Source organism: Nicotiana tabacum, chromosome 6 (genome assembly GCF_000715075.1).
Source record: "Nicotiana tabacum cultivar K326 chromosome 6, ASM71507v2, whole genome shotgun sequence".
Lineage (NCBI taxonomy): Eukaryota > Viridiplantae > Streptophyta > Magnoliopsida > Solanales > Solanaceae > Nicotiana > Nicotiana tabacum.
In genome coordinates, this window is record NC_134085.1 from 176,107,407 (window position 1) to 176,251,585 (window position 144,179).

The 144,179-nt window shown below is 38.4% G+C and overlaps 6 protein-coding genes and 1 long non-coding RNA gene across 7 annotated transcripts in view; 2 read left to right on the top strand and 5 right to left on the bottom strand.

The window, feature by feature from the left end:
• LOC107789954 (uncharacterized) overlaps positions 1 to 2,012 on the bottom strand; it is a 2,838-nt gene extending 826 nt beyond the window's left edge. Inside the window, exons 1-3 of the mRNA XM_075256252.1 lie at positions 1,262 to 2,012; positions 652 to 1,030; positions 1 to 159 (exon numbers count right to left, since the gene is read on the bottom strand). The exon at positions 1 to 159 is cut by the window's left edge and continues 417 nt beyond it. Of these exons, the coding sequence (XP_075112353.1) occupies positions 1 to 159; positions 652 to 1,030; positions 1,262 to 2,012 (1,289 nt within the window). The remainder of the gene's footprint in view (positions 160 to 651; positions 1,031 to 1,261) is intronic.
• Positions 2,013 to 15,485: 13,473 nt separating this feature from the next.
• Positions 15,486 to 21,385, bottom strand: LOC107789959 (pentatricopeptide repeat-containing protein At1g74850, chloroplastic). The gene is made up of 4 exons (XM_016611836.2): positions 19,265 to 21,385; positions 18,279 to 18,593; positions 17,991 to 18,098; positions 15,486 to 16,193 (listed from the first exon to the last, which is right to left on the bottom strand). The coding sequence occupies exons 1-4, from the start codon at positions 21,082 to 21,084 to the stop codon at positions 15,854 to 15,856; spliced, it is 2,583 nt and encodes an 860-aa protein (XP_016467322.1). The 5' UTR covers positions 21,085 to 21,385; the 3' UTR covers positions 15,486 to 15,853.
• Positions 21,386 to 22,744: 1,359 nt separating this feature from the next.
• LOC107789957 (uncharacterized) lies at positions 22,745 to 27,694 on the bottom strand. Its single transcript, XM_075256253.1, has 2 exons — positions 27,526 to 27,694; positions 22,745 to 23,064 (listed from the first exon to the last, which is right to left on the bottom strand). The coding sequence occupies exons 1-2, from the start codon at positions 27,692 to 27,694 to the stop codon at positions 22,745 to 22,747; spliced, it is 489 nt and encodes a 162-aa protein (XP_075112354.1).
• A 4,681-nt stretch (positions 27,695 to 32,375) lies between these two features.
• LOC107789960 (uncharacterized) lies at positions 32,376 to 44,738 on the bottom strand. Its single transcript, XM_016611837.2, has 16 exons — positions 44,435 to 44,738; positions 43,257 to 43,678; positions 43,075 to 43,160; positions 41,233 to 41,387; positions 40,915 to 40,979; positions 40,577 to 40,771; positions 40,379 to 40,433; positions 37,949 to 38,164; positions 37,566 to 37,678; positions 37,114 to 37,303; positions 36,888 to 36,947; positions 36,552 to 36,806; positions 35,602 to 35,860; positions 35,321 to 35,526; positions 34,834 to 34,884; positions 32,376 to 33,168 (listed from the first exon to the last, which is right to left on the bottom strand). Exons 2-16 carry the CDS (start codon positions 43,517 to 43,519, stop codon positions 32,878 to 32,880), a joined length of 2,460 nt encoding a protein of 819 aa, XP_016467323.1. The 5' UTR covers positions 43,520 to 43,678; positions 44,435 to 44,738; the 3' UTR covers positions 32,376 to 32,877.
• Positions 44,739 to 65,282: 20,544 nt separating this feature from the next.
• LOC107789962 (uncharacterized) lies at positions 65,283 to 72,356 on the top strand. The gene is made up of 4 exons (XM_016611838.2): positions 65,283 to 65,515; positions 65,820 to 65,996; positions 69,812 to 71,086; positions 72,071 to 72,356. Exons 1-4 carry the CDS (start codon positions 65,501 to 65,503, stop codon positions 72,104 to 72,106), a joined length of 1,503 nt encoding a protein of 500 aa, XP_016467324.1. The 5' UTR covers positions 65,283 to 65,500; the 3' UTR covers positions 72,107 to 72,356.
• A 6,177-nt stretch (positions 72,357 to 78,533) lies between these two features.
• LOC107789963 (uncharacterized) lies at positions 78,534 to 81,433 on the top strand. Its single transcript, XR_012710986.1, has 2 exons — positions 78,534 to 78,961; positions 81,118 to 81,433. It is a non-coding gene; the product is annotated as an uncharacterized LOC107789963 (long non-coding RNA).
• A 1,151-nt stretch (positions 81,434 to 82,584) lies between these two features.
• LOC107789964 (TORTIFOLIA1-like protein 3) lies at positions 82,585 to 87,084 on the bottom strand. Its single transcript, XM_016611843.2, has 5 exons — positions 85,998 to 87,084; positions 85,757 to 85,865; positions 84,662 to 85,221; positions 83,657 to 84,104; positions 82,585 to 82,984 (listed from the first exon to the last, which is right to left on the bottom strand). Exons 1-4 carry the CDS (start codon positions 86,799 to 86,801, stop codon positions 83,670 to 83,672), a joined length of 1,908 nt encoding a protein of 635 aa, XP_016467329.2. The 5' UTR covers positions 86,802 to 87,084; the 3' UTR covers positions 82,585 to 82,984; positions 83,657 to 83,669.
• Between the last annotated feature and the right edge of the window lie 57,095 nt (positions 87,085 to 144,179).

Genomic DNA, 144,179 nt, shown 5'->3' on the forward strand with positions numbered 1-144,179 from the left:
GCTGAAATATAAGAACCGTGGTTGTTAACACCATCTTCAAACTTTATGGTAATATGTTGCTCATCCTCAGCTATAAATATAGAGTCACAGTTGATGTTCCAGAAGTACCAAATTTGGCCATTGTAGTTGGAGATACAATGTTGAAATCCAAGAAACTTCCTGTAACCACCAAGCTTTGCATTATTCACAAAAGACTCAAAGATGACCACAAAATGTGTCTTATTTATGTTGATCAAGTGTTTAAGTCTATGAATGGCTTTCTTTGATCTCACCCCTCTAATGTTTCAAAAAATTGTACTGATCATTAAAATTAGTTGGGGATAGATCCTCTTGTTGTTTCATTTTATGTAAAGGAGCAACTTTGTTCATGTGTCTTCTTTCATTTTTCCTAGTTTGGATTCTTTCTCCTTCCTCGGTGGTACCTGTTTGATATTTGTTGTTCATCTTGTCTTGAAGACTTTTGTTAGTCTCCTGAGTATTTGATTTTGTTTCCTTGCGGCATTTAGAAGTTATCTGTCTAAGAAAATCACTAGTAACCTCATTCTAAGTCGGATGGATAAATTTGGGAATATTAAGTTCAACAAACAAATTCAGTCCGGTTTGATTAAAAATATATGATAGTAAAGTGGATGAACTAGAGCTATCACTGACCATATTAGCAGTTGATATTCTTGATCAACCATTGTGTTGTTGTCAATATCCCCAGGCTTACCCTTATCATGCCTTCTATCTTCTTTAGAAATGTTTGGAGCTTCTACAATATCTGCAGTAGGTTTATTATCCATAATAATTGTTTGTACCTGTTGTTGGTGACTCTGTTTCCGTTGATCACTCTGACTTTGAATACTCTCTTTGATCTCTGATAGGGACTGTTCACTTTGAATATAATTGGTGGCTTTTGCTATCCTTTTTTTACTATTTTCTTGCACTTGAACTTTTTTGAATATTACTTTGCTTTTTTTGGCATTTTCTTGACTTTTTTCTTTTTTTTTCTTCCTCTTGCTTAGTCTCTCTGTAACTGTAGGTCTTGCTGAAGATATAGTCACATTATTAATGTTAGCTTGTGCTATCTCAGCTCTTTATTGGTTCTCATGACCCTGCTTCTTATTAGCTTCAACTTTACCATTTGTACTCCCATTTACCATATAGCTGGCTGCCTCAATTTTTTCCTCAATAACTTTTTTTTATGATTCAGCAACTTCTTTGTTGGTAGGCACCTCTCGTTTCTTATCATTAATATTAGCTTTCTATTTTGCCACACCTTTATCAACTTTTGTAGCATTCTGCTTTGCCATATTCTTCTTTTGGCCTCCATTGCCTGCACTATTCTCTTTCTGATTTTTACTACTTCCTTCTTCTGTTTGCAATGGAATCATATTTTCAGCATTTGTTTCCCCTTCATTGACTTCTATAGTTCTTATTTTCTCAAGAACTCTACAATTCATCATATTGTGCCCAATTTTCCTGCAATGCTTGCAATACTTAGGAATGTTTTCGTATTCAATTTTTTGTGTATACCCTTTTAGAGGTGAATTCTCATCCTCGGAGCCCACCCATACACTACTAGGTATGGGTTTCGTTAAGTCTATTTCGACCCTTACCTTAGCCATACTTGGCCTTGTTTTACCATAAGTGGCAGCATCTAAGGCCAACGGAGTGCCAACATTACTGGCAATTTGTTTAACATAATGCCATGTATGCATATTGAATGGTATACCTGGAAAAAGTACCCATACCGGGACAATTGGGATGTCTTCATCCAGCTTAAAATCCGGCGACCATTTTTGTAGCCATATTTGTAATCCTTTAATTTCAATCACTCTCCTGTGCCATACAGATTTGAAGTCATCTTCATTGGTGAAATCTATGAAAATATTGTAGTTGTCATAGACTCCAATCTTGGCATCACCTTTAATTGGAAAAAGCTCTCTGAAATTGGACCTTATCCTTTCGATTTGAGGACGAGGCTTTAGAAACCTACCAACAATAGTTAATTTGCATTCTTCAGTCATGATTTCGTAATAGTCTTTAGCTTTGAAAATCATTGCCGACATCCCATTGTGAGCGGTTTGTCAAGTAATCACTGATTCTCGAGGGTGTCGAATGGTGGTCGTTAGAGTAGCTGTTGCGTTAGTTACAGTGGTGGCACAAGTTAATTTTCCAGCAATTGCTTCAGTAGTTGGAGTCGTCGTGGAGGTTCATTTTGGCTGTCAATACATGCCCTTTGGACACCGTCCGATGGTTCCATGAGGTGGAGCGTAGGGTTGACTCGTCAAATATGTTACCGTTAAGGGCCAACATTAGTAATTGTACGGAGAGAAAAATAATCAGTTGATTGTGAGAAATTATTGAAGCAACATAAATATATTTTAGAATCAATATTGAAGACTCTGAAATCTCTAATAGGACCAAAGTATCAAGGAAGTATCTTCATCAAGTCATAGAGGAGAAACTAGGGAACAATCTCTCTACCCTTCCAGGGTAGGGGTAAGACTGCGTATATCCTACCCTCCCCAGACCCTATTTGTGGGACTATACTGGGTGGTTGTTGTTGTTGTTGTTGTTGTAATCCAAATTAGCCGTTTTGTACATTTGGCGGCTTGCGTGAATGGCCGTTTTATAAAACAACCATTTTGAGTTGCAGCCTTTACATGAAGAGTTGCAACTCTTCGGTATTACCCAACTTTTTGGCTATAAATATATGATCTTTCCCATAAATTTTTCTTACAAAAATTGTGATATCTCTTTCTTGCTTCTGCATTGTTTTTAACAGAAAGAAAGCAATAAGTGTGATTTGCTACCGATCTTTGAGTTCGTTGGTCAGTGGGGTTTGAAGTACCGCTACACCAGTGAAGATAATCCATTCTATCCTGGAAGAAAATAATCCTAAACCTCGAGTACTAGAAAGGGATTAAGTTTCTTAAGGAAACATTGTGAATTAAGTAGGCTCGGATTAATTTCCGTTTTTCTACATTTCTAATTTTACTTTGTTTCTATTTTCAAATACAAATTACTAACAGAATCTCCTTTTCTTTTTAGTAAAAGTATTTTGAGGTGAATGAAACGTAAAATGGTATGAACCGTCGGCTAATTAGCATATTTTCCCCTATTTAATTTGTTGGAAGTCAACCGTGAAATTCTTTTTGAGAGAATGAGGTAATAGAAACAACTGAACTAGCAACTCAAGAATGTTGATGGATTAAACGCGTGTAATATAAAATCATATTATTCTCCCAAGAACATAAAAAATGTTCAAAATTTCGGTTTTGATTAAATATTTTAGTTAAGACTTTTATTGTGAATAATATGAGGAATCAATTGTGATTTAATTTCGATATGACAAAAAGATTAAAAAAAGCTGTTGAGATTTCAAACTTAATAATAGCTGAATAAATATTAATGACTATGCTTTATTTTTTTGATATCCGTTTTGAGGTCTCGATTGACCCATAAACTCGTTATAAGGAAACCACTCCCCTACCGACCATGCTTTATTACGAAGATGTAAAGGGTAGTTTTGCAAAGATCTAATTAATCAACACAGGCAACTACTTTATATTTTCTTTGCTGCTGATTATATTTCGTATTAAGCATCTCACTAATATCGGTTTTATGGAAACATGCGCTGTTAACGTGCAGAGATCCTCGAAATTTTCTAATTTCGTTTTTTTTTTTTTTTTTGCAGACATAAAAATTATCATGTACTATAATATTTTTATTTAATAAAAAAGAGCAGACAGATCTTTTAGGAGCTCTAAAGGTCACAATCAAGAGCAAACAAGAATCAAGAATACGAGGTTTAAATTATCATTAACGAGGTAAATTATTTAACTATAATCAAGTTGTCATATTTTTTCTATGATAATCAAATTTTTAATTAACCATAAACTGGCGATCCGCTCAGGATGCTTTTGTTTTCCTGAAACAAACATTATCTTCAACTAATAATCTTTAAATAAAAAATACGCACTACATTATTTTAGGGACCACTTCAATAACTAATTAATCAATTATTACCCACTATTTCATCTTTAAAATCCGTACTTTGGACTTTTGGGATCTCGATGTTAATCAGTACTATTACTACTACTACTGCATGCTAGTATTTTACTTGTCAAGAACAATATTGGACTAAGAGACTACTTCTTATTCATTTTATGAAATAAAACTAATAAGAAGGAAAAGAAATAGCATTCAATGGCGAACCAATAATCAAAATGAAAGATTGTGGAAATTAAAACATTTTATGAATATTTTAAACAGATTATAAGGAAAACTTTCAAGCGAAAAAAATTGAGAAAAATAAGCAATGAACATATTTTAAAATTGATCGTGTCTTTCATGAATTGAGCACTTGTAAATAATTTCTTATGAATATATTCGAAGAGGTAAAATCGACGACTTTGTTCTTGTAATCTAATTCTCTCGGAAATTTCTCAGAAAAACGTAAAGAGAGGTAAAAGAAAGGAGGCAACAGACAACAGTGCGTGATTTCCTGGATTATTATCGCGTATTTTAGTCATTGGAACTAGATATTCTCTAAATCCAATGATAACTTTAGCTTATTGAAGAGAAAATGACACTAAGGCTCGTTGTATTTTATTAAAAGTTAAAGCTATGTTATGAAAAAATGGGTAGGAGTGAAATACTGTCATATATATTTTTTAGATTTTCGAGGATATGACACTTGATAGGAAGGTGTGGAGGTAGAACATTAACCAGCGGTTAATGTTGTGTTCACACTATTCTTCTATTTTTCATAGTGTCGGGCCTTCTTTACTGGTTATTGTTATTGTGTTTCATCTATTTTCTGGTTCTTATGATACTGTTATTATTTCTATCTGTTGATGGTACTACTATATTGTCTCTTTTCCTCTTTTGCATTTTCTTGAGCCGAGGATCTATCTGAAACAGCTTCTCTACTCCATTGGGATAGGAATAAGGCATACGTATATACTATCCTTCCCAGATATTGTACATGTGAAATATTACTGGGTTGTTATTTTTGATACTTCAAAATAGAAAAAAATATCATAGTCCTATAAAATTTCACCAAAAAGTATAATTTGTTTCTCTTTTTTACCTAATAATGTCATCCTTCTAAATCTATGATTCCATTTAGGCGAGTGATTTCAGAATTCCCACTAACTTTTATTATAAAAAAAGATGGATAGAGTCGGATTTGTAAATTTCGGGGTTGTTTTCGACGATTGAAGAAGAGAAGTTTTCTTCATGTTGAAGAAAACTACGTGTCTGTTTTTCTGCTTTTAGGAAGAAACAGAAAATTCTAGCTTCCAAAAAGTAAAAGTAGTGTCACAATCCGCAATTTCAACCGTCGGGATCATGATAGCGCCTAACATTTCACTTGCTAGGCAAGCCAACGTTAGAGATCATTAAACCAATTCTTAAACCTTTCAATAATTAACAACAATTAAACCATAACAAGTTGAAAAGAGTGCGAAAATCCTTAACAGTCTCAATATATAAAGCTACGCAGAATCTGGAGTTACAATCTACGAACTTCTAAGATTTAACTACAACTAATGTCTCAAAGAAATACAACTGTTTGCGATACAAAGAAACAGTAAAGTGAATGTATAAAAGGTGGCGCCAGGGTCTGCGGACGCCAACAGGTCTACCTTGGGTCTCCGATCAGATGAAGCTAGCAGCTAAATTCAGGATCAGCTCGGACCGGTACCAACATCTGCACAGAAACTGCAAAGTGCAGTATCAGTAAAATCGACCCCATGTACTGGTAAGTGCCGAGCCTAACCTCGGCGAAGTAGTAATGAGACTAGGATAAGACACATACATAAACATGTGCAGTTAAACAGTATACGAGCATAATAACAACTAATAGAAACTAAACAGATAATAACGGGAGGGGGAAACATGCTGAGGGGAGTACAACATCATGAAAATGGTAACAGTAAAGAAACACAGCAAACAACATGCTTTGCTCCAATGGAAATATTAAACATAGCAAAAATAAGTGCATGGCATCGCCATTCGTGCTTTTACTCTCATCCTCACCATAATAAATGAAAGAAATAATGATAAAGAATATAGAATGGCACGGCATCACCCTTCGTGCTTTACACTCTTCCTCACATGATAATGAATATGAAATGGCACGGTATCACCCTTTGTGTTTTACATTATTCCTCACATGATAATGAATATAAAATGGCACGGCATCGCCCTTCGTGCTTTACACTCTTCCTCATATGATAATGAATATAAAATGGTATGGCATCACCCGTCATGCTTATACTCTGCCTCGCCAAAATAAAGTACAATAACAACATGGAGATAAAATTATCAATAACAGGTCTCAGTTCAACATTTAGTTCCACAATGTTAACCTCAACTTTGAGGCAATACTCAATCAATATCAAATTGCGTAAAACATTATAAGAGTTGCTCAACATAAAAATAACTAGTCTAAGCATGAACAATATGATTAAATAATACAACGATTAAAAGAATAAGACTCACTCGCATGCTATGACTCGAGAACAACGCATATGTACTCGTTATCTCACCTATACGTTGTACTCAATAACCAAACATGTAGCAAATAGGCAACAATACCTAATCCCTCAAGCCAAGGTTAGACACAATACTTACCTCGCTCTATGGGCCACTAAATGCTCAATTACCGCTTTTACTTTTGTATTCACCTCCGAACCACTCGTATCTAGTCACAATTAACTCAATAACATCAAATATTGCTAAAGAAATTAATTTCAATACATGAATTTAGGTTTCCCAAAACTTTCCCCAAAAAGTCAAAAATTGACCTCGGGCCTACTTGGTCAAAATTCGAGGTTCGAACCAAAACTCATTCACTCATTTACCCCCGAGCCCGAATATGTAATTAGTTCCGGAATCTGATCTCAAATCGAGGTCTAAATCCCCAATTTGCAAATCCCCCCTCCCCCCAATTCTTCAATAAATCTCTAATTCTATTATGAAAGAACAAGGTTTAGGACTAGGAATCTAATGGGTGATGATGGAAATTTAAGGAAATACGTTAAAGAGTACAAACCTATGATTTGGTGTTGAATTCCCCCTTCAAAAATTGCCCTAGGTCGAATTCTAATGAAAGAGATATGAAATTTTTAAGAAATTCTCGTTTCAGGTCTGTTTTAAATCACAGGCGTCAGACCTTCTACGCGTTCGCGAAGGGTCTGCCGCGATCGCGAAAGGCAGCAACCAAAGGCCTACGTGTTTAAGAGTCCTGCTACGCATTCGCGAAGGCAACTCCCCCTGGCATCCGCGTTCGCGAGCCAGTGCTCGTGTTAGCGTAGAAGAACAGTTGTCCCCTCTCCTAGGTCACTTATGTAACGCGTTCGCGAGAGCCTGGTCGCGTTCGGAAGGGTAATGCCCCCAATGCTCCGCGTTCGCGACCCGATATTCGCGTTCGCGCAGAAAAAAAATCTTTTTTAGATAATTTTACTCTTCGCATTCGCGAAAGTCCCTTTGCGAACGCGAAGAAGAAAACACCAGGTCACAGCAGAAGCCAAAAACCAGATTTTTCTAAGTTCAAAACATCCTGTAGCCTATCAGAAACTCACCCGAGCCTTCGGGGCTCCAAACCAAACATGCACACAAGTTTAAAAATATAATACGAACTTGCTCGTGCGATCAAATCGCCAAAATAACACATAGAACTGCAAATTTAGCACCAAATTGAATGAAATTTCAAGAAAGTTTTAAAACATCTATTTTCATAATGGATGTTTGAATCACGTCAAACCAACTCCGTTTCTCATCAAATTTTACAGACAAGTCTTAAATATCATAATGAACATGTACCGGGTTCTGGAACCAAAATACGGAATGATACTAACAAGATCAAACGTTAACCAAATTCTCAAAACCATTTAGTTTTCAGACTTTCAATTTTCATCAAAATTCATATCTTGAGCTAGGGACCTCGGAATTCGATTCCGAGCATACGCCCAGGTCCATATTTCGATACGGACCTACTTGGATTGTCAAAATACGAGTCTAGATCCGTTTATCAAAAATATTGACTGAAGTCAACTAAAACTAAATTTTTAGGCAAAAATTATTATTTTTATCAACTTTCAACATAAAAACTTTTCAAAAACACACCCAAACTGTGCACGCCGCAAATCGTGGAGGGATAAATGAGGCTTTAAAACCAATAGCCCGCAAGAAACAGAAAGGAGAAAGACCATCTCTTTTCAATCGTATGTAGCTAAGGCCTCGAAGCACATAATTTAATTTTGAATCATAAGATGACCTTTTGCGTCATCACTAGTAGAAAATTAATTTATTCAAGACAAAACTATCCTCGCCATAAATTTATATTTTCCAAATTATCTCTTACTAATTTAAGCCTTTTCTTTTCTTTTTTGTTTCTAGTTTTTATCATTCTGTTAAAATTAAAGATATCATATATATGGATATATTGTAATTTTCCATATTATTTTTTTGACTTTTCTTGTTTTTGATTTTTTCTTTATATAATGTCTTGTAACTTTTCAAATTATCTTTTTTTTCACATTAAAGAAAATTATTTATATCCTTCTTTGGATTATCAATTCTCTTCTTACAAATAATTAATTATAATTTTTTTTGTTATAGGCTATTAATTCTCGAATTTTTAAAACAATTATCAAATCTAATTTGTGAAAATTACCTATAAATAGGTAATAAATTTATAATTCAATTGCATAATCTTTATATTACTTAAAAAAACCTCCACATTAAGCCAAGTGGCAGTCTCATAATAGGTCACCTGGCAATTTAGGAGAAAGTTAGTTAGGTTAGGTAATATTAGTTTTATTTTAATTTAAATTTTAAAAAAACTAAGTTATGCATTATGTGTTGTTAATAATTTGTTACTCTTTTTAAATTTGAATTTAAACATATTTAACTATTTTTTTTTATGAAAATAATAATTTTTTATATATTTAAAATCATTTCTATTTTACGATCACTGTCATCTTTCAAGTTTGGCATTCAGAATCATCTTGTTACTACTACCATGACTATACTTAATTTCATTCGACGACATTCTTCTACCAATAAGGAATTCAACTATTATGCTAATGAAAACATTACTGCAGAGATTAAGGGAGGAGATGGGCCTTCTGGTAATCCTTTAGAAATGCAAGACAAGTCTTCTACTAATAAGGAGGCGTTGTGTGATAGGATTAGATATGAAATTATTGATCATGTGTGAGTGACTTCGCTTATTATTTGATGATGGATTATCAATATATATAATAATTTGTGGAATAGACTTCTAATTCATACAGAATGATGACGATAATAATTATACTAGATAATATTATATGCTTTGGTATAACTATATATGTTATATTGATTTAAATCTTTAATATGTATGTTTACTTTATGTTTTATATTTTAATTAATAAAATAAAAAAAATAATAAAAGTCTCTTACGATAAATATTTAAGTTTATTTTTCTTTTTAAAATAATTGTAAGACCTTGGTACTATCCTTTTTTGGTAATTTGACACTCAAACGTACTTTTAAAAATATTGGTCAAACACAATTTATTTACCAAATGTTGCAAAAAGTACTTCTTAAATGAATTGGTCAAACACAAACTATTTTTTTTCAAAAGTACTTCTGGAAAAAACACTTATGAAAAAGAGTACTTTTCAAAATAAGCAATTGGCCAAATGGGATAGCCTATTTGGCCAAGCTTCTTTTGAGGCAAAAGCATTTTTTTGTCAAAAATATTTTTTTTTCAAAGATTAAGGTGTTTGGTCAAGCTTTTGAAAGGAAAAAAGTATTTTTGGGGAAAAGCAGAAACAGTTTTGGAGAAGCAGAAAAAAGTAGCTTCTCTCCAAAAGCAATTTTGAGAAAAATAGACTTAGAAGCAGTTTTTTAAAGCTTGGTCAAACACTAATTGCTACTCAGAAGTGCTTTTCAAATTAATTAGCCAAACACAAATTGCTTCTCACCAAAAGTACTTTTGAGAAAAAACACTTCTCAAAATAAACTGATTTTTGCAGTTTGGCCAAACAGACTAATAGGGAAAAAAAGTATTTTTAAGGGAAAAAAAACACTTTTGGCCTTTAGAGAAGCTTGACCAAACAGACTCAAAAGTGTAGAAAAAGGAGAAACTCTCCAACTGAAGATTTTATTTTAATATTGTGACACCTATCTTTTCTCTTTTGCGAGGTTTTATGTCTTCTCTTTTAATTGCGTGTAATTTCATACGATACCCATTACACAAAATATAAATTCTTCAATTATTAATTAAAAATAAAAATTAATTTTGTACGATATCCATACACTCTTGTATCATAAGCAACTTGGCCCTAATACTTTACTTTCACCAATAATAACTCTACTAATTATTGTATTACTTGATCTAATTTTAGAAGTCCAACTTGCCTAGGCTCAAGAAAATTTTAATTAAATTGCCTGAAAATGCAATTTAATCTATATTATATTAAAAGGAGAGTAGTATGCATTATGCTTAAGCCAAGTGGCAAGTTAAAGTAAAGCCACTTGGCAATTTTAGGATAACATTAATCATTAGAAATTATAAATAAAAACATAATTAAGGGAAGTAGTTTAATAAATCTTATACATAATCTAAATATATCTTAGACAAATCTAATCTCTCTCTCTCTCTCTCTCTCACACTATATATATGTGTGTGTGTGTATTTGTATTTATATCTATATTTATATCTATATCTGTATTTATATCTATATATTGATCCACTCATAGATTTTCTTCTAAATTAGATCGAAATATGGAGGTAAAAAATTAATTAAAAAATTATAATAGAAAAAAAATAAAAAATATAGAAAAACATAAATTGAGATAACCTATGACTATTTATACTTTGGAGTGTGTGTGTGTGTGTATATATATATTGATCCACTCATAGATTTTCTTCTAAATTAGTTAGAAATATGGAGGTAAAAAATTAATTAAAACACTATAATAGAAAAAAATAAAAAATATAGAAAGACATAAATTGAGATAACCTATGACTATTTATACGTTGGAGTAACTTAAAATATGAAATAAAATTAAAATTTACTTAAGGTATTAAAGATTTATTGACTTCAAAAATTAAAAAAAATTCAGGCGGTAAAATAGATCTTACATAAAGTATACAATTACTTATAAGATAAGAAAAGAATTAAATATCTATATCTTCTATCTATATTATATTATATTAAAAGGAGGGTAGTGATGAATGATATTAAGCCAAGTGGCGTATTGAGAAAATGTCACTTAGCATTTTTAAGACATAATCTAAATAGATTTTTTAATTTAATAAGGATTAAAACAACTTAGATTTGCTCAAATTTAATTTATAGTAGAAATCAATTAAAATTGACACACATTCTTATAGTAAATAAATTTTGATAGCTTTCCAAATATAATTATTCACTAACCACTTGATTTGTTTTCTTTCATTTCATAATCTTATTATTTTTAAAAATAGTACATAAAGAAATAAAATGATATTGAAAATATTATCATTAGATATAATGTGTTCCAACAAATAAGAAATTAATTTTTAGATTAATATATAAATTGAGTGCAATTATTGAAAGCATAAGATAATTTTTAAAAATGCAGTCCAATTAAAAATTAGAAGGATATAATTTTTTGAAGACAAAAAAATTCTTCTTAAAATATATAAAGAAAAATATTATGAATAAATTAGAAATAGTGTGAGAATATTTATGCTAAGAATTAGTTTATAAAATAAAATAAAGTGAAATAAAATACTTAAAAATACTATTGATAAATTTAAATAACTCAAGAATTCAAGCAATGTTTTTAAAATAAAATAGATACTTATTTTAAGATTAAAAAAATTCTAGATTTATCTATATTATATTTTAGGATAGTAATGGATAATTATATTAAATAAAGTGAAAACTTAATTAAAAGCCATATGAAACTGTGATAATGCCATATATCTGATAACATAATAGCAAAACTAAAAAAAAATTAAAAATTTTATATTAGAAATGAAAGGAAAAGACTATTTTACTTAATGTTAGAAAGTTCTTAACATTATGATGAGAATGCTCAAACTATGGATAAGATCACCAAAAATTAAAGTCTTGCTAGATATAGAATTAAATTTTAAAAAATATAAAATAAATATCTAATATAAGTAATTTTTTAACGAAAACAAAAAATCAAATTTTGTATCTTGAAACTAAAAGGAAAGAAAATTTATTGCATGTAATACAAAAAATAAATATAAGAAAAACTCAATAGATTTGGAATATAATAATCAAAGAACTTGTATATTAATATTTTAGACTAATCAAAGTTATAATTTAAAGTAAAATATGATATTATTTTGATTACAGGTAAAATATTAATATAAAAATTAATTAAAAATTTCTTAGTAGGAAATAGACTGCATAAAGAAAAAAATAGAGATAGTGTGAGGATATTTATACTTTAAATTATTTTAAAATAAAACAAAGTAAATAATTGAATAATATTCAAAAATAATACTGATAAATTTAAATAGTAAAATATTTTCGAGTAAGAGGATAAAAGCGTAAAATATATTAAATTTTAAGAATAAAAAAAATAATATTTATCTATAATTATTAAAAGAATAATAAGTAAGATAGTAAGTCAATTAATAACCCGAAAAAAATCATATGAAAGTATAATAATATTAAATAATAAATAATATAATAATTATAAGCAAAGAACAAAAAAAATGTGTAAATTTTAAAAGAATAAGACTTATTGGAGCTTGAGATAAAAAAATAAAATGATACTAAGAATTTTATTAAAATAATATGATCTAATATGTTCAAACGAGACAAATCACCACATGACATATTTAGATTTTTTTAAAATATTGATAACAAAACGAAATTCAAGTACTAAAATTAATCGGTTGGATTATATAAATATAAAAAAAGAAAACAAGTTATCAACTAAGAGATTTGCAAAATGGTTTCATGTCTTACTTCTTAATTAATATCTAATGATTATCTATAAATTTTATCTGAAAGGTTTATATTTTAAAGTTATTTATACATAATTCAAATAATCCAAATCACAATCCGACATGGGCTGTGTCTGCGAGTCGCGCGGGTACTGATACTAATTCTTGCTAAGATCACAAATCCTGCAGTAGGTGACTAATTAAGACTTTTGAACAGTGAATATGAAAGCTGAACAATTTTCGTTCCCTCTATCTCTTTTTGATCTTTGCTAGATTATTTTAGTAAGTTACATTTCCACGAATGAAGTCTGGTTTATGCTTTCGGCTGGGCGGCTTAAACTTTCAACTTTTTGACAATACAAATATGTGTCGTTTTTCTGTTTTGGAGCAAATGCCAAAAGAAAGTATCGGCAGCTCGAACTCTCCAAAAAATATCGTTGTATTTGTGTCGGATCCATAATATATTTTTAGAGGACCCAATAAAGAAGCGATAAAATTTTTAAAGAGTCTGCGCAATATAGTGAAAGGTGATAAACTAGTGGAACCTCCGGTGCCCTCCTCCATCCGCTCGAAATTAGGTAAAGAAGAAATTAAGTGCTGCACTCACACAAAGCATGGCTTTCTCACCGTACATTTTATTTATCAGCACCTCATTTTTCCTTTGGAGTTAATTTGGACCATTTTGGGTGGATGTATCAATTGAATAAACCTACTTAATTATTGTACTAGCCTTAATACGCAACTTGTGCAAAACATGTCAAAAAGGAGAGCCATGCATTTGAAATTAAGAAACTGAGTTTAATCAATTGTTGACAACTGAAATTAAAGTGATAACTTTATAGGTGCTTGTTGTAATCAACTGTGCTTTTCTTTTCTTTTCTTTTGCATATACCATGCTCGAAGAATAAAGCCTATGGTAATCTCAACATCTTCGTCTTAAAAGGTTCTCTTTAGAGCTTTGGAAAACTGGATGAAAAGTTAACCTTTTCAGAAGTGGATAGCCCAAAAGCCCACCACCGGGTCTATACCATGCGTGTAATGTGAAAACCTATAATCCAGAGCCTGTAAAAGTGGGGTAAAATATCCTAATGCATTTATCGTATCTCAATAGGTAATCCCTACGACGCAATTGTTAACTTATTTTATTTTATGAAAGATTAATGTCCTTTTATCTTTATCTTTTTCTAAGGCTTGTCTGCCACTATAACTCTCTACAAGTGGCAATAGTTAATGAAGTTTTAGTTTGTTGACCAGATAATATCTCTCGTTTTAAATTGAAAGAATTACGAGGAAATACACTTACATCATACCATAACAAAAAATGCCCATATTTTTAAGTTTTATCCGATCTAGTTCATATTGTACATATTTTTAAAGCACTAGCAAATTCAAAATTTATAAAGTTAAATTTATCTTCTCACAACCATTGCATTCACTCTCTTTTCCTCTCATATCTTCTACATATGCTTCAAAGGGCCATCTGTCATTACTGCTTCTCCCCCTGTGTCACCTGGTTGCAATATAAGAAAATTGAAGAGTAGAAGTTCACCACTGAAGGCTATTCAAAGCTTTATTTTCAAAAATAGGATTTTTTGAGTTTGTTAGTTGTTTGGATTAGGTGTTGTTCCAATTGATTGAAAATATCAACAAAAAAAAAATTCAATTTGAAGTGATTTTGAGTAGATTTGAACAAGATTTGAGTTAAATTTCAGAAAAGACACAAGGAAGAAGACGCAGTCAGTTTTTTGTATAATCTTGTATAATGGACTAATAGTGTATATGGGTGTATAAACACATCTTATACACTATTATACACTTTTATAAACCTTTATACAAGCGTCTGTAGACGAACTTCTTCCACGATTTTCAGTTGCAATTCTTGTTCAAAAGTCCAAATCTCCATTAAATGACTTCAAATTTTATATACAACCTCCTTATACTATTTCTAACAATTCTAAATAACACTCACTCCAAATTTCTCACAAAATCAAATTTGGAATCTAAACCCACATATTTAAGCTTGTTAAAAATCTAATTTTCACCATTCAATGGATTTGGTTTGTTGAATTAATATTTGAGTTATAGTTGCTGATTCGAAAATTAACTTAAAAGCTTGATCAATCTTATTTAAAAATTAAATAGTAATTTCGAGTATTTATTGGAATTGGATGTTGAATCTTAGCCTATTATTTTTGGGCTAGTTAGTTGTAAATTGAAATATGGGCTATAAAATTGAAAAGTAGGATCCCAATTGTTCCCATGTGAAATTTTCCCTTTTAAATTCATTCGTTGCCAACAGGTAACAGGTTGTATGTTCAAACAAACAATTGCATTTTAGTGGCAAAAGTGATTCAAAAAATTGCTTACTTGCACATTGCATTCACTAGCATTTTACTGATAAATGCGAACATATAAGGCTAACTCTGAAAGGAAGAATGCTAATACCTAATCCATAGCGTGTCACTCGCTTTAACAAAGTTATTGACCGTGCCAACTCAACGAAATTAACGGAGTGAAAGAATCTCCCAAAAGAATCATTTTCATTTTAGCAATGGAACATTCTCAATATACATTTATGCATGAGCAAGCTGTGAAGGGAAACGCTTTCCAATTCTTCAGTTCCCCGTCCCGCAAGCGGGGTGCCAGAATTTTGAAAACAACATGAACTTCTGGCATTCACTCTGCAATGTCACAAGGGCAATATTGCACTTGTTTGACATTTTATGACAGTTGAGACCGAATGAGGTGATGCCAAAGCATTTCTATAAGATAGATCAAAATTAGAGCAAGGGCCAGGTAATTTTGTGTTCTTCGTTTCGTAGGTCAAAAGGCCCATGCAAGCTCGACAAACTAGTCAAGCAGATTCTGCAAAATATCTCAATCATCCGCTTAGACACTGCTCGCCATAAGTTCTGAATCTGATTTTGTGCTTCTCTTGCTATCAGCATTCGCACTTTCTGATCTTTTTGCATCACTCACGGATGTCTGTGTTCCCAAAAGGGAAATGGGAGAGTTACTTAAAGGAATTAGTCTGTCACCTTTTGAAGATCCCGAGGATGGTTCGGCACTAGAAAAAATACGTTTGAGCTGAGTCTTTTGACAGACTATCCGCCCCTTATTCCACCCAGGGAAACAAAATGATGACGAAACAGTATCCTTTAGAAAAGAATATGCAGCCTTAGCAACCGGGAAATCCCTAGTTATTGAACTCTTCTCCGTCTGACCTCGTCTGATTCAGAGAAAGCAATCATATAAATTTAATTGAAAGAAAGGGAAAAAATGAAAAAGACAACCAAATACATTAACAATACAGTTAACTCTTCCTATCTGACGAAGAAACCACTGTCAGACGAGAAACAAGTTAGACATGAAGATACAAACACTTCGAAAATTATGGAGACATGATCTATTAAGAGATTTTTATCTTTCCTCCCTCCTAAAAAGAATGAGTCGTAGTAAGAGGGTCAAAATGTCTAATTTTCTATGCGAGTTTGGACATTGACTTCTTAACCAAAAAAAAATTAGTAGTGTGATGTTGGAAGGAATACATGATATGAGGTTGGTTTAGTTGATCCTAACCAAATGATGATGAAGTTACTTCAATAAATAAAATATAATCTAGTACATAATAAGAAACTATGTAAAAGTACTACAAGTATAAAACTTTTAAAATTTAAAAATATCATGTATGGTTAACATAATCATCAAACACAATAATTATCAAGAGAGAAGCCATGTAATATCTCAATGAGTAATATCATCCTAAAGAACCTTTTTCTTTTGATAAATCATTAGAAAAATCTGCTTTCCAAGAAATACTATGGCCCTCAAATTATTAGTTGGGGTCAACCGACACATTTAATCTCCTTTTCTCTGACCAAAGTCCGAAAATGAAAAAAGAAGGGGACACCAACTGAAGTGTGGTAGTGGCAGATACCACAATGAACCAGTACATGACCATATTGTTGGCGTTATATTTCATACTTCAGTTTTAATTTTTCAAGTAAGTTTTTGAACAATTTATATATAGCTTTCAATTCTGATGTTGATCCAAGGAGTAGCTAACACAGAAGTAACCCAGCATTGATTGAACCAATTAGCAAAATTACGGAGGGAACCTCCTAATTCAGCTTCCACAACCTTAAAAAGTACATCGGCGCATGAATTACTCATATATATATAAAAGGTGTTTATACACATGCATTTTGAATTTCAAAAGAAGCATTTACACTTCAGTTTCATAAAGTTTCAAGGGTCCAATTATTACTTCAGCCCAGTACTTACATAAAATGATTGGGTTATTTCAAAGTTAGATCAAGGAAAGCATGCTAACAGATTGCCTATTAGGCTATTAGCAACCTTTCCTCATTCTAAAACTTAAATTTTCAACTTAATCCAGTACTTCTATGAAAATGGTCAACTTATGGCATTCCTTATTAGTCAGGTTTTATCTTATACTTATCCTCAAATTTCTTTAAAATTCCCCTAGTTCCTAATTTCTTAGTCTTCTTCAAGTGCCCTTTAGATGCTGGCTAGCATTTCTTCAAGAGAAAGTTATGTTAGTGTAAGATATAAGTGATTTGGTATTCTGGCGTAAAAGTACACCAAGCATACTTATCAAAAAAAGAAAAAAAAACACCAGGCATACAAGAAGCATGAAGACAAAAAGAGTGATTAGCCACATGATATAGGCAACTCCATTGATACTTAAAGGATATCTTGCACAAATCCTAGACAAATGACTGGGTCAAATATCCTACCTGTCTGGTAATAGACTTGTTTTGGGATAAGCATGTGTTCATGCTGCTAGGTGATGGTCATTGCTCTTCTTTCCCTTTAGCTTTATAGTAAGAAGCAAATAACTGGCGAAACTAAAAGGAGTACACGTCCAAAAAGTAGGTTCCAGCAATTACATTTCTTGGTCAATCTACACCCATGCCCTCCAACCCCACAGAAAGTAAATAGGAAGAAAGCATCACATAAAGGAGATGATCACTGACAAAAAGCACGAAGCAAAAGCACTTACACGACAACAACAGAAGCCAATTGAGGAAGCTCTTCGCCTTTATGGAACAACTCTTCCATATCGTTGAGCCAAACTGAAATTGCAGTGCATGCACCACCAGGCCACATCCTAAAAAAATAGAAAATAATTAGAGAAACACCGCATAACTATATTGTAATATACACCCATTTTCAATATTTCCTACCAAGGAACAATTATGCTAGCACTATTTACAGAGTTGGGGCAGGTTGAAGGGGAGGGGAATTTAATTTAAACATAGTAACACCATATCCCTCTTAAAACAAGTACCTATGAACATCCACAGACCACACAAGTTTGTTTCTTCGAAACAGTTCAGGGAATAGCCCCCTTTTTGTTGCTTCATTCAGCACTCTTGCAGCCCTTTCTTTCTGGCCTAACCACCAAAGTGCTTCTATAAGAGTGTTGTAGAACCTCATGCTCAAACCACAGCCTTCTGAGTTGAGTTTGTCAAAGACATACTCAACCATCTGCCAATTATTTTCATCATCAAAATCTCCGTGAATCATTTGTCCAATAACTTGGTGCATATCAGAAGTCTTATTTGTCATCACGTCGTTCAACAATTCATGGGCCATATTCCACCTAATAGAAGAATTTCAAGAAATAAAACATATAAGAATATTGGAAGCAAAAGGAAAGAAGAAAAGTCTTCTCTGTTACTCCAGTGATGCAAAAATTTACAGGAATTCATCCACCAACTTTTTTTTTCTTTTTGATTGGTAATTCATCCACGAACTCTAAGAGCATCCAAGCATCAACTACTATATTAGACTAGGACCAGCTCAATTTTCATGGTATAATCTATGCTAGAAGCTTTCGGACATAGGCTAAGCTCCACTTACACCCTCATGCCTAAATCTTGCCAGTTTCTGCAAATAATAAGCAACACAAGGAAGTACAAATGCACAAATCCTGAAGCAGTATGAAAAAGTTGAAGAAACTATATGAAATTTATGGAAAAGAAACTCAAAATGTAATAGACTAGATCAGACGATGCACACAACTAGTCAAACAGTTTAATTTCACTGTGCATTTTTCGAGTAAGCGAATTGTACAAATTGAAAATTCAAATATTGTATTTCCACTTAGTACCTTTAAAAGTACAGTCTTATAAGAAGCTATATCCCAGCAAGTAGAAAGACAGCATAAAAATTGGTCTAAAGAACCATTTCTGAGGCACCAATGTTAGATCAATAGAACCATATCAAGTTATAAAATTTGAGGAATCGGCTGATCAGAAATTAAATTCTAACCTCTCACTTTTTGCGTAAATTGCCAGCATCATACAGCAGCAAATGATGCTAGGCTGAATGCCCAGTGATTTAATTTCCTGAAACTGCTCCTCACTTTCGTCAACTAGGCCTGCGAAGCAGTAAACACTCAAAACTGCCTCAAGCGTCCGCTCATCTGGATCACATCTTGCCTTTTCCATCTCAACATAAGCTTTTATAGCTTCTTCGAACTGACCTCCCTGTCTATACCCTTCAATCATCCCGTTGAAAGAATCCCTGTTCCGTGGAACTCCAACCTCACCCATTCTAAACCATATTGCTTCAGATTCTTTGTAAAGTCCCCCTTTAGCAAATGCATGGATCAGAGAATTGAAAGTCTCCACCATCGGTCTGCTTCCTACCTCATTCATAGTATTAAAGGCGACAACTGCCTCCTCATACAGCGCAGCCTGTCCATAAGCTTCAATTACGCCAGTATACACTTTAGAACTAGGCACCAGACCTTGTCCATTCATATGCAGTAGAATCCTCTTCGCATCATCGTGAAGGCCTCCCTTTCCACAGGCATATATCAACCCTTCATAAGTCTCCATATTTGGTTCCACCTTCTCCTCAACCATGTCATGGAACAATGTCACCACCTCCTTAAAATAACCACCTTCACCAAAGACCTGGATGAGAATATTGTATGTATCCGCATCCGGCTCCGTATTACTCATTTTCATTTCAAGGAAAAGGTCCCTAACCTGATCATACCTCCCATTTTTCCCATATAAATTCAACAGAACACTATAAGTTTCTGCATTAGCCACACATCCAGCTGTCTGCATTTGCCTAAATACATCCATAGCCTCTTTCATAGACCCCGAATGTGCATAAGCCTCCAATAAGACATTATAGGAGGTGACCTCCGGCGAGGTACCCCCAGCCTCCATCTCCATGAGTAATTCTGACACCTTTTCCAACTTCCCCAGTTTGCCAAAAGTATCTACCAAATAACTGTAAGTAGTCACATCAGGCAAAATCCCAGCCTCGTTCATTGTCCTAAAAACCATCTCTGCCTCATCTCCTAACCCTCTACTTGAACAAGCACTTAGCAAAGTATTGTAGGTAACTAAATCCGGTTGAATACCCTCATGTCGCATCTCGGCAAATAGACTCAATAACCCTTCCCATTCATGTCCACCACGAGCACAAGAGTTAATAACTGTGTTATAAGTCAAAATACTAGGAATTATCTTTTCTTGCTTCATTTTTTCAAGTAGTTGAAGAGAAGTTCCATATTGTCCATTACGGCCATAAGCATTAATAATAGCAGTGTAAGAGAATACCGTTCGTGCCACACTATGACTTGGCATTTCGTCGAATATCTCGAAGGCTTTATCAAGAAGGCCTTCACGGCCTAATATTCCAATCATGAGAGTGTAAATGTGCTCATTGGGCTTGCACCATATTTGGCGCTGCATGTACTTAAAGAGTCGCAGGGACCGCTGCCAATCGCCACGCGCCGCGAATTCCTTGAACACGTGGGAGAAGTCAGTGAGAGAGAGCTTGTTTTTGAAAGTATCCAAGCACCGGGCGATGCTTCCACGTGGTGGGAGGCTCGAGAGCTTGTTTATTAGTGTTTCGACATCGTAACTGTACTTGCCTTTCTCAACGGTGACCGTCGGATTGCCTAAGATGAGCTCTTTCGGCTTGGCTCTAACAGCGACTGTTAGAAGAAGACGGCGGTGGACGGGGGAGAGCTTTCCGTAGTTTGGGATTTTGGCCGGGAATAGGAAACGATGAGAGGGAGGAACCGGGGTGAAGACTGGGGAGAAAGAGTTGCACGATAGGGACATTTTGGTCAATCTAACATGTGTCGCTGTCTAATAATCAGGAAGTTAACCGACGCCGGAAGATGGAGAGCGAGCGGTGAAGTGGCGGAGCACGGCGGAGCTGAGCTCGGAGAATGGCAGAGAAGGAGCTAAGGTTTAAGCTGGGGTTTCAAGGAGGAGGAGATGAAGTAGTTGAAGGACACGTGGATAATAGCTATGGATAACAATGGCATAAAATAACTGAAAATTTATTATTTTCCTTGAGAAGGTTTCAGCCCCGTATGCATTTTGTACTTTTCTTCTTTTGAATTATTTCTCATATTTTGGGTTCTTTTTTCTTTTACTTTACTTTGTGTTGTCACTTGAATAATCCTCGTCTCATGACATTTTTTTTTTTTTGGAAAGGTAATATGTCATGGCAGGAACCCAAAAGAGAAGCCTAAAGTTTTGTAGGATACAAATGGTCTAAAATATCAAAATATTCTCACTCTCTTCTAGGAATTTCTATTTACACCAAAAATAAAAGAGCATTAAACATCTCATCTTCAGTTTTTGTATTGAAATATGGTTGTCCACAAAGCATCTTTGATTCCTTTTTTTCCATATTGTCCACCAAATATAAGTTGGGACAATCTTCTATCTTTCCTTCGGGTCGGAATGTTCCCCATCTCTTTTCCAACTAGTTAGGACTTCCTTGATATTCCTAGGCATAACCCGTCGGATCCCCCTCAGATTGATGAATATCTTCCATAGTTGATCAGTAACATTACAGTGTAAAAAAAGATGGTTGACTGTCTCCCCCTGAGCTTCACACAGGTGACATCTGGACCCCAACTGATAACCTCTCTTGATAAGATTATCTTGTGTTAGGACTGCTTCTCTTGCTAATAACCAAGTAAAACATACAACTTTGTAGGGAATTTTTACTTTTCAGATCATCTTCCATGGCCAACAACCAATCTGATTGTTAGACTGATTAAGAGCTTTGTATGCAGATCTGACAGTAAACTTATCTTCTTTTCCCCCATTCCAATGCATTTTATCCTTAGAATATGAAATGCCTTTGAATTTTTCTAAGGTACTATAAAATTCTAACATCCTTTGAATTTCCCAATCATTTAGGAGTCTTCTGAAGGTGAGATTTCATCATTGAACTGTTCACGCCTCTCCCACATAAGAAACTTGTTGTTGTTCAGGTTGTAAATGTCTGGAAACAATTGCTTCAAAGTTCTTTGTCCGAGCCATATGTCTTCCCAGAAAGAGGTCTTCATACCGTTACCCACTTTAAGACTAGACTTAGTACAAAACATTGACCATTGATTTCTTATGGATCTCCACAGGCTAACCCCATAAGGAGTGCTCACTGGTTTGGTTGTCCAACTGTCTTCCTTTCCATACCTTACCTCAATTACATTCTTCCACAAAGATTATTTTGTTGTAGCAAACCTCCATAGCAACTTCATCATCAAACTTTGATTTTGCAATTTCATATTCGTGATCCCCATACCGCCTTCCTTTTTGCTTGTTGTGAGAACATCCCATCTGACTAAGTGAATCTTGTTATTCTCACGTGCTTCTTGCCATAAGAAGTTTCTTCTCAAGGCATCAAGTCTTTTTGCTACACTTGTAGGCATAGGAAACAGAGACATCATGTAGGTTGGCAAAGCATCTAGAATACAATTGATTAGTGTAAGTCTCCCTCCCAGTGATAGGTATTGACTCTTATAGCTGACTTCTTTTCACATTTCTCAATTACACCATTCCATATCCCTTTTGATTTGTTTTTTGCTCCAAGAGGCATTCCCAGATATATTGTTGGCAGAGTTCCTGTACTCCCTCCCAGAATATTCACTAAGCTATGAATCTCCATTACTTCATTAACTGAATAAATGAAGCTCTTATTCCAGTTAATGTGTAATCCAGAAATAGCTTCAAAAAGTATGAAAATTACTCTCAGAAGGAGCACCTGGTCTCTATTAGCATCACAGAAAACCAGAGTATCATCTGCATATAGTAAATGGGAGATTTCCAGAGACTCTGGAACTCTATGGTTCACCCTGAAGCCCTTGATCTAGTTGTTAGCTTTTGCAGATTTAAACAGGTTGTTTAAACTTTCCATTGCTAGAATGAATAGGAAGGGGATATAGGGTCCCCCTGCCTCAAACCTCTCTGTGATGAAAAGAATCCAGCAGGCGACCCATTTATCAGAATTGAAAATTTCACAGTATTTATGTAGGAGTTTTTTCCAATTAAAGGACAGTCGAAACGGGATTTGTTTATTTATTTCAGAGTCGCCACTTGGGAGATTTAGGGTGTCCCAAGTCACCAGTTTAATCCCGAATCGAGGAAAAGAATGACTCCATATTACAGTCCGCGAACCAGAAATCCGGATAAGGAATTCTGTTAACCCGGGAGAAGGTGTTAGGCATTCCCGAGTTCCGTGGTTCTAGCACGGTCGCTCAATTGTCATATTTGGCTTATTTATCTGATTTTAATACAATTATGAACCGATGTGCCAATTTTAACTCTTTACCACTTTATTATTATTATTATTTTAAAAAAAATTGTGAACATCGTTTAAAAACATGTCTTTGGATTGGGACACATAAAATGCATCCACGATCCGGAACGTATTTTTATTCAATGTTTTGGGATTTGGATTTGGGTCGCATAAATGCATACCCGTGTTTAAGAATGTATTATTATTATATCGCGCCTAAAGCAATTAGCGATTTATTACTTTGGGGTAGAGCCGTGAAATTTGCTAAAACGACTCCTCCTTAATTCTAAGCAATTAAATGTACATTTATTGAGGGCCCCACAATCTATACATTTTATTAAGCGAGGTTCATCTCATTTATTTTCCTAAATGAATAAATCTTAAAGCGACTACATTTTGCTATTTAAAATTAGTCTCTAAAATGAATAAAGAAAATCCTAATTAATTAGATTTTTTTATTATTATTATTTAAGAAAACATGACACGCTAATTGCTTGATTCATACAAATATTGATGAAAAAGGGATTTTATTTTTAATTTCGAAAATTATAAATTAAATAAAAATTCAACAACTAATATTCAAAATAAACAAATATAGCTAGATTAAAACTTAGCATTGTTATTTTTTTTAAAAAAATATTATTGAGATTAATTATTCACAATCATTTGAAACTAAATTTAACCATAATTACTAAAGCTTATTAGAAAGTTTATTAGGCTTAAACGTTCTTCTAACCTTGATTAAGCTCAAGTCATGCCTTAATGCCTAATTTACGAAGTTTTAATTTAAATTCATGTCTTAGCTAAATTTAGCTAGTTATTCATGATTAACCTACTGTTGATAATCTTGAAACCTTCATAACTAGTGAATTAACCTGTTTTGCCGAACTGATTCATTAAAGACTAACTTATGTTATTTTTTCTTATTCCAGTTATTATTTAGTAATTCATGAAATAGCTTAAATACAATCAACAAAAGGAACAAAGAAATAAAAACGAAATTAAAACTTCAAATTTTCATTCTTCATATGTATTCACGCTTCATATTTCGGATTACAATAAACAGCTTTTCAGTTGTGTACCTGATATTGGAAGCAAAAGAAAATGAATATGAGAATCAGCAACAGCAGTAAAATCAGTACAACACAGCAACAATAGCCCAGCAACAGTAACAACCCAGTAACAGACCGGTGGAGTAGTAATCCAAAAAAAAAACAAAAGCTTCCAGCTTTTATGAAACAACAATTAATTCTGATTTCAAACAACAAAAGAAAACAGAATATTTTTTTTAGTTTTTTTTTATATTTGAAAGCTTAAATATTTTTCGGAATTTTCTATCTCTTAAATGTTCAGCCCTTTTCTCTCTCTTATTTTCAGATTTGTTTCTCTCTCCCGTTTTTTTTTGTCTGTGTATTTCTCCTCTCCCCTTTTATTTGTCTTCAAGACTTCACATATATAACACATCCCATAAACCTTTTAATCAATTAAAATCAACCCATTTTCTCTACCAAACCCATTATCTTCCCACTCATCCCCATTATATTAAATAAACATATCACACCACCCCATTATATTTTGTCCCCCATGCTTTATTTAAAATAATGCAAGATTCCCCTTTAATTTAAATCTTGTCCCCCCTTTATATTAAATAATCATATCACAACTCACCCCATTTCATTTTGTCCCCCATGCTTCAAATAAACAATTACAAAATGTACAATTCCTAAACTACCCCCTCCAACCTTACTGAAATTACCAAACTACCCCTGAACGTACTACAAATTTACCAAATTACCCATCAGCTATAACACATCATTTAATCAAACATAACCAAAATATAGACAATATGATCAATTTCTAACAATGTTCAAACAACAATATGAACATGGATGAACATCATAACAACAATATCACATGAACATGATTTTAACAACATTTCAACAACAAATCACATGAACACAAATTGAACAACCAAGAACAACTAAAATTTGATTGAACAATATTTTAGCAACAAACAATCCTATTTTCGGATTCAACAACAACAACAAACAAAGTATGAAGATTTCTAAATTCAATCATATTGAACTTAAAATCAACTCTAACAACATTACAACAAACAATTCTTATATTAAACTTTAAACAAGATTATGAGAACAATTCAAGCAATAATCATAAATGGTAAACAAGAAATCAAACTATACAAAATTCGGATTCAAGATCATCCAAACAAAGTATGAACATGAATGAATCTATTTTAAGACAACAAACATGACGGATTAAACGATTAAAACAATATATTCCTTTAATACAACTAAATTCTTTAAACAAATAACAAGATCGACGAAGAAACAATTATGAACTTAAACTTGAACTTAACAATATTAACAATTTCTAACAATACATAAACACAAGAAACAAATTGAAGAAACAATTAATTAAATTTCAATTTGAATCTAACAAACATCAAACTAACAAATTCTTACTTAAACAATACAACAAAAATGAAATAAACATGAAAACAACTAATTAAACTTCCATTTTAAAATCTGAAAATTGATTTAACAAATAACACATGAACATGAACTAAAAATTAATTCAAACGATAAACAAAACAAACATTTGTTGATTTTAGATTCGAAAATATCAAAACAAAATATGGACAAAATAAAACTCAAAAACTACTAACCGGATCGAAATACGAACAACGACCAAACAAACAACGAACTTGACGATGAACTTACGACGTATAGTATCTTCACTTGACGAAAAACCCTCGACCTTTGCCGGACTTTAACCGGACTGTCTTGTGTCGTCAACAACAGTACGAAGCGGCGAGCAGCAACACGACGCCAAGAAGCAGCAGCAGTCCGAAGCAGCGAGCAGCAGCAACTGTCGACGACGTCCATGGCGGAATGGACTGCTCCCGATGGCAGCGTGCGAGCTTGGTCGTGACGAGCAGCGGCGATGGGAGCTTCGATCAACAGCTGACTCATCGAGGCTATGTTTGTTTGGTTGTTTGGTTGAGACAGAAGCAACAACGACATAGACGTCGAGCTTCAACGAGCTTGAGCTCGATGAGCTTCATCAATGGCGGATAGGGTTGGGGTCGCGAAAGAGGTTGTGTCGTTTGGTGGTGTTTGGACGGTGCTTGGGTGGTGTTCGACGAAGGGGGGTGGCTGCTGGGTAGCCATGGTTGTGCTTTGGAGTTTTGAGGAGAAGAAGATGAAAAGAGAGAAAGAGAAGAAGAGGGGGGGCGGATAGCTTAGGATAGTTTTAGTTTTTTTTTTTCTTTTTTCTTTTGTTTTGTGTCTTTGAAATGCAAGATAGGGGTATTGGGTCTTTTGGGTTATGGACTGGGTCGACCCAGTTCGAAATGGACTGGGTCGTAGGGAAGATTGGGTCATTTTTTGGGCCTATAGCTTGAAATTGAAGAAGAGGCCTAATTCCGACTTTCTTTATATTTTCGCTCTCTTTTCTTCTTTTATTTTTTTCTAAAACTAAATTATAAAAATACTTAAACTATTATTAAGAACTAAATTAAGTTATAAAAGCGCAAATTAACTCCCAATAACAATTAACGCACAATTAAGTATTAATTAAGCATAAAATTGTATATTTGGACATTAAATGCTAAAAATGCAAACGATGCCTATTTTTGTAATTTTTAATTTTTGTAAAACAATTTTAATTACTATCAATTGTAGAATTAAATCCTACATGCAAAATGCGACATATTTTTGTATTTTTATTAATTTAGCGAATAAACACGCACAGACAAATACAAATAATTCTTCAAAATATCACAAAATATCACAAAATTGCACACCAAAGAAAAATCATTTTATTTTTGAATTTTTTGGGAGTAATTCTCATATAGGGCAAAAATCACGTGCTTACACCATTTAGTTGAATTTTCCATGGCCCTCGCAAATTTGAAAGTGCGTAGTTCAATTTCTCATCAAAACCCATCTTCAGTAGGATTCCCAGTAGAAATTCCCAGTTCAGATGGCCATAAGCCTTTTCAATATCTAGTTTACACAAAATGCCTGGTTCTTTGCTCCTCATTCTGGCATCAACACACTCATTTGCAATCAGAATAGCATCCATGATTTGCCTTCCTTTGGTGAAGGCCATTTGTTAGGTATCCATTAGCTTTCCAATGTCTTTTTTGAGCCTTTCTACCAAGATCTTTGAATTATTTTGTAGAAACTTCCTATCAGACTAATAGGTCTGAAGTCTTTTAATTCTTTGGCCCCAACTTTCTTTGGAATCAAAGCCACCAAGGTTGCATTAAAACTCTTTTCAAAGGTCCAACTATCATGGAAATTTTGAGCAACAGCAATCACCTCTGATCCTATCACTCCCCAGCATTGGATGTAGAAGGCCATTGTATATCCATCTGGGACCGGGACTTTGTCCCCTGCACAAGCTTTAACACACTCCCATATTTCCTGTGGTTTAATAGGACTCAGCAACATTTGGTTGTCTTCTGCATTAATGGTGGGGCAGCCCCTTAAGTTGCACTTTGGTTGCCAACTCTCAGTCTCAGAATATAGGTGCTGATAAAAGGTCATTATCTCTCTCTTAATATCTGTAGGGTTCTCCACTATTTCACCATTTACTTGTAACTTGTCAATGTTGTTGAATCTTTTGTGAGCATTGGCAGTTCTGTGGAAGAATTTTATATTTTTGTCTCGTTCCTTCAACCATACTGCTCTGGACATTTGCCTCTATGCTATCTCTTTCTTCCTAGCATTTTCCTTGAATTCTATCAATAAGGTTGCTTTTTTGAGTTTTCTTCTTTATTTAGTGACCTCACTTTTTCTGTCTCCTCCAATTCAGCTAGTTGGTCCAGAATACTCTGCTTCTACGTTTTCAGGTTGCCTTGAGCTGATTTGCTACATTCTTTGAGCTTCCCTTTTAGAGCTTTCAATTTGAAAGCTAGGACAAAATCTGGACTGCCTTCACATGAGAAAGACTCCCACCATTCTTTGATTCTCTCGTTGAAACCTTCAGTCAGCAACCACCAAGGTTCCCAGTTCCCACTCTGTAGAAGCAGAGGGGAATGATCTGATGTGACTCTGTGTAGGATAGATTAATTAATTTTTCTGAATCCTTCATCCCATTCTTCAGAAACTAGGAATCTATCCAGTTTAGCAGCAACATTGTGATCAACCCCTTTTCTCCAAGTGAACCTCCCACCATTAACTGTAAGTCTACCAATCATATATCATTGATGAATTCTGTAAACTAAGTCATTGACCTGTTGAAATTACTACAGTTCTTCTTCTCTTATGGATATCTAACAGTATTAAAATCCACACACACCACCCAAGGTCCATTGAATAGACCCCTAGCAGCCCCTACCTCCCACCATACTTCTTCTCTTTCCTCTCTATCATTAGGAGCATAAATGTTGGAGATGTGCCAAACAAAGTCTTGTGATCTTCTACTAAATTTGATTGTAATGGAAAATATCCCCACACTACTTATTTACCCTTCCCATACCCTACTATCCCACATAATTAGAATGCCCCCTCTAGTCCCACTAACTTTTAATTGAGCGTACTTCACCCATCTACTAGCCCATAAATCTCTGACAATCTCCCTTATTTCCCCTTCTACTTTTGTCTCTTGAAAGCAGTAAATTTTTGCCTTCCAACTACCCATTATATTTTTTATCAACTCTCTATATCTATTTAGCCCCCTAATATTCCATGAAATTATTTTGATCATCATTTAATATTTATGGTCATGTATCCCCCTGCTCCTTGTTCCATTACTTTTGAAATTGCTCTCCATATCTAAATTTCTAACTTCTTTGCTTTGCTTCTTTTTTGGTATGACTGTCTCCATAATCGATGAGGTAGATTCCATTGCATTTCCTCTTTTGCCGTCAATTTTCATAAATAATTGAAAAGCTTCCTTCTCACAACCTTTAAACTCTACCCCAAATTCCTTACTCAATCTGATAATGTTTTAATGCACCCAGATTGGTGCATTAAATTCAGCATCATCCTCTTCTTCATTGATTAAGGAATTTAGAGGGCGAACTTCTTCAATGGTCCACTCCCCCAAATCGTTTACCTCCCTAATTTGCATGTTTTCCTATGATTCTGTTGCATGTTGATGCTCTAAATTGCTGATCTCCATGATTGCTGCAGTGATTGAATTGGTCGATCTCTCTGTCTTTTCATACTCTTTCTGAGGGTGTAAAGAGTCTCCTTGAATTCTGTCTCTGAATTCAAGTTGGTTCGCTCCTTTGTTATTTTCTTATGTTGTTTTGATGGCATGGACTTCAATTAAAAAGGGGTCATTAAGTGTTTCTTTATGGGCTGAAGGTATTGGATCCTTGTAACATAACTTGACAGAAAAATCAGTCTGGCTTAGGCCCAATTTAAAATTGGGGCCCATATTCTCTTTTACAAATCTGGGCTCAATCGCACGTGAGCCTGGCACATATGCCAACTTACTAGGGCTTTTAAATTCCAAGTGAGGACTCACGTGACTGTCCTGGAAAGCCGCCGACAATACACCCTTTTCCAAGGTGGATTCCACTATAAACCAACGAGTAACTATTTCTTTCATTACCCATCAGACAACTACATTCTTCTTCTTCCTCCCTCAAAGGAACCTCCACCACAGTCGTCGGCAGTTCGCACCACACTGGAATTTTGTACAGTAGATTGTCACTGTCTATTGCTACCTCTCTAGGAACCTTGCTTCCATCTCCCCTCACTTTAATCCTGGCCCAGCGCAGGTGATTTTGAAGCGTTGTTTCCTCCTCTGTTTCTATCCATCCCGCACAATAATCTCCTATAATTTTGAACATTTTTTCCGACCAGAGATTTACTAGTAGACCCTCATGTAGTGCAAGTATTCACACAGGATTTGAGGAAAGACACAACAACAACAACAACAACAACGACCCAGTATAATCCCACAAGTGGGATCTGGGGAGGGTAATATATACGCAGACCTTACCCCTACCCCGAAGGGTAGAGAGGCTGTTTCCAGGAGACCCTCGGCTCAAAAAAAAGCAACAAGAGTCGATATATTAGTACCATAAAACTGCATAATAAAATAACAGCAATATAAGAGATATGAAATACAGAATACGAAATACGAAATAGATGGCTGGTATAGTAAAACTAGCAGGTAAAGCCCTGCATCAATAGACGACCAATGACATTCTTAGTCTAACTTCTAACTGGCTAGTCTCACTCTATTGTGCTGTAGAAATATTCACAACTTTCCCTAACCTACAACCTTAATGCTCGACCTCCATAATTCCCTGTCAAGGGCCATGTCCTCAGTAATCCTAAGTCGCGCCATGTCTTGTCTGATCACCTCTCCCCAATACTTCTATTGTCGCCATCTACCTCTCCGCGTGCCCACTACAGCCAGTCGCTCACACCTCCTCACCGGTGCATCAGTGCTCCTCCTCTGAATGTGCCCGAACCATCTAAGTCTTACTTCCCGCATCTTGTCCTCCATGGGGGGCCACGCCCACCTTCTCTCGGATATCTTCATTCCTAATCTTATCCATCCTTGTATGCCCGCACATCCACCTTAACATCCTCATCTCTGCTACTTTCATCTTCTGGATGTGTGAATTCTTTACCGGCCAACATTCAGTTCCATATAACATGGCAGGCCTAACCACTGCTCTATAAAACTTACCTTTTAGAACATGGCAGGCCTTCTGACTCCACCAGCCTAACCAAACTTTAAATTTCTTCCAGTACCATTCACCATTAAGAACATGCTCTGCTTCCTTCCTTGAAGGAAATTCAGAAAGGAACTGGGAGTCGTTCATCTCGTGGACATTAATACTGATGGTAGATTTCTAACTGGAGCTTGCCCATCTTCTGATGTCGTTCAAAGATAGTGCTTCCTTCGTAGAGGTCAGAACTCTGCCTACAATGCATCGACTCAAGACATCTTTTTCCGTTATCTCTGTTCCACCTGGGATTGTGATCTTGGCATTGTTGATTTTGATAGGGGACTCTTTTTTTCTTTATCAGGCTTATTTATGAGCCTAAGAATTTTCTGGGCTATAGCGCTCCACCCAACATTTAATGCAATTTCTGGTGCAAGTATAACAGTTCTATTATCACCCTGTACATCCATGAAACTGATGTACCTGCCATACTCATTATATTTAAGGTTGCAATAATATTCGATGTAATGGTCTTTCATAGACCATCTTCTTATTGCCTTGCTATGTTCCTTTGAAGCCACATTAAACACACTTTGTTACCCATTTCATAACTTTAATGCTAACTGTTGCAAACCTCATTAATTTTCCACTGCGCTCGATCCATTCGAACCAAACTTCTGATCTCGTTCTGTTTTTTGTGATATCGAAAGATTTGAAACCCGCATTGTAATAAATCCTGTTATTATAATATTATTATGGTAAGGCTTGTGGAGAGTGGAGAAGAAAGGATGGGGGAATCCGGTGGGTATTACACCGGAAAATACTACTCTGCCAACCTAAGAAGTAGGAAAGAAAGTAGTTAGAACTTAGAACTTGTTATTGTTCTACTTTTCAGATTATCCTTTTCAAGCTTCTTGTCTGATTTACTAGTAAGTCGACTTAAGTAGAGAATATAAGCGCTACGACAGTATCTGGAGTAGTCCTATGGTCGATCTGTCACCCAACCTACTTAAACAACCTAAAGGTTAAGACCGTCCTGTTTGGAGAATGACCCCTTAGGGCACGGCTTAGTCAGTTATCCTCGAAGTTCAGACAAAGAACCAAAACAAACGAATGATCAACCCCAACCCCAAATTGCAAAACAAAAGAAAAGACCCCCAGAATAAGCCATAATCAGCTATCACCATGTGTACACTGTAACTCCACTTCTCTATTACATGAGTGCCCGATAAGAATATAATTTCTACTGGAACATCGATAACACTAAAAATAACTTGTCTAACTCGACTAATGTTGGTCTTCGTTAAACCTGATTTCTACTATTGCACAACATATTCAGACTAGGAGTTCATACTCCGACAACGTTACCATCTCCACCAAAGGCATATTAGTTGTTACCCTCTCCAGCATTTGCTATCAAGTGTATGGTACTCCAGTCATTGTAACTGGACCATAGAGTTATATCACATCTAGGCTGAGCAACTTCACCAAAATCAGCTTGCAGCAAATGACTTACCACAGCAGCAATATTCGTGGAGTTACATAGTCACAGAGTGCGCCGGGCAGCACAAAAATGGAGGTTCGCTCAGCACTGTAGGCAGGCTCCACGATATGGAGTCCAGTTGTGATGAAACAAGTGACCTCGTGCAAAAAGTCATGTAAACAACTCCGGAAATGACCACATTATGAACTTAGCAAAAGTGTCCGACTCCAAGAACTCTATATGAGCAGCCCTTCCAATTATAGTATTCAAGTTCCTTCCTTGCAATGTGGTGTCGAAGTTGACGTCACACCTCATGAACACTCGATGCTCGGATGACGGAGCACGTATCTGGTCCAAGCAATCATTCAGCATCTCCAGGAATACCTTTCCCTTTTTAGAGTTGTCTCCTGAAGATGCTTGGCACATTTCAATTCTTGCAGAATGATATGGAACATAACCATCCTGAAAAGACAGAATCAGCGATCATAACACCAGCAAAGATAACAATAATCTCAAAGACAGCATGTCCCTATTGAGACTCATTTGAGCAGTGCAGTGATAATAACACCAGTTTTGACCAACCTCTGTATGGAAACACCACATAGTGGTACTAACACAAGGTGTACAGTTGAAATAGTGAGAGTTGGCAAGAAAAATGTCGCAGTAACAAGATTGGTGTTTAAAAACTGCAACTAGCAAAGACGTTAGAAGTAATGATAAACAGCATAAAAGGGTGCTTTTCTTTTTCCATACAGATATTATCTTTACGGAAGTCACAAACTCTAATTGGAACGGAAGACAGTGGATGTGGACACCATGATGAGGCAGGTGGGGAGGGTCAAGGTGCTGAGGTGTTTCCATACAGAGGTGGAGAGGGGAGTGAGCCAGTGAGGTGTGCGGTGATAACTGTAACTCAGTTACCAATCAAATTACAAGCAATTCTTGATACACACTATACGAAAAAGTGAAACAAAAAATAAAGCAGTTCCGGAAGCTATTTGAGTATGCATACACCCAAATATTTAACAGTTTTATGCCCTTCCAGGTCTTTATGTTCCAATCAATTGATTTTGTGCTGTGTGTTTAAAGTTGCAGGTTTCCCTTATATTATAGAAAAAATGCATGCGCTTTATGATGCTTCAGAAAATTATTCTCCGCATAAAATCTGCCATAAGAGCAACATGTGCTTTACTCTTGTGTCAAGCAATTAATTTCAGTGATACAATTTATTTAGGAGATAGTACCAGAAGGCAAGCTTGTTAAACTTAGTCTAGAATGCCTTACGAATATAAAGGCCATGGAATCTGTAGACAATATCATTTGTACTTTCTATCTCTAGTAACCAATGGTTAATATTTTACACAGAAAATTAAGTTTCAATTAGATACTTCCCATGCAATTCTCATACTATGTATGTTACTTAAAAGACTCAGATAAGTGACTTTTAGAAGAAAGTTTCTACTACTGATCATAGCCGACATGCATTTCAACTTCTCTTGCTTTTGAGCCTTAAAACCATTGTTCAGCATCTGGCTAAAAACTTTCTTAGCACATTCCTTTCCAAATCAAAAACCATCATTAACCCGCGTACCATCTGATTTATTTATTTTTTATCTTTTTTGGGTAATGGTGGTGGCTGGGCCACATTTCTATTCATTCAACAAGTTGAACATCCCAGACTTGCTTTACATCAATTCTCATAATTTTTTGGTAAAGGACATCAATTCTCACAATGAAGAAAAGATACAGAGAGATCATCTACCAATCAAAAAAAACAGAGAGATCATCTCTCAAACCAAATTGTCTCAAGATGAGTACACCAAATTTCAGTTCTATCTCATAAATTTTACATCAATTCTCATAAATTTTTGGTAAAGGACATCAATTCTCACAATGAAGAAAAGATACAGAGAGATCATCTACCAATCAAAAAAAACAGAGAGATCATCTCTCAAACCAAATTGTCTCAAGATGAGTACACCCAATTTCAGTTCTATCATATTCTGTCCCACACGTATGAAATACTCAAGATCAAAAAACTGATATTGAGTTTATTTTCTATAGTCAGAAGGAACCATCGCGAGAAAGTAGAAAACATAAGCCAGCCAAAGAAGATGGTTAAAATACCTGAGGTGAAGATAACAAAACAATATTCCTGAAATTCTCCAAGGTCTTTTGCTGGCAAAGACACAATTAGGAGTGTCAGTACTTTGTCAATAGACACAGCTACCGCTGCCTTTTCTTTCAGATTAACAAGATCAAATTAGGCCTACAGAAATATTTGAAATCTCTTTTCGAGGTACTGAATTTAAAAGAACCAATAACAAAAATAACTTTCGGATGGAGGCAAGTTAATTGATTGAATACAAAAGATAACCGCAGTCAAGCATGTCATGAAAATAAAGGATAGTAGATATTCCATCTGAAATTCATGACTAAGATTGATCGATCCACTTCCCGTCCGAACCTAGCCATGACTTCCAACTAAAGAAAAGGAATGAATAGGTAAAGCAGTAAATTTGACCGATGCACCAATACCCTCAAGCAAAATTAGTACTACAATACCATATAGTTTTTTTTGTTGTTGATAAGTTACTACTACACCGCGTAGTACCTTGCAAAGTTTGTACAAGAAAGTGTTTCGGAGATCAGGATCATCTGTGAATGTCAGCTGATGTATACATGGTGTTCCCTTGAGCTTCTTCAAGAGCCACAACCCAGAATTGAACAAAGAATTTGAACTGTACAGGTAACCTAGATGTGGACCAGATACAGAAACATATGTGTGAAGGAATCTGAGATATGGTTCCATGATACTCTCTGCAAAAGAAGCACAAAATCTAAGAAACAGTGAAAGTTAGTTGAAGAACACTGCTGAGATTACAGGGAACAAACCTGTTAAAGCAGTTCTTAATATGATGTTCCCAATAGAATGTCCAACAAAACTTAGCTTAATACTCTTTAAATTTCCAGATCTTGAGGCTTTGTCCATCTTCTTTTTTATGAAAGAAGTTACTTCTTGTGCCAGCCGTAAGCCCATTTCTCTAAAGTCTCCAGCCGTTTTTTCTTCATTAACTTCTGACATAAGAAACTCTATCTTGGGATCTATTAAAAGCCACTGGTTCCGAACAAGCCGCAAGTCTAAATGATGTCCCTGCAATAAATGGTCTCTTAGTGTTAGAAAGGATTATCAGCAAAATGGTTAGTGAAAAAGCAGCTTATTACACCATAGTTGCAGTAAACCATAATGAAATACATTTCCGCGATCCTAGCAAACCCTGAAGTCCCTCATCCATGTATCATAAAAAGACTGCAAGTAAAGATTTAGTTTCAGAATGCCTTGCATATCTGGTAGAGTTTATTCAGCACGCCAACCCTTCCTCTTGCATTGTCATTCATGAGAGAAGAAGATCTCAAGAACATCAACCATCAAATTTAAATTACAGGCATTTGGTTCGAGCATAAACATCAGGATCTCCAAAAGACAACTATTTCAGGTTGACATGGAATAGGGTGCTCTTATTCACTTCAATGGTTGTTTGAAGATGTTTCTTCCAAAATTAAATGGTTTATTTCAACTACTGTCATTTTTTGTATTTCAAAAAAGCAATTGTTGAACCATACTTTGATCGAATAGTAACATAGAGTTGAATGAGAATCTATCGAAAACATAGTGTTGAAAGAAAAAAACGCTGTTGAAAAACCAAGTATGCCGGGCTTCCAGACCAGGAACTAGAGGTGCATTCTGATAGAGAACCTTCAATAGAAAGAGAATCACATGGATGTATGCAGAAAACAAACAACAGGATTATTAATACGTCCGATGTTAAGGATGATCAACATGCCTGGAATCCATGGACAAAAACCACAATCTTCAAAACACGGCCATTTTGACAAGGGCTTACGCCAGGAATCTTTTTTGTGCCTTTAAAATTTGTCCCAGCTAGCAAGCTCTTTGCATCTTTTGGCTCCCGGTGGATGAAGTATGAATTTCCACTTGTTGACCGCAAAGGTGCATTAACAACACGCTCTACAATTACAATTGGGATGCGCGAAGGATCTCCAAATATATGCATGTCTTGAATAGATCGATTGTTGATCTGCAATGAACCAATGCTAATTCATCAATCCATCACAGTGAAGATAACCATACCCAGCATAATATGTTAGATTGTACTAACCCGCATTTGTGCAATACTTCTTCTATGAAGCTCGGCTCGCATAGCTGCAGTCTGCGCAGGCTGCATAAAGCGCAATTACAGTTCAAGTTAAATACAACATTAAAAAATATAGAATATTCTCATCCTTAAAAACTCAGACTTCCTTGCACTATATTTAATGTTCGAGGGAAAAAAATGAAAAGAAACGATAACGATTATAGCAGATCAGAAGAGTTGATATGCTTACGTCCTCAGTTGTCTTCCGCATAACAGGTGCTCTCCCGCTGGAACCATGGTAAGAAGAGCTATCAATGTCACTACTTATGTATTGGTGAGGCATCTCAACTTTAGAATGAACCATCCATATTGACCATTCAGCTCTTCTATCAATAGCCCATTGCTCATGCAGAAAGTCCATAATCAACGCCTTATGAGTCCTAAAGGGAAGTAAAGAACCAGTTTAAGATCTCAAGAAACAGCACTAACGATGATGGACCCTAGATATAAAAAAACTATTTATGTGTGATCTTGTCCATGATAGACAAATTGAGGTGCATGATGCATTAACTGGTAGCTAAGGCATAAAATGAGGTATTTGTCTTTCTCTATCAGTTCACAAAATGTTACTTATCCGTAAAGACTGAGGGGCTAGATAATATAAGCTCATTGAGTACAAGGTAAATGTAAATGGAAACAAACCTGTGGAACCTCATAAACAAACTCCATAAGTAAAGTACTTGGTTGCCAAGGGAATGATACAACTGGCGTAAGTCATCCTTAGATTGAGACTGGAAAACCCCATCGTTTAGTTTCTGCTTAAGAACATAAAGAGTAAGAATTAGCAAGGTATAGAAGGCAGTCCTCCCTCAGTCCTAAGTTCATATCTACTTAATATGTAGGAACATCCGCAAAAGATAAATGCACTTTTGTGAAAACGAAAGTTATCAAAACTTATGTACAACTGAATCTTCATAGTAAGGACAGTCAAAGTCAGAAATTAAATATTAAGATGCACAAAGTTCCATATTAACGTAAGCATAATCAGAATAAATTGCTGCAGTATGAGGATAACAGGATAAGACCTTGAAGCCATTTGGTATCTTGCTTGGCACTTCTGCTGAAGCCTTATCATTCATCAAGTCTGTGTCTGCACTTGGAGGAAATTTGGATCCTTGTTCATCATCGAACTTGGAAGTAAAATCAGTAAAATCAATAGATTGATTTATAGCCTTGCTAATTTTTTGTAGCTCCTCGAAAAGTATATCACGTGCACCTGAAAAGGCTTTAACAAGCATTTCCTGTTCCAAGAATATGATAAGAAATGCTGGAAAACCACATAATAAATATGATAAGGCAAATGAATCTTATATGTCACACATGCCCAAAAAAAGATATGTGATTCTGTCACGGATCCGTCCTCTTTGTTTAAGGAAACAAAATTTTTATTTTCTTTTGAGAGAAAGGTAAGGTAATTTCAATTACTTGACAGCACCAAGTGAGTACTGAATTACAAAAGTTACGTACAACTGAGCAAAAGCATCCCTACTTAGCTATGCGGGAACTAATGAAGTCTAACATCTGATCTATATAATTAATATTAGACCAAAAATTAGAATATAATGCAAATATTGGAGAGGAGATTTTTCAAAGTGAAATCCAAACACATTTCTTTTCCACAAACAAAGCGGAACAATTTTCTAATCCAAACTCCACCTTATGCTCTAGTACCCTTTGAATCAGAGGCGGACCCACGATTTGAGCGTAGAGGGGGCACAACTATCTTTAACACAGATATGCTAATTACAAGCGGCAAAGTTTGGATACTTGGGGTCTAGCCGGTGAAACATCTGGTGGTGAGTAGTGGGTGGGCTATCCTGACGGTAAGATAGCACGACAGAAGATAGGTTTAGAAGGGGGAAACGGTTTCTTAATTTTTGTTCTCTTAACGTGGAGGGAGAACTGGTGGTAGGATTTTTTTTCTTTTTTTGGGGGGGAGGGGGCTATTAATAATAAGAAAGAGCAAAAAATAAAAGACTGTTGGTTTCTGACGGTAGAAAAGTTGTTAAACAAAAAAAATTCCAAAAATATGGAGCAGTTAGGACTCGAACACAAGTCACTGCACTCAAGGGAGACGCTAAAGGGGCACATCAGACCAGTGCCCCCATCCAGCATTTGTGCTTCAGGAGTCCCTGCAAAATATATCAATACACCATATATACGAATTTTTTTCCGAGGTTAACGGGTGCCGGTGGCCCCCCTCCCAATACTGTAGGTCCGCCTCTGCTTTGAATGGCTATATATATATATATATATATATATATAGATAGATAGATAGATAGATAGATATATGTATATATATAATTTTTCCTGATAGCTAATGATATTTTATAAATGGTATAACAGCAGTTAAGAAATTTCAAAGTTTGCAAAGCCCCGATCATATCTAACATGGAAACTTCATCATTTACAAAGGCCATCTTACACCAAAAAACTATCACAGAAATACATTTGTGTTTAAGGCTATGTATGTTGCTATGTTTGCCTTCAAAAATTCTATTGTTTCTTCCATTCTAAATTGTCCACTAAATGAATAGTGTTCCATAGCTTGTGTGTCTTCCTATTCAGACCATCTCTTCTCCAGCTATGTAGGAAATCCAGAATGAATCGAATTTTTTAAGGCAAACATAGCAACATCATAGCCTTAAACACATATGTATTTATTTGCTAGCCAAAATATTTGCACTAAACTACCAAAGCTCCCAAAGTTCCTGAATGATATCAACCTTACATGCCCTAACAGTTCAGCTCCCTGGTTAAAACCAGTTAACCTCACAGACCCTCTTGGGAAAAAACTCTCCAAATTAATCCTTGCAATCTCTTTCAAAGTTCTTTAGTAAGTGCAGCTGAAAGAATCTTATGCTGTTATCGAGTTCTTTAGCAATGTGCAACAGAAAGACTCCTGCGTGATGTCAAAAACCCGTACTGCCTTCGAATTTAACTAAGATGCTAAATTTAATTTATATGTGAAATTCTCTCTTGACTAATTCTTTTCCCCGCAGAGTTCTCTGCATCACCAAGTTCCTATAGTTCGATTTTATCTTGAAATATATTCATAGGCCGAATGTGACATCACTAAGGCTGAGTTTACTTACTAAAATTCATTGAAAAGCAAGCAGCAGAAACAACAGAGAATTCAAGGAACCAGTGAATATCTTCCATTTGACTATCACGGTGAATTATTAATAAACTCCAAATGTAAAGCAGAACAATTGAGGCGTAAGCACGAGAATGTCATGTGCTTGAAAAAACTAATAAATAATGATCCTTGACGCTTAAATGATCCATGATCACAAAACCAAGGAAGTCTATTAAATAGCATCCTCCATTCCTCCTTCACATTTTCACCTATAAATTGGTATGTCGGCCTTTCCTTAAAAGTTTTACATAATCCATTATAAAAGCCAGGTATAGGAGTCTGAGCTCAAAAATCAAAAGTCAGGAAAAGCACGTACTTGTTTAGCCTGATCATAATCTTCACTATTGTTATCTTCGTCCACACGAGAGTCGCTGAAAAGGTCCGGTAAAATTTAGTTATCTACCATCTTTTAAAAATAAAAAGCGGCACACAAATAAATAGCAACCACATGAAACGGATATAAGCTCATTTACATCCTCATTTTAACAGTAAAGGATTGGAATCTTTGACAAACCTTGGTACCTTCTGTGAGGAGGTGTAAACACCACCTTTCAAAAGGCTGATGTGGACGCTCACATCGACTAGTACTGCATGAAAAGCATCAAAATGTACAGGACAGTAAGAGTGCAACCCTAGAAGAGCTTTGGATGGAAGACGAAATTCATGGACTGCAGCAGGACAAGCATCCAAGGAAGCCTGCAGACTAATCCTGCAGAGAAAATTATACAAGTACTTCACAGGAACTCAAAGTATTCACATTTTGTTTTAATCAGAGAATACTAGAATTAATAATTGTTTGTCAATAATTTTCTTGATGCATCTGCAGAAAAACACAGTTCAAAAAGAACTAACCCGTTCTCCAATATAGGAGCATAGAAAAGCTCAAATTTCAGAATAACAGCAGATGTCGGTGGACCCTGCTAGTTTCAAAGCACATATTAGTTGATAAGATTAATAAGAATAGGAAAGATATAATGGATCTCTGGGGAACCTATATGCCCAAAATGTTTTAACAATGTGTACACATACTTCAATTGAACCAACTCACCTTGTTGCTTCACAACTGGGCACAAGAACAAAGCCCAAATCAATATACCTTTGATGCGTGCACGTGGGGGAGAAGGGGGAGGGGAGAAATTACGTAAGGGGGCTAAGGCCAAGAGAAATCACCTCATGTTTGCTCAGAGATAAGTTGAATGAGACCATCATGGAGAGAAGAATATCCTGCCTTGCATACTTGATACGGAAAGGCTGTGTGGAGAAACTATGATCTGTATCATCAATTCTCCATACTCCATATACATCTTCGGAACCCAAATCAGGAGCTGCAACCCAAAGAAAGGTATTACTCACCAAACCCAATGGTATGCTTTCTATGTGTGTGCTCATGCAGAGGCATTTGCGAACATATACTTTTCTTGCTTTCCTTTTTTTAACCCAAAAATTAACTATAAATGAGGACAAACTATCCTCAATTACATTAAAAGGCCCTACCCAGTCAAAACAGAAACCTAGTGTATTATTCATCAAAAAGAAAGGAGAAAAGAAAGACAGAAAGGATAACATAACCTAGTTTATTCTAACTCATATTCCTCCCTTTTCAAATTAAGATCTCTTTTCAGAGAGCTCATCCGACTATTTCCTTTCTGCTTAAGATATTAGCAAACCTAGTTCCCAAAGAAGTTGAAGACAAAATTAGGTCCATTAAGTATTTACTTTACGTGTTTCTGGCAAAAACAGCAAGAGGAAATGAATTAAAAAAGACAAGTGCAAAAAAAGTGTGAATTTTTTCAAACTATCAATCAACCATGAGCATATACATGAGATACCGCCAAAGGTCACATTCTAGCCACTAACCCTGGTCAAAACTGAAGAGAATTCGTACTAGTCCAGACAACAGGAACTGATTTAGCAGTGCAGTGATTGGCTTAAGGTTGCGCAGATTCTAGGATACTTAATTGCAGTGTGAAAATAATAGTAGCCATCAAATTTTCTGAATAAATATCAATGCCAATAGAACCAAGAAACATATATAAGAGTCCCAGAAAGAGAAAAACATGTAGGAGAGTTATCTAACAGCATTCACTAATTGTTGTCTCTAGAACCTTGTAAAGGACCAAAGGTTAGACTAACCACAAGTGTAAGCTTACTTTCTAAAGATAGAGCAAGTAATTCTTTCATGCCTTTGGCACCCGAGGCGCGCATGCTTAAAAAGAATAAATCAATTTTTATGAAGTTAAAAAGGATAGATAAACCATAACCAAGACGGATATCAATGTCATGAGCTACTGAAAGGGGAACAGGGTTCCAAAAAGGAGAAAGGACTTGTGTATATTATCTTGGTGAACTGCAAAATTCATCTAATTTTGGTGAACTGCAATATAGCATATTCAATTTCTGAACAATTTTAGAGGTCAATGAAGTGAGTGCAAGCCTTGGAGACCAGGGTTCAAATCCCAGCAAAAGACAAAAACACTAGGTGATTTCTTCCTATCTGCCTAAGCCATGTGGCAGAGTTACGTGGTACCTTTGCCGGTGGGGGGTAATAGGTATCTGATAAAATAGTCAAGGTTCGTGCAAGCTGGCCCAGAACCACCGTTATCAAAAAAAATATAGCATATTCAATTATGAAAAATCAATGTACTAGAGAATCTATGACATCTACCTTCCTATTAATTAGTTTTTCTTTTCATGTTATATCCTCTGAAATAATGTGTAATGACCAAAACTGCTTTCTACTTGTAAAATTACAAATTCTCAGCAAGGAAGCAAGAAAATTACAATCAAATGCACATAACATCAGAAAGTTATCTTTGCCAATAAAGTTACCACATCAGTCTCAGATTCATTGAAATTAAGCATTTCGGCATATTGATTTCTCCAGTTTTTCCTCAAAGACAAAAAATTTTCTCAATTCTATATCCCACTGTAACTGACTGCAATAAGTGCAAGTCTCCAGCTTATAGTAGCCAGCTGTATACTTCGGCCATTTTGTCATATGCTAGAATTTACCTTCATACTGGATGACTCTAGATGGAGTTCCTAATAACCCATAATCACCATCTTCCCATCTCATTGTAATTTTAATCTGGTACCATCTACATATTTGGCAAAAAATGTAAGGCATCAGAAGAACAATAGTCAAATTACCAAAGGAGTAAGATAAAGAACTATTGAACATGATATCGACATACCCTTGCTGGAACAAATCAAGATTGTGAAACCGGTGAATGTAGATGGAAATCTCATGCACAGCCTCCAACATTGGTTGTTTAGGCTTTCTGTGCTCAGACTTTGACTCGTAATAGGACTTGAGCAGTTGCAATTGTTGCTTCTGTGACAGTGGCAAAAGAGGCACAGGCCGCACATCAGCACTGTGCAACCTCTTAGGGGTTCCTGGTGTTCCTTTATTTAGACCAGCTATCATCCATCGAAAGCGCCGTAATATAACAGACATCTATTGATGTCTCTAAAAATTTGCATCCCTCCAATTCCCTCCACCCAAGTATTAGCCCAATATATTTCCTCTCAGAAACAAGATTATAATGAATCGCGATCTCAAAAACGACTATTCTGCTCTAGCTTGTCTAAGAATAAAGACCTTAGTACGGAATCCCTGTGTATTAGAAAGATTATTTGTTTCAGAACTCCTTCGTCAAACAATAAAACCTACTGGCGAAAAAGTTTTGATAAGCAAACAGCAGGCAGAAAGATTAGCAGCAAGTTCATAATATCCGACATCAGAGAATAAAGAGTTCAAGATGTTAAAAGCTTCACAAAACTATTTCATAATAGTCTAGGCCCTTCAGGACGTCATTATAGGTTAGAGATCACCGGGGATCAAGCAAAGACATTCATTATGGGGCATAAATATCCACATTTACAACCCCAAGATGAGAAAACTCAATTCGAGTGTACTACCACCATACATCAAATGTTTACTGCTAGATGTTATATTGAAGAAATTCAAAAGGGCAAATATATCATGCACTCAGAAAATGTACTTCTATAACAAACTAATGCAGCACAAAGAATTTCCCAAAACCCCACTAAAGCCCCTTAACCTCATCTTGTTCTGATGCAATGTCTCTCTATTGGTACAAGAAACAAGAATGACATACGAAAGTAAGATAGCAATTAGCAATTAACTAAAACCACTTTGATCAATCACCCAAAAAAAGATTCAACAACATTAGCAAAAACCAGAATGTCCCTCGATTCAACTCATAGGGACACACAATTTTGCAGGCTCTATTAGCAAAATCGAAAATGTCCGAGTTAATCATATAAAAAATTACCGCACAAAATCTTTTCGACGCAGAGGTCCGGAGTAACTTAACAATGCGTATGAAAAATAACAAGAAAAACCAACCTGAAGGCACTGATCCAATTAAGGTTTTGATAGGCGTGGAAAAAACACCTAAAATGAAAGTTTCCTATTTCCTCTTTGTTCAGCAAGCAAAGGGGAATTAGCAAGTCAACGGTGTTTGAGCTGGAAAAAAATATACTTTGTCAGTGATTAGCGACGATAACGCGTTGGAACGCAGCGGCGACGGTGGTTATTTACGGCGGAGATGGCTGTCGGAGTCAGAGGGCGTGGAACAAAGGAACAGATGTGAACGAGGAAATCAATACCTGAGAAACGTATTAGGGGGACAGAGACCTCGTTTTTCCTAGACTCCAACCTGAAAAACAGCTAATTTTCAATGACACCTGTAACATTTGTGAAATGACACTTATATCCCTGTTAAATGACCACAATCAATAGGCTCTTTTGTTCCAAATAAGTAATTTCAAAGATTTTCAATCTCCTAGCGGCGCAACATCTGAACCCTCATTTGCAGTGTTCACACCCCCACAATCAACGATGTCAAATCAAATAAAGCAGGATGAAGCATTTAAGATTTACCATCAAACCACTTCATTAAAAACAGTAACTCTTTGTTTCTTGTCTTTTGTAATCTAGAATAATTTCCTTAATGCTTATTCAAGACTAGACATTCGTATTTATTTGTAATGATTCTTTTGTTTGTCATGACTCTAATGAATAGTTTTATGTACTCTCTCCCACTATCATCTTATTTATATTGCTAGTATAAATGAAGAATGTAGCAACAGGTTAATAATTAACTAAATAAAAATGAAATCATGCACGAAATTATGGACTTTATGTGTATAGGTCAAAATCTGATCAAAAGAATTCTACTTAAGGAAGAACGATCAAGAGTTAACCGAGCCGAAATCACGTATAGGAAGCAATATAACGGCGAGTGATTCAACTACGGTCGAGGTCGAGCACTCAATTTGGCCCGAACGGCTAGTTCAACACTTAGACATTTTTGAGGAATATTCTACGGGATATTTCAAGAACTTAGGTACTCCGGTTAAGGACCGCTGGATAAGGAAAGTGTTTTGTATAAATATCATGAGAGAGAATAACAGAAGGGGGTTGATGGGAACACACACAAACATATACATCTCCCTAATGGTGAAGATGTTCCATCATCTGAGGCTCCTCGCCAAAAAAGAAAAGAGCTTAGAATCTCGGTATTCACCTGTAATTCAACTTTATCAAATGTATGAAGGTCCGTCTTGTTCGAGAATGGTGACTCTTTTCTTTTATGTATTCTTCGTTATCATCTGATGTTATTGGAGCAATCATCCTTTTCTTACATTATGGAATTTAATCATAACTGGAATCAAACTTTATGTTCAGTTGTGCTTGTTTATCCATGTCTTCTATCTCAGATCTAGAATAAATTATATTCGGCTAGGAATTGTCCCAAATCTTCTTATTTAATTAGTTTAATAAAAAAGGTCTATTACTTTTTAGTCAAACAATGTGTTCACTGATTTATTAGAGAAATATGCTTAGCTTGAATCTCACCGATATCGTAAATAAGAATTTTCAATTGGATTAATAAAAAATTATTCAAACGAATAAGTAAAATGAACATGAATAAAATCACGTTAATGTATTTTGTGAATTCTTCCTTTCACTTTTCAGCCGAGTTGAAGAGTTCGAAATCACAAATATACATCATATGATTATTCAAAAAGTCACTCATTTGATAATGTAAATACAATTTTTAGTTATCCTTTCGTACGACATAAATGCAACAGTATGGATTTCGATCCTCTTGCACCTATAGCAAGACCATATGATAGTTCGGGCTTTTTGGTAGTTTTACAACACCATCCAAAAAAAAGTATTCAATCACCAAGCATTACTTCTTCTTTTTTCATAGAACTATTTTTCTTAGATTGTTCATCTCATACTTTCATATGTTTCATTTTCAACTTTTAATGTTGTATTGTATGATATGATACTAATAGAAAACAGAGGTTTATTTACACTTTTTTTTAAATGTATAGTTTATCTACAATATTTCTAAATTGAATAAAAAGCATATAACTTTTTTGCCAGTTGCATCTTGCTTTCAAGACAACAATAAAATAGTTCTTGTTCGGTAAGTTAAAACTGTCTGCAAAATTTTATGTCATGTGTAAGCTTTGATTAATAGATTATAAATAGATGCTACTTCAACGAACTATTTACATCCCAAATTCGTTAGGTTATCCGTGTGAATGAGTATTTAATATTAATAAATCATACCTTGTCATGTATGTTATTCCCATTTCAAATTTGACCTTTTATATCGTCTTTTAGGTTTTAAAAAGTATGCTTTTTTCAATTTGTACTTTCTAGAATGATATAACTCATAATGAGTATGGCTATCTACGGAGCGTACTAGGTTCTCAAGGGTTAAGGGTACGGGAAGGATATCGATAAGAGGGTTCCTTAAGGATACTTTTGTTAAAGGAATTCATGGGCACGAAAGAACGGAACTTTTACTGATACCCTACCAATACCTCTACCGATCATAAGGGGTACTTAAGGGTATGGTACAGATACTAAGGGGTATTTTAAAATTAAATTTTTTAAAAAATATATTTAAATAACAAACTTAAATGGATGAAAAAATTCAATACTTATAAAATAAAATTACATATTTTTTTTGAACAATTTATAGAATTTTTCAATACTTAACTTCTATTGGTTCTTCGCTTGAAATTGATAGCACTTGTTTTTTTGCGTCCCCGCTGTCTCTGGTAAATAATATTTCACTATATGTATCGTTGTCTTCTTGAATAAATTCTAGAAGGCCAGAGTTTCTTCTCTTCCAATATTCTAGCAAATCTTCATTTCCCTCATCATCGCAAACATTACTTCTAACAGTTGTTTTAGGAAAACCTCGAAAAACAGGATTATACTTTTTTTGTATGTAACGGCTAATCCCGAACTGGTTAGTATTTGTTTCAAAATGAGAACCCCCTCCTTAGCATTACCGTTACTCAATCTATTACACACTTTTTTACTAGTTTAGGAGCCAATTTTAACAATAAATAATTAAAATTACAACAAATAGCAATACAAGTATAACAAAAATATATGCAAAAATTAATATGAGTATTAGAACATTAATTGCAATTAGAGATATAGAGAGATAGAGAATTAGAGAGACATGAGAGTTTTGTGTGAAAATTGAAAGAATGAAATGCGGTATTTATAGTTGTAAAATCAGGACAAAGTATATTTGAACAAATTTAGAGGTTAAAAAATATAAATTAGGGGGTAGAGGGTGTTAGGGGGCTAGGGAGGCAAAATAGTCATTTTTTTGCCGTTGCCAACGGCTATTTTAAAATAAAATAACCATTAGCTAATGGTGCAAAAACGACCACATAAAAAAATCAAAAAATTCAAGGGAATCAGTCTGGTATCGGTTCAGTACCTTAAGGGTACCAATCGAACCGGTACTACTGATACTTTTTCTGGTACCCTCACATTCCCCTTACCCTTTACCCAAATCCTCCACCCCTAACCCCAATTTGGATCGGTACGGGGTGTACCGATACCGATATGAGTATTACCTTCCCCTTAGACACCCCTAATAATGAGTCATGAAGCTGAAAGCGAATTCAAGTCTAAAACATATGGAGGTGTAAGGCCTCGTTTGTTTGCAGTTAATGGAGGTATGAATCTTAATTATTCAGATCTCAGACATTAAGTGCGTTTGTTTTTAAAGTCTAGAACTTAATCATTCAGATTTTAATCACTAAGTATTTTTTTTCTTACTTCACAACCACTTAATGGGTATGAAAAGGTCTGTATGGTTAAGATCTATAATAAAGACATAATTTCATTAAGATGCTATCATCCACATTCAGTATTAATTGCCGCCACCGCTTGTCATTATAAACTAATACTATGTCACCCACTATCACCATACTCAACCACCACCATCATCATTCTCAACCACATACTTATCCACCTCAATTACTACAACTAACCACCAATCACTATCAACAATTATACCCGGTACTGCCCACCATCCACCATCATCTTCCTCAACCACAACCACAACCACCCGCCATTATTAACTATCACCACCCACTACCACCACCCTCAACCATGATTGCCATCAATATCACTAGCTATTACCCAAAACCACTATCATCAACCAAAATCACCATCAACCATCGCCTCTAGTCGGCATTCACAAGTACCACCGTTGGCTATCCCATCAACCACTGCCTCTAGTCGACATTCACAAGCACTAACGTTGGCCATCACTATCACCATCAACCACCACATCTAGTCGGCATTCACAAGCACCACCGTTAGCCACCACCACCATCAAATATCATATTTTAAAAAATAATGATAATATATATATATATATATATATATATATATATATATATATATATATATATATATATATAGTATTTTATTTGAATTTTGTGTTTATTAATTTTCAAATAAAGTTAAATTTTATACATTCAGATGTTACAAAAACAAACAGTCTTAATCATTTAATATTCAAATCTTAATACAGATCTTAATATTCAAACGTGTATTCAAATATCTTAATTTTAATGTACATTTTGATATTCAGATTCAGACATTTTAATCTTAACAAAACAAATGAGGCTTAAAACTTAAGAGGACATAATTTCAATGTTATTAGATTATGAAGAACTTGCACATTTGTACAATTACTATAGCTTGCATTCCGCACTTAAGTACTTGCTAAATAATTTTGTACACTTCACGAATTTATAGTTAATATATATTTGTTGATAGTGTAATATAAATTTTATATTATCATTATAATTTAACATGTTATAAAAAGTTATTATTTATATTATTCTAGTTAGTAATTCTATTTATTATGAAAATTATATACTGACATGATGATTTAAAAAATGATACAATTAATATACAAGAGTTAGGGTGTATTTGGTATGAAGGAAAATATATTTAGAAAAATATTTTTTAATTTTTCTATGTTTGGTTATCTTAAATGTTTTGCAAAATATTTTTTTTATCAACTCATTTTTCTCCAATTGGAGAAAAAACATTTCTCTATCAAAAGGAGGGAAAATATTTTCCAAACCTCTTATTCAACATTTTCCACCCTATTCTCATTCCTCATGCCCACCAACCCCCACCAACCCACCCCAACCCTCTATCCCCTCCCCCTAACCACACCCCACCCATACCAACCTCGCCCATCACTCACCCTATATAGAACTATTATTAAGAATACTTTCTTTTCATGTTGTAGATAGAGTATTTTTTTTATTTCAACAAAATGAGTATACTCTTTTAATGATATAGTAAAAGTATTTTCTTTCATTTCAACAAAACAAGTATTTTCTTTATGGTTTAGAAAAAATATTTTCTTTCATTTCAACAAACTAAGTATTTTCTTTTCCTGGAATAGAAAAAGTATTTTGTTTAAAAAATGAGTACTTTCTTTTCATGATGTAGAAAAAGTATTTTTTTTTTCATTTTAACAAATTGAGTACATTCTTTTCATGATGTAGAAAAAGTAGTTTCTTTCATTTCAATAAACTAAGTATTCTCTTTTCCTGAAATAGAAAAGTATTTTTTCCCAACAAAGCGAGTACGTTTCTTTTCATGATATCGAAAAAATATTTTCTTTATTTTCAACAAAAAAGTACTTTCTTTTCATAATATAGAAAAAGTATTTTTCCTTCATTTCAACAAACTAAGTATTTTCTTTCTTGATGTAGAAAAAATATTTTTTTCTCATTTTAACAAAATGAGTATTTTCTTTTCATGATGTAGAAAAATATCTTCTCAGTCCAACAAACTGATTATTTTCTTTTCATGATGTTGAAAAATTATTTTCTTTCATTCAACAAAATGAGTAATTTCTTTTTATATTGTAGAAAACATACTTTTTTTTCAACAAAATAAAGTATTTTCTTTTATTGAGCTTAAATTTAAATGTTGTTCCTGTTTGAAAAGTAAAGTAGCATATTAGTTCCTTTGAATTTTTGTGAATTTTGAAAAAAATAATAATTAAATTCTTGAAGAAAATAGAGTCCGGGGGAGAGGGTGGGAAGGGGGGAAGGAGCATAGGAAACATGGGGATGGTGGATTGAGCCATTGAAGAGAGTAGCATAAAAAATTATTTTCCTAAAAATATTTTATACTCTTTAACCAAACACTAAAAAGTATTTTCCGGAAAAAGTTTTCTACTCACCAACCAAACAAGAAAAATAAGTGATAAAACCACTCATTTTTCAGGCTTCATACCAAACACACCATTAAATTAAAACTCTTTTTATTTATACATCGCTTGTGCCCTCATGTATCTCTTTTTTTTTGTTCGAAAGAAATTATTTATATTAAGTTTACGGTAGCGTAGTAAAAGGAGCTAAGTTTAAACTAGACACAGGACAACACTGGCCTTCAAGAGTAGAAGAACTATAGGGGACGACCTCATGGTGGGCCGTTACAAAAAGTGGGGAGGGGGTGGAGCTAGAACTAACTAGTTCCCTGAGATGAGTTGTACAAAAAGAGGCGTCAGGTTGGCGCATGACACAGTCAGTAGTAGGTACAATTTGTCTAACAAAAAGCATTCCTAGTCGATCTTATTCCAAAGCCTTTTGTATTGTAGATGGCAGAGTTGTGTAAGTAAGAAAGTTTTTAGAGCTATCCACAGTGCAACCAAAATTAGCGAGTATATCAGCTATCTTATTTTGCTCCCTATATGTATGTAGTATGATGGGACCATCCAACTCTTGCAGAAAGTACCTGCAATCCATAAGTAGATTAGCAAATAAAGGATGAGAGTTGTTTTGTAAGAGAGAAAGTACTGACTGAGCATTTATGTTAACTTCCGGTGGCTTAAGTCAATGAATAAAGGCGATTTTAAGTCCATGTTGAGTCCTAGAAGCTTAGTGTGTATAATGGAAGAAGTGAAACATGAGAGCCCATATATCCAATGATCAAAGATCCTTGTGAGTCCCTAATTACTCTGTCAAAGCCCCCTTGATGTGAGATTAACTTAGTAGCCCCATCACAATTTAATTTATAAAAGTTTGTTGGGGGAGGGTGCCATTTGATGTGCATAGAAATTCGGGTAGGAGGTTGATTATGTAGTAGGGCAACATAATAGTATTCAACAGCCTTTTTAAGAACATATGCCGATGTTAAATGTATTTTGTGAGATCGAAAAAGGGAGGCGTTTTTGTTTAGCCAGATATGCCAGAGGCAGACAAGTATAACGATAAAATTTGGGAGTTGGAAAGTATTTTGCATTGTAGTGTGGTTGATAAAGCGCCGTAACCAAAGTATGGGTGAAGAGGATTGCTAATTAAGGTTAGAGATGTGGCTGTGCATGGAAAATTCCTTCCAAAGACGGATAACATCGGTACAATAGAAAAGCAAATAAGGGATAGGTTTAGGGCATGATGAACAATGGTGCAGGTGTCATTTGGAATGATTCCAAGGTGATTGTAGTAGGCGTTGGTGGGTAGTCTATTGTGGCAACATAGCCATAGAAAGTGTTTTATCTCAAGGGGAAGAGATAATTTCCAAAGCCATTTAAAAGAAGGTTCGGTAGATAGTGGGAGAAGTGTATGGTAAAGTGATTTGGTGGTGAATTTCCCGTGAGGTGTAAGGGACCAAATGAACGAATCGTTGGGTTGAGTAAAAATGGGTATATAGATTGTGCGGATACGTTCTCTAATGCTGATGGGTAATTCAAAAGGTAACATTGAGAAGTTTCAGTGGTGATAATGAAGATAGGTGCTGACAATTGTAGAAAGAGGTTGAAGTGGGAGTGGGCCTGAAATGAGGTTACGTAGTGGCTTATTTGTTGCGAGCTAGGAGTCTGTCCAAAAGTTAATACGCTTATCGTCACCTATTATCCATTTGAGACCATTCTGACAAAGGAGCCAACCAGTAATTAGATTTTTCCAAATAAAAATTTATGCGAATGGAGGTTTGCAACGGAGTGCATATATTTGGATAGGAGAGCGTGTGCCCAAAGGGCTGACAGATTTTGTAGAAGACACCATGCTTGACTAGCGAAAAATAAATTATTTTTAGGTTGGATCGACTGGATTCCCAGACCACCCTGAGTTTTAGGGGTGGTGACTTTACTCCATTTTAGGAGGTGCATTTTTTCTCTTATAGGAGTGTTTCCCCAAAAAAGTTGTGTTGGTAGCATTCTAACTGTTTAACAACTAATTTAGGTAATTGAATGTGTTGCATGAGATGATTAGGTAGGCTATTAAGGGTAGAGTTAATTAATATGGTGTGACCCGCTGTAGTAAGAAACTTTATTTTCTAGCCAGTCGAGATTTAAAAATTTTTGATGAAGAATTGAAAATCCCGTTTGGAGGGGCATGCAGTAAAGATGGGAAACCCTATATACTTGTCAAAAGTAATGGCTTCATGCATATTGAACGAAGTTAGGATAAAATTCTTAACACACTGCATATTTTAGAAAAGAAGATTTTGATTTCTCAAAGTTGAATTTTTGATCCAGCAAAATTAAAATCATCAAGGACATCAATAATCGTATGACAACTTTTTGTCGATACTATAACGGTAAGAATATATTAACTGCAAAAACAAATGTGAGATGGTTGGGCCATTTCGAGCGATTTGGATTGATTTCCAGAGTTGATAGTCAACGGCCATGTCAGTTTTTCTAGTGAGTAATTTCATGCATAAGATAAATAAATAGGGGAGAGAGGGTCACCTTGCCTTATTCCTCTTGAGGGACTAAGCCCTCATGTATCTCATGTGATCGGATGAGCTCACAAGGTTGAGATCCTTTTATAAAACTATATGGGTCCAAATTTGGCCACCACGACCATTATCGAGTAGGATAAGGAACGAGGTTATCATGATGGATCGTCTGATGGTCGTCGTGGTGAAAGGTAACGACTAAGGGCTGTCAGTCGATGCATAACATCCATGCAGTGTATATTTAGTGGGAGGCAGTAAGAATATACTTTCAGAATATTCTCTATGTTGTACTTTTTAGGGTTTTCTGGGGATTGTCCCTTATAAATAAGGAGAAACAAACACTTTGTAGGGGGTCCCACAATCATTTGAAAATCATCTTTTGGCTAAGTCAATCGCATTCAACACGTTTAATTTCAACATCTAAAGTTACCACATTTATGAGCAATCATTTGATTCCGACATACTAAGAAGCATCATTCACCTTGTTCATCTCTTTCATCACCGAATATGGATTTTATTACGCTTGGCTGAGATTTACCTCATCATCTTCATTAACTGATTTAATCAAAAATGTTTTGGCATCTTTTGGTCAAACAATTTGGCGATGTTTGTGGGGATTTCTTTAGCTAAGATTTTAGTTTTATCTAGATCATAGAAAGGGATAGTCACCTCCTCCTAGATCTGAACAAACTAACAATGGCAGGGAAAGGAGATGCAAGGCAAAAAACAATAGTAGGTGTCACAACCAACCTTCTGAACACTATCAACGAAGACAGCAAAGAAGATAACGAAAATGGGATACCGAACACCACATACACTCAGGGGAGACGCTTCACCTCCCCCGCACGAAAGAGTAACTGCTTCGCGCGGGAAAGAAGCCTCCACATCTACAACAGGAGAGGCACTACTGGCAGTGAGAAGACTACTGGAATAATGGCTAACAAGTACTCTGAACAACATACTTGATAAACCCGCCCAAAGAGATAACAGAGATATTGCACATGCAGATGTCACGACGATCGCTGATGAGTGAGATATCCCCCATACATGTAACACTCATATTGCTATTGACGCAAGTAATGACACGCTCGCAGCCGTTTTGAAGAAAATGATGGAGATGGAAAATGAGAATAAGACACTTCGTGACCAGATGAAGGAACACCAAGAGAAGGTTGACAAAATACCAGGCTCCCCAAAGTTGTTGCCAAAACAGGACGTTGGTCGATTCACCGAGCAACCATACAATGGAGAAGCGTCCCCCTACGCCATTCCAAAGACCTTCAAAATGCCACCATACCTGAAAATATATGATGGTACTACCGATCCAGAAGATCATATTATCCACTACGTCACGGCCGTAAAAGGTAACGATCTTTCAAAAGAACAGGTACCATCGGTGCTGCTGAAAAAGTTCGGCGAGACCCTGACCAGGGGAGCCCTGACCTGGTACTCCCAACTACCGGCACATTCGAAGAAATGGCATACAAGTTTGTCACCGCACATGCATGAGCCAAAAAGGTAGAAGCCATAGTAAACGACATATTTGCTATTAGGCAGATGCACAACGAGGGACTCAGGGACTTTTTAGCTCGGTTCAATAGAGTGAGAATGAGCTTGCCAAATGTGTCAAAGGGAATGGCGGTAGCAGCCAAATGTGTCTGAAGCAAGGAGAGATCGTCACAACGACGATCGAAGAGATCAGTCGGGGCCCCGTCTTAGTCGATAAAGATATCATCCCTACGTCAGGACATCTATCCCACCTCCTCCGCGGCACATGGATGCTCCCTCTCGACATGCAGCGCCACATCGACATGAGAAAGGTATGCCTCCACTCCTATCTGCTCACAACTTCTGTGTCTCTCCTTCAGAAATAGTGTACACACTAGAGAAACTCGGTACAAAGGTACAATGGCCGCAAAAGATAAAGTCCGACCCAAGCAATCAAAAGTCGAACGCTCTCTGCGAATTCCACTAGGAAAGGGGTCACAAAATTGAAGATCGCATAGGACTGCGGTAGGAGGTAGTGAGAATGCTAAATCAGGACACCTGAAAGAATTGTTGAGCGATCGAGGACGGGCTAACTTTTCCCGCGAATGCGAACAACCCCAGGGACCTCCAAAACCGCCTTCTCCCGCTCGCACTATACAGATGATCATCGGCGGAGGCGATGACACGTCAATCAATTATGTAAAGTTCACCACCACACATAAACTCAAACGGTTGATCACTCATGAATGGTATGATGACCTCGAAGATAGTATCGTCTTCGATAAGTCAGATACCGACGGTTTGTCTTTCCCTCACTACGATACTCTTGTTATCACTTTACGTATTGTAGATACTGATGTAAAAAGAATAATGGTAGATGACGGGAGCGGCGCGTGTATTATTCATCCTCGAGTCCTCGTATAGATGAGACTCAAAGATAGAATAATATCGTGTTGCATAAGCCTACAGGTTTTAATAATGCAGTAAAGCAAACTTCTGGAGAGATACTGCTACCCGTCCTAGCCGGAGGAGTCACCCTGGAAACGATATTTCACGTCATGGACTAAGATACAACCTACAATGCTATCATAGGGCGCCCGTGGATACACGCCATGCGAGTAGTCCTGTCCAGTCTCTATCAAGTAATCAAGTTTCCTACTCCCTAGGGGGTATTCAACATCGGGGTGAACAACGCACCGCACCTGAATGCTATCACATCTCCTATGATTGCGCCCACACCTAACAACTAAAAGGAGCAAGTGCGGAAGCATAACAATCAGCGATGTCGGGAACCAAACTTGACATACAGACAGATATTAACAAGGACTCCGACATCATGGAAGCATCTGACTCGACAATAGAGGATCTCGATCCCATCCTACTGGACGACATCGATAGCATAAAAAAGGCTTATATCGAGCACAACCTCTTGAAACCAGGTAAGTTTCGTAAATTCTTAACTGACAATACCGATCTGTTTGCCTTCTCCCATGCAGATATGTCAGGTATCCTAAAAGACATCGCCACACACAAACTAAATGTTCACCCCCTCTACCCACCAGTACGTCAAATAAGAAGGAAGTTCAACACCGCAATCAACGAAGCCGTCAGCGAAGAAGTCGATAAGTTGCTCGCAAATGGCTCCGTCCAAGAGTCAAAATATCCCTAGTGGGTCGCCAATATGGTCATGGTAAAGAAGAAAAATGGAAAGTAGCTGATGTGTATATATTTCACATACCTAAACAAGGCATGCCCAAAAGACTCCTTTTCATTGCCATATATCGACCAGCTCATCGACGCAATAGTAGGACACGAGTTGCTGAGCTTCTTAGATGTCTACTCGGGTTACAAACAGATCCTCATGAAGGAAAAAGACTAGGAGAAAACCACTTTCATCACTCACCAAGAAACATACTACTATAAGGTCATGTCGTTCGGACTAAAGAATACAGGGGCGACGTACCAGAGATTGGTCACCAAAATGTTTAAAGACCAACTCGGCAAAACAATGAAAGTCTATATCGACATGCTGGTTAAATCGACGAAAAGGAAAGAAGATTATATCGATCATTTGAAGGAAGCCTCATATTAAGGCAGTACAACATTAAACTAAACCCCCAACAATGCGCCTTCGGCGTAACCTCGGGCAAATTCCTCAATTTCTTGGTATCGTAAAGAGGCATCGAGGTCAACCCAGATAAGATTAAGGCCATCGAAGGAATACCGAAAAGGTTAACTAGCAAAAAATCGGTATAAAAACTGACAGGTCGAATAGCCGCCCTGTTGAGGTTCATCTCACTGTTGTCGGACAGGTGTCACAAATTTTCAGTGTGTTAAAGAAAGACAATGGGCTCCAGTGGAATTCAGAGTGTGTCGATGACCTGAGAAAACTGAAAACCTACTTGTCCTCACCACCGTTACTCGCCAAGAAAGATCTAGGTGAATGCCTCCTTGTCTACCTAGCCTTCTACGAAGTCGCGGTAAGCGTGGTTCTAGTCCGTGAAAGCAAAGGTACGCAATCTCCGATTTACTATATCAGCAAAACTTTGGTTGACGCCGAAACGAGGTATCCCCACCTCAAAAAATTAGCTCTGGCATTGGTCGTAGCTTCATGTAAGCTCATACCATATTTTCAGTATCACCCCATAAAGGTGGTGACGACTTTTCCCCTCAGGAGCATCCTGCACAAACCCGAGTTGTCGGGTAGATTGGCTAAATAGGCCATAGAATTGAGCGAACACGATATAATGTATCAACCGTGAACTGCGATAAAATTACAAGTACTTGCCGACTTCGTCGCTGACTTCAGTGCGGAAATACTATCTGAGGCCGAACAAGAAGCGCTTCGCGCCTCCCCTGAGTGACCCGACCTCTGGGTCCTCTACACCGATGGTGCATCCAAAGTATCGGGATCTGGATTGGGACTCGTACTCAAAGTCCCAATGGGCGAAGTGATTCTCCGATCCATACAGTGCCCTGAAATGACTAACAATGAGGCCGTAATTACAGGACTGAAATTGGCCCTCAAATATGGTGCACGATGAGTCATCCTCCGCTGAGACTCTCAACTTGTCGTAAACCAAGTTACTGGGACTTTCCAAATCAAGGATCAAAGGCTACAGAAATACTAGATCGAAATCCATAAGATGCTACCAGAATTCGACGAATGCCGACTCGACCAAATACCACAGGCGCAAAATATCGAAACAGACAGTCTCGCCAAGCTTATAGCAGCAACTAAAAATATCACCAAGGAGAATGTGGTCACCCTTCTCCACTCATCAATAGACCAAGTCGAGGTACATTCTATAAATTTAACTTGGGAATGGCGCAACCGCATCATATCATATTTGCAGGAGGGAACACTCCGACAAGATAAAAAAGAAGCCAAAAAGCTTCGAATACAAGCGGCCAGGTACAGTCTCATAAACCATGACCTTTACAAAAGGACGTTCAGTGGTCCTTTGGCCAAATGCCTTGGACAAAATCAAACAAGGCGTGTGCTCGAAGAGGTACACGAGGGCCACTACGATGCCCATACAGGCAACCGGGCCCTCATCAGATGTCTTATTCGTGTAGGATACTACTGGCCCACTATGAAAAAAGAGGCCGCAGATTACGTCAAGAAATGTGAGCAATGCCAGAAATACACCCCTATGATACACCAGGCGGGCGAACTCCTGCACTCCATCACCTATCCATGGGCGTTCATAAAATGGGGGATGGATATCATCGGATCCCTCCAAACGGGGCAAGGTAAGATACACTTCCTTTTGGTTTTAACTGATTACTTTTCCAAATGGGTGGAAGCAGGTGTGTTCGCTCAAATGCGCGAACAGGAAGTCGCGTTCATTTGAAAAAACATCATATGCCGCTTCGGCATCCCCAAAGAAATCAGTTGCGATAATGCACCTCAGTTCATCGGGAAAAAGACAACTGAATTCTTCGAAAAATGGCACATTAAGCGGATACTCTCCACGCCATATCACCCCGCCGGCAACGGTCAAGCGGAATCCTCCAACAAAACAATATTGAATACATTAAAGAAAAAGCTTGAGGATGCCAAAGGGCTATGTCCGAAACTGCTACCAGAGGTATTAGGGGCCTACCACACAATGCCAAAACCAGCACATGTGAGACACCGTATTCACTGGTCTACGGTACCAATGCAGTTATACCCGTTGAGGTTGGAGAACCCAGTCTGAAGTACTCCAATGAGAGTGGACCGAGCAATGAGAAAAATAGAATACAAGACCTGGATGAGGTAGAAGAACGAAGGGACATGGCTCACATAAGAACGATAGCCCAAAAACAATAAGCAAAAAAGTACTACAACAAGAAGGCCAAAGTACGACCACTCAGAGTCGGGGACTACGTCCTCAAGGCCAAAACACATGCAGCAAAAGACCCAAATGAAGGAAAATTGGGAACAAACTGGGACGGGCCATATAAAATCACAGCAACAACAAGCAAATGAGCATTCCAGTTAGAAATAATGGAAGGAAAACTACTACAAAACAACTAGAATGTCACCCACCTCAAATATTTCCACTTTTGAGAAACGATGCCACCTAAGTCACACTCTTTTTCCCTCACTCGGGTTTTGTACCAATCAGGTTTTCTTGGGGAGGTTTTAATGAGGCGACGAGGGGGACGTCTCGATATTCAAAGCATAATTCATCGCTCAGCCTGCCCATAGCATCTTCAGGCCGAGCAATGAATGAGACTAGGTACAAGGATATTACTCCAATAGATGTACAAAACCGACATGTATCTCCAATACATGAATGAAATTACTCCAATGAGTTTACGAAATCGACAAGTATCTCTAATAGATGAATGAAACAAGCACGCGCGACAACCCACGGCTAAGGCCATTACCATAGAAGAGTTCGACACTACTCGAACCACGACGGGTTAACATTTCGACATTAAGCCGAAATAACACCCCATGGATAAGGCCATCGCCATAAAAGAGTTCGATACCATTCGAACCACGACGGGTTAACATTTAGACTTTAAAGTCGAAATAACACCTCATGGCTAAGGCCATCACCATAAAAGAGTTCGACACTACTCGAACCACGACGGGTTAACATTTCGACTTTAAAGTCGAAATAACACCCTATGGCTAAGGCCATCACCATAAAAGAGTTCGACACTACTAAAACCACGACGGGTTAACATTTTGACTTTAAAGTCGAAATAACACCCCATGGCTAAGGCCATCGCCATAAAAGACTTTGATACTATTCGAACCGCGACATGTTTACATTTCGACTTTAAAGTTAAAATAACACCCCATGACTAAGGTCATCACCATAAAGAGTTCGATACCATTCGAACCACGACGGGTTAACATTTCGACATTAAGTCGAAATAACACCCCATGGCTAAGGCCATCGCCACGAAAAAGTTCGATACCATTCGAACCACGACGGGTTAACATTTCGACTTTAAAGTCGAAATAACACCCCATGGATAAGGCCATCGCCATAAATGAGTTCGATACCCTTCGATCCACGATGGGTTAATATTTCGACATTAAGTCATAACACCCCATGGCTAAGGCCATTGCCACGAAAGAGTTCGATACCATTCGAACCACGATGGGTTAATATTTTGACATTAAGTCGAAATGACACCCTACGGCTAAGGCTATCGCCATAAAAATGAGTTCAACATCGCTCGAAACACGACGGGATAACACTTCGACATTAGCTCGAAAGCAACATCCCTATGTCTAAGGCCGCTACCAAAGAAAAAAGCTCGACATAAGAGCAATATTACTCGAAACACAATATGTAACATTTTGACAACCTGAAATAAGCACAACTACGACAAAGGACGTTGCCAAATAAATAAACACCACAAGAAAAAAATGCAGAGGTACACAATAAAAAGTAATTGCTCCACTACAGCTGTTATATTACAAAAACTTTTTGCAAAGGGCTCAAGAACGCCCCCATAAAAATGGCAAAGCAAAATAAATATAGCCAAGTCGTATGACGCATCACCCCCCGTGGCATACTCCTCATTGTACCAAGAATCGGAGGCGAGCTTGTCCGCATCGTCGAAATCGACATCGTCTCCACTAGGCGTGATGGGGTCATAACCACACGCCTCTCGAGCGGCGCTCGCTTTAATACGTACCTCTCGGAGTTCCGCCTCAGATATTTTCCCATAAGCGTGTAGAGACTTATATATGTCAAGCTGGGCTTCGGCATGAACACACATCTCATTTAAATCTCGAGGCACGACAGGGTCGGCCGAAGCATGGAAAGTAGAAGGTTGCGACTGACGTCATATGTCCTCCACCTTCAAAGCAACAACTTGTTCATTTAATGCGGACAATTCCGCCTCCAGATCTCGGATACGCCCCTCAAATCTCACCATCTTAAGCGTAGATGCCTCCATTTCCTTTTCTCGCTCCAATCTGCAAACATGGAGCACGTCTTCCAGAGCCGCCGCCGTAGAGACAACAGTCGCCATATCCCTTTCGACGTGAGCTAACCCATCAACATTAGCACTCAACTCACCCTTTAAGGTTGACGATCTCCGTCGCCCTCTTGCCAAGCTCAGCAGATAAATTAGCCACCTTTACTTGGAGGTCGACATTTTCGGCCATCACTCCCTTACTCAGTTCGAGCTCATCTTCCCTAGCTTTAAGGGCCGCCTTGAGTTCACTACAACGGGCAATGGCCTTCATAAGGTCCTCATATCGTTCTTTTAGTTCTTTGACCTTATGCGCCAATTGATCCTCCCTTTGCTTAAGCCCATCGCGAAACAACTGAAAGTCCCTATCCTGAGTGAAGATGTCGGCCATCACATGATGCTTGGTGCGGTATTCTTGATACTTGGAGGACATCTTCCCATAGACGGTCGTCCTCCGCCTTTCCCGACGTTCACGCTCGATCTCCATGATGAGGGTATAATATGAAAAACAAAGTTAAAACTAAAGAATGGGCTAAGGATACAAAATAGATCCAACGATGAAAAGAAAAAAGAAGTATTTACCCGCAGAGCCATGCCGGAAACGCTCCGTGACAACTCCGCATCACTCATCACTTTAAGTGTCACGCTCTCAGGAGCAGCGCATAAAGAGGCAAACACCGATGCCACCTGATCGCAGTTCGATAACAAGTCGTAGTCCCCAAGGACGACTATGTACCGATCAGATCCCTCATTTCTAACCTCTACATGAGTGTGACGCTCCAAGAACTCTCGTACATCTCCTGGGTCAACGTACGAACCTGAGCCGTCACTCCTGGCGTATACGCCTCCTCTAACGGTAGATGAAGCACCACCCTCGGCGGAACGCATAGACCCTCCTCTTTAGTATACTCCTTCTGTCCGGGGGGACCTCCCCGCCAAAATGGCGCCTGCTATAAAAATGGGTATAGGCACCATCTCCGACGCACCAGTTCTACTCTTACCAATATCTATGGCAATGTCCTTCCCGAATTCTACCATTCTCTTTTTTCTCGATGGAGATTCATCCCCATTAGAGGACTCATCCACGAGGTCATAGACCGGTCGAGAGGAGATCTCATCCCTTACAACCATATCCTGAGATGGGTCCCTCACCTGTACCGGCTGAGCACGACCCCCTCGGACGGATTCCTCCAAGGTAAATTGCATCCTCGCCGATGCGACGACCTGGCGAAATGCAGGGACTGGGGCCCTCCTTCTAGAAGCCCTACAACCTGTCATCATAAGGAGTCATATCAATAAACAACGACAAATAGCCAAAGAACGACACAGAGAAAAACACTTATCGGATGGGACCTTCGGCCCAAAGCGTTTCATGAAAGTAGGCCAATCTCGAGTCTCCACCACGTAAGGCAGTAAACAGGCTACACAGTCCCTTATACCGGCGATAGGATGAGGCATATGCCTCACCGTTGCAAAGGAAATCTATAGATAAATACTAAGTTTAAAAAAGAAAGAAAGAGAGTAAACAAGTTCCAACACCTACGATTATAATTCCACCGCTCTGGGAATCCAGCGGGGTTCGACACAATATACTCAATTCTGACAAAAAAGTATTTATTCCACAATTTACGCCTTGCCCGGTCGTCTGTTCCGATCACCAACCCCTTGGTCCCACGATGCCTCAAGTGCACCATAGTACCCATGTGAAAACTAGGGGAAAACAAGTGCAAAAGGTGGCAAATGTCAACTTTGCACCCCGTTAATTCCACGTACTTCGTCAATACCAAAAAGATCTTGTACGTATACGGAGAAAGCTGCACCGGGCAGACCTCATAAAATTGGCAGAATTCCTTCCCTAACGGAAGAAGGGGGAGGAGTGACCGATCACGAAGGGATATACGTAAAAAGCACAGTATCCCGGTCTATGGACCTCCACGAAGTCCCTCTCCACCAGAACCATCTCGACATGAGGGGGAATGTTATGCGTAGTACGGAGGTCATCTATATGAGTATGCTCGATCTCAGACACTACCAGAGCAGGAGTAGGGGCAGGTTCTTTAAGAAAATCGTTTCGAGACAAGGGGTGTCTCGGTAATATCTCATCCACAGTGGATAAATTGTCCCCTTCCTCTACTATCATATCCTCACCACCAGAAGGAAGTGCCATGGATAACAAGGTGGTGTAAGAAATCTCCTCGTGCGACCGGTGTGTTTTAGGCATATATATGGCAGAAGAGGTATTGATAAAACAAAAAAAACCCAAGAACGATGAACGAAAGAAAGGAAGCGAAGAAATCGCAGAAACAGAGCTGAAGAAACAGGAAGGAACAACCAATGGAAGCAATACACATACCAAAGGGGAAATGGCTAAGAGTTTTTGAAAAAAAATAAACCCTTCCCCTATTTATAGGGTTGGATGGCGCCATAATCGAAGCGAAAGGCTGCCAGTGGCACCAAAATCGAAGCGGCAAAGCCAATTGGCCTCTGCCTTGGGAAGACGCGCAATGATGACGCACGTAAGAGTGACGTCATTTCCCGATATGCTACACTATCCGGAATACCGTAGATTGCGCCGCTCTTTCGTTATCGATCAAACCGTTGCAATCTAACCGTCAAATTTCTCCGCGGGTATGGGCAACGTCCACTTATCAAGGACGCACATGGCCACGACCTCAATAAGCGGAGGGACTAACTGTATGGGTCCAAATTTGGCCACCACGACCATTATCGAGTACGATAAGGAACGAGGTTATCATGATGCACCGTCTGATAGTCATCTTGGTGAAAGGTAACGGCTGTAGGCGGTCAGTCGATGCATAACATCCACGACAATATATATTTAGTGGGAGGCAGTAAGAATATGCTTTTGGAATATTCTCTATGTTGTACTTTTTAGAGTTTTTTAGGGATTGTCCCTTATAAATTAGGAGAAACAAACACTTTGTAGGGGGATCCCACAATCATTTGAACATCATCTTTTGGCTAAGTCAATCGCATTCATTACGTTTAATTTCTACATCTAAAGTTACCACATTTATGAGCAATCATTTCATTCCGACATACTGAGAAGCATCATTCATCTTGTTCATCTCTTTCATCACTAAATCTAGATTTTATTACGCTTGACTGAGATTTACCCCATCATCTTCATTAACTGATTTAATCAAAAAGGTTTTGGCATCTTTTGGTCAAACAAGAACTTCTCTTGTACATGTCAACATTTAGCTAGCGTTTGGCCATAAATTCCAAATTCGTTTTGAAAAATCGGATTTGGGTGAAGTTTGGTTTGAAGATGAAAATGTGTTTGGACATACGTTTTCAAAACATAGTTCCCAACTTTATTTTGAAAAAACATGTATATAATTCTCAAGTTTTGGTTTTTTGGCCCAAAATCAACAATTAGGGTAATTTTGGGATTTGAGGTTTGAGATTTTGCCAAAAATGTGGGCAAAATTTATGGTCAAACATGAGTTTTGAAAATAAATCCCAAATTTATTTTGGCAAAACTCATGGTCAAACGGGCCTTAAAATCGTTATTTTTGGAAAAGCAAAATTCTTCGTGAGTATTCTCCTTTAAGTTAATTACATTTTTATTTAGTTCTGCTCATATAAGTTGCTTAAATCATCATTTTACTGACTTAAATTTCAGAGTCTATCCTTATTTCACCGAGGACTCTAACCTCTTTTTGGGTTTGGCGAGATATATGGAGAAAGTTCAACAAGTTCCAATAGCAGGTCAATACATTTATCCAAGCCGTGTTATTAATGCTCGAACCAACCAATTGTTAACAGACAATATGTTTGTCAGTTTGTGTTATCAATTTCTTTAAGTACAAAATGTCAGTTAATTGTTGAAATGACCTAAATTGCAAACAAGTCACAATCTTGCAGAGTAGTTCTTGACTGTTTCTCACAACTGAAAACTAAAATCAGTTTATGAAAATGAAGTTGTTTGAGATTATAGCCAAAAATCATCGGTCCCGAAAAGATTACGTAGGGGAAAATTATTAAAGCATATACTCCTATTTGATGAAGAAAATAAGTGGGCCGCTTGAGATCTCTTCTATTTTTCCCTCCAAAGTTCAACCCCGTGTCTCTAGCCACGAATGAACAAGTGAATAGTGCCACGTCATCGATAACCATTGGTTTGTGGGGACCACCTTTCAGGCGCGCGCACATATATTTGCTGAACTAATGCAAAACCCAAACACAAAAACCGCCCCATCTATCTAGTCGCTGCGACGTGGCAATCTCGTAGTTCAACCCGTTTCTCAGGGGTATAATAGTACTTTGACCCAACCACACAACAGAACTTTCAGTTCATAACAGACAGCTGCTGAGGAAAAAAAAACCACCTTCCCCTCTTTCTCTTTTACTTCGGTCTGAAAACCTTAAAACACACAACTCAAGTTGAATGCTTTAACGAAAACCGCAATGGACGCCGACGAGGTAAACCCCCACCGCCCCATTCCGATTATCCGGTCGGATTCTTAACTTATTCAACGGCGGCGCAACCGCTTCAACCACTACTTGAACTTTCCAACTACCTAACCTGATTTCTTTAACCGTTTTTAAATTTTAATTTTTGTTTTTATTTGACAACTTTTGCCAAAAAATGGGGATCGATACTGATCATCTTTTAGGTTTACTTTTCTAGTTGCAAATGTGATTTTAGTTTCATTCTGATACTCTGTTGGTGTGTGCTTGATTTTCTTTTTCATTTTTTTTTGAATTTTGATTTATTTTGTCGCAGAGACTGACGGCTTTGAAGAGGGCGTATGCGGATATAATACTGAACACGGCTAAGGAGGCAGCGGCGAGGATTATGTCGTCGGAACAGAAAGCTGTTAGGTATAAGCAGGAGCTTAAAGTGGCAAAAGAGGAGGCGCTTGGTATGCTGCTGCGTCTCAAACAAATGATGGATTCTAAGGTGAAAATTTCGCTTTTTCTTGAAATGGGTTTTTAGTATATTTTTGAGTATGAGTTGGCTAGACACTTATTCTCTTCAATGTGCGTTCATTTGGGCTTGCTGGGTTGGTGGATTGCAATTGATTGGTCCAGTAAAATCAGTCAAGGGATCTAAAATTTTTCTAAATCTTTTTCTATGTCTTTATTCATTGATAACTAGATAAGCTGTTAATGAGTTGATTGATGTTGTGCTTAACACAGATGAGCGCTTTATTGATGCGCTGGGCAGTCTAAATGCAATCAAGAGATATTTCTGGTTTTGGTACTGCGTAAAGAATTTTGGGTACCAGAAAGTATGATTGTCTCTCCTGGAACTTATCTTCTTTCCCTTATTCTCAGGCTCCCTTGATGGAGACAAGACATTTCAAAATTGTGTTGCGAACCTAATATTGTAATTAGGTCAATGTGTTGCTTTTGTACTCTTAATGTTTCTTTTTTGATTCTGAATGCTGTGTGTTACCCATGTGTTCCTCTCCTATGAGATCAATCCGCTTTTAAGGAAATTCAGACAAGAATAAATGTTGCGCCTTGTTCATATCTAGTTATATCTAAATTCGTTCTACCTTCATTCTAAATTTTTCTTTCAAGATTTGTATTATTATTTGTCACATAAAATGCTGATAAGCTTATAATATTTATGATACTCTGTTAACTTCAGCGTTATGTATAATGTTGGCCTGAGATGAATGGAAAACAGGGTCAGTGAGGATTCATATAGCCGACCCCAACTTGTTTGAGACTGAGGCTTAATTGTTCTTGTTAACTCCAGTGTTTCCAATTATGCTTATGTGAAAACATAGTTGCATACATTCTTCTTGTACTTGGTCCCAAAGTAATAGTTGTGGTTCTCTTCTTTCTTCCTATTGATTTATGTGATGCAATCATATCTGTTTGTCTTTTTGAGCTGCTACCTTAGTTAGAGGGATTTACCTGAGTTCATACATGGGTGGAGTACACGACTACAAAAGATTACTTGGAAATGGCGTGATATGATGACAAAAGCAGGAGAAGAGAAGTGCAATTGAAGTTAAAAACTACTGAAAGTTGGACATTAAGATAAAACTTCAATGACCTAAAGGGAAAGTGGGTGATCTTTTTACTTCTTTCACCTCTCCTAGTATTGTTGGGTTCGTTATGATTTCATACTTAAGTTATCCTCACTCCATCAATGGTTTTGCGAAGGCCATGTGGTTGGAATATCTGCTTATACTCTGCCCCCTTAAGCATGTCCAATAATATCACAAAAGTCATGTCTGTGCTAATAACTTACCCCAGTTTTTATGTCATTTTCACAGCAGATGGATTCTAGTCCATTTCAAAATAAGCTTGTTAGTTTCAAAAGGTTTTTAGTTTTTACTTAATGTCCACTTGCAATAGATCTGGTTGTTCTTTTCTGCTGAAAATGTTTAGGCAATTGAAGGGTAGACCTTAGACTTTGAAAATTATAGGACTTACTTCATTAGAGATCCTATACATTTTGAAGTTGCACTGACATTTGTGTCAAAGTAAAATTAGCAATTGCAGCTGGACGTATTACCGGGTAGAATCTCCTCTCACTTGTTAAGTATATCTTCACACATCTGTCTTCCCATTCCTTTTCTTGTTATGTGGCCCTGGAATCAGGGATTAAGGTGGAAGACATAAGCTTTACATTTCTTGGCTGAGAGTGAAATAAGTTGCTCAAAATGGTAATGGTACTTCCGCGTGTAGCAAAATGCACATGGAAGCTATTTCTCGAATGTCTTTATCTAGTTAGGAAGCCATTGTAGTGTTGCAGAAATTCTAATCATGTTGCAATCTTTTGTGCTTTTACCTCCCAGATTATGTGGTAATGTTCTTCTTGATTTTGCCCCCCCCCCCCCCCCCCCCCAAAAAAAAAAAAAAAGAAGCTCCTTTACGTATCTCTTTGGGATTGGTTTTGGGGGAAGTAGGCAACTGTGTGATTGTGTAGGCTCCAAGGCAATGGTTATAAACTTTATTTCGATGACTGATCTACTATGTTTTATGAATTAAAATCAACAAAATGTATAAAAATACTGTTCTTTGTTTTTGAATGTGTTCTAACATTTAGAATATGGTTTGGCTTTTGTATCTTTTGGGGACCCTTACCTCTTTAGCCAATGTTGGTCTTGAACGCAGTGTTTTCTTTCTTTTCAGATCCTTTTGTAAACCCAGTAACTTTGTTTATCAGCAATATCACTCAGATATAAGGTAAGCATCTTTAGCATCCATTTGGAGCCAGACATCAGTACTTAAGAGTCCAAACTTCACAAATGCACATAGAGGTGGGGTGCTCCTCCTCCTGAGAATTACAAGTATAAAATTGTTAACCATCAATTAAATAACAAAGTCGATATATCGATTTACCATACAAAAGGATATAAGCCATTAATAGCAAAAGTTCAATGTATCGTACTACAAGTCTACAACATTAATGATTAATCAAGATTAACATACTACAAATGAAATGGGATAAATATCAAGAGAGGTTGTAGAATTGTTTGACTCAGTGCTTGGTTGTTTTTAAGATCTTCATTGCAATTATTTACTAAACAATCCAAACTTAAACTGGTCTGGTGGATTATTTCAGGGAGAGATTATCTTCAGCTGTTGTTCTTTTCCTTTTGTTTTTTCTTCTTTCTCATTGTTTCTAGACTTGTTTTGTCCAAGCAACTGAAGCCCTTTGTTTGAGATAACTGTATTACTTTCTTCTTTCTTTCTTTAGTGTTAATTTTAGTACTTCCCAAAATATTTAAAATTTTGAAAATGTATTCCATATGTGCCTGTCAAGTGTATGTCGCTTCATTAGAAGAGTCAGAATCATGAGAGGAAATGAAATTCTTAATTTGAATTATATTCATTTCTTGGAGTGGCAGAGACGCATTGGTAACGCGAATCTTGGTGTGGTGCTTGCCTCAGCTATTGCATATCCTTCTTCTTGGAGATATGAGATATCTGAGCAACATAGTTAACATGAGTGGACTGCGGTGCGGTACTTAATGGCTAACTTTCTGGAGTCGATAGGGACATTTAGGCCTCTAATAGTGAAAGCCAAGGAGATGTGTTAATCACTGGTGTAGAATTTATCTGTCCCAGTGTCAGTATGCTCCTGACTTGGACTGTTTGTGTGTAGGTTGCTACTTTCTTTTTGTTTGTCCATGAACTTCAATTCAAGTTTAAAACCTTTTGAGGTAATTAACCTCAAAACTTACTTGTATTATTTATCTATCTTATTATAATGTATTGCATCTTTGCCTTGTCAATCTGAAATAAGGTGTATAGGTTAAATCATTGATACAGTAAAGTTTCTGTGATTCAAGTGTGAAGCTTTCAGTAATCTTAAGAATGGTGTTCACCATCATCTACTGGAATGTTTTACATGCTTGCCATCTATGAATATGACACTAACTGAAGATCACCTTTATAGTACTGCTATAAAGGAAGAGGGAGCTTGGAGTAGTAGAAAACTCCTTATGTACAAATTAGAGGAACAATGTTTTTTTTTTTTTTTATGTGTGTATTTTTGGAGATCGGACCAGTGACTGGATACTCTTTGTAGAGAAAAATGTTGAAAGAGACTGTACTTTTTGTCACATCAAATATTTTATAACCAGCCAGCTTAGTTCCATTTAATTTTAGGAACTACTTAAATTCTTACTTACATGCAGGTGAGATTTACATTTTCCCTTTTTCTCCCTGATTAAACATGTCCCTTACTGGTCCTTCATACGTTTTCTAATTTCTTTTCTTATTATTTTGGTTTTTCATTTTTGACAGATTAGTGAAGCAGAGTTGACGTCCTTGAGTCAACAGAGGAAGATTGAAGAACTTGAAGCTCAACTTCAGGAAGCAGAAGATATTGTCAGTGATCTCAGAGTGGATCTTAGAGAAGTTCAGGCTGAACTTGAGAGGGTGACCAGCTCCAAAGAGAAAGAAGTACAGAACTTAGGGAAAGATGACACTGCTACTCCTGTAGATCTACCTGAGGAAAACAGAGTTGTGTTGCCTCCAGAATCACAGGAGGAGTTTGTGACAATTTCTAACACCAAGTTTCCGAATATGAAGCAGAACAATCAGGGAAATCAGTCATGTAGCAAAATGGTTCAAATTGGGAAGCCTTACGTTGCAGGTCCAGATTTACCCTCTATCATTTTGAGAAGCAAAGTACCAGAATTGTACCGAAATGGGTGTACGCAGAGAATTCGTGCTTGTGAAGGAAACCTTTTAGATGGAGATATATCTGTTTCCAAACGAGAAAATGAGAATGGGGATGGAGTAGATGAAGGTGAAGGGATCTGTTCAGCACCTAATCATAAGGTTGATGATGTGGTTAATCCAGAGGAAGTATTTCAACAAGCAGATGACTTGCTTAGCAGCTGGCACCTTTTGAAATCTTTTCGCCGGAAAAGAAGAGCTGTGAGAAATAGGAAAGTCGATTATTCTTCACCAACAAGCAGTTCTGATCATTTCCTGAATGTTGATAAAACGTCGAACACTGGTGTCTTGAGAGCTCACTCCAGTCCTGCTGGAGATTGTGCTTCTGATGAAGATCCTTCTCAGGTGGGACAGAGCTTGTCAACAGAAAAAGCTGAACCAGACATGAAGCTGGGATTGGCTGAAATGGATGGAATTGAACTACAGTCTGCTGAAACTTTTGGGGTTCAAAATGCAACAGTCAGAAATGAGTTAGTGATGGCAAAGATAGATCCTCCAAGACAAGGAAGTAGATCTTTAGAGAGTTTAGAAGTCCCTGTTTACAGAATCGATCTTGAAAACATTAGCAGTCAGTTATTGAACTCAGAGTCAAAGACATCTGATGCAAATGATGAGGTTCCTAGCCAAGCTGTGAATGATAGAGTCATCAAATACACCTTTCAAAGAAAGAGGAAGAGAGAATCGTTGAGTGTATTAGAAGAGAATGCTCCAATCGAGAAGAACTCTTCAAAGGAAATAAATGGAAAGAAACAAAATGATGATCTAGAGCCAAAAATGACAAGTTCCGCGACAGAATCATCACGAGACAGTCGCCGAGTGGCACAGGTTGCACGGCAGGTTGGTTATTCACCTATTCTGTCATCATAGATGTTCTGATGCATGTCGATGTTTATGCATGCATATAATATACATAATATATATATATATATATATATATATATATATATATATATATATATATATATATATATACTTGAGAAGGTATATATGACATGCATATTGCTGTTTGTATGAATATGCTTGGTGTTTTTCTATTGAATGAAAAAGAATTCAGGACATCTTTAAAAAGTTTAGCAGCTGATGTTATAATAGGTACCGCATTTGGCAGTATTGTTCTAGTATCTTGCTAAATTGCCAACTTCATTGATGTGTAACTTCTAGCTCTCGAGTTTTCGAAGATTTTCATTTTCTGAAAACTCCTTTTTAGGGAACGGCGAGGGTTGATCCCCCTCATCACCTTCTACCTTGCCCTTTATTCTATGAGAGAAACTAGCGTAGTCTTTCAATTACAGGATTTTTATCTTATTTCAGGAAGTTGTTCCTGAAGAGTGTTGGTGCACATCAAGAGACCCAAAGTTGGTGAACCAAATGTTTGTGATAACCAGTTAGGTTTTCAACTATGGTTAGAAAGTTGTATTTCAGGGCATTACCAGTTATTCAGTTAGTCACATGTTTCTTCTCAGCTATTCTTGTGTGGCTAGTAAACCCCTTAAATTCTTAGAAAGACTAAAGAATTATGCATACTCAGTGAGTGATTTTATGCACATGGAGTTTCTCATTATGGAACAAAATATTTCCTCCAGGATAGAACTTCCAAGGAAGAACTTTTTAGAGATTATGAAGGTATGAAACCAAGTGTTTGCTACGAGTAGCATGTTTTAGCTGGTTTGAATATTGAGGTTGTACTATATTTAAGTAAGCGCTAGCAGGTCGTCTTGATGTTCTTCTCATTTTATCTGTACATTTGTGTGCTGCAAAGCTTGATAAACGCCGATGGTTACTCACTCATGGTTGCTCATCTTCTCTATTTGTTTTTGGCAGCTAATTTCGTTGTCTGAGAAGAAGTGGTGGCAGTGAATAAAGAGTTCACATCTTCCGCGGTGAAACATCATGACTAATGCCATCTGGCACATGATCTCTACCCTTTGCAGATCATTCATGAAGAATTTGACAGATAAGGAGTGAGAGTTGTTAATTTTAAGGCATGGCTCTAACAACATTGTATTGTTCGGATGCCGTCGAACTAAGATATATAATTTTCAAACTTAGACATTGTTCAGCGTTACTGTTTAATTATTTTTATAATGAATCTCAATATTCAGATGCATCTTTTGGTTTCTATATATAGTGGTTACTTTGATGACTAGTAATCTCCGTCATACCAAATAGCTGCTGATTTCTGTGCTTCGGGTGATTGAATTCCTTGAGGTGTTTGTTATTATTGAATTCCTTGGAATTTGTGAAAAATTGCCCAATCAATTGGTACCCGTGTGTCCGTCATTTGATAGCTGAGTTATTCATCGAGTTGGTGTACACATAACGCATTGTATTTGAAACAAGTGATTCCATGCACCAACCCATTTAAAAGCTAAAACAAAGAATGAAAGGTAAATATAAGGTAAAGCATATTCTGAGAACAACGCCCTGAAAATGAACGCCTACTTATGGATGGTTTGAAAAGGAATGATAGTTATTTGATGCACAATTTTCTCGCTTTCACAATTAAGAGATTGATACAGTACGAGCTTTTTCTCTTTTTCCTTCGGGACATGAAGCACCAAATTCTCTAGAGCAACACTTAAATTACATATTACAACTCCACAAACAATGCAACCTTATCTTTTGAAAAGGGGAATTGGATTAACAACAACAACAACAACAACAACGACCCAGTATAATCCCACAAGTGGGGTCTGGGGAGGGTAATATGTACGCAGACCTTACCCCTACCCCGAAGGGTAGAGAGGCTGTTTCCAGGAGACCCTCGGCTCAAAAGGCTCAAAAAAAGCAATAGGAGATAATATATTAGTACCATAAAAATGCGTAATAAAATAACAACAATATATAGGAGATACGAAATATGAAACACAGGATACGAAATACGAAATACGAATTAGATGGCTGGTATAGTACAACTAGAAGGTAAAGCCCTGCATCAATAGACGACCACTGACATTCCTAGTCTAACTCCTAACTAGATAGTCTCTCTCAGTTGTGCTGTAGAAATATTCACCCTCTCCCCTAACCTACAACCTTAATGCTCGACCTCCATAATTCCCTATCAAGGGCCATGTCCTCCGTAATCCTAAGTCGCGTCATGTCATGTCTGATCACCTCTCCCCAATACTTCTTAGGTCTCCCTCTACCTCTCCGCGTGCCCACTACAGCCAGTCGCTCACACCTCCTCACCGGTGCATCAGTGCTCCTCCTCTGAATGTGCCCAAACCATCTGAGTCTTACTTCCCGCATCTTGTCCTCCATGGGGGCCACACCCACCTTCTCTCGAATATCTGCATTCCTAATCTTATCCATCCTTGTATGCCCGCACATCCACCTTAACATCCTCATCTCTGCTACTTTCATCTTCTGGGTGTGTGAGTTCTTTACCGGCCAACATTCAGTTCCATACAACATGGCAGGCCTAACTACTGCTCTATAAAACTTACCTTTTAGTAACGGTGGAACTTTATTGTCACACAAAACTCCCGACGCTAACCTCCACTTCATCCACCCCACCCCTATACGGTGTGTGACATCCTCGTCAATCTCCCTGATCCCCTGAATAACCGATCCAAGGTACTTGAAACTATCTTTCTTGGGAATGACTTGAGAGTCAAGCCTCACTTCAACTCCCGCTTCCGTCGGTTCAACTCCAAATTTGCACTCGAGGTATTCCGTCTTCGTCCTACTCAACTTGAAACCTTTAGACTCAAGAGCATGTCTCCAAATCTCTAGCCTCTCGTTGACGCCGCCTCTTGTCTCGTCAATTAGAATAATGTCATCAGCAAATAGCATGCACCATGGAACCTCCCCTTGAATATGATGAGTCAGTGCATCCATCACTAGGGCAAATAGGAATGGGCTGAGCGCCGACCCTTGGTGCAATCCCGTAATAACTGGAAAGTGTTCAGAGTCGCCTCCTACTGTCCTAACCCGAGTCTTAGCTCCATCATACATGTCTTTAATCACCCTAATATAGTTACTCGGGACCCCTTTATCCTCTAAGCAGCTCCATAAGACCTTCCTAGGAACCTTATCGTACGCTTTCTCCAGATCAATAAACACCATGTGGAGATCCTTCTTCTTATCTCTGTACTGTTCCACCATCCTCCTAATAAGGTGGATAGCTTCTGTGGTAGATCGTCCCGGCATGAACCCGAACTGGTTGTCTGAAATAGACACCGTCCTTCGCACTCTCATTTCTACCACTCTCTCCCAAACTTTCATGGTATGACTTAGTAATTTGATGCCCCTATAGTTGTTACAGCTCTGGACATCACCTTTGTTCTTATACAACGGGACCATTGTACTCCACCTCCACTCTTCAGGCATTCTATTAGTCTTGAATATAACACTAAACAATGCAGTAAGCCATTCCAAGCCTGCTTGACCCACACACCTCCACAGTTCAACCGGAATCTCGTCTGGCCCGGTAGCTCTGCCCCTTCTCATCTTACGCATTGCCTCCATGACTTCATCGATCTCAATGTCCCTACAATTACTTACTTCATGGTGACTGTCGGCATTCCTCGATTCCCCAAGTATAATATCCTGATCCCCTTCTTCACTTAGAAGTTTATGAAAGTAGGTCTGCCACCTCCTCTTAATCTGGTCATCTCCCATCAAAACTTTGCCGTCATCATCTTTTATGCACCTCACTTGGTCCAGATCCCGAGTTGTCCTCTCTCTCGCCTTAGCGAGTCGGAATAATTTCTTCTCCCCACCTTTGTTCCTTAGCTCCTCATACAGACGAGCAAAAGCTGTCGTTTTAGCCTCTGTCACTGCCATCTTCGCTTCCTTCCTAGCTACCTTATACCTTTGACTGTTCTCTCTCTTCTCCTCCTCGTCAGTGCTCCCTACTAACCTTAGGTAAGCCGCCTTCTTTGCTTCCACTTTACCTTGGACAACTGCATTCCACCACCAATCTCCTTTGTGTCCACCATAGTGTCCCGTAGATATCCCTAACACCTCCCTCGCCGCCTTTCTTATACAGTCCGCAGTCGTCGACCACATTGTGTTTGCGTCCTCACTACTTCTCCAAGCTCCCATTGCCGATAACCTTCCTTCCAACTCTTTAGCTTTATCCTTAGTTAAGGCGCCCCACCTAATCCTGGGGCGTCCTTGTACTGACCTCTTCTTCCTCCTTATCCTAATACAAATGTCCATCACCAAAAGCCTATGCTGCGTTGAGAGGGTCTCACCTGGGATAACCTTGCAGTCCTCGCACAACCTTCTGTCGCATCTCCTGAGGAGTAGATAGTCAATCTGAGTCTTCGCCACCGAACTTTGGTAAGTAACCAAATGTTCATCCCGCTTCGTAAAACTCGAGTTTGCAATGACTAGATCGAAAGCCTTGGCAAAGTCCAACAGCGCAATGCCCCCTCCGTTACGCTCTCCGAAACCAAATCCGCCATGCACCTCAGTGTACCCACCTGCAGATAACCCAATATGACCATTGAAATCTCCTCCTATGAATAACCTCTCAGAAGGCGGTATACTACGAACAATCTCATCCAACCCCTCCCAAAATTGCCTTTTAATATCCTCATCCAAGCCTGCTTGTGGCGCGTACGCGCTAACGACATTTAAAGTACCCTCACCCACCACCAACTTTATAGTCATTAGCCTATCATTCACCCGCCTGACCTCTACCACGGACTCCCTAAGATGGCTATCTACCAGGATACCCACTCTATTCTTACCCCTCAGGACACCAGAGTACCACAACTTATACCCATCCACGTTTTTCGCCCTCGATCCGACCCACCTAGTTTCCTGGACACACGCTATATTAATCTTCCTCTTCTGCAGGATTTTCGCCAACTCTATGGATTTACTCGTTAGTGAGCCTATGTTCCATGACCCGATTCTCAACCTATATGCTCCCTTGCCCCCTCTACCTACCCTGCTACCCGACCCACCCCCTGAACCCCACCCCACACTCTGCCCCACCCGAGGACATGCCCTTATTCTATCATCCCAGACTGCAGCCACTACACCTACAACAATCTAGAGAAGTCTCGCTAGTGTACAACGTACACAAATCAAACTTGAAGGAAACACGTGGTAGCTAGTATCCTAGTTCAAAGGTTTAACTATTGCGAAGTAAAATAACAGTAATTTAGCTAACACCAAAAGGGAAACAGTAAAACAGGAGGTACCAATTCCCGATAACAAAACCTGTGGCTGATTTGCTGTGCTCGATCACTTTTTCATAACCTTATTATTGCTTGTTTGGACAAAAGTACATCCTTCCTTTGCCAAAGGTGTTATTTTTTTTGTTGTGAAAGTTAAGGTATTTGACCAAATTTTTAAAAGGAAAAAAGTTTTTTTTTTTTTTTTTTTTGCAGAAATAATTATTGAAAAGCAGAAAAATAGCTTCTCTCAAAAAGCAATTCTTTGAAAATTACTTTTGAGAATAATACATTTAAAAATGCTCAAAAGTGAGTTTAGCTAAACACAAATTGTTTCTCACTAAAAGTATTTTTTAAAATAAGCTAACTTTTGAAACTTGACCAAACATGCGATCAGATTGAAGATACCGTACACGTTAAATCAATAAAGGACATAAGTGTTATAAATTATATTATGGATATTCATTTAGTACTCCGTTGTAAATAAGCTTCCTGAAGAAGCTTATCCATATGGGACTCTGCCGTAAATGTGTTTATCTATTTAGTACTCTATTGATATGATTGGAAATAAGCCTCCTGAAGAAGCTTATCATTTCAATACTCCGTTATGGATTATTTTATAAAGAAAATGTCATCAGAGTTTGTTATACTTGTTGTTTATGTTGATGACATAAATCTTGTTGGAACTCCAGAAGAGCTCCAAAAAGTATTTGAATATCTTAAGAAAGTATTTAAGATGAAAAATCTTGGAAAGACAAAACTTTGTCTTGGTCTGCAAATTGAATATTTAGCAGATGAGATCTTTATCCATCAATCTGCCTATACAGAAAGGGTCTTAAAACGCTTTTACATGGACAAAGCGCACCCATTGAGTACACCAATGGTTGTTCGATCACTTGAAGTGAATAAGGATTTGTTCCGACCTCCAGAAGAGGACGAGGAACTCCTTGGTCCCGAAGTACTCTATCTCAGTGCATAGCATTTTCTGTTAATTAACTAGCAAGATATAGTTCTTCTCCTACATGGAGACATTGGAACGAGATTAATCATAGATTGCGATATTTAAAGGGAACTCTTGATATGAGTTTGTTTTATGCTAACAAAGATAGTGCAGATCTTGTTGGTTATGCTGATGCAAGTTATTTATCTGATCCACATAAAGCTAGATCTCAAACTGGACACGTGTTTACGTGTGGAGGTACTGTCATATCATGGCGCTCCACAAAATAATATATTGTTGTCACTTCTTCATATCATGCTGAGATAATAGCTATTCATGAAGCAAGTAGGGAATGTGTATGGTTGAGATCAATGATTCATTTCATTCGAGAAAAATGTGGTTTGGAATGTGATAAAAGATCCACAATTTTATACGAAGACAATGCTGCATGCATAACCCAATTGAAGGGAGGATTTATAAAGGAGATAGAACGAAACACATTTCACCAAAATTATTCTACACACGGTCTTCAGAAAAATAGTGACATTGATGTGCAACAAATCCATTCAAGTAACAATCCGACAGATTTGTTCACTAAATCTTTGTCAACTTCAACTTTTAAGAAGATGGTATACAAGATTGGAATGCGGAGACTCAAATATTTGAAACAAGATTTTCATCAGGGGGAGTGAAATACGCGTTGTACTCTTTTTTCCTTACTAAGATTTTTCCCATGGGGTTTTTCTTATAAGGCTTTTAATGAGGCAGCTAGAAATGCGTATTACTAAATATGTGTACTCTTTTTTCTTCACTATGATTTTTTCCACTGGGTTTTTTCTAGTAAGGTTTTAATGAGGCACATTATCTTTTAATGAAAATTCAAGGGGGAGTGTTATAAATTATATTATGGATGTTCATTTAGTACTCCGTTGTAAATAAGCTTCCTTAAGAAGCTTATCCATACGAGACTTTGACGTAAATATGTTTATATATTTAGTATTCTATTGACTATTGGAAATAAGCCTCCTGAAGAAGCTTATTATTTCAATACTCCGTTATGGATAAATATTACCCCCGGTGGTAGATTATCTATATCTGGTACAATAACAACTTACAAGCAACTTACATAGTAACTTGCACAACAGCTTCCTTTCTTCTATAAATAGAGGAGATTTCGGTTCATTACGTACGTCAACTTGAAATTGAATAATACATCAATTTTTTTATATACTTGTCTTTACTCTGCTGTGTTAGTTTTATAACAATATATTTTGCAGACTAACAAAGTATCAAAGTTTACATTGACATTTCTGCAAGGTATCTACTTGACAAAAACGACGACACTTATTGAAACGTGTGACCCGACCGATTCGATCAAGTACAAACCAAAACTTTTCTTCTTCAGTTGTAGTTTTAGCTCGCCAGCTTAAACCCTTGTAGCAGCGATTCAAGGAATTGGAAGATTTCTTGCCCATTGCGAGAAGTCCAGCTGAACAGTGTGTAATGGGGGTGGTGGGCAAAGCAGGGGATTGGACATTTAAGGCGTTCTCGGCGGGGCTGGGCGTTGCCACCATTTTCTTTGCAGCTTCTTTCTCCCTCAACGTCTACCGTGGTCTCTCTTGGCATAATCGCCAATCGGTAATCACTTTCATTCTCATACTTCTGTCTTTTATTTCTTTTTGTTTCATAAACCCTAGACCTCTTTGAGGTTAGCATCCGGAGTTTTGTGTGATAAGAGAGTGCCGACGATACTCAAAGGCAAGTTCTATAAAGCGGTGGTTAGACCGACTATAATGTATGGGGCTGAGTGTTGGCCTGTTAAGAACTCACATGCCCAAAAGATGAAAGTAACAGAAACGAGGATGGGGAGGTGGATGTGCGGGCACACTAGGATGGACAAGATTAGAAATGATAATATTCGGGAGAAGGTGCACGTGGCTCCCATTGATGACAAGATGCGGGAAGCGCGGCTCAGATGGTTCGGGCATGTAATGAGGAGAAGCCCAGATGCTCCAGTAAGGAGGTGTGAGCGGCTGGTTGTTGAGGGCACGAGAAGAGGTAGAGGGAGTCCTAAAAAGTATTGGGGAGAAGTGATCAGGCAGGATATGACGAAACTTCAGATTTTCGAGGACATGACACTTGATAGGAAGTTGTGGAGGTCGAGTATTACGGTTGTAGGGTAGTTGAGTCTCGCGTTACTTGGTACCGTTGTGAGCCTAGTCCGGTAAGGTTTTAGTCTAAAATAACTAGGGGCATTGCCATGTCTTAATACTTTCTCTTTTCGGTGCAAGATCTATTTACTAGCCATCATTTCTGCCTTGTATTTTTCTTTTGCAATTTATGTTCCTATTTTTCCTATGATCTCTGTGGTGAAACTAATATTCCCTCCTTTTGTTTTTCTTATTATCTTGAGCCGATGGTCTTCCTTAAACAGCCTCTCTACTTCTTTGGGGTAGGGGTAAGGTCTGCGTACATACTACCCTCCCTAGACCCCACTTGTGAGATTTTACTGGGTTGTTGTTGTTGTTGTTAAGAAAACACTGCGACGTATAAGTATTGACACGGCTAATACTATTCGTCTTATGTACGTACCTAGCTTAAAACAAACCATGCTTTACGTTTATCTACTTGTACTCTGGCTATGATTGCCATTCTAGCTTCCTCTTGTTTGGTTATATGACAGTAATATGTACTTACTTATTGGTCTTTCATTTGTCTTATGACGGGAGATGTAGTAGTATTATATAACATGAACACGTAAAACCAAGAAATGCTTGCCTTGTTATCAATGAACTACTGGGTCAATATATTCTGCTGACAGAGGCGGAGCCAAGATGCGAGTTTATGGGTTCTAAACTTGCCACCGAACCCATACCACCTCGTCTTTGTTGGTGGTTTCGCAATTAAATATTTATACATATTTAATGAATTTTCTAATACGAATATAGGATCTAAGAAAAAGTTACTGGGATTCGTCCGAACCCTTACGTCATACTTTACCTACGCCCCTGATTCTGCAGCTCATATAAGATTCAAGGTTATAGTTTTTCATATCTCAGTCTTGAGGGATTTGAGGATAGTTCTGATCCCAAACTACCAATTACTGAAAGCACAAAAGCTACGGGTATCATCTCTATGTTGCAAATGCGGTGGCACTTCTGCTTCCAATAGTATGTTGGGTTTAAGTGACGCTGCACTCTGTGTTTTCAAGCATGAACGTCCTACTGCACCCCCTTTAGCCTAAATATATCTTAGTTCTATCCCATAATTTTTTTGTTCCGGTATAGTTGGATAGATGCTTGTTCTGCTCTTTTTGTGTGTGCTAATACTAGATTCTAACCAGTTCCCAAAATTGTCTTTAGAAATTGAAAGATGAATAAAAGCTCTAGAGTTGGGAAAAAAAAAGTTTTAGACGAATCATTCATGTCTGATGTCATTTCCTTTCATTTATAGTATATGTATGGTTGCTTACTTGCTTCAAAGTTGAATCTGTGTTACTGCTCAAGTAATACAACCCTGCTGTCTATGCCAAATCTCATGGAAATTGAAGTATATACCTTCCAGTTTATGCCCATATGTCCCTTGTGCTCTTTGCTTTTGTTCTGCATTCTGCATGTCAACTCTTTTAATATGCCTTTCGTATTCAATGTTGATGTTAGATCGCTTTTCCTAGATAGTTATATACTTATGTTGACATCTGACTATTAAACACTGCTTCCATCGTTACAAATCATTTATTAAACTTCTAGCTCTTCTAGTCAGTTATTTGATATGTGAGCATTTTTTTCCTGTAGAGGATTGAGAAGGAAGGATCTAAAGTCCTGCAGCAGCAAGAATGACGGTTTTAGACGCCCTACACTTTTACCTCACGTTGCAAGCCGAGGTCATAATATAAGTTCTGAATCTTTTTACATTAAAATAACTTGAAGCCGAGTATGATTTACACATTCTGTCATTGTTATTCATTTACTGTTGGTGGCCACATAATTGTGGAGTTGTAATTCTAAGTAGCTATTTAATTATAGCAGCTGCTGGCTGTTAAAATGGAGTTGGAACGATGTTTGAAATTCGGATGACGTGAATTGAAATTATACAATCGGATTGAACTGATTATTCGCTTATGCTTTATCTGGAAACTGAAGAAAGGAAGAGAAAAATGGAAACTTGTAAATTTTCCCTTCTATTGATTGGTTGGAGTAGAAAATGAGGAAAGAAAATAAAGGAGGGTATCATTTTCCTCTTGGACCCACAAAATTCCAATTTAAATTCTAGAAAGAAACGTCAAATACTATTCCTTTCTTTTGCTTGTTTTCTACCCAAATCAAAGTAAGTATATTTACCCCATTAATTTTCTGATTTCTACGCAAAGAGAACGAAAAATACTTTGCATTTCCTCTTTCAGTTTATCTCCTACTAGCTTTATCCCTTTTCACTAGTTTCTGATCATAGGTTTACAGATTAACCTTCCATGTTCACTGTCATTTATGTGAATTCTTTTGACAGTTTCTTTGAACCCCCAAACTTATTTATCCGCTTAGAAAATGGCCGAAACTGCAAAACAATTTACTTATATACAAGTGAATATAAACATCGTTTGTTCCAAATATTTTTGGATATTGTAAAGAAATATTGTTATAGAAAACATATATTATAACATAACATGAAAATTGGTTCCGGAAAAGTTTGACTTTTTTAGTAAAATGTTATTATATATGGACACTATTATAGAGATCAGACAATACTTATATACAAGTGAGATTACTTTAACATTGGACCAAAAAAGGTATACAAGTAATATTACAGCCATTTTGTTGGCCGCATAATGATGAAGCCGTCCTGTTGGTTGAACTTTTCAATTGTGGTTGATTGTTGAGACGACTGCCGGAAGTTTTGGTCTCTTTGGAAAGATCGTGAATATAAAAAAAAATTCAAGCTTGTACAAACAAATACATTTGTCTTACAATAAGTTGATTTGGTAAGAAATCATGCTAAGCTTGGTCTAACCAAGTTTCAAATGTTTTTGTAGCAGTTGTCTCTCCTTTTTTGGGTCATGTCGTAACACAGCTCTTTATGTGACTGACTACTATATGTAACACTGGACCGAGTAATTAACCAACTTTTGGGACTCTTCAACTAAGTATATGTGTTGCGCGGAGGGCACTCATGCCCTCACCAAAGTTTTGAAGGTTCACAAGACTCCAAAAAGTGGAAGCAGGATTACACTGTAGCACTAGCATGGGTTCATCAATATAGACACACACTGCCAATAATCATTTAGATATTCTGATATCATTTCAAACTGTATGATGACAATGCATAAAAAAAGAATAGAATCCAATTCCTGGCAAAAAATGAAATAAACGAAATATCCTTCTATACATGGCCAGTTTTCATATCAGACCTGCCATTCAGTGGTCTGGCTTTCTTTTTTCCCCAATATCTTTTCTTCTTAGTAATATCAAAACAAAGACATCAAAATGTAAACACTAATTCTAAGTTACTTGGCAAAGCTTTCTGAATGAACAACCCAATATAAATCCACAATTATAGTAGAAGTTCTAGTAAGAAACTGCTTCCTGCTTCATTCTTTACATCCTATTATAATGTTCAGTCCATGCTGAATTGACTACTAAACTCGGTCTTCAATCCAGTCTCCAAAGCCTGGAAACAGAAGCAACCATGGAAAACAGCTTCAGTGTATGTTCCTCCAGTCAAGAAATACTTGTGAAAATTATGTAAACATTTGTACACCACTTCTTTTGCAGATATTTTTAAGAGGTCCACTATAGTAGTAAGCACACAAATGGGGGCCGAGGTGCGAAGTAATAAATTCTGTAATGCAAATGTGTAAGCTACAAAGTTTTAACAACTGCACATGTTCTTTCTGAATATCAGTTGATATCCCTGGTGTGCATTAATTACAAAGATTGCAACCCTCCCAACAACCCCTCACATGAAAAATAATGGGCAGTGGATTAAAGGAGGACAGTACAGTTGGTAGTTACAAAAGTAATGACGAAAAGAAGTGTTCTGTGTGGTCATTCTTCTCTCAGGCTCTTCCATTCAATTTCTAGAAAGGATTACTAATCCTTAATTTTTCGAGGAATCCTTCATCAGTGGTTGTGCTCGTGAATGACTGATTCCCTAAAAGCATGTCATGGTCAGGGAAGGGTAGCCCAAAATAGGCACCAGAAACTGACTATGCATCCAAATCCCAATTGCAAAATTTTATCCATATATGTGCCCGTTGCATCTGAAGCACAAATTCCATTTTCTCTACTAGACATGCTGGCAATTAATGCAAACAAAGAAGTTGAGATATTTATAAAATACCTGACATAAACTATCATACACCATTTCGCAAATTTCTTGAAGCTCCACCAATCGCAGGTTCGGAAATTCCTTGAGGGTCACCATGAATTTCAGCTAATGGGTTCACAATAAACCCACGACTACTGTGGAGCCGATATCTCCTATGCTCCAACTTAAATCTTTCACCATTTCCATGCTCACCAGCTTTGTTGCTTATATCACCTGCTGATGAGGCTCCACCAGAAGCAGAAAAGTGTGAAGTTGCGGCGCGACCTTCTGTTCTCTTCCAAAGTTTTGAAGTCAAGAATTCTGCACCTGGTAGCTTGCAACATGTGGCTGCAGAGTTGGTTTTTGACATCCTTCCATTTGACATAGCCAAGTCAAATGAGATCTCATCTAATGCCAGCTCCAGACCATGAACACGTGTCTCCAGAGAACGCATGCCATTATGTGAGCTCCCCATAAATTTCTAAAAATACAAGAAGAGAAGTTTGAGAAAAATACTCAAGGACATCTATGGTCTAATTAGGAGAGCTAAGATTTATGAAATAATTATCAGGAGCATTTCTATAAGCTCAATATATTCGTTTAAAAATCCTACAAATTGATCATTAGGCTGGAAGAGCTTATCAAAGAAACCATGAGGGCTGCATATAGCAACATTTTGATCCAAGGGAACCAATACATTACTTTATCAAGATCAAAAGGAACTAATCTAAAACCGGAGAAAGTCAAAAAGTTTGGGATTAACTCTGCCGGATTAAATCATTGAAGTAAAAGCATATGTTGTTGCGTAAGAGTAGGTACTAAACAAGGACTTAACTCGTTTTACATTTCATGTTTCCAGTATATCTTTGGAAGCAAGGAAAGAAACTCTGACATTAAACAAATAAAAAGTGCAGGCAAGTTAATGAGAATTAGTGATACTTTGTGTTTTTTTTAACTAATATTTTCATTTACTCTACACTACTCCCCTCAGAAATCGAAATTATAAAAGCGGAATATCATCAACTATTAGAAAATTACCTGCAGAAGCTCTAACAAATTGGACTGCTGAGTTTCAATTTGAACCAGTTGTTTTCGGATCAAAGAGAGATCTTCACAATCTTTTGGGTTCCGACAGAGATCTCCAGTTCCATTACTCACAACTACATTAGCTTCTGATATCTCATCTTGATACGGAACCACACGAGATCCAGTTTTCACCACACCATTCTTGGTTTCATTAGTGATCTTACTGAAAAGAGTCCGTTTGACTTCAGGTCTTGCATGTGTTTCCAACTTGTCTTTGCCCAACTTTATCCCATCTTTATTTTGGTGATCATCCTCGGAAGCGATGGTCCCAGAAGAACCATGAGAAGCAGAAACTTCAACTTTCCATGGCTTCTTACGATCAAGTTTGCGAAAGATTGCTGGACTTGATTTCTTTTCACTACTGTCCAGAGGACGACCTTTTCGGGCTGCAGAAGGAGTTGAATCATCTGCTATAGAAGACTTGTTAGCCGGTCTTTTTACACTAGGGGTACTGGAGCTCACAGCCCTGGAAGTCTTCAAACCAGGCGGGTAACGTCCATCACTTGCAATTTCTATTTCGAGGACACAACATGTAAAACATACTAAATTATTCAATTTCACAAGTAATGAGCATGCAAAAGATTAAAATTGTGGTATTTTTAAGAAGCAATTACACTACCTCATGTAAAAAATAAAATAAGGAAGCAACTAAACTAAACTAAGATAAAACAACATCAGCAAACTATAAAATAAAGACCAGTAGCAAACTCATGCTGACTGCACAAACGGAGGAACGAGGCAATATGAAACAAGTACTTAACTAACAGCCAACTTCTTGTATGATAATCCTTCATGTAGCACAAGAGAAACCAAATCAGAAAATTCAAGGGTAAACATATCCTCCCCAGGACAAAAAATTAAGAAAAAGGTAAATTAAAACTTATATTATAATCGCGGACAAAATTAAAACGTAATATTCTTTAAAAAAAACAATAAGTTAATCAAAGGACAAAAATAAAGAACTAGAAGCTGGATACAGTTATATCAACTACTGGTATAACCTGGGGAAAAAATGATAAGAGTGAAAAGCTAGTAAAGATTAAATACCTTTGGAAGAGGAATTTGACTGGGGAGGAGGGGAACCATCATCAGACAAATCAGGGATTCCCTTCCATGCCTCCAACATTTGATTCATTGTCTCCCTCACTGCCTTTACCTGTTCAATTAATCAAATCCATCTTTAATTATCAGGCAAAATTGCACATGTACCAAATAGTAAACAGGCAATGTGAGAAATCAATTAACTTCGTTCAAGTAATTCGAACAAATTGAATGTAATTGGACAAACCTTATCGAATCGTTTCGCTTCAAAAGTCTTCAAGCACGAGGCTTTAAACTCGGATAAAGCGTCTCCTTCGACTACCGCAAGCCTCTGTAAAGCCTCTGCGCTGGATTTCCTAGCAGCCCAATCATCACTACTCATGAATTCAACCAAGTACGGCACCAAATTCCTCACAATCTGCTGACTAGAAGCTCCTCCCACTGCGATCACACTGCCAATCAACGTAAGCAGTGCTGCCTTCGCTTTGAAGCTCTCACTTTTAAGCAACTTCTGAAATCTCGGCAACGACTTCCTCAAACAGGCAATATCCGGATCTGGCGACGCCTCGATAGCCGCCGCCAAGCACAAGGAGGCGCCGATCTGCGAGTTCATCTCCTGTTCCGTGAAAAGCGCTTCCAGGAACGGCTTGATAATGGATGAGAACGGAGGTCTAGTCAAGTGCGACGAAATGGAAGCACAAGCAGACACGCAGGCGGCGCGTACAGCGGAATCAGGATCACGGAGGCGGCGGACGACGGCGGTGAGAAGCTTCGAGAGATGAGGAGAGAGTGAGTCGCCGTGGTGCTCGGAGAGAAGAGAGATGAGGCGGAGGCATTGTTTACGGACTGGAGATTTATCGGAGGAATCGGTAGCGGCAATGGAGGAAACAAAAGGAGGAATTGTTTCAGGGGAAAGGGTTTTAGCAATGGACTCGAGTTCAGAAGCCGCCGCCGAATGCGTGTCACGGTCAGAAAGCTTGTGGAGGCATGTGAGAACTCGGTGCTTCATGTCACGTGTTTGATTCTGGTTCTGCTTACTCTGGACCAACATTTTCACAAAAAGTTGATGTCTGAAGTGGATATTGTTATGAAAAAATCTTAAAGGAGTCACTGTAAAGGTGGTGGTGCCGGAGGTATCTCCGGCAGCATTGCCGCAGCGGACGGTGGTGGTGTTGGTATCTTCTGTGTTGCTATGCTTACGGATTTGGTTTCTCTCTCTTTCCGCCTTTTATAGAGAGAAGGGAACTGTAGCGAGGAAGTTACACTTAAGAGAAGCCGTTAATTGAGTTTGACTGTTTGGTTTACTAAACCCGTAAAACGACATCATTTGAATATCGGAGCATGTCGTACGGTGTCGCTAAATGCAGGCGTCGCGCCATTTGCAATTTCCCTCCATTTATGTGTTTGATAATTATTGTCGTATTGTGTGTATCGTATTTACTTTGTTAAGCGAAATGATAAAACTAATTACTCCTCCGTTTTAATTTTATTTTAATTAGAATGAACCTATTCCTTCTTAAGCACGATTTCGACATTCTCAGTGGAGCCGTGGAGGCTCTGTTTCAGTACCAGTTACACAAATTATTTGCACAAAAACCGTGATTAAGAACCGGATAACAAGGCAAAACGATAAAATCAAGTACAAGCAAGTGCATTTTGAGTTGCGTGAAAGTCTTTTACCACAAGTTTTTGTTTACCTACCATTCAAAAAGTAAAATAAAAATTAAAGTCTAAATGTTAGTCATACATTTTAGAATAGTTAGTTTCCTTTTTTTTCTTTCTCAAATTTATCTTCGAGTTTTATTTGTGGGCATCTCAAAATGTCCACCTTCATACAAGGTAAACTTTTCGACAATTTTTAGTATTTTATTGGAAAAAAAGGTGTCATAACATCAACTTTCAAAGTTACACTCATATAAAGTCGATAGGTTACCCAACAATGTGTTAATAGTAGGTGAAGATCTTAATAACCAGCATTACTATTCTTAAAGAAGCTACAGCCGGTAATAAATATTCCAAAAAGCCTAATGGTCGTTAATAACCAGGTGAAATTTCAAGTGATGAGGGCACCTACTACATATATAGTTAGCATTACCCTAGCCTCTAGGAAAGGTAAAATCATAAATAGGGGTATACATGGACTGTGTTGGTTCGATTTTTATCAAAACTAAATCAAACCAACTATATCGGTTTGGATTGGTTCGGTTTTGTCGGGTTTTAATTTCGGGTTTTCAGTTTTTTTTTGTTACATGAATATTATTTCAATCTTACTTTGTTAAAATTATAGATAAAACTTTGATGAGTGAATATATGTCTAGTAAATATAGAAAAAAATTGACAAACATATGATCTATTAAAATATTCCAATAATTTTTCGTTAATTTATGCTTTCAAGGTTAATACATGAGAGGATTCCAAATATTTCTACATTTTCTAAGAAAATTCACTATAAAGTCTTAAAAATATAAATAAAATTTATATATTTATATGTTGGTTTGGTTCAGATTTTTTTACTCAATACAAACCAAGTCAAACCAAACTTAATGAGGTTTTTTTAATCGGTTTGGTTTGGTTTTTCAGTTCGGTTTGAACACCCCTAAATTCTTAAAGATGGGGGAGGGAATGATGTGGCCCCACCACTCACGTAAAATAATTGAAGAATTAATCTAAATAGCCGTCTATTTAACTGTATAATTAAAAATAGTCGATAAATATAAACTTCCTCCGGTTCACTTTAAGTAATTTTTTGGCCTTTTTTGTGGTTTGTAATATTTGATTTTTCAGGATAACAATAAAGAATTAACTTCTTATTTTTAAAGTTGCCTTTGGAGTAAATAGTCTAGGAGTAGTTTATTATATTTTCAATGAGCAAATTAAAATTAATATGGTCAATTTTATAGTTAATTAATGCCTAAAGGTGAATTTTTTTAACATGTGTGAAAACCCAAAAATCACTAAAGTAGATCGGGAGGAAGTAATGTATATATACAGAGAGAATTTGGTTAAATTAGTTAATTAGAAATAAAAGTAATGATGTGAGCATGTAAAAAGAGTAAGTATCATACAAGTAACAGTGTCTACCATCATATAATATTGCTTAATGCTTCTTCTCACATCATTACGTCTTCATGATTAAGTCTTGTTCGCTAATCAGTAGACAAACGTTCCAATATCTTCTCTTCCTTTTACTGTGCTTTATTGATTTGATTAAATTTCACTGCTAATTTTGGTTCAAACGTCATTAAAACCCAGTCTTTTTCTTTGATTGAGTTTTTAATCAAAAAGCATGAAAGATGGAGAAACCAAAACCACACCTACTCAGTAGGAAAATATAAGCAACCCCCAATTGTTTATTATATTTATCCATTCACCATATATTTCCCTCTAGTGAAAAATCCTTGTCAATAGTCAAGCCAATTAGATCTACCAGTTTAAGTAATTAATTACTCAAAAAAATTGGGAAATTTTTTAAATACTGCGACTTAATTTTTCTAAACGAAAAATCGAGGCATGAGTTTTAGGTTATTTCAAAGAACAATTGTAAACAGAATTTTAGCATGAATATTTACTAAGTTGATATTCTCATTAAAACTAAAAAGTTTATTTTGCTCCATTTTTTCGCGGAGAAGATCATGAAAGAAATGGAATAAATTATGTTCCCTATAATAATTTCTCTACAATATATAATCTTTAATTTGTAGTAGACACGCATACTTCCAAGAGTAGGAGAACAAAATCCTAATAACATTTGATGGTTAGGAATCTGTGAATTGTTAGGCCAACAATTTATACTCTCATATTGCCAAAGACGAGAAAAAGAAACTTAGAAAGTAGTTACTGAAAATAGTACTCCTATTATAGAATAGCACCTTTTGTACAATAAATATAGTGTGATAGTTGTGGTTTTCTGGTGAACCAACTCAATCTCCAGTTCACCTACCAAAAACTCTTTACACAGAATCTCTTTATCTGTAAAGAAGAAGAAGATAAGACCACCTTTTCAAGGAAAGGGTTCTCAGAAATCTAAGGAATTGGCAATCATTAATCAGGAAAAGGAAAAGAAAATATAGTTATACTAATTAATTAAAAAGGACTCTAATAATGACTTTTTACTAACATCCATGCCATTTAAAAAATCCCTTCCACTACCCTTTGGAAAATATAATTAGCTGCTATAATACTTGTCGGCTCATACAGAACAAGAACAAGAAAGCTAAGAATTTTAAGTTATCAAAGTAGCCGTAGAAAAGAAAGGAATTCTTGTAATGTAAAAACTAAGATTCTCTATCTATTCCCTTCTCTCCCTTTATCTTTAATCCAAATACGTTGACCCAAAAAAAAAAAAAGAATAACCCCACAATGTGTACTTTACTCATCATTTTTGAGCTTTGAAACATAAAAAACTTTCTAAATTTTGTATTTAAATATTACCCACTGATTATTAATTAACTGAAATAAAGGTAGTTCAATTTGTTTTTTGCCACTTTCTAACTTTAGTTTCATTCTTTAATAACTTAGGCACCCAAATTAAATAAGATGATCTTGTGAACTTTTAATGTATGGTGCCTGAATCATAATATGCACAGAGAAGCGTGAATTTTTGCTATGAAGAGAGAGACACTTATATAAAGCAAAAGGCTACAATTGCCTAATTTTGCTATCCTGCGAGAGCCAAAATGCAATCTTGTCTAAACTTTTGCATGCTACCTAATGTTTCTTTTCGACACACCACAATATATGATCATCGTACCTCACAACTTCCGAAAGGTCAACTACCTCCGACCACCAATTACGGAAAACATTTTTTTTTTTTTTATATACTACGGAAACTAGTTGAGTTTAACTTCAGAGTTTTTACATTATCATGTCAATAACTAATGTGTGTATATATATTTTTATGTTGCGGAATATCGTGGGTTAACTAGCACACAATCACACACAAAACAAATAGATAAGAAAAATCAACATAACGATTTAACGAGGTTCGGCTAAGCCTAATCCTCGGGGCAAAAGTAGATAGAGTTTTTCACTATGAATGAGAAGAAAGCACAGTACAATCTCTAGGATCCCCAACTACAACCCCTATATATAGATACCAAAAAGTCTCAAATATATAAGAGAAAGGTTTCCCAATTTGACAAGGACTACATGTTTTCCTTTCCCAAATTTATTATGACAATGAGTTTTCCTAAACCTATAGGGATTATGGGTTTCCTAAAAATATAAGGAAATAATTCAAGCCACAAATAATAAATCTTTCTCCTGGCTTGAATTCTCTTCATCAACAGGAACAACGTCTTTCTACCTTGCTCTCAGCCCTCACAAGGGCTCTATCCATTGTCACACACATCAACCAAGTCTAGGCAACGCCTAAACTTGTTAAGAGACTCAATCTCTTTAGCCATAGCACTAATTTGTCGATTTGGTTCTGTACTCTGAATATCTTCTGAGTAGCTATAACACTCAAATGCATCAACGGTCTCTGCAACTGCCAAAGCAAATCCCATTGGATTTGTATATCCAAGAAGATTCCTATCAACTACGTTTGCAAACCTTTGCAGTCGGTTGATCACTCTCTTCTCTGCGCCTGTTGCAATGATATATAGTTGTTGTTGCGCAGATGCATCAACATTATCATTTTGATCACACCTCCTCCATTTTCTCTACTTTAGAACTACTGGGCTGATCTAGTGGAGATTCAATTTCTAGCTCTATGCGGTCACTGACACCACAATCTGCTTCTACTATTGCCTTCTCCCTTTGACTGTCCAGTGAGGCAGATTCATTGAATGTTACATTCCTACTGATAATTAGCCCAGAAGTCTTTTGATCTGTGCATCACAACCTATAACCTTTCATTACAGTTGCATAACCTAGAAATATGTACTTCTTTGCCCTCGGCTCAAGTTTTTCATCTCTTACATGAGCATAAGGAGGAGAACCAAACATCCTTAAATTTGAATAATCAGCAGGCGAACCAGACCATACCTCAAAAGAAGTTCTGAACTCAATAGATGTGGATGGAGATCTGTTGAACAAATAATAAGCTGTATTGATTGCTTCAACCCAAAAATCTTTGCTAACACATGAGTGTGAAAGCATGCTTCGTGACCTATCACAAAACGTTCTGTTCATATGTTTTGCAACACTATTTTGTTGTGGTGTTCCAACATAATTGTGGTGTCTCACTATGCCCTCTCTGCTGCAGAAATTATCGAACTCAGAATTGCAAAATTTCATCCCATTGTCAGTTCGAAGACGCTTAACTTTTCTTTCTGTCTGCCTCTCAACCATTGTCTTCCATTTAACAAATATCGAAAATGACTTATCTTTTATTTTCAAAAATACACCCATACCATCCTTGAGTAATCATCAATCAAAATCACAAAATACCTGGCATCACTCTTGGAGGGAACTCTGTTTGGACCCCACAAGTCTGAGTGTATATAATCTAACTTGTCTTTGGTCTTATGCTCGGTCTTCTTGCTGAACTTTACCCTTGTCTGTTTACCAAACACACAATGCTCACAAAAATTCAAAACTTGATTTTTGTACCCATTCAGCATATTCTGCTTACTCAACAAAGACAATCTATTATTACTCATATGGCCAAGTCGCAAGTGTCAAACTGAGACTGATTCAGATCACTTTTCCCAGAAGCTATAGCAACTTCCCCTTCAACTATACTGTCCTAAAGATGATACAATTTAGAATATAGTTTACCCTTTCATGAGTACCATGGAGCCTTTACACAATTTAAGTATTCCATTCTCAGAGTAAATTTATACCCATTGATCATCCAAAGTTGAAAGAGAAATCAAATTTCTCTTTATCCGAGGAACATGCCAACCCTCAATGTTTCTGATAATTCTATCGAATATTCTCAATTTGATGTTAACAACCCCCTCTACTGGTAATGGATTATCATCTCCCATGTAGACAGTCCCACTCATTTTCTTGTAAGTTGCAAACCAATTCTTGTGTGTACACATGTGGAAAGTAGCACCAGAATCAAGAACCCAAGAATTCTGCCCATAACTAGAACTCACAGCACATACTTCCCCTACATAGTCACTATCATCAGAATTATTGTCAGTGTCAACAATATTTGCCGAATATCTATTTTCTACTTCTCTATTTTCTCCTTCAGCTTAGGAAAATCTCTCTTGTAGTGACCTTGCTCCCCGCACTCATAACAAATGTTGCTTCCTTGCTCTAGACTTTGATATGACGATTGACTTTTTCTTGTTAAAGTTCTTTTGTTGTGCTCTTCCTCTAATCACAAAACCCTCGCCCTCAATTCTACTGTCTGGAAAGCTTTTTTTTTTCAACTCTTTAGATTTTAGTGCATTACTAACATCTTCCAGTAAAATGCTGTCTTTCTCATATAGCAGTGTATCGACAAAAGTATCATAAGATGGTGGTAAAGAACATAACACAATTAAGGCCTGATCCTCACTCTCAATTTTGGTATCCACAATCTTCAGGTCCAATTTAATTGAATTAAACTCATCAATGTGAGTTTTAACATGTATACCTTCATTCATACGAAGATTGTATAACCTTTTTTTCAGGTAGAAGTGGTTTGTCAGCGATTTCTTAGAATACAGATCTTCCAACTTCTTCCATGCCATTGCTTCAGAAGTTTCTTCAACAATTTTCCGAAGAACGCTATCTGTAACGCTCATGAAGATCGCATTCAAAGCCCTCTCCTTCAGGTCCGCCTTCTCTGTCTTTTTCATCTTTTTAGGAAAATCCTCATCAATTGCCTTCCATAACCCTTGTAACACCAGAGACGATTTCATTCTAATCTTCTATAGACTAAAACTAGAACTCCCGTCAAATTTCTCTACTTCGTACTTTGTTGAAGATGATGAAGACATCTTAACCCTAGATTATATGTAGAAACCCGAACCTTGCTCTGATATCAATTGTTGCGAATATCGTGGGTTAACTAGCACACAATCACACACAAAAAAAAATAGAGAAGAAAAATCAACACAAGGATTTAACAAGGTTCGACTAAGCCTAATCCTCAGGGCAAAAGCAGAGAGAGTTTTCCACTATGAATGAGAAGAAAAGCATAGTATAATCTCTAGGATCCTCAACTACAACCCCTATATATAGATCCCAAAAGGTCGCAAACATATAAGAGAAAGGTTTTCCAATTTGACAAGAACTATAGGTTTTCCTTTCCCAAATCTATTATGACAATGAGTTTTCCTAAACTTATAGGGATTATGAGTTTCCTAAAAATATAAGAAAATAATTCAAGTCACAAATAACAATATATATACGCCAAGGCGTATAACCTACTAACTTAACTACACTTATAATGAAATCCAGTTAAATTTATGTCATTATTTGAAGAGAAAATCAGATTATACTAATTATATAATATATTTACTAGGTGAAGGGGTATTTTCCCCCTTCTATCATGCACTAAAAGTTGTTCCAGAATGTTGACTGTGTGATTAGCTAAAATTATTGTATGGTCAACGCAGGTCCGTACATGCACATGGCTAGTATATACATCTCGCTAGCTAATAAACTGTTTTATCATGAATTACTTCGTCTCTCCGTCTTGTCTTTCCTAACTCCCTCTTCCAAAAAAGCTCCAGGCAAAGTAAAATTTGAAAAGAAGAAAAGTGTAAGTTATGTGCAGTGTCATTAATGCAAAAATTATTGAAAAAATTACTAAGAAAATATACATGACTTCACCCTATAACAAAAAATGGCCCATATTTTTAAGTTTTACCCAAGTTAGCCCATATTGTACATATTTTAAAAGCACTAGCAAATTCAAAACTTGTGTTCTTACAACTATTGTTTTTAAAAAATATGGAGTTAAATATGTGTTCTCACAACCATTGCTTTCACTCTCTTTTCTTCTCACATCTTCTGCATATGCTTCAAGGGGCCGTCCATCATTGCTGCTTCTTACGCTGTGTCACCTGGTTGCAATGTAAGAAAATTAAAGAGTAAAAATCCACAATTGAAGGCCATTCAAAGCTTTGCTTTTGAAAATAAGATTTTTTGAGTTTGTTAGTTGTTTGGATTGGGTGTTGTTCCACTTGATTGAAAATATCAAAAAGAGTTCAAAATTTAAATTTGAAATGATTTGGAGTAGATTTGAGCAAGATTTGAGTTAAATTTTAGAAAAGACGCATGGAAGAAGACGAAGTTAATTTTTTGTATAATTATATATAATCTTGTATAATAGTGTATATGAGTGTACAAACACATCTTATACACTTTTATATATCTTTATACAAGCGTGTGTAGACGAACTTCTTCCACGATTTTCAATTGCAATTCTTGTTCAAAACTAGTCCAAATCTCCATTAAATGACTTCAAATATTAGATACAACCTCCTTATACTATTTCTAATAAGTTTAAATAACACTCACTCCAAATTTCTCACAAAATCAAATTCGAAATTTAAACCCACATGTTTAAGCTTGTTAAAAAATTAATTTTCACCATCCAAATGAATTTGTTTGTTGAACTAATATTTGAGTCGAAGTTACTTATTCAAAAATTAACTTAAAAGATTGAGCAATCTTTTTTAAAAATTAAATAGTAATTTCTATAACCTATTGGAGTTGGATGTTGAATCTTAGCCTATTATTTTTGGCTAGTTGGTTGTAAATTGAAATATGGGCTATAAAATTGAAAAGTAGGGAGCTCATTTGTTCTTATGTGAAATTTTCCCTAAATTATTTATACAACTAGGTTACTTAAAATGTTCTAGTAATATAATTTTATTCAAAGCATGTATAGCTAATATGGCTAATATATTCTTTGATTGTGCATGTATAGGAGGTTACATGCTCATTTAGATACGTGATTCCATTATACTTGGGAATGTCGGGTATTCGAAACCTCTTCGGGATCGGCTTTGGTGCCACGCTTGGGGGGAAGGGCTTATGGATAAATTTTTTGGAGTCTGATCCTTCAATATCGGAGGTCAACTCTGGAGTTGTACATTTTTATCTTCTTGTCGTTGGCCTCAATATTTTTTTCGCATGACTCCACCCGTTTTGTTAATGCCTCAAGCATCTTCATTACCTCAGAAGTTTCTCCGGACTCGGCTTCACCCGGTTTCACGGCGACTTGTTCGCCTCTCCGAGTATTTTCCCGAGATTGTTCGGGCTCGACCTTGTTAAGGGCGTGTCTTTGGTTCTGCAGCTGCGCTATTGTCGCTTGTTGAGCCTGTAATATTTCAAAAATTCACCCCATCACCTTCACCTTCTGGCGCTTCTCGGGCCGTTGATCGAGGTCCCCCGCGAACACTATTTTCGGGATCAGGTGATAAATTGATGTTGATGGCCACCTGTGAATTAGCATCGACCGGGTCAGTGGGTGGGACACTATTGGGATCGACAAGAGAAACATCATTATTGGGCACTATATTATTATTTTCACCGTGATGGCCTGACTCAGCGTCAATGTTCAAATGAGTGGATTGAGAGTTTGGCATTCTTAGGCTGACCTAGAATTAAGATTTCAATGAACAAGTGTAAAATATGGTGTATTATGAAGATCCGTATCAAATCACTACTATTATCTTAGCCCACGGTGGACACCAAACTGTTTATCCCAAAAATGAGTAACAATTAAACTTGTACGCGATTTAAAAGATACGTGGTTCAATTCAATACGAATAAATAAGAATAATAGATAAATGAATTGAAGACATAATTAAACGATCAAACCAAACACAATGTAATGGCCAAGCCTAATCTTATTGTCGAATAGTGGAACTCGCCCTCGGTTGGACCCTCTGTACGAGCTCAGTCGTGAGTGAGGAAAAGAACGAATGAATAATGCCTTGAACAATAACTAGAAGACAAAAGTACAGGCTAAAGAAAAATTTCCCCTTTATATAGTAGGAGAATTCCAGTCCTAGTACAAGTCTAAAAAAGGTAAAAATCTTATTTTCGCGGTAATTGTTGATCTATAATTGATATCGAACGAAATTCGCGCCATAAAATTCGGTTGAGGGCGAATATTACGGCCCCCTATCCGTCATGCATAACCGTTCACCGCGTTTCCCGAGGACCAGAAGCCATACTTGATCCAGGGTACATCACCTTTGTCGTGTCCGATCTCAAATACATTGTCCGTTCTTCCTGGATCTCGATACGAGGAGTTTCGGCCTTGATTATAATCATGTCGAGCCTTGCTCCCCTTCGTTTTCTCCTCAGAAAATCAGGAAGAATTCTACCCCGATTTTACCCGTACACAAAATCCAATTAATTTTATGTCATTGTTTGAAATGAAAATCAGATTATACTCATTATATCTACTAGGTGAAGGTTTTTTTCCTTCACTTTATCATGCACTAAAAGTTATTCCGGTAGGTTGACTGTCAGGGTAATGCACTTTTATTTTTATTAGCTCAAATCATTGTATGGTCAACGTAGGACCGTAGAGGCACATGGCTAATATATCCATCTCCCTAGGTAATAAACTGTTTCATCGTGAATTGTACTCCAACCGATCATCTTGTCACTTTTAATTCATCCCTCCGTCTTGTCTTTCCTAACCTCCTCTTCCAAAAAAAGCTCCGGGCAAAGTAAAATTTAAAAAGAAGAAAAGTGTAAGTTATGTGCAGTGCCATCAATACAAATAGTATTATTTATACAATTAGGTTACTTAAAATGCTCTAGTAAATATTTTTATTTAATAAGCATTAATTGATCTATAACAGGTTAAATCACACCAATAGTATAAAATTAACGCTATAATAAGTCTAAATAATTTAAAGGAACCGGTTCAACAACAACGGATTACTATGTTTTAGTGTATCCATTTTCTTGCTCTTTTTAGTACTATTATTTATTTATTTATTTATTAACAAAACAATAAATATCTTTGCAATGGAAGTGAAAAAGAGAGTTGCTCCAGATGTGTCGATACTAGCATATGCAAAATAATTTGGGTGCATGTACGAAGACACCAATGGAGAAGCTAGACGCATAACATGGGAGAGGGGGAAGTAAGTGTTAAAACTGAGCAATAGTGATAATGGTCCATATATGACAAAACCATTTGCATGGGACTTACAAAACACTGCGAAACATATCCACATTAATTCCACGCAGACCGACATTCTTTCAACCCTTTGCGGTTGCTGTCATATGAAATATGCATTATTATTATTATTATTATTATCATCTATAAGAGTTGCGGTGGAGTAGTAATTCTTTCGTTTTTAAATAGAGATCTTTAATTTAAGTCATGAATATAAAACTATTTTGTTATTTTAGTCCTCAATGTGGGAGCTAGTGGGACTTCATAACACGAAATCTAATTAATCTGGTCTCGATAAGAATGCCGGATACTGAACAAAAATAGATCAATAATACGGTAAATTCACTATATAGAATAGGGGATTTCATTTAGAAATTAGCCTCTTGTTAGTTCTCCTTATCTTCTAATTAATCAAATAATATTAGTACAGCTAATTTTCTCTTCAACTATATGCCAAAAAGCAAAAAGGAGTGAACCTGATGATATGCAGCTAATTTGGATAGACTATAGTTGTTCTTATATTTTGCATATATTTCATTAGAAATTTACAAGTTCTTTTTCTTTTGCTTCTATTGCATTTCACTTTTTAAAGGTGTAATTGAATATCTAGCTACCTAGAATTTTTCATATGATAGAACATAAAAGTCTGGCGTTAGAAACTTGCTATAGTTGTCACCACAGATTGTTGCAATATTTTCACGTATATATCAAATAAATTCAAATTGATGACCGATAACATACAAACCTCCACATCAGTACATAACCAATTCCAATTTGTCTTTACAAAAATAATTTCGTCTTATTTGTCAAATAATTGCAATAGTAGATAATAAGTGCCTAGACTATTGTAGGACTTATTATTAATCCTTAATTCACGATGATAAACATTCTTAATCTCTTTCTAATCTCAAAATGCAACAATTGATTTAAAGACAAGAGATAAGGTACTATCACTGAAGAGGGGCGGGGAAGGTCGGAGGCAGAACTAATTAGATTTTTAGTTTATGGGTTTTGGATCATATTTTATTTATTTACCGGGTTCTAAATAAACTATTTATAAATATTTAATATTTAATATTTAAATATAAATACAGGGTTTGAGTCAAAGTTATTGAATTCTGCTCAATCTATAGCTAAAAGAGTGGTCTCGCCCTTGGGAGGGGGTAGCAAATTACCAGAATAAGGGTGTGTTTGGTATAACGGAAAATTCTTTCCGTGGAAATTAAATATTTTCCAAGAAAATATTTTCTTGAAAAACAAATAGTAATCTTATTCATTTTTCGGTGTTTGGTACGCAAATTAAGGAAATTGTCTTCTCAAGAGTATTCATAAATAATTTAGATATAAAAAACATGAAGTCATAAACTTTCAAACCAACAACCTTCCGAACCCACATTTTTCATAAACTTTCAAACCACTAAACTTTCGAAACTGTGGAATTTCGAACCTGTAAACTTTATAATTTCTAAACCCGTAAACTTCCAAACACATAAACCTCCGAACTCATAACTTTGGAACTTGTAAAATTTTGAACCTTTAAACCGATAAATAAAAAAATTAAAACTGAAAGATATATCCAAAAAATATTTTTTTTGGGGGGAGGGGGAGGGGCAGGGACGGGGGGTGGGGGCAGAAAAACGGAAAAACAGAAATTTGAAATTACAAAAAAAAGCAAATTTATTTTTGTGCGGGGGGTGGGGATGGGGGTGCAGAAAAACGAAAAAACAGAAATTTAAAATTTCAAAAAAAGGTAAAAAAATAATTTTTTGCGGGATAGGGGTGGGGGTGGGTTGGGGTGGAGAGATATTAGGATGGGTGGTAACGGAAAAACTGAAATTTGAAGAAAAAAAGCCTTTTCTGGAGAGAGGGGTGGGTTGGTGAGGGTGGGGAAGGTTGAGAAGGAGTTCGGGAAAATATTTTCCCTTTTCTTGATAATGAAAACATTTTCCTCCAATTGGAGGAAAATGAGTTCATAAGGAAAATGTTTTCCAAAATATTTAAGCCAACCAAATATTAGAAGATTGGAAAATATTTTCCTTCGTACCAAACACACCCTAATAGGCCGTTTGGTATGAGGTATAAGAAGGTATAAGGGTGGTATAAAAATTTAATACCACCTTAATACTCTGTTTGGTTAGCAAACCAGGTATAAGTTATTCCAGTGTTAATTTTAACACCGAAATAACTTATAACTTATAGAAGGTGGAGTAATTAGCACCGGTATAACTTATATATTCTTCTTAAAAATTATGCAATTGTCATTCTTAATACAACATACCAAATAATGAATAAACAACAATCCCAACATAACTAATCCCAACATAACTTATCCCAATATAACTTTGTGACGACCCGGCCAGTCGTCTCATTAGTTACCACTCCGTTTCCCCCATTTCTGCTTTATTATGCTTCGTTATCCGTGTTTTATATGATCGAGTTGAGTAGGTTGCGTTCGGAGTGGATTTGGTAAGAAATGAGACACTTAGTCTCTTTTGAGAAGGTTCAAGTTGGAAAAGTCAACTGGATGTTGACTTGTGTGTTAGAGAGCTCTGATGTGAGTTCCGATGATTCAGTTAGCTTCCGGAGGTGATTTATGACTTAGTAATGTAATCGGAATTGGTTTTGGAGGTCCGGTGTAGAATTAGGCTTGAATTGACGAAGTTAGTATTTTGGCGATTTCCGATTGGTAGGTGAGATTTTGATCCGAGGGTCGGAATGAAATTCTGAGAGTTAATGTAGCTTCGTTATGTCATTTGTAACGTGTGTGCAAAATTTCAGGTCATTCGGACGTGGTTTGGTTGCGTTTTTGATCGAAAACGTATTTCGGAAGTTTTTAAAAAACTTATAATTGAATTCAATGTGAATTGATGGATTTGATGTTGTTTGAGGTATTTTGATGATTGGAGCAAGTTTGAATGAGGTTTTAGGATGTGTTGGTGCTTTTGGTTGAGGTCCTGGGGGCCTCAGGTGAGTTTCGGGTGGTCAATCGGACCACTTTTGAGTTTCGAAAGTTGTAGAAAAATTGATCTCAGCAGTTGCAGCAATTTATCTCTTCGCGTTCGCATAAGGGTCCTCGCGTTCGCGAAGAGTAAGCGGAGGAAGGTGTGAAATTGGCCTTCGCATTTGCGATGTAGGCCACGCGTTCGCTAAGGGGAGTGAGCTTGGTGCATCGCGTTCGCGAAGGGTACTGTCGCATTCGCATAGAAGGATTAAAATGAGAGGATTAGAAGTGAAATTGTGCTTCGCGTCCGCAGGTGTGATGTCGCATTCGCGAAGGGTCGCCTAGTCAAAGCATCACATTCGCGGGTCCTATGCCGCAATCACGTAGAAGAAAAATCTGGTCAAGATAAGTTGTGCATCGCGAACGCGAGAGTTTGACCGTGTTCGCGAAGAAGGAAAGTCAGAACTGGGCAGAAAGTTTATAAGTTATTTCATCCGTGATTTTGAGTCATTTTTCCACCATAGTTGATCATTTTGAGAGCTCTCTGAGGGAGATTGAAGTGGGATTCAAGGAGAAGTGATTGGAGGTAAGATTTATGAACCTAAAACGTGATTCTACTGTGAAATTAACCTAGAAATTCATGGAACTTAAGCTAAAAATGAAAGAAGTAGGGCTTGAGATTTTGAACTTTTGAATTGGGATTTGAAGGACCAATTGAGGTCGGATTTGAGAACTTTTGATATGTATGAACTCGTGGAAGGATAAGGAACCCGTTGATGTAAAAAATTTTGAGTTTTGAGAAGTGGGCCCAGGGCTCGAGTTTTGCTAATTTCGGAATTTTTGATATTTTTCGATTGTTTTCGCTTGGGCTTTATTTTCCTAGCATATTGTGACGTATTCGTTCTGCTTTTAGATAGATTCGACGCGCGTGGAGGCCGATTCGAGGGGCAAAGGCGTCGCGAGCTAGAGTTGTAGCCGGTTCGAGGTGAGTAATGATTGTAAATGATGTCCTGAGGGTTTGAAACCCCGGATTGCACATCGTAGTGCTATATTAAGGTGAGACATGCACTAGATGATGAGCGTGGGATCTTTTACTACTGGGTATTGAGACTGGGTCCGTCCCGACTGATGATTTTACCGCGTATTTGACTGAAACTTATTTGTTATCTTCATGATTTGGGCTAATCGCCATATTTTGGCTTCGTGCCAACTATTTGAACCCTTCGAGGATTTTGACTGATTTTCCTCACTATACTTGTTAAAAATCATATCCTCGGTCATGTTTCTATCTATTTTAAACGATTCGAGCCGGTTTTTATCATACTATTCCTAAATGAGTGGAATTTATGGGCTGAGATCCCTATCTTCTATTATTGTGGCCGAGAGGCTGTGAGGTAAATGACTGAGAGGGGTTGAGAACCCAATGGTGAGGATATTATATATGTTATGGATCGGGCTGCATGCCGCAACAATACTTATATGGATCGGGCTGCACGCCGCAACAATATAGCGCTTGGGCTGTAAGAGCCCCTCTAGAGTCTGCACACCCCTAGTGAGCTTAGTCGGCTATCTATATGGATCGGGCTGCACGCCACAACGATGTACGAATGGGGCTGCACGCCGCAACGGTTATTCTGATTTCTGTTATTATGAGAGATATATGGGTCGAGAGCTGAGAATGAGCACTAGATGAGAGTGAGTCCAAGGAGCTGATACTGTTCTGAGTGATTGGCATTGTGCCCAAGGGGTGGATTTTTACTTGTTATTTACCTGCTAAATTACCCTTTTTACCTGATTTGAAGAGATTTCACTTGACTTTTTCACTGATTTACTGCTTTAAGTGATTTATACTGCTTGATATAGAATTGCTTTGTGCCTTTACGTGTTTTCTTGCTTTCAGCCATTATTTATGATTATTACTCACTAAGTCGGAGTACTCACATTACTCTTTGCACCGTGTGTGCAGATTCAGGCATTGCAGAGTCCATTTTTGAGTGCTGATCCTCCTAGTCCAGGTAGTGTTTTCGGAGACTACGAGGTAGCTGTTGGCGTCCGCAGCCCCCGTGCCTCCCTTATCTTACTATTTTCATGTTTTTGAACTTCTGTATCAGATTCCGTATCTAGTAGACTGGTATTCGGATTTATTAGTTGCTCATGACTTGTGACACCCCAGTTTGGACTGTGTCAGGATGGTTTCTACTGTTGTTATCATTATTTCCACAAATTGTGGTTATTATAACATGTTTTAGACTATTTATTGTATTTAACTGTTTAAATGAGGTGTTTTGTTTTGGTCTGGCTGGCCTTGTCTTCACGAGAGGCGCCATTACGACCGGGTTCAGGGTTAGGGTCGTGACAAGTTGGTATCAGAGCCTAGGTTAAATAGGTATCACGAGTCATGAGCGGGTTTAGTAGAGTCTCGCGAATCGGTACGGAGACGTCTGTATTTATCCTCGAGAGGTTGCAGAACCTTTTTAGGAAAAACATTCATATTCTTGAAATTCTTGTCGTACGACCTTGTTGATCCGAGAACTAAACTTCTGTTATTCTATTCTCTCACAGATGGTGAGGACGCGAGCTACCGGATGAGGTGGACGACTACCAATGCCACCCACTGAGGTCACCAGAGGCCGTGGACGTAGTCGTGGAAGAGGCAAAGCAGCGAGGGCAACACCTGTTGATCCACCAGCTGCCTCAGCTCCGGATCAGGCTCCAACAACACCAGTTCAGGCACCGGCTGTGCCCATCGTTATCCCGGGTCTACAGGAGGCCTTGGCACAGATCTTGACAGTTTGCACTGGCTTGGCTCAGGCAGTTTCAGCCACCAAAGCAGCAACACCTACTTCACAGGCCGGGGGAGGCAATCAGACCCCCGCTGCTCGCACACCTGAGCAGGTAGTGCAGGGACTACCGACACTGGGGGCACCTCCAGCCCAACCGGTTGCACCAACTCAGGAGTTTGTTATGCCGGATGATGAGCAGCGTCATCTTGAGAGGTTTGGTAGACTCCAGCCTCCGTCATTAAGTGGTACTGAGGGCGAGGATGCCCAGGGTTTTCTAGATAAGTGTCAGCGGATGCTCCGTGCAGCAGGGATTCTTGAGTCTAGTGGTGTGGCACTTACACCTTTCAGTTTACTGGGGCTGCCTTCACTTGGTAAGAGGCGTATGAGAGGTGTAGACCTGTGGGAGCAGCGCCCCTCACTTGGCAGCAGTTCTCGACTCTCTTCTTGGAGAAGTATGTACCGTAGTCTCGTAGAGAGGAGTTGCATAGACAGTTTGAGTGGTTGAGACAAGGGGATATGACTGTGTCATAGTATGAGTCGAGGTTTTCTGAGTTGGCTCGTCATGCTGTTTGGATGGTTCCGACAGATCGTGAGAGGATCAGAAGATTTGTTGATGGCCTTAACTATCCTCTTCGTATTCTTATGACCCAAGAGAGGGTGTTGGGTGCTACGTTCGAGGAGGTGGTTGATATCACTCGCGAGATTGAGATGGTTCGCCGTCAGGATTGAGAGGAGAGGGAGGCCAAGAGGCCTCGAGGATCGGGCAGTTATAGTGGTGCTCCTTCGAGGGGCCAATTCCCGTATGGTAGAGGTCGTTCTTTTAGGCCCGCTCAGTTAGCTCGTCTTGAGTATCACGGGGCATCTTCGGGTCATGGTCATCATGGATCTCAGCTGGTCCAGTCATCACTCAGTGCCCTACCAGCCCAGAGCTCGTCACGTGCCCCATTAGTCTAGGGTTCTTCCATGCTAGGTCCTTCTACTAGTCATTCCGGTGCCAGGGGTTCCCTTCAGTCCCCATCTCTAGCACCGGGTAGTTGTTATGAGTGCGGAGAGTTTGGACATATAAGGAGGTAGTGCCCTCGACTTCGTGATGGTCAGCTTCAGCAGAGGGGTCAACCCTCGAATTTTGCTCCAGTTACTTCACCACCCGCCCAGCCAGTTAGGGGTGGGGGTGAGGTAACCATGGGTTTCCCCAGAGGGGGAGGTCGATCAAGCGGTGGCCAGGCTAATCTTTATGCTATTCCAGGCAGGTCAGATGTTATTGCTTCAGATGCTGTCATTATAGGTATTGTTTCAGTCTGCCACAGAGATGCCTCTGTATTTTTTGATCCCGGTTCCACCTTTTCTTATGTGTCATCATACTTTGCTCGTTATTTGGGTACGCCCTGTGAGTTTCTTGCTTTACCTGTTCATGTATCTACCCCGGTGGGTGATACTGTTATTGTAGACCATGTGTACCAGTCATGTGTGGTGACTATTAGGGGTCTGGAGACCCGAGTAGATCTATTGCTATTGAGCATGGTGGATTTTGATGTCATTTTGGGCATGGATTGGCTATCTCCGTATCGTGCTATTCTAGACTATCATGCTAAGACAGTCACTTTGGCTATGCCGGGTGTACCGCAGATCGAGTGGCGTGGTATGACTGATTATGTTCCTAGTAGAGTGATATCTATCTTGAAGTCCCAGTGTATGGTTGGGAAGGGTTGTCTTTCATATTTAGCGTTTGTGAGGGATGTGGGAGCTGAGACTCTTAGCATTGATTCTGTTCTAGTTGTGAAGGACTTTCCCGATATGTTTCCTGCAGACCTGTCGGGCATGCCACCGGACAGGGATATTGATTTTGGTATTAACCTGGTGTCGGGCACTCAACCTATTTCTATTCCGCCGTATCGTATGGAACCGGCGGAGTTGAAAGAATTGAAGGAGTAGCTTCAGGAACTCCTAGATAAGGGGTTCATTCAGCCTAGTGTGTCACCTTGGGGTGCGCCAGTCCTGTTTGTGAAAAAGAAGGATGACACCATGAGAATGTGCATTGATTATAGGCAATTGAACAAGGTAACAATTAAGAACAAGTATCCCTTGCCTCACATTGATGATTTATTTGACCAGCTTCAGGGAGCGAGAGTGTTCTCTAAGATTGATCTTTGTTCGGGCTATCACTTGTTGAAGATCAGAGATTCAAATATTCTTAAGACTGCTTTCAGGACCAGATATGGTCATTATGAGTTTCTTGTCATGTCTTTCGGGCTGACCAATGCCCCAACAGCGTTCATGCATTTGATGAACATTGTATTTCAACCTTATCTGGATTTATTCATTATAGTATTCATTGATGACATTCTGGTGTACTCTCGTAGTCAGGAGGAGCATGCGGAGCATTTGAGGGTTGTATTGCAAAGACTGGGGGAAGAGAAGCTTTATACATAGTTCGCCAAGTGTGAATTTTGGCTTAGTTCAGTGGCTTTCTTGGGACACGTGGTGTCCAGCGCAAGTATTCAGGTTGATCCAAAGAAGATATAGGCGGTTCACAGTTTGCCTAGACCGTCCTCAGCTATAGAGATTCATAGCTTTCTTGGGTTAGCAGGCTATTATCGCCAGTTTGTTTAGGGATTCTCATCTATCGCATCTCCTTTGACCAAGTTGACTTAAAAGGGTGTTTCATTTGTATGGTCGTACGAGTGTGAAGAGAGCTTTTAGAAGCTCAAGACAGCTTTGACCACAACTCCAATATTGGTTTTGCCATCAGCTTCAAGTTCATATACCGTGTATTGTGATGCTTCGAGAGTTGGGATTGGTTGTGTATTGATGCAGGAGGGTAGAGTTATTACTTATGCTTCTCGTCAGTTGAAGCCCCATGAAAAGAACCACCTCATTCATGATTTGGAGTTGGCTGCCATAGTTCATACATTGAAGATTTTGAGGCATTATTTGTATGGCGTATCTTGTGAGGTATTTATCGATCATCACAGTCTTCAGCATTTATTCAAGCAAAAGGATCTTAATTTGAGGCAGCAGAGATGGTTAGGGTTGCTTAATGATTATGATATCACTATACTGTACCATCCAGGGAAGGCCAACGTGGTGGCCGATGCTTTGAGCCGAAAGGCAGTGAGTAAAGGGAGTTTGGCATACATTCCAGTTGGGGAGAGACCTCTTGCAGTTGATGTTCAGGCCTTGGCCAATCGGTTTGTGAGATTAGATATTTCGGAGCCCAGTCGGGTGTTGGCTTGTTGGTTTCTCGGTATTCCTTATATGATTGCATCAGAGGGCACCAGTATGATGATCCACATTTGCTTGTCCTTAAGGACAGAGTTCAACATGATGATGCTAGAGATGTGACCATTGGTGATGATGGGGTGTTGAGGATGCAGGGGCAGATTTGTGTGCCCAATATGGATGAGCTTCGGGAGTTAATTCTGGAGGAGGCCCATAGCTCGCGGTATTCTATTCATCCGGGTGCCGCGAAGATGTACCAGGATTTGATGTAGCACTATTGGTGGAGAAGAATGAATAAAGATATTGTGGGATTTGTAGCTCGGTGTCTCAATTTTCAGCAGGTGAAATATGAGCATTAGAGATCGGGTGGCTTGCTTCACCAGATGGTTACTCAGGAATGGAAGTGGGAGAGGATTACTATGGACTTTGTTGTTGGACTCCCACAGACTTTGAAGAAGGTTGATACTATTTGGGTAATTGTGGATCGGCTAACCAAGTCCGCGCACTTCATTCCGGTATGTACTACCTATTGTAAGCACGTGATTTTTGCTTTACGAGCAATCTCTCCAAAAGAAAATAAAAATAGTAACAAATAGTTTCGCTGTACAATTGTTCGAGTTTTCGTGACATGTGTTGTTAGTCATTTGTGGATCTGTCCATTTTTGCATTTAATCATTAACAAACAAAAATACAAAATATGTATGATTAAACCATAATTCAGTCAGTAAAAGAAAATTCAAAAATATATATATATATGAGTGCATCGTTTGTTCTAGGTTTTTAACTTACTTAAATAATTTTTGTGATAATTGTGTTAAAATGTTGCATTGTTGTTTAGTTTTAATTTCGTTATTTATTATTTTTATTTTTATTTTTGTTTTAAAAGAAAAAATGAAATTAGAAAACAAAAGTGAAGGAAATCGGTTTGGGCCAAAAATTAAACAAAATAACAGGCCCAACCAGCACTCAGGCCCAGTCCAAATCCGGCTGCCCAGGCATCTCCTGAAACGGCATCGTTTCAGGCCAATCCATCTCAGCCGTTCCAATCAATCCAATCCAACGGTCCAGGATCACTTTCAATAACCCAGGTTCAAACCCGACCCAAATCTGACCCAACCCCTCACTTAAACCAAACGACCCCGTTTAACTACCAAACGACCCCGTCTCAGTTCTCACCCTCAGATCCAAGCCGTTGAGATCATCTGATCTAACGGCTCAGATCCAATCCCATAGACCATATATAAACCTTCCCTTACACCCATGCCCCCCTATACCAACACCCCACCCCTTCGTCCCCAAGTCGAACCCGGACCTCCCATTAGAAACCCTAGCCGCCCTCGTCTCCCTTGCCATTAAAGCCGGCGGCATGAACACCGGTGGCCACCTCCCGAACACCCTAAGACCCCCTCACTCTCCTGAACATGGATCTGTTACTCCCTAGCCTCGAATCACTTTCGTTCGTCTCGAATCTTCATTTGAAGATTTGAGTCGAACCCGGATCTATGCCAAACCACCCCATTTTCATACCAGACACCCCCCTGACCTTCCTCGTGACCAAACCAAGCTTGGTTTGGTCCGAATCTACCCACAACTCCCAAAAATCCAGATCTAAAAATCCAGACTTTAGAACACATGCACATGGGGAATCCGGATATCCTTAACGGGGGTTTGAGGTCTAATAGACCTTAATCAAGGTGTTCTCATGTGAGAACACCCTGATTAAAGTTTGTTCGGCCTCAAAGGGTCAATGTCGAGTCAGATTTGGTTCAGTTTTGTTTGGACATTTTTGGTAAGCTTTCTTTTCCTTTTTGTTTTATTCAACTGCTAGTTAAGTATGTTAGCATGTTCTGTTGTGTTTGTTCGGTGTTTTCTGATACTTTTCTTAATTTCTTCCGTCTTTGTAAAGACCTTTTATTTGGTCAATTGTTTTCTGTGTATGATTTGAATGTGTTCTGTGATAAAAATGATCGTCGAATAGTTTAATCGGCAGATAAGTTAACTCATATAGGCCCCAGTAATTGAACAAAAATTGTCTGATGCCCTTTAGGTCCCTAAACGTATTGTTTATGTGAGCGATTGATTATTACATGTTATAATTAGTATAGTCGACTCGATAAATATCGTCGATTAGCTTTCTATAACTAATAAATCGAATGAGCTAATAATGTCGCATGACTAATTGAGCTTTGCCACTGACTGTATGCCCCAGCATTGTTTGAAATGGTTTGTTTGCACTGTAAAACTAACTGAAAAAGGTTCAGCCCAGGCAGTCTTGAGTTCGAACTTTCATCAGTTCAAAAAATGCCCTGATGCTGCAATAGGTAGGGGCAGTAATAATCAAGGTTGACAGGGTTATTCTGGGGTGTTAAAAAGAACAGAAGTAATTAGTTTAAGTGAGCTGACAAATGGGGTACTAAATTAGGATTAAACTAATGCCAATGGGGGACAAGACACAAGAGTATGGGTTTAAAAGGAATACTAAAATAAGCCCATAATCCTTGATTAAAGAATAAACCAGGCGTGGGGAACAAGAGGGGCTGGCATCAAGAGATGCTCAAGCATGGGTTTAACAGGGTAGGGGCAGGCTGCAAGTTGCAGCATGGGGGCAGCTTAGCTGCACTTGGTCACTTTGGCTTATAAATAGGCCATTTGAGAACTGAAAAAGGGCTGGACTTTTACTCTTCAGAAAAAGAGAAAAACAAAGTGAAAATTTTCAGTCTTAAAGCTAGAGTTTAATCTGAAGAGAGGTCTAGTGAGTCAAAAAAAAAGCCGAAAAACGTAAGTTAGTTTCCAAATAGATTGTAACCAAACACCATCTGAAAGTTGAACAAGAATTCATATTGGTCAAGCTGTCTTGGCCAAGTTCTGTCGTCTGCAGTGACTGAGCTGTTTGTTGGTTGCTGAACTGATTGGTATTTGCTGCATTGAACTTCTTTTACTTCTGGTGTTCATTACTCTTCGTCTGGAATTATTGGTTTGGCACTCGACTATTTGCTGGCTTCATTTATTCTGGGAATCATTGTTGGTTGTTCGTGGACTGTGGAAAATAATCTTGGTTGTTGGTTTGTTGCTGTGCTGTTGCTGTGTATCTGTTGATGCTGTGATTACTGCATACTACTCAACTGATCACTCTCCTTCTTCCTTTCCTTTCCTTACCAGGTACACAATTGATACCACCAATGTAACTGAGAATTTGAGCATGAATGCTAAAGAGAGGACCTGCAGATTGTTTTTATGTATACATGAACTGTTACATTAAATGTCATAAAATAGTTACATTTTCGTTTGTATAATAGAAGTAGCCTACATGCTCAGTATATCAATGTAGGTTAATGAATGATAGTCATGTGTGTATGCTGTTAGGTGAAAAACATTCCCAGGGTAATAGATTGTATTTTAGACTTAGTCTGATGGTGTAGTACATTCTATAATGTAGGCCAAAATAGGTAAACTACCCACATGAGTTAAAGTTCTTTCCCCTTTTTCTAGTTTGTCACATATAAATTGATAAAGAACAAAGAATCAGTTCTAGGCCTCAACCTCAGGAAGGCCGAGCCCAAATCGAAAAATCAGTTAGGCCTGTATCGGAAAAACAGGGCCCAAGTCTGGCCATCTCGCATGAGCTAGGTTTGGGCCCATAATTTGCAGCTAGTTGTCCATAAGTGCAGTCACGTTTTATTATTCTGTAAAAGCACTTTAAATCCGGTTTTATAATCAACTAAGGCTATTTACTGCTTTCAATTGATAGAGACAAACACGACAAGAAACTTAGTTGCTATAGGGTATCCTTTAAAAATAACAACGAGATGAGCCTCGATAAAAAAAACAAAACGCAGATGCGGGGCCCTCAGTAGATATTTGTTTTAAAAATCATTTAGACTTCGGGATGGACCGTTTAGTACAATTCCACGGTCCTACCCAAAATAAATACGCTAGTCGCTTTAGGCGCGCCTTTAATAATTTAATTTCCTTAAACTCGGGTGCACATTGATGTGACCCAAATCCAAATCTCAACGGAGTCAAAGTGTGTCGACGACCACAGGTACATTGATTGTAACGCAGTTCGAGATACATTTTCACAACGTTGCAATTCTTGATAAAAACAGTAAATGATAAAAGCGGTTAAAAGTTAAATTTTGCATATAAGTTCACACTTGTATAAAATCAGATCATCAAGCCGAATATAACAGTTGAGCGACCGTGCTAGAACACGGAACTCGGGAATGCCTAACACCTTCTCCCGGGTTAACAGAATTCCTTATCCGGATTTCTGGTACGCAGACTGTAATATAGAGTCATTATTTTCCTCGATTCAGGATTAAAATCGGTGACTTGGGACACCCTAAATCTCCCAAGTGGCGACTCCGAAATAATTAAATCAATCCCTCTTCGATTGTCCTTTAATTGGAAAAACTTCCCTGCGCCCCGCGGGCGCGGAAAAAGGAGGTGTGACAGCTCTGGCGACTCTGCTGGGGACCTTTAAAAAACCCAGAACCACTGGTTCAGGGTTAAGAATTCGAGCTTAGAATAATTGTTGTTATTTGGCTTTATTTATTATCTGATTTTTACATGGTATATGCTTAATGTGCTAAATGATGCTTTTACCGCTTTAATATTATCTGAATTGTGTATATAAAACTGCTACGAAACCCTTCTTTCTGAGTCTTCTGAATTTATGGTGTACACGTGCGCGTGACCCACCTTTCTGTTAAAGTCATGCCAAATAAGACGGAGTTGGGACAAGTAACTAGGCCGGGCAGACTTTTGTGCTCCCGGTACGTTGCCCCCGCTTCGGCTCAAACTGTCCGTTTGGGTAAGCCAGGTTTAGAACAATCAACCTCAGGGTTACACTTAGAATAACTCAGCCATGCACCGGATCCCTAGTAGGAACGTTTATTTGCATCACGTGCATTTGACTTAGGGGACTCAACACAGGGGTTGGGTCTGTCTAAGACAGGTGAACCCGGAATAAAAGACCATCCTGATGCATCCTACTTGCTATATGTGCATTCATTTGTCTCGAACATGCTTGCTGACCGGTTTAAATGAAATCATGGTAAGAGCTGAGGAATAAAACGGTTTTTTTTTTAATAAAATATAGCTCTCAAATCTTGAAATCTTGAAATAAAGGTATTTAATCTTGAAAATAGTTTGAAAAAAATTCCCGAAAAAAAAAATAGTTTTTGAAATAGTTTTTGACTGAAAATGATTGGAGTATGTTTTCAAAATGAGTCTTAACTTTATTAAATTAAAATTTCAGATACAAAATGAGCACCACACAAAACCCCTCCTCCGCAAATCCAGAAGAGTTTCTATTCCAACTTCAAATGTGGTGGTGTGAATTGGGCGAAGATGGTCAAAAGTGGGTCATCAAGCATTTGGGAAATCTCCCGGACATTATGAAATTTAAACCCCGTGAGGATCTGATGGCGGCATTAGTAACTTTTTGGGACCCTGTTCACAATGTCTTTCGTTTCTCTAACTTCGAGCTCACTCCTACATTAGAAGAGGTAGCTGGATATGTTGGTTTTGACGGAAGTTTAAGGAATCAAAGCTTGATATTCACGAAGGCTCCCTCGGTACATCGATTCTTTGGTCTTTTGAACATCAACAGTCAAATCAGGAAAAGCAACGTCGTCAACGGATGTTGTTCTTTCAACTTCTTGTATTCAAGGTTCGGAAAGTCAGATGGGTTCGAAATTCATGAGAAAGGCCTTACTAACAAACAAGACAAAGACGCATGGCAGGTTCACTGTCGTTTCGCCTTCATGGTGGCTTTTCTAGGAATCATGGTCTTCCCGAACAAAGAACGAACCATTGATATTCGCACCGCAAAAGTTGTGCAAATCCTCACCTCCAAGGAAAACCACACCCTCGTCCCCATCATTCTCTCGGACATTTATCGGGCTTTGACTTTATGTAAAGCGGGAGCGAAAGTCTTCGAGGGATGCGAAATTTTGTTGCAAATGTGGCTGATTGAACATCTCCAACAACAGCCCAAGATCATACAGTACAGGCCAAACAACGATAATTACATCGAGGGTTATGAGGAAAGAGTGAAAAATTATCAGGTTCCAGAGGGGACAGAAGCATGGGTATCTCGGCTAAGGGCTCTAACGGCAAATCAAATTGAATGGACTTTGGGATGGCTATCAATGAGGGAAGTAATACATATGTCAAACTCAAATAGTTATCTGCTACTATTGGGATTGAGAAGCATCCAGCCATACGCGCCATTGAGAGTCCTAAGACAACTAGGAAGATATCAAGTAGTTCCTGATGATGAAGATTTGAGTGCGCAAGAAATCGAACTACACCCAGAGGCCACTATTCCTGAGGCGTTACTTCAGCAGATGTGGAATGGATGCCGATACTTAAAAAGCGATACTCAAGTCCCAGACACTACAAAGGGTGAGATAAATCCTGGATATGCAAGGTGGTTCGAGAAACGGTCTCGCATGGATGAGGACCCAGAACCTAAGCTGAGAAGGCCAACTAAAAGACCCCATATTCAAAACTTTAATGATAAAATCCAAGAGCGGTTGATCTGGGGAGAAAAAGAGAAGGGATACAAAGCAACTATCCACGCCCTAAAAGAAAATCTAAGGAACCTCAGTCTGGAGAAGGATTTGCAAGCACAAGAAGCTGAAGGCGAGAAGAAGAGTCTAGCCTGTGAGAATGAAAGTCTTCATGCTCGATTTCTGAAAATGAAAAAGGCTTCTGAAACGCCAATGAGGAATTGAAGGATCAAAAAACCATCGCCAATCTTTTTGAAAGAATGCAGGATTATGATTCCATTCTTGCTGCAAAAGAAAGGGCATTGAGCAAAGCAAGAGAAAGGATCCAACAATTAAACGAAGAAGCCAGATCTGATAAGGAACGCCAAAATAGGCAATCCAAGAAAGACAGGGCACAATTCGAGAAGGAAAAAGACCATTGGATACGATCGGGAGACCAACTTCGTGCACAACTAGAAGAAGCAAGAAGGTACAGAGAGATCAACAAGCGGACACTGATAGAGAAAGAGCACAGATGAGATTAGAGCAGGCCAGACTCCGAGCTCTATTAGAGTCAGCCCTAGATCGTGAAGGCCGTATCCGAGATGTAGCCACCACTCGCCATCAGCAATTGCAGGATCAAGGCCAACGTCTCCAAGATTTCAGGGCACAGATCCACGACCTGGCGGTCTACACCTCTCAAAGTTATGTAAACTGTCAAGGAATGGATTATGAAAGGTTTACCGAGCATGCACCCGCCTTTGCCCGTCATCTAGCAGTGGAGTTGGAAAGGATGTATCGAACATTGGGAGGACATCCGGGTCAAGCCCCGCCTTGAGCAAATGATCTAATAATTTACAACACAAGTGGAAAGTGGGGCACGTTATGAGATGTTAAGAGTTGTATCTTTTATTTCAATTTGAATGTATGTGTTTCAAGACATTGTTTTCACAAAGTTTTCAAATGTAATGTTGTTCATTTTCTTTGATGTGTATTTCAAGACATTGTTTTACAAAGTTTTCAAATGTAATGTTTGTTCATTTTCTTTTCATAAATGTTAACCCCATGGCAGAACTACGCCTGGTCTGATTTACGCGGGGACGTGATACGTAGGCAATCCCCATAAGATTCGACCGCTTTTAATAAATAAAGAAAAGATTGTAAATAAAATAAAACGCAGGGTTTCACAAAATACTTTAAAGAGACGAATGAGCAAGCCAGGATGACGCATGTTGTTTGAAGCAAAGCATGTAGAAACGGTTAACTGCCTAGGTGCATTGCATCATCTATGTGTTATGATCAAATCTGTTAAGCTCTAACACTAACAAAGTTTGTTGTTGTCTGATATCAGACAGTTAGTTGTTAAAGAATTCTGGCAACACATTCATACCAAACCAGATCCAAAGGACCGGTAGCAACAAGCATGACTACTTCGGAGAATAGCAATGAGGAAGAAAGGCCGATGAGCCAGTTGTTAAAAGAAGCGATGGAAAAGATTGAAAGGATGGGACTAGAAATGAATGCAATGTAACTAGCCCTAGCCAAAACACAAAAGAGTCTTGAAACACTGGGACACATGCCGGAGTACCCTCACTCTGGCCCTTCCACAAGCCACCCAAATCCCCTCTATCATCAAGAAAGAAGCCCTCATGATTCCCAAGCTCCACCACCCCATCAACCTCTCCCAACACCCAATATTCCCATTTTTGTGGGACCTACATCAGCCCCTTTGCAGAGAACGACCAGTGAGCCATTGTTTCAGGCTCACGATGCACAATACTATCCCCCTGAGCCTACATTCCATGCACCCGAACCACAGGCTTACAATCCACATTTGGAAGTACCGGCAGAGGTTGAGAAGCCGGTTAAGGTCCCTGAACAGGATGAAGTGTTGAGAAAGTTCAAAAGCCTAGAGCAATCCTTCAGAAACTTGCACGGGCTGGGCAATCAAGTCAGCGTGGCATACAAAGATCTGTGCCCTTTCCCAGATGTCCAACTCCCGGCTGGGTTCAAGATGCCCAAGTTTGATTTATATGAAGGACACGGTGATCCCATGGCACATTTGCGGGGATTCTGTAGCAAAATGAGAGGGGCAGGAGGCAAGGATGAGCTTTTGATAGCTTATTTCGGCCAAAGTCTGAGCGGATCTGCACTGGAATGGTATACCAGGCAGGATTTCAGCAGGTGGTACACGTGGGATGACCTGGCGCAGGCTTTTGCAGGCCATTTCCAATACAATCTGGAGATAGTCCCTGACCGTCTCACGTTACTAAGAATTGCGAAGAAACCCGGGGAAAGTTTTCGCGAGTTCGAATTTCGCTGGAGAGAACAAGCAGCCAGAGTCGATCCTCCCATGAGAGAGGGAGAGATGGTGGACTATTTTTTGCAGACATTGGATCCAACCTACTTTGGTCACTTGGTGACAACGGTTGGAAAATCTTTCAACGAGGTGGTCAAAATAGGGGTCATGATAGAAGAAGGTTTGAGGTCAGACAAGATCTTGAACTATTCAGCACTCAAGGCCACAACCCAGGCTATTTAAAGCGGCACGAGAGGTGCGCTAAGAAGAAAGAAAGAAGAGGTTGCCACAATCGAGGCATGCAGTTGGTCCCGGGCTGGCAGGCCGCATTACAACCAACCCAGGCCTCACAGGTCAAACTACCCATACAACCCACCACAAAATTTCTATCCACCTCGAGAACCACATTGTTCCGTACACCAAGCCCAGGTATACACTCAGCCTCCGGTTCGCCCACAATGGCGCGCACCGGCTCCCCAGAACATATATGCACCACCACAAAACACCTACCCTCCACCGAGGGCATATAGAAACCCTTCAGGGGTAGGTTTCGGGGGAAATCCAGATGCTAGGAATGACAGGTTGCGGAAGCAAATAACCTTCACCGAACTGGGAGAAACTTACACCGCTGTGTTCCACAAGCTGCGGCAATTGGGTTTGGTTAGTCCTGTCCAGACTCGGGAACCAAATCCCCCACCTCAGAATTTGGATCGTTCAATCAGTTGTGAATACTGTTCAGGGATGCTCGGGCACGATACCGAGAAGTGTTGGAAGTTAAGGCATGCCATACAGGATCTTATTGACACCAATAAGATCGAGGTCCAGACACCGGAGGCCCCTAACATCAACCAAAACCCACTGCCAGCGCACCATGAAACTCACATGATTGAGTTGGTGTGTGAGGGAGGAGAATTAAGAAAACTCACACAAACAGTGATGATGATCCAAGCCGCCCCGAAAGAAGTCTTAACCAGTGGAGGAACGAGTGTACAATCGTAGGGTGAAGGCGTCAAGCCGGTAGTGATATTGGGGAAGAGCCCGTCCGTCATAGCAAGCAAACCCGAGCCAAGCAAGTTGGTAATACCAGGGATCCTGCCCACACCGGCAGTCATGTTGAAAGGGGTATGTAGAGAACGGGTGACCATAAAGCCGGTGGTCCAACTGCCGATGATTGACAGCAGGGCTATGCCCTGGAAATATGAAAAGGCAGTGGTGACGTACCAAGGAAAACAGGTGGAAGAAGTCAGTTGTGAAGCGCAAGGGCTGACTCGATCAGGTCGATGTTTTGCTCCGGTGGAGCTAAGAAAAACCAACCCAGTGGCAACCAAGAAGCCAGTATCCGAAGAAGAGGCTGAAGAATTCCTGAGGAAGATGAAAGTACATGACTATTCTGTAGTCGAGCAGCTGAGAAAAACACCTGCCCAGATCTCACTATTGTCATTACTCCTCCATTCCGAGGAACATCGTCGGGCCCTGTTAAAGATATTGAACGAGGCCCATGTACCCAGTGAGATTTCTGTAAACCACCTGGAAACCATTGCCAGCAAGATTTTCGAGGTGAACAGAGTGACATTCTCAGATGATGACCTGCCGGTGGAAGGAACGGAGCACAATAAAGCTCTATACCTAGCTGTCAAATGTGAAGACTCGGTGGTAACCCGAGTATTGGTGGATAACGGCTCAAGCGCCAATATTTGTCCATTATCCACCCTGGACCAGTTAAAGATTGACCGTGGAAGAATCCGGGAGAATAGCATCTGTGTCCGGGGGTTCGACGGAAACGGAACAGCCACTGTGGGGGATGTTGTACTTGAACTGACCATTGGTCCGGTCCTGTTTACCATGGAATTCCAGGTATTGGACGCCGCGGTATCTTACAACTTGCTGTTAGGACGACCCTGGATTCATGCAGCTAAAGCGGTGCCTTCCACCCTACATCAGATAGTGAAGTTCGAGTGAGAAAGACAAGAGGTCGTGTTGCACGGCGAGGATACAACATGCACCATGGGCGGAACCATTGTACCTTTCATAGAGACCGCTGATGACAAAGGTCCTTGGGTCAACCAGATTCTCGATACAGGGTCGGCCAACAAAGTTTCTGAAGGAGAAATCATCCCGCACCCTAGGGTAGCTGCCGCAACAGTCATGATGGTCTCGGAAATGCTTGGTAATGGATTTGTACCAGAAAAGGCCTGGGAATCGAGCTTCAAGGGATAGTCCAACCTGTCTCCCTTCCCAGAAATCTGGAAACTTTTGGATTGGGGTTCAAACCAACCGCAGCAGACAGGAAGCAAGCGCGAAAAATGAAGAAGAGGGTCTGGTTTCTGCCTAAACCAGTGCCACGCCTCTCAAGGTCTTTTGTCAAAGCAAGTGCCAAGGGGTCAGCGATCCCAAAGATTCGAGGACCTTTGATCGGTATAAATGAAGACCTGAATCAGAGTTTTGAGAGGCTATTCGCGGATGTCAGTATGGTGGAAGCTGGAGAAGGTTCCAGCCGAGTAGAGATACAATTTGTGGGGCCTGAGGCCAAGACCAACAATTGGACGGTTACTCCTCTTCCTGTCCGAGGGGAGTCTTGGTAGTAGGCTTTGATTAATGTTTTGTTTGTTTGTTTGTTTGATCGGATTATTCAAGGGTGTAATCCCAATTTTACTTTCGTTTTGTAAAAGTGTGAAACCTTTTTATCCTGCAAATTTAATAAAGTTCTTTTCTTTTGTCCCATTTTAATTTCTTGTTTTGTTCTTTTTCTTTCTGAACAGTTCTCTTTTTACTGGTTCTAATGACATGGCATGCACAGCGGATCTTCGACCTAGTCTAATAAATCAATCTGAAACCGACTCAAGGATGCAAAAGGGCGTTTGTGACGATGAATCTGAATGTGACGAAGGTGAAGCCTTCGAAGAAATAAACAGAGAACTGTGCCAATTTGAAGAGAAACCCAAGCCTAAGCAACGTGTAGTTATTTTGCTTACATAGGACTAGTTAAGCAACGTGTTCCTATTTCTCGGGTCCGGGCAAACGAATAATATTCGGGTTCAAACTACCCGATTTTAGGCCTAATTTTCGGACCTAGCCCGTAATAAACCGTGTCCAGGACACGTGGGGAACCCCACCACGCGTGGGGGACATATGCCTCGAACCCCACCACGCGTGGGGCTCATTTTTATGGGCATTAAAACACGGACAAACGAAAAAGGACCGGGGGGATTGAAAAAAAACGGACTTTTAAAAAATTGAAAGAGGGGTACTGTTCCTCTTTCTTCTTCATAAAGAAGAAAGAAAGAAAACCTGCAAGAGGAGGAGGAACGAAGGGGGCTTGAAAATTTTTTTGGGCAGGGATACTGTTCACGTTTCTTCTTCCTCAAGAAGAAGAAGAAGAAGCCCTAGCTAAACCCCCCTCCCGTCACAGCCCATCAGCCCTTCGACCACCGGCTGCCCCACGACCCCTCCAAGCAAAAACCAGTCGACACCCTCACCACCACCATCGCTGCCTTCCAAACACCGTCACCTCCAAACCGTCCAGCTCCCTCTCCGTCAACGACCACCAGTCCAAAAAACCACCCCGTCACAACCCAACACCCTAACCATCGTCTTCTTCTTCAACTCACCAAACAACCCGTCAACCACCTTCCCCGTCGCAACCCTAGTCTCGTCGACCACCTGTCCCGACGCCATAACCACCATCAACGACCCCTCCTCCTCCTAAGCTTCCCACCGGAAAACCAGACCCGTCGAACCCCCTCGTAACTGGCCGGAAACGAAACCAGACAACCCAAACCAGTCGCACCTACTGCCCGCTACCAGCCTCAACTCCATCGTCGTCACTATCCCCGACCCTCTTCCCCCACGTCGAAAGACAACCAACAAACCCTACCAAAACCCACGAAAAAAAACCCTATACCCCCCGTCGTCAACTGCCCAAACGACCTCTCCAAACGCAGCAACAACCAGCTCCGTCAACAACCAAACAGACCTCCATAGTTGCTCCTTTCATCACCTCCAACGACCCCTTTGTTGCAGCTTCTCGCAACAGTTGCTGCGTCGAAAAATACAGTAGCTGTTGCTGCATCGCCGCGTTGCTGAGTAGCTCAGCCGTTGCTTCAGTCCAGTGAGGTTGTTTTGTTCGTCGAGGTCCGGTACATCGAGGCGCTGTCCGAGGTTCCGTCGTTGTTCTTCGGTCAGAAAGGTCCGGTCTGAGTTCCGTAGGAAGCACTGTTTGTCGTTCTAGGATTGTCGAGGTTCGAAGGTTGGTGTTCTTCATCCTTTGTTTCATTTCATTCATTTTGCATATTATGGTTCAAGGCAATAAATGAAAATATTCGATATGTATGAATGTCAACAATGCAATTTTGTTGTTGTGTTAAAAATGGTATTTTATGTTTAGTTACTGCATGCTCAAAGTTAATGTGAGCATATGAACGAGGTTATTCTATTTTTCATTTTTACCATGGATATTATTACCGGTTAGAATCGTTTTTTTTGTTTAATCTCGGATGGCTTCACTAGTAGGAAATTGTAGTTGTTTTAAGTTTGCCCTTAAAAAGTGAAAATGAGACGAGCCTCGCAAAAATAAAAAGAAATAAAAAGAAAAAAAATGCACAAGCCGCGGGGCCCTCTAAACGTATATATTAAATACTTAGATTCCGGGACGGGCCGTTTAGCAAGTTTCACGGCCCTACCCAAAAAATAATAATGCGCTAGTTGCTTTAGGCGCGCCTTTAATAATGTTATCTCCCTAAACTCGGGTGCACATTTATGTGACCCAAATCCAAATCTCAACGGAGTCGAAATATGTCTTTAGTCACGGGCGCATTGATTGTGGCGTGGCCCGAGATGCATTTTCATGACGTTGCAAATTCTTTTAAAAAAAATAAGAATGAGATGAGCCTCGCCAAATAAAAACACAAATTGTGGGGCCCTCAGTAAATACTTGTTTAAATTACTTAGAATTCAGGAGGGTTGTTTAGCGAATTTCACGGCCTCCGCAAAATAATAATGCGCTAGTTGCTTTAGGCGCGTCTTTAATAATTTAATTTTCTTAAACTCGGGTGTGCATTTCATGCGACCCAAATCCAAATTCTAAAACATCAAAAAAAATATGTTTCGGATTGTGGGTGCATTTCATGTGACACAGTCCAAAGATATGTTTTAAGCGATGTTCACATTTCTTAATAATAATAATTAATAAAGCGGTTAAAAGATAAAATTTGCACATGGTTCATAATTGTATTAAAAATCAGATAAATAAGCCGAATATAACAGTTGAGCGACCGTGCTAGAACCACGGAACTCGGGAATGCCTAACACCTTCTCCCGGGTTAACAGAATTCCTTATCCGGATTTCTGGTACGCAGACTGTAATATAGAGTCATTATTTTCCTCGATTCGGGATTAAAATTGGTGACTTGGGACACCCTAAATCTCCCAAGTGGCGACTCTGAAATAAATAAACCAATCCCGTTTCGATTGTCCTTTAATTGGAAAAACCCCCTTCCCCCTCGGGTGCGGAAAAAGGAGGTGTGACAGCTCTGGCGACTCCGCTGGGGATTATAAACCCAGAACCACTGGTTCAGGGTTAAGAATTCGAGCTTAGTGTAATTGTTATTATTTGGCTTTATTTATTATCTGATTTTATTACATGTTTTGAGCCTAATGTGCTAAATGCTGCTTTTACTGCTTTGATATTGTTTGAACTGTACATATAAACTGTGCCGAAACCCTTCTCTTCTCTCTTGAGGAGCGCACGCTGGTCGTGGCTTCTTTCTGTTAGTGTCATATGCCAAAATAGAACGAGGATTCGGAGGAGTTGCAAAATCGGATGGCCTTTTGGTTACCGGTACACAGCTCCCATCCTTGGCTTGAGTTGTCCGCTCGGGTAAGCCAGGTCTAGAACAAACACCCAGGTTCTGAACTTAGTATAACAAAGCCACATGCCGGATCCCTAGTAGGAACGTTTATTTGCATCATGTGCATTTGACTTAGGGGACTCAACACCGGGGTTGGGTCCGTCTAGGACAAGCAACCCGAAAATAATAGACCATCTTCGGCATCCTACGTGCTACATGTTGTATTTAGTCAAGGGCGAATGGGTCATTTGGTCATTTCCAGCATGATGTTATTTTAATCAAAGCATGTGGAACATTTGTGGAATCCAAGAAGCCTTGGAATTCCCTATGCCCCCACGCTTGCTTTTTGGAAAGCACATGGGGAACATTTGTGGAATCCAAGAAGTCTTGGAATTCCCATATGTCCCACACGCTTCATATGTTGGGAAAAGCGCATGGGGAGCATTTGCGGAATCCAAGAAGTCTTGGAAATCATTATGTCTCCCATGCCACATTTTTGAAAGAAATAATAAATATAAAAAATAAAAATACAAATAAAACAAAGCATGAAAATTCAAAAAGATTTTGTATGTTTTCATCATTTTCCACATATAAGAAAATCGTGAAAAAAGGAGAAAATAACAGCATAGAAGTCCTAGTAGAGTCGAAACTCTGACGAAATTTTGAAAATGAAAAAATGTCTTGTTAGTTTGTTATATTAAAAGCAAAGAAAAAAAAAATCATCATTGTTCTGTCTGGTTTTTTTTAGAATATTAAAGAAAATAGTTTGTTTTGCCATTAAATGAAAATGAAAAAGAGTTTTTTTTTTTAAAAAAATATCTTATCTTATTTTATTTTGTTTGTCTATGAAAATGCAGAAATAAAAATAAAAAGAGTCTGGCGTTGAATGTGATTTTATTATTTGTTCCAAAAATAAGTATATATATAATCCAAAAAAAAAATTTCAAAAGAAAGTTCAAAATTCAAAAAGATAAAATAGATAAATAAAAATCCGAAAATATTTTGATTCTTCTTTAGAAAATTCAAAATCCAAAAAAAAAACATTTTGAGAAGCATTTCTCTTATTAAAGGTAAAATTCCGAAAAATATTTTCTTCGTCTTCTTTAGAATAAAGAAAAAAAGAGCAAACGAAAATTCAAAAAATATTAGTCTCTCTTTTTTTTAAAAAAAAAAAATCAATCAAAAAATAATATTTCCTTGCTGCTTTTAAAGTAGTTCTTTTAAACGAAAATTCAAAAAAAAGTTAGTTCATCTGCTTATTATTATTTGCCTACTTATTCTTATTTGACCGAACTACGCGGGTTTGATTCTCACCGGATGTGAGATACGTAGGCAACCCTCATCGGGTCCAACCCCACCTTCTCAAAAAAGAAGGAATGTTTTATGTTTTTCGTTAATTCGTTTGTTTGTTATAAGTGAAAAAATAATAGAATAATAGTCTATTTGATTCTTGTGGGAAAAATAATAAAAAAAAATAGAAAATGGAAAAGGATCTTCTCAAAAATAGTTTATTTGCCCGAACTACGCGGGTTTGATTCTCACCGGATGTGAGATACGTAGGCAACCCTCATTGGGTCCAACCCCACCTTTTGCTAAAAAGCCAAAAAAAAAACAAATAATAATAATAATAAAAAAAAAAAATCAAAATTTCAATAGAGTCATAAATAAATCAGGTGATGTTGTTTGTCATAAATAGCCGAATGTTCCCGAAAGGGACGCCGGAAGGCTGACTTTGCATAAACAGCCACTTTTGGGTCATTTTTAAGACTTGGTCCAGTTGACCCCCACAGCCTAAAAATCTTCGTCCCCGAGACGTTGAAAGGCCGTGTTTGCAATATTGACTTTTCTAATTTGAAAAACGATGAAAAAGGGTTATAAATAAGTCAGGTGATGCTGTTTTGTCATAAATAGCCGAATGTTCCCGAAAGGGACGCCGGAAGGCTGACTTTGCGTAAACAACCACCTTTGGGTCATTCTGAGATATGGACCCACACAGCCTTAAAAAAAAAAATCTTCGTCCCCGAGGCGCTGAAGGGCCGTGTTTGCAACACTAAGTTTTCATTATAATGCGAAAAAAAAACAAAGGGTCAGCGGTCAGGTGAATACCGTTTGAATTTTGTCATGATAAGCCGAGCCAGCTTCGGCCGCGTCTTAAACCGTTCTTGCCGAAATAGCCTTAGAGTATATTTCAGTTGTTAAAAGGTTATTTTCGTAAAAGAACGGACAAGTTTGTAAAAGTGTCATAAAATAATCCTCCTCGGCCTCGAATTCATGTGGAATTTGGAAGGGGCCACACGTTTGCAAAAATAACCGTTCGGTTGCATTTGTCAAACAGAGAAAGGGGGTCAGCCTTTTGTTTTTGAGTTTGTAAATCTTTTGATTAGAATATGTGGGTTGTTTGATTTTCAAGTTTGCAGGTCATCTTCAAACCTTTGAAACCTAGTTTGTTTTAAAATTGAAAATGTGTATTATTGTTTAGCTTTTATTGGTCCGAACTACGCAAGGTCTGATTCATGCGGGGTCATGATACGTAGGCAATCTCCATAAGATTCGACCGCTTTTAATAAAGAAAGAAAGAAAAAAAAGAGAAAAAGAAAATACAAAATAAAATAGCAAAAAGGAAAAAAAAAACATCGAAAAAGAAAAAGAAAAAAGATGTTGTCAATAATGAGGACCGACTGAGTCCATTCTAACCTGTTTGTTTTGCAAATAAGTTAAGGTGGTTGGTTTGTGGTAAGCCGGACAATGACACCCAGAATCCTTTACTTGCACCTCCTGATGCACACTCTGCGGGGATCAGGCCTGATGATAGAAGCATTCCAGTCCTATTGGGAACTTGTTGACTAAGGGTAATGATATTGAAGTTGGCAATGGTCTTGACAATACTAATGCAAAGCTCAGTGGCTAAGATGCCAAGTTTGATAAAGTGGGAGGACGCTCCGTTCCTTGGTTAACAAGAAAGAGGCATTTGGTGGCTTATTTTGTTGTCATTTCTTTTGTTCGGATTATTAGGATTGTAATTCGGATTTTGTCCTGTGTCAAACTTTCATATCTTTCCATTTTGTCATAGCAGTTTGTTTAAATTTTGTCCAGTTGGTGTTAGGATTTTATTCTGGTTGTTTTGTCTATTTTATTATTCAAACCATTTCGCCGGTAGTCCAAGGCAAAATCCGGTCTTTTGTTAGTTCCAGTCGTCTTTTGTTTAGTCCTTTTATCATTTTATTCAATGCCGATTCTAGGGACATGACATGCGCACCCAGTTTGGGACTAGTCTTTAAAGTTAATCATAAAACCCTGGAAAGGCGATCGGACCATTTAAAGGAAATAAGGACGGTTGAGATTATGCAGAGCTCGAGTCATATGGAACTGGGGCAAGTTAAACACAAAGAAAACCGTTAAAGAAAGATTCGCCTAAATTGGCATGAGGGTCGTTCATAATAATGAGAATGAGAGTGTCGCCAACAGTGCTTTAGAAGTGACAAATGAACAAACAGATGTTGAATATAATTGTCAAGTCCAGCACCATCAGAAGAGACTACGAATTTAAATTCGTGTTGTTTGCACTTGGCATATTTTGAAGACTGGAATGACGAAGGCATTTTGTTCTGCTACCCAAACACTTTTATCCTTCGTTACCCCTTTGAGCCTTATTTATTTTTCTTTCATACCCCTCGTTCGGAATTGGTAGCAACGAATAAAATATGCGAGCATGGCAGGTAAGAGAAAAGAAAGAAAAGAAAACCACAAAATGGAAAAAGAGGAATAAAAGAAAAAGAGAGAAAGAAAAAACGACAAAAGAAAGGAGAAAAGAAAAAGAGAAAAGAAAAATAATAACAAAAAGCAAAAAAAGAAAGTCAAATGGAGAAAAGGAATTGGGAACTACGTTTGACCTGATTCCTCAAAGAGGATACGTAGGCGCTTCACGGCTCGGTCATAGTTTTGAAAAATGAAAAATCATCAATTAAAATATCCCCAAGCAAGAAACTGGGGCAAAAGTTGCGTTTGTTGTAAATAAATCTAATTCCGAAGGTTGTAATTAATAACCCAAAATTAATGCATTTTTTGAGCCTTTTATACCCTTTCTTTCTAGCCCTATCCAAAACCCACATTACGGTCCAAAGAAAGACCTTCTGACCAGCCTTCAAAAGATGCCAAGTCAGACAAAGGAAGAGTCTTACCGGCGAACATAACATTCTGTTCCACAGCAGAAAGGACTCTAATCTCCAGCAGAAAGAGTCATACCGGCGGCACTCCAAATCCCCAGCTGAAAAGTGATACAAATGAGAGAGTCTTATCGGTGAGAACCTTCACAGGCACCATAAGGCGATGAAAGCTGAGAGAAGAACCCAAAAATGAGAGAGACTTGATAGTGAAAACCCTTCGGGCACTACAAGTCGAATAAGATTGAGAGTCAGAGGGGGAATCGCCAATTGAAGATCTTAAAAGATGATTGACGGCAGAGGATAGGCCACATATGCATGTCATGGCCATTAGAGTCGGTATTTGCGTTTGATAGATTTTTTTTGTAAAAGAGTCATTTGTTTCCTTTGTCTTTTATTTTGTGTCTTTTATCTTTCTCCTTTCATAGAAAATCCCCAATAGAGTCTGTCTGGTCAGAACAAGTACGAAATGACTTCAAATAGGCCATCAGCTTTCCAAAATGAGATCTGACTAGTACATCCAAGTGGTATAGTCAGCGAGGAACAAGCGCGAGGCCAGTGTCAAAATATATATCCCCAGCAAAAGGTCCGTGAACAGAGCAAGGAGAGCAGTGAGCATGATTTGGCAAAATCCATACTAGACTAAAAGGTCGGGGAAATGCCAGTTTCCAAGCTATGCCACAAAAGAAGAGGGATATCCCCCAGGAGGAAGGGATTATCCCCAGCACATAATATCATCCCCAACAAGTTGTGCAACGCAAAGCAAGGAAGGAAAAAGGAAAAGCCATCCCGTTGGGAGTATCACAACCAACCACCATGTTTTAAACTAATAAATTTTGTTTGATTTGAAACAGGTAAAGGAAATGGCATTGAGGCAGAAACGCATGCCACAAGGGATATTATCAAACTGGGGCAGAAAATTTTCCTTCCATTTAGAAAATTTTCTGGAAGTCAGGTACCCCCAACTGATAACATTTTACCCCCCAACAGGTAAGTAAATAATCCCCACCAAGTTTTCCAGGTAAGACATTTTCAAGTCTTAAGGATATTTTGGGTTTATCCGCCCTCGAATAGGATATGTTGGGTTTATCCGCCCTCGAATAGGATCTGTCGGGTTCATCCGCCCTCAAATAGGATATGTCGGGTTCATCCGCCCTCAAATAGGATATGTCGGGTTCATCCACCCTCAAATAGGATATTTTGGGTTCATCCGCCCTCAAATAGGATCTGTTGGGTTCATCCGCCCTCGAATAGGATATGCTGGGTTCATCCGCCCTCAAACAGGATATGTCGGGTTCATCCGCCCTCAAATAGGATATTTTGGGTTCATCCGCCCGCGAATAGGATATTTAGGGTTCATCCGCCCTCAAATAGGATCTGTTGGGTTAATCCGCCATCAAATAGGATCTGTTGGGTTAATCCGCCCTCAAATAGGATCTGTTGGGTTCATCCGCCCTCAAATAGGATCTGTCGGGTTCATCCGCCCTCAAATAGGATATGTTGGGTTCATCCGCCCTCAAATAGGATATGTTGGGTTCATCCGCCCTCAAATAGGATATGTTGGGTTCGTCCGCCCTCAAATAGGACATGTCGGGTTCATCCGCCCTCAAATAGGATCTTATTTTCAAAGTTATTGTTCGACAGACGCCCACCTGAATAACGAGAGGAATACATTTTTGTCTTTTCATTTCTGTTCTGGGTCACCCACCAGTATAATGCGAGGAATATATTTCTGTCTTTTCATTTCTGTTCTAGGTCACCCACCAGTATAATACGGGCATATTATTTTCATATCTTTACAACCAGGCGCCCACCTGTATAACGAGTGGAATACTTTTCAGTCTTTAAATTTCAAACCAGGCGCCCACCTGAATAACGAGAGGAATACTTTTATGTTTTAGTTTGACCAGGCGCCCACCTGAATAACGAGAGGAATACATTTCAGTATTTGCATTTCATGTTCCAGGCGCCCACCTGTATAACGAGAGGCATACATTTTAGTCTTTTATTTTAAGTGTTGAAATTGGGAGCCCGCCCAGATAACAGAGGCATACATTCAGTCTTTTATTTTAAGTGTTGAAATTGGGAGCCCGCCCAGATTACAGAGGCATACATTCAGTCTTTTTATTTTTTAAGTGTTGAAATTGGGAGCCCGCCCAGATAACAGAGGCATACATTCAGTTTTTACTTTCAAGTGTTGAAATTGGGAGCCCGCCCATAATAACAGAGGAATACATTCAGTCTTTAATTTTAAGTGTTGAAATTGGGAGCCCGCCCAGATAACAGAGGCATACATTCAGTCTTTTATTTCAAGTGTTGAAATTGGGAGCCCGCCCAGATAATAGAGGCATACATTCCACGTCTTTACCCATAGGAGATGCATTTCCTCCTAGGTTTGTTCAGTTTTACCCATAGGAGATGCATTTCCTCCTAAGTTCAGTTTTACTATAGGAGACGCACTTCCTAAATTCAAGTTCTACCAATAGGAGACGCACTTCCTAAAAATATTTCACCAGTAGGAGACGCACTTCCTAAGCAAGTTTCACCAGTAGGAGACGCACTTCCTAAGCAAGTTCCACCAGTAGGAGACGCACTTCCTAAGCAAGTTTCACCAGTAGGAGACGCACTTCCTAAGAATAGTTCACCCATAGGAGACGCACTTCCTAAAATTCAGTTTTACCATAGGAGACGCACTTCCTAAGTTCAGTTTTACCATAGGAGACGCACTTCCTAAGTTCAGTTTCACCAATAGGAGACGCACTTCCTAAAAATATTTCACCAGTAGGAGACGCACTTCCTAAGCAAGTTTCACCAGTAGGAGACGCACTTCCTAAGCAAGTTCCACCAGTAGGAGACGCACTTCCTAAGCAAGTTTCACCAGTAGGAGACGCACTTCCTAAGCAAGTTTCACCAGTAGGAGACGCACTTCCTAAGCAAGTTTCACCAGTAGGAGACGCACTTCCTAAGCAAGTTTCACCAGTAGGAGACGCACTTCCTAAATCCATTGTACCAGTAGGAGACGCACTTCCTAAAAAGTTTCACCAGTAGGAGACGCACTTCCTAAGTTTATTTCACCCAATAGGAGACGCACTTCCTAAGCAAGTTTCATCAATAGGAGACGCACTTCCTAAGTCAGTTTCACCATAGGAGACGCACTTCATAAAGCAAGTTTCACCAATAGGAGACGCACTTCCTAAACAAGTTTCATCAATAGGAGACGCACTTCCTAAGTCAGTTTCACCATAGGAGACGCACTTCCTAAAGTTCAGTTTCATCATAGGAGACGCACTTCCTAAGTTCATTTCACCCATAGGAGACGCACTTCCTAAAGTTCAGTTTCACCATAGGAGACGCACTTCCTAAAGCAAGTTTCACCAATAGGAGACGCACTTCCTAAGCAAGTTTCATCAATAGGAGACGCACTTCCTAAGTCAGTTTCACCATAGGAGACGCACTTCCTAAAGCAAGTTTCACCAATAGGAGACGCACTTCCTAAGTCAGTTTCACCAATAGGAGACGCACTTCCTAAAAATATTTCACCAGTAGGAGACGCACTTCCTAAGTTTCAGTTTCACCAATAGGAGACGCACTTCCTAAGATAAGTTTCACCAGTAGGAGACGCACTTCCTAAGTTCAGTTTCACCAATAGGAGACGCACTTCCTAAAAATATTTCACCAGTAGGAGACGCACTTCCTAAGCAAGTTTCACCAGTAGGAGACGCACTTCCTAAGCAAGTTTTATCAGTAGGAGACGCACTTCCTAAGATCAGTTTCACCATAGGAGACGCACTTCCTAAGTTTCAGTTTCACCAATAGGAGACGCACTTCCTAAGATATGTTTCACCATAGGAGACGCACTTCCTAAAGTTCAGTTTCACCATAGGAGACGCACTTCCTAAAGTTCAGTTTCACCATAGGAGACGCACTTCCTAAGTTCATTTCACCCATAGGAGACGCACTTCCTAAGTTCATTTCACCCATAGGAGACACACTTCCTAAGTTTAGTTCTACCAATAGGAGACGCACTTCCTAAGTTTAGTTTTACCATTAGGAGACGCACTTCCTAAGAATAGGTTCACCAATAGGAGACGCACTTCCTAAGTTGATTTCACCAATAGGAGACGCACTTCCTAAGCTAAGTTTTACCAATAGGAGACGCACTTCCTAAGCTAAGTTTTACCAATAGGAGACACACTTCCTAGAGCCATTGTACCAATAGGAGACGCACTTCCTAAGAATAGTTTCGCCTAGTAGGAGACGCACTTCCTAAGAACAGTTATCCCCAATAGGAGACGCACTTCCTAAGTTTATTGTACCCAATAGGAGACGCACTTCCTAAGTTTATTGTACCCATAGGAGACGCACTTCCTAAGTTTATTGTACCCACAGGAGACGCACTTCCTCAAAGTTTAGTTTTACCCGTAGGAGACGCACTTCCTAATCGAGATTTTATTCATAGGAGAAGCACTTCCTAGTTTCTAGTCACTGAAGTTTTCACCCTTAGGAGACGCACTTCCTAGTTTAGCTCATTCCGATTCAACCATAGAAGACACACTTTCTAGTTTGAGTAGTTGAGGTTTTTATTTTAGCAGACACATTTGCTAGCAAGAGTTTTGGTTTTACTCATAGGAGATGCACATCCTAGCCTAGTCTTTAGTTTACCCCCATCATTGCATCAGTAGTGTAACTAAGTTACGATTTTGCTAACAACTCACAAACCTTCCCAGTACAAACTAGGTTAGGAAATTTTGTTTGTTTTGATTGTCAGGGACCCGCCTGTAGAACGGAGGTTGTTGCGTGTCAAAGATAGAAGAAGTCAGAAATCCGCCTGTAGAACGGGGAAACATTTTTCAAGATCAAGCAGTGACCCACCGGAAAGCAGAAGGTTACAACAAAAATCCCCAGCACTCAATCCAAGATAGAAGCAACAAGAAGCTCGCCCCAAGAATGCAAGTCAACAGTCTGGGATGATCAACAGAAGTTGGTCACCAAAAAACAAAAACAAGAAGTAAAGAAAAAAAAAAGAAAAAACCCAGATTACGGAAGTGGAGAGCGAATGTGGTCTGCTCAAGAACTAGCACCTACAACTAGCAAGTATCAAGGTTCAGATCCAAAGTCTGCATGAAGCACCATTCAAGACTCAAGACCAAGTTTCAGAAGACTTAAGAGATAGGAATCCTTGTAACAAGTAGCTGATAGGCTTAGTTAGTCTTTTTCAGTTTTCATTTTTGTTGTAATGACAGGACCGCGGACCGGAACCTCAACGGAACGGCACCTCGATCGTCTCCCCACCTTGGTACACTTCACTATCTCTCTCATTTCCGAACTACACGTGGCCTGATTCCTGTATAACCAAGGATATGTAGGCAGCTCAGATACCAGGGCTCGGTCACATTCCCTCCCTTTCCTTAGTGTAGTCCGTCTAAGTAATGGTCGGGTCAAAAATACGTCTAGTCGTTCTTTGTCGGAAAACTCTTCATGTTTCCAGTCAAAGAGGGGCAGCTGTAAGCACGCGATTTTTGACCCTCCCCGGGAATTTTTACGTTCTTAAGCTTAAATATCTAATTTAGGACTAGTATAGCCATTTTAACTATTTTTACTTTATTTCGTTGCAAAAAGAAAAATTTCAAAAAATATATATATAAATTTTAGTTTATGTATCCCTCATAAATTTGAAAATACAAAAATTGCACTTTATTTTTGTACTTTATATAATTTCGAAAATTACAGAAAAATAAATAAAATATAGTTCTATTAAGGTTTTATAGTCATTTTAACTTTGAAAATACAAAAAAATATTACTTCATATTTTATCTTAATATTGAAAAACGAAAATTACAAAAAAATAGTTTTATTAATATTTTGTAGCTATTTAAAATCTTGAAAAATATTTAAAAATATATAGTTTTGTTTAAATACTAGTCTTATTTTTGGTAGTTATTTTGCTTACACAGGACTAGTTAAGCAACGTGTTCCTATTTCTCGGGTCCGGGCAAAAGAATAATATTCAGGTTCAAACTACCCGATTTTAGGCCTAATTTTCGGACCTAGCCCATAATAAACCGTGTCCAGGACACGTGGGGAACCCCACCACGCGTGGGGGACATATGCCTCGAACCCCACCACGCGTGGGGCTCATTTTTATGGGCATTGAAACACGGACAAACGAAAAAGGACCGGGGGGATTGAAAAAAAACGGACTTTTAAAAAATTGAAAGAGGGGTACTGTTCCTCTTTCTTCTTCATAAAGAAAAAAGAAAGAAAACCTGCAAGAGGAGGAGGAACGAAGGGGACTTGAAAATTTTTTTGGGCAGGGATACTGTTCACGTTTCTTCTTCCTCAAGAAGAAGAAGAAGAAGCCCTAGCTAACCCCCCTCCCGTCACAGCCCATCAGCCCTTCGACCACCGGCTGCCCCACGACCCCTCCAAGCAAAAACCAGTCGACACCCTCACCACCACCATCGCTGCCTTCCAAACACCGTCACTTCCAAACCGTCCAGCTCCCTCTCCGTCAACGACCACCAGTCCAAAAAACCACCCCGTCACAACCCAACACCCTAACCATCGTCTTCTTCTTCAACTCACCAAACAACCCGTCAGCCACCTTCCTCGTCGCAGCCCTAGTCTCGTCGACCACCTGTCCCGACGCCATAACCACCATCAACGACCACGACCCCTCCTCCTCCTAAGCTTCCCACCGGAAAACCAGACCCGTCGAACCCCCTCGTAACTGGCCGGAAACGAAACCAGACAACCCAAACCAGTCGCACCTACTGCCCGCTACCAGCCTCAACTCCATCGTCGTCACTATCCCCGACCCTCTTCCCCCACGTCGAAAGACAACCAGCAAACCCTACCAAAACCCACGAAAAAAACCCTATACCCCCCGTCGTCAACTGCCCAAACGACCTCTCCAAACGCAGCAACAACCAGCTCCGTCAACAACCAAACAGACCTCCATAGTTGCTCCTTTCATCACCTCCAACGACCCCTTTGTTGCAGCTTCTCGCAACAGTTGCTGCGTCGAAAAATACAGCAGCTGTTGCTGCGTCGCCGCGTTGCTGAGTAGCTCAGCCGTTGCTTCAGTCCAGTGAGGTTGTTTTGTTCGTCGAGGTCCGGTACGTCGAGGCACTGTCCGAGGTTCCGTCGTTGTTCTTCGTTCAGAAAGGTCCGGTCTGAGTTCCGTAGGAAGCACTGTTTGTCGTTCTAGGATTGTCGAGGTTAGAAGGTTGGTGTTCTTCATCCTTTGTTTCATTTCATTCATTTTGCATATTATGGTTCAAGGCAATAAATGAAAATATTCGATATGTATGAATGTCAACAATGCAATTTTGTTGTTGTGTTAAAAATGGTATTTTATGTTTAGTTACTGCATGCTCAAAGTTAATGTGAGCATATGAACGAGGTTATTCTATTTTTCATTTTTACCATGGATATTATTACTGGTTAGAATCGTTTTTTTTGTTTAATCTCGGATGGCTTCACTAGTAGGAAATTGTAGTTGTTTTAAGTTTGCCCTTAAAAAGTGAAAATGAGACGAGCCTCGCAAAAATAAAAAGAAATAAAAAGGAAAAAAATGCACAAGCCGCGGGGCCCTCTAAACGTATATATTAAATACTTAGATTCCGGGACGGGCCGTTTAGCAAGTTTCACGGCCCTACCCAAAAAATAATAATGCGCTAGTTGCTTTAGGCGCGCCTTTAATAATGTTATCTCCCTAAACTCGGGTGCACATTTATGTGACCCAAATCCAAATCTCAACGGAGTCGAAATATGTCTTTAGTCACGGGCGCATTGATTGTGGCGTGGCCCGAGATGCATTTTCATGACGTTGCAAATTCTTTTAAAAAAAATAAGAATGAGATGAGCCTCGCCAAATAAAAACACAAATTGTGGGGCCCTCAGTAAATACTTGTTTAAATTACTTAGAATTCAGGAGGGTTGTTTAGCGAATTTCACGGCCTCCGCAAAATAATAATGCGCTAGTTGCTTTAGGCGCGTCTTTAATAATTTAATTTTCTTAAACTCGGGTGTGCATTTCATGCGACCCAAATCCAAATTCTAAAACATCAAAAAAAATATGTTTCGGATTGTGGGTGCATTTCATGTGACACAGTCCAAAGATATGTTTTAAGCGATGTTCACATTTCTTAATAATAATAATTAATAAAGCGGTTAAAAGATAAAATTTGCACATGGTTCATAATTGTATTAAAAATCAGATAAATAAGCCGAATATAACAGTTGAGCGACCGTGCTAGAACCACGAAACTCGGGAATGCCTAACACCTTCTCCCGGGTTAACAGAATTCCTTATCCGGATTTCTGGTACGCAGACTGTAATATAGAGTCATTATTTTCCTCGATTCGGGATTAAAATTGGTGACTTGGGACACCCTAAATCTCCCAAGTGGCGACTCTGAAATAAATAAACCAATCCCGTTTCGATTGTCCTTTAATTGGAAAAACCCCCCTGCCCCCTCGGGTGCGGAAAAAGGAGGTGTGACAGCTCTGGCGACTCCGCTGGGGATTATAAACCCAGAACCACTGGTTCAGGGTTAAGAATTCGAGCTTAGTGTAATTGTTATTATTTGGCTTTATTTATTATCTGATTTTATTACATGTTTTGAGCCTAATGTGCTAAATGCTGCTTTTACTGCTTTGATATTGTTTGAACTGTACATATAAACTGTGCCGAAACCCTTCTCTTCTCTATTGAGGAGCGCACGCTGGTCGTGGCTTCTTTCTGTTAGTGTCATATGCCAAAATAGAACGAGGATTCGGAGGAGTTGCAAAATCGGATGGCCTTTTGGTTACCGGTACACAGCTCCCATCCTTGGCTCGAGTTGTCCGCTCGGGTAAGCCAGGTCTAGAACAAACACCCAGGTTCTGAACTTAGTATAACAAAGCCACATGCCGGATCCCTAGTAGGAACGTTTATTTGCATCATGTGCATTTGACTTAGGGGACTCAACACCGGGGTTGGGTCCGTCTAGGACAAGCAACCCGAAAATAATAGACCATCTTCGGCATCCTACGTGCTACATGTTGTATTTAGTCAAGGGCGAATGGGTCATTTGGTCATTTCCAGCATGATGTTATTTTAATCAAAGCATGGGGAACATTTGTGGAATCCAAGAAGCCTTGGAATTCCCTATGTCCCCCATGCTTGCTTTTTGGAAAGCACATGGGGAACATTTGTGGAATCCAAGAAGTCTTGGAATTCCCATATGTCCCACACGCTTCATATGTTGGGAAAAGCGCATGGGGAGCATTTGCGGAATCCAAGAAGTCTTGGAAATCATTATGTCTCCCATGCCACATTTTTGAAAGAAATAATAAATATAAAAAATAAAAATACAAATAAAACAAAGCATGAAAATTCAAAAAGATTTTGTATGTTTTCATCATTTTCCACATATAAGAAAATCGTGAAAAAAGGAGAAAATAACAGCATAGAAGTCCTAGTAGAGTCGAAACTCTGACGAAATTTTGAAAATGAAAAAATGTCTTGTTAGTTTGTTATATTAAAAGCAAAGAAAAAAAAAATCATCATTGTTCTGTCTGGTTTTTTTTAGAATATTAAAGAAAATAGTTTGTTTTGCCATTAAATGAAAATGAAAAAGAGTTTTTTTTTAAAAAAATATCTTATCTTATTTTATTTTGTTTGTCTATGAAAATGCCAGAAATAAAAATAAAAAGAGTCCGGCGTTGAATGTGATTTTATTATTTGTTCCAAAAATAAGTATATATATAATCCAAAAAAAAAATTTCAAAAGAAAGTTCAAAATTCAAAAAGATAAAATAGATAAATAAAAATCCGAAAATATTTTGATTCTTCTTTAGAAAATTCAAAATCCAAAAAAAAAACATTTTGAGAAGCATTTCTCTTATTAAAGGTAAAATTCCGAAAAATATTTTCTTCGTCTTCTTTAGAATAAAGAAAAAAAGAGCAAACGAAAATTCAAAAAATATTAGTCTCTCTTTTTTTTAAAAAAAAAAAATCAATCAAAAAATAATATTTCCTTGCTGCTTTTAAAGTAGTTCTTTTAAACGAAAATTCAAAAAAAAGTTAGTTCATCTGCTTATTATTATTTGCCTACTTATTCTTATTTGACCGAACTACGCGGGTTTGATTCTCACCGGATGTGAGATACGTAGGCAACCCTCATCGGGTCCAACCCCACCTTCTCAAAAAAGAAGGAATGTTTTATGTTTTTCGTTAATTCGTTTGTTTGTTATAAGTGAAAAAATAATAGAATAATAGTCTATTTGATTCTTGTGGGAAAAATAATAAAAAAAAATAGAAAATGGAAAAGGGTCCTCTCAAAAATAGTTTATTCGACCGAACTACGCGGGTTTGATTCTCACCGGATGTGAGATACGTAGGCAACCCTCATTGGGTCCAACCCCACCTTTTGCTAAAAAGCCAAAAAAAACAAATAATAATAATAATAAAAAAAATATATCAAAATTTCAATAGAGTCATAAATAAATCAGGTAATGCTGTTTGTCATAAATAGCCGAATATTCCCGAAAGGGACGCCGGAAGGCTGACTTTGCATAAACAGCCACTTTTGGGTCATTTTTAAGACTTGGTCCAGTTGACCCCCACAGCCTAAAAATCTTCGTCCCCGAGACGTTGAAAGGCCGTGTTTGCAATATTGACTTTTCTAATTTGAAAAACGATGAAAAAGGGTTATAAATAAGTCAGGTGATGCTGTTTTGTCATAAATAGCCGAATGTTCCCGAAAGGGACGCCGGAAGGCTGACTTTGCGTAAACAGCCACCAGGCAATGCAGGGATTGTGCTCGGAAATTTTGGAAGAAGTAAGCTCCAAAAGGAAGTGGTTTCGGGAGTTAGAAGCAGACTCCCACATCATGTGTTTAAAGAGAAAGCAGAAAAGGGGATAAATTGAAAACCAATCCCCAGCAGGCTAGAGACCCCCCAACAGGCAACTTTGCCCGCCAACCAATTATGGGGACAAAGAGCAAGAAAAGGGGAAGAAAGGAAAATCATCCGCCAGAAAGGCACCCTCTACCACCACGAAAAACTAATTAAATCCCTTTGTCTGCTGCTGGAAAACAAAGGATTGATGATGACAGCGAGAGGCAACGCCAGGGAAGTCACCAAAAACCGGGGCAGAAAATTTTCTGCCGATTGTCGAAAATTTTCTCGGAAGAACGGGGAAGCAATTTTAATACATTTAAGTTCTAGGTCGCCCACCAGTATAATGCGGGAATACATTTAAGTTCTAGGTCGCCCACCAGTATAATGCGGGAATACATTTAAGTTCTAGGTCGCCCACCAGTATAATGCGGGAATACATTTAAGTTCTAGGTCGCCCACCAGTATAATGCGGGAATACATTTAAGTTCTAGGTCGCCCACCAGTATAATGCGGGAATACTTTCAAGTTCTAGGTCGCCCACCAGTATAATGCGGGAATACTTTCAAGTTCTAGGTCGCCCACCAGTATAATGCGGGAATACATTTAAGTTCTAGGTCGCCCACCAGTATAATGCGGGAATACATTTAAGTTCTAGGTCGCCCACCAGTATAATGCGGGAATACTTTTAAGTTCTAGGTCGCCCACCAGTATAATGCGGGAATACTTTCAAGTTCTAGGTCGCCCACCAGTATAATGCGGGAATACATTTAAGTTCTAGGTCGCCCACCAGTATAATGCGGGAATACATTTAAGTTCTAGGTCGCCCACCAGTATAATGCGGGAATACATTTAAGTTCTAGGTCGCCCACAAGTATAATGCGGGAATACATTTAAGTTCTAGGTCGCCCACCAGTATAATGCGGGAATACATTTAAGTTCTAGGTCGCCCACCAGTATAATGCGGGAATACATTTAAGTTCTAGGTCGCCCACCAGTATAATGCGGGAATACATTTAAGTTCTAGGTCGCCCACCAGTATAATGTGGGAATACATTTAAGTTCTAGGTCGCCCACCAGTATAATGCGGGAATACATTTAAGTTCTAGGTCGCCCACCAGTATAATGCGGGAATACATTTAAGTTCTAGGTCGCCCACCAGTATAATGCGGGAATACATTTAAGTTCTAGGTCGCCCACCAGTATAATGTGGGAATACATTTAAGTTCTAGGTCGCCCACCAGTATAATGCGGGAATACATTTAAGTTCTAGGTCGCCCACCAGTATAATGCGGGAATACTTTTAAGTTCTAGGTCGCCCACCAGTATAATGCGGGAATACTTTCAAGTTCTAGGTCGCCCACCAGTATAATGCGGGAATACATTTAAGTTCTAGGTCGCCCACCAGTATAATGCGGGAATACATTTAAGTTCTAGGTCGCCCACCAGTATAATGCGGGAATACATTTAAGTTCTAGGTCGCCCACCAGTATAATGCGGGAATACATTTAAGTTCTAGGTCGCCCACCAGTATAATGCGGGAATACATTTAAGTTCTAGGTCGCCCACCAGTATAATGCGGGAATACATTTAAGTTCTAGGTCGCCCACCAGTATAATGCGGGAATACTTTTAAGTTCTAGGTCGCCCACCAGTATAATGCGGGAATACTTTTAAGTTCTAGGTCGCCCACCAGTATAATGCGGGAATACATTTAAGTTCTAGGTCGCCCACCATTATAATGCGGGAATACTCTTTAGCTTTAGATTTTGGAATCAGTCACCCCACCTGAAGACGGAAGGGTACAACAGTGAGCCCCAAACGGGAAACAATAAAATCCCCAGCACCAAGAAGCAGACAACTGCAGAGGCAAGCGCGCAATTCAAAAGGAAAAAGGAACGCGTCTCAAAAGAAGCAGTTTGGGAACGTTGTAGCATGCCCAGTATGACGATGCTGATGAAGAAACATACCACTGAAGAAACCATTGAAAGATTTAAAGAAGAAAGCCATGTTCACAGCAAATCAAGCAAAGTGATGAGAACTGACATTCAGAAAAGTGAAGGACCAACATCATCTCCAAAGTCACAAGATAAAGGCATCGGAGGAAAGCGTTAGCCGACAAGAAAGCAAGGCAACAAGAACAAGTTGAAGATGGATAAGATTTCAGGATCCTCAGTCTAGCTTAGCTTCTTGCTTTTCCTTTTAGAGCAATGTAACGGGGAGATCGGTTGAGCAGTAGCATCTTACAGCAGCATACAATAGCGTACAACAACAGCAAACACTACGGTCACACGATAGTCCCAGCTACCAAATTTTCCCAAACTACATTGACCTGATTCCTGTTCAGCCCAGGATATGTAGGACACCTCTGAAGCGAAGGTTCGGTCAAATCTTTTTCAAAAAATGCTTCACACGGAGTATTCGGACAGGCAAAAATCGCTCGCTTATCTTTGCGCGAAAACCCTTCGTGTCTTCGTGCAAAGAGGGGCAGCTGTAAGCACGTGATTTTTGCTTTACGAGCAATCGCTCCAAAAGAAAATAAAAATAGTAACAAATAGTTTCGCTGTACAATTGTTCGAGTTTTCGTGACATGTGTTGTTAGTCATTTGTGGATCTGTCCATTTTTGCATTTAATCATTAACAAACAAAATACAAAATATGTATGTTAGGACGATTAAACCATAATTCGGTCAGTAAAAGAAAATTCAAAAAAATATATATATATATATATGTGTGCATCGTTTGTTCTAGGTTTTTAACTTACTTAAATAATTTTTGTGATAATTGTGTTAAAATGTTGCATTGTTGTTTAGTTTTAATTTCGTTATTTATTATTTTTATTTTTATTTTTGTTTTAAAAGAAAAAATGAAATTAGAAAACAAAAGTGAAGGAAATCGGTTTGGGCCAAAAATTAAACAAAATAACAGGCCCAACCAGCACTCAGGCCCAGTCCAAATCCGGCTGCCCAGGCATCTCCTGAAACGGCATCGTTTCAGGCCAATCCATCTCAGCCGTTCCAATCAATCCAATCCAACAGTCCAGGATCACTTTCAATAACCCAGGTTCAAACCCGACCCAAATCTGACCCAACCCCTCACTTAAACCAAACGACCCCGTTTAACTACCAAACGACCCCGTCTCAGTTCTCACCCTCAGATCCAAGCCGTTGAGATCATCTGATCTAACGGCTCAGATCCAATCCCATAGACCATATATAAACCTTCCCTTACACCCACGCCCCCTATACCAACACCCCACCCCTTCGTCCCCAAGTCGAACCCGGACCTCCCATTAGAAACCCTAGCCGCCCTCGTCTCCCTCGCCATTAAAGCCGGCGGCATGAACGCCGGTGGCCACCTCCCGAACACCCTAAGACCCCCTCACTCTCCTGAACATGGATCTGTTACTCCCTAGCCTCGAATCACTTTCGTTCGTCTCGAATCTTTATTTGAAGATTTGAGTCGAACCCGGATCTATGCCAAACCACCCCATTTTCATACCAGACACCCCCTGACCTTCCTCGTGACCAAACCAAGCTTGGTTTGGTCCGAATCTACCCACAACTCCCAAAAATCCAGATCTGAAAATCCAGACTTTAGAACACATGCACATGGGGAATCCGGATATCCTTAACGGGGGTTTGAGGTCTAATAGACCTTAATCAAGGTGTTCTCATGTGAGAACACCCTGATTAAAGTTTGTTCGGCCTCAAAGGGTCAATGTCGAGTCAGATTTGGTTCAGTTTTGTTTGGACATTTTTGGTAAGCTTTCTTTTCCTTTTTGTTTTATTCAACTGCTAGTTAAGTATGTTAGCATATTCTGTTGTGTTTGTTCGGTGTTTTCTGATACTTTTCTTAATTTCTTCCGTCTTTGTAAAGACCTTTTATTTGGTCAATTGTTTTCTGTGTATGATTTGAATGTGTTCTGTGATAAACATGATCGTCGATTAGTTTAATCGGCAGATAAGTTAACTCATATAGGCCCCAGTAATTGAACAAAAATTGTCTGATGCCCTTTAGGTCCCTAAACGTATTGTTTATGTGAGCGATTGATTATTACATGTTATAATTAGTATAGTCGACTCGATAAATATCGTCGATTAGCTTTCTATAACTAATAAATCGAATGAGCTAATAATGTCGCATGACTAATTGAGCTTTGCCACTGACTGTATGCCCCAGCATTGTTTGAAATGGTTTGTTTGCACTGTAAAACTGACTGAAAAAGGTTCAGCCCAGGCAGTCTTGAGTTCGAACTTTCATCAGTTCAAAAAATGCCCTGATGCTGCAATAGGCAGGGGCAGTAATAATCAAGGTTGACAGGGTTATTCTAGGGTGTTAAAAAGAACAGAAGTAATTAGTTTAAGTGAGCTGACAAATGGGGTACTAAATTAGGATTAAACTAATGCCAATGGGGGACAAGACACAAGAGTATGGGTTTAAAAGGAATACTAAAATAAGCCCATAATCCTTGATTAAAGAATAAACCAGGCGTGGGGAACAAGAGGGGCTGGCATCAAGAGATGCTCAAGCATGGGTTTAACAGGGTAGGGGCAGGCTGCAAGTTGCAGCATGGGGGCAGCTTAGCTGCACTTGGTCACTTTGGCTTATAAATAGGCCATTTGAGAACTGAAAAAGGGCTGGACTTTTACTCTTCAGAAAAAGAGAAAAACAAAGTGAAAATTTTCAGTCTTAAAGCTAGAGTTTAATCTGAAGAGAGGTCTAGTGAGTAAAAAAAAAAAGCCGAAAAACATAAGTTAGTTTCCAAATAGATTGTAACCAAACACCATCTGAAAGTTGAACAAGAATTCATATTGGTCAAGCTGTCTTGGCCAAGTTCTGTCGTCTGCAGTGACTGAGCTGTTTGTTGGTTGCTGAACTGATTGGTATTTGCTGCATTGAACTTCTTTTACTTCTGGTGTTCATTACTCTTCGTCTGGAATTATTGGTTTGGCACTCGACTATTTGCTGGCTTCATTTATTCTGGGAATCATTGTTGGTTGTTCGTGGACTGTGGAAAATAATCTTGGTTGTTGGTTTGTTGCTGTGCTGTTGCTGTGTATCTGTTGATGCTGTGATTACTGCATACTACTCAACTGATCACTCTCCTTCTTCCTTTCCTTTCCTTACCAGGTACACAATTGATACCACCAATGTAACTGAGAATTTGAGCATGAATGCTAAAGAGAGGACCTGCAGATTATTTTTATGTATACATGAACTGTTACATTAAATGTCATAAAATAGTTACATTTTCGTTTGTATAATAGAAGTAGCCTACATGCTCAGTATATCAATGTAGGTTAATGAATGATAGTCATGTGTGTATGCTGTTAGGTGAAAAACATTCCCAGGGTAATAGATTGTATTTTAGACTTAGTCTGATGGTGTAGTACATTCTATAATGTAGGCCAAAATAGGTAAACTACCCACATGAGTTAAAGTTCTTTCCCCTTTTGCTAGTTTGTCACATATAAATTGATAAAGAACAAAGAATCAGTTCTAGGCCTCAACCTCAGGAAGGCCGAGCCCAAATCGAAAAATCAGTTAGGCCTGTATCGGAAAAATAGGGCCCAAGTCTGGCCATCTCGCATGAGCTAGGTTTGGGCCCATAATTTGCGGCTAGTTGTCCATAAGTGCAGTCACGTTTTATGATTCTGTAAAAGCACTTTAAATCCGGTTTTATAATCAACTAAGGCTATTTACTGCTTTCAATTGATAGAGACAAACACGACAAGAAACGTAGTTGCTATAGGATATCCTTTAAAAATAACAACGAGATGAGCCTCGATAAAAAAAACAAAACGCAGATGCGGGGCCCTCAGTAGATATTTGTTTTAAAAATCATTTAGACTTCGGGATGGACCGTTTAGTACAATTCCACGGTCCTACCCAAAATAAATACGCTAGTCGCTTTAGGCGCGCCTTTAATAATTTAATTTCCTTAAACTCGGGTGCACATTGATGTGACCCAAATCCAAATCTCAACGGAGTCAAAGTGTGTCGACGACCACGGGTACATTGATTGTAACGCAGTTCGAGATACATTTTCACAACGTTGCAATTCTTGATAAAAACAGTAAATGATAAAAGCGGTTAAAAGTTAAATTTTGCATATAAGTTCACACTTGTATAAAATCAGATCATCAAGCCGAATATAACAGTTGAGCGACCGTGCTAGAACCACGGAACTCGGGAATGCCTAACACCTTCTCCCGGGTTAACAGAATTCCTTATCCGGATTTCTGGTACGCAGACTGTAATATAGAGTCATTATTTTCCTCGATTCGGGATTAAAATCGGTGACTTGGGACACCCTAAATCTCCCAAGTGGTGACTCTGAAATAATTAAACCAATCCCGCTTCGATTGTCCTTTAATTGGAAAAACTCCCCTGCGCCCCGGGGGCGCGGAAAAAGGAGGTGTGACACCTATTCTTCAGAGCGGTTGGCAGGGATTTATATTCGAGATTGTTCGGTTGCACAGTGTTCCGGTTTCCATCATCTCAGATAGAGGTACTCAGTTTACTTCACAGTTTTGGAGAGCCGTACAGAGAGAGTTGGGTACTCAGGTGGAGTTGAGCACAACATTTTATCCTCAGACGGATGGGCAGTCCGAGCGTACTATTCAGATATTGGAGGACATGTTGCGTACTTATGTTATTGATTTCGTAGGTTTATGGGATGAGTTTCTACCACTTGCAGAGTTTGCCTACAACAACAGCTACCAGTCGAGTATTCAGATGGCTCCGTATGAGGCTTTGTATGGGAGGCAGTGTAGATCTCCAGTTGGTTGGTTCAAGCCCGGCGAGGCTAGGCTATTGGGGACAGATTTGGTTCAGGATGCCTTAGAGAAGGTGAAGGTGATTCAGGAGAGGCTTCGTACGGCGCAGTCGCGATAGAAGAGTTATGCGGACCGGAAGGTTCGAGATGTGTCTTACATGGTTGGCGAGAAGGTTTTGCTGAAGGTTTTACCCATGAAGGGTGTTATGAGATTTGGGAAGAAGGGAAAGTTGTGTCCGCGATTCATTGGGCCTTTTGAGGTGCTTCGGAGGATTGGGGATGTGGCTTATGAGCTTGCTTTGCCACCCAACTTGTCTAGTGTGCATCCGGTATTTCATGTTTCTATGAGCCAGAACTATATTGGAGATTCGTCTCATGTTTTGGACTTCAGCACGGTTCAGTTGGAGGATGATTTGACTTATAATGTTGGAGCTGGTAGCTATTTTGGGTCATCAGGTTCGGAAGTTGAGGTCAAAGGATATAGCTTTAGTGAAAGTGCAGTGGAGAGGTCAGCCCGTGGAGGAGGCTACATGGGAGACCGAGCTAGAGATGCAGAGCAGATATCCTCACCTATTTGAGGCTTTAAGTATGTATCTTGACTCGTTCGAGGACAAATGTTTGTTTAAGTTGGGGAGGATGTGACGATCCGGCCAGTCGTCTCACGAGTTACCGCTCAGTTTCCCCCATTTTTGCTTTATTATGCTTCATTATCCGTGTTTTATATGATCGAGTTGAGTAGGTTGCGTTCGGAGTGGATTTGATATGAAATGAGACACTTAGTCTCTTTTGAGAAGGTTCAAGTTGGAAAAGTCAACCGAATATTGACTTGTGCGTTAGAGAGATCGGATATGAGTTCCGATGGTTCGGTTAGCTTTGGGAGGTGATTTATGACTTAGGAGTGTGATCGGAATTGGTTTTGGAGGTCCGGTGTAGAATTAGGCTTGAATTGGCGAAGTTAGTATTTTGGCGATTTCCGG

What these genes read in the sequence shown, in the direction of transcription:
- LOC107789957 (XM_075256253.1), bottom strand. Translation starts at nt 27,694, where the DNA reads ATGGCCTTCACCAAAGGAAGGCAAATCATGGATGCTATTCTGATTGCA. An exon ending in GGGAATCCTACTGAAGATGG is followed by an intron (nt 23,065 to 27,525) that starts GTTTTGATGAGA and finishes TACTATATGCAG; the next exon opens with ATGATACTCTGGTTTTCTGT.
- LOC107789962 (XM_016611838.2), top strand. An exon ending in AACAAATGATGGATTCTAAG is followed by an intron (nt 65,997 to 69,811) that starts GTGAAAATTTCG and finishes CATTTTTGACAG; the next exon opens with ATTAGTGAAGCAGAGTTGAC. An exon ending in TGGCACAGGTTGCACGGCAG is followed by an intron (nt 71,087 to 72,070) that starts GTTGGTTATTCA and finishes TGTTTTTGGCAG; the next exon opens with CTAATTTCGTTGTCTGAGAA.
- LOC107789959 (XM_016611836.2), bottom strand. Translation starts at nt 21,084, where the DNA reads ATGTCCCTATCGTGCAACTCTTTCTCCCCAGTCTTCACCCCGGTTCCT. An exon ending in ATTTACGCAAAAAGTGAGAG is followed by an intron (nt 18,594 to 19,264) that starts GTTAGAATTTAA and finishes TTCTTCTATTAG; the next exon opens with GTGGAATATGGCCCATGAAT. An exon ending in TTGGCTTCTGTTGTTGTCGT is followed by an intron (nt 16,194 to 17,990) that starts GTAAGTGCTTTT and finishes TCTCTGAATCAG; the next exon opens with ACGAGGTCAGACGGAGAAGA.
- LOC107789960 (XM_016611837.2), bottom strand. Translation starts at nt 43,519, where the DNA reads ATGTCTGTTATATTACGGCGCTTTCGATGGATGATAGCTGGTCTAAAT. An exon ending in ATTATGATCAGGCTAAACAA is followed by an intron (nt 38,165 to 40,378) that starts GTACGTGCTTTT and finishes TTCTTGGAACAG; the next exon opens with GAAATGCTTGTTAAAGCCTT. An exon ending in TGCGGAAGACAACTGAGGAC is followed by an intron (nt 36,948 to 37,113) that starts GTAAGCATATCA and finishes CGCTTTATGCAG; the next exon opens with CCTGCGCAGACTGCAGCTAT.
- LOC107789964 (XM_016611843.2), bottom strand. Translation starts at nt 86,801, where the DNA reads ATGTTGGTCCAGAGTAAGCAGAACCAGAATCAAACACGTGACATGAAG. An exon ending in AAGCGAAACGATTCGATAAG is followed by an intron (nt 85,866 to 85,997) that starts GTTTGTCCAATT and finishes TTAATTGAACAG; the next exon opens with GTAAAGGCAGTGAGGGAGAC. An exon ending in ATTTGTTAGAGCTTCTGCAG is followed by an intron (nt 84,105 to 84,661) that starts GTAATTTTCTAA and finishes TTGTATTTTTAG; the next exon opens with AAATTTATGGGGAGCTCACA.